The sequence below is a fragment of the Eleginops maclovinus genome, chromosome 20, assembly GCF_036324505.1.
Source record: "Eleginops maclovinus isolate JMC-PN-2008 ecotype Puerto Natales chromosome 20, JC_Emac_rtc_rv5, whole genome shotgun sequence".
NCBI lineage: Eukaryota > Metazoa > Chordata > Actinopteri > Perciformes > Eleginopidae > Eleginops > Eleginops maclovinus.
The window spans coordinates 23,894,605-24,038,783 of record NC_086368.1 but is presented as its reverse complement, the minus strand read 5'-3'; the positions used below and the strand labels follow the sequence as shown (position 1 = coordinate 24,038,783).

General features: G+C 41.8%; 1 protein-coding gene across 3 annotated transcripts; it reads right to left on the bottom strand.

The window, feature by feature from the left end:
• Positions 1–26,177: 26,177 nt before the first annotated feature.
• LOC134882329 (chemokine-like protein TAFA-1) lies at positions 26,178–130,501 on the bottom strand. 3 transcript variants are annotated; one of them, XR_010168142.1, is made up of 6 exons: positions 129,877–130,501; positions 127,465–127,601; positions 44,454–44,594; positions 33,432–33,556; positions 32,185–32,276; positions 26,178–27,470 (listed from the first exon to the last, which is right to left on the bottom strand). XR_010168142.1 is itself a non-coding variant. In XM_063909970.1 (5 exons), exons 2-5 carry the CDS (start codon positions 127,586–127,588, stop codon positions 27,453–27,455), a joined length of 408 nt encoding a protein of 135 aa, XP_063766040.1. In that variant the 5' UTR covers positions 127,589–127,601; positions 129,097–129,550; the 3' UTR covers positions 26,178–27,452. The 3 variants fall into 3 exon arrangements, 1 of the variants encoding a protein (XP_063766040.1); XR_010168141.1 differs by lacking the exon at positions 129,877–130,501 and adding an exon at positions 129,097–129,550; XM_063909970.1 differs by lacking the exons at positions 32,185–32,276; positions 129,877–130,501 and adding an exon at positions 129,097–129,550.
• Between the last annotated feature and the right edge of the window lie 13,678 nt (positions 130,502–144,179).

Genomic DNA, 144,179 nt, shown 5'->3' with positions numbered 1-144,179 from the left:
GACACACATCGAATTGCAAGTCATTCTTGAACAGCCTCTCTGATATGTGAATGTGTTATTGGGTCAGTGTGCCCAGGGGTTAACCCATCGGGGGGCCTCTGCTCTGTGAGTGAGAGCCTCTGCTTTCAGACATGCTGCTTTGTGAGCTATGATAAATCTGTGGGAGCTGCCGCCACTGCCTCTCCAGCTCCAGTGCTGAGCTCTGAGCCAGAGGGAGCTGGGGGGACAGCAGGGCTACCAGTAGCAGGCAGCTCCACTCTCTCATTACTGAGAGGCCTGGATAGCACTGGGCTCCTCCCGGGACCACTGACATGGAATATTTTTAGGCCTACGGTGCAGCATTGCAGTTAGGCCAGTCACACCACAATGCCCTCTTTCCTTGAGCAGTGTCTCGGTAACATCGGTCCATTTAGAGCAGGGTTAGGATGAAGTTCTACTGCAAAAACAACTACATAGAAAAAACTTTCACAAACCTCCCATCCGCCCACAAATGTACTAATGAGGGATAATAGGAATCAGCAGATAAAGTTGTAAGCCTTAGCAGCGCAAGGCAAGATGCATCTGGAGCTGTGCAGCATTAAACCATATGAGGGCTATGTTTCCTTTCCTCGCTCTCTCTGCCTCCTCCCTCACCTTTCTTCCTCTCTCTTTCCATTTCTTTCTCTTTACCCCAGAGGTTTGGTGTTCTGTAGATGAGCCTGGCGCCTTGCCCCCCCCTTCTTATATGGCTCTCTGCAGCAGAATCAATATTTGAGGACAATTTGCGCCGTGTTGCTCCCTGGTGGCTGGGGTTTGACGCTGCAGCTCCACCCCTCGGACAGAGAGCACTTGCCACAGACAGATTCACAGCTCGTTTCGGGTCACTGGTATTTAACAAGAGAATCTACAAAGTGCACCGTACATATATTTACAGCTGCTGCAGTCTGGCCCTCCCTGCAGCACAGCAGACACACACTCCTCCAACGTTTTTTCGCCAATTTATGAGAAGGGAGACAACTCAACCGGCTTAGAGGCCCCGAGGTATCGTGGAGGGATTTCACATTACCATATTTACCTTTAATGAGTTGATACATAGCATGAAAATGTAACAGGCATCCGAGTCTATCCATGGGTCTATAGATATGTTATTCGTGTAAAAACAACCCTAAATCCACATTTAACATTATGGCTACGAGATGGCTTCAGGAATGAGGAAATAAATATATTTACTGTATGAGTTGGGCTTACAGACACTTTCTTCTTGCTTCTTAACTGGAAGTGGATGTGTCTTTAATGTGGCAGCAGGGGTCTAACCTCCCAAATGTCCCATGGAGACTGGTTGCTTTCATCTCCATGGGAAAGCAACTGCTGGTACCCAGAGGGCAGGACCCAGGCAAACAAACAGCATGGAGGACATGACTGCAGAAAAAGATGCTAATGAGAGAGTATCTGCAGTTTCTGAGAGAATAGAAAACAGAGGAACGCTGATACCTTAAAGAAAAACCAAAAATAGAGAGGTATACTGTTTGAGAGAGATGGAGCGTGTGAAGAGTATTTTAAGTATGTCTTTGTTTATGCGTGAAGCCTGGGTGGCTCCTGAGAGGCCAGTTGCAATCATCAAACCAAACGCCTCCAATAGTCCATCATCACACAATTCACACAATGGGTACCTAGAGAGGAAGAAATAAAGGGATGAAACATCATTGTCTTTGCTTATGCATGTTCTTTTGTCAAGTCCAATTTGTATTAGCCTCCAGCCATATCTGGGAAATATGGGTTCAGGATTCATGTTCAGTGAGAATGGTAATGTTCAGATGAAGTGACTCTGTCAGAGGGGGGAGGTATGTGACAACTTGAGTCAGCTGGAGGAAAAGAAAGCTTCATGCCATTGTAGAGGAAACGGGCTCCACCTCCTGCTGTCTGAAAGTGACATTGATATAATGTAAGTCAGAGGGAGATTAGCTGATGAAGACGATCAGATCGGTGTTAACACTGCCGGGTCGCAGCTGCATGGGCATGTCACTGTCACTTCAGAGGGGACTAATCAACTCAAGCCAAAAATGTTCCCTTCAACCGATCACATGTATTCAGCGCAATAACTGTGACACAATTACTCAAATCTGTGCTCAAAAAGACATTATTAAAACCCCATCTAATTGCATCGAGGACTTTTCACCATCACTCATCTCCATCGAGTACACAGTGCCCTTCTTCACTCAGTATTCTGGTGCAGCGTGTTGGATTAGTGCAACATGGTCACGTGAAATTATTGGCTGGCTAGCTGTCAGGTGATGGTGTGGGGATTAATTGCATTAGCTCCACTCTCTTACCCAGCATAGAATATGTGACAAAAACACCACAACGCAGCCCACTAAAATTCAATGAAACCAAACAAAAAACCCGGGCAAACAATCAAAAGTGCCTTTAATATTCATTTTGCGGCAGGCCTGCGACGGGCCGATATTGACGGTGGAGTGAGCCGGGGACTCATTAACATCTCCTCCCTGACTGCTTCCTCTCACTGAGCCCTTCCTTGCTGCGTCGTCAAACTCACTTATCTCTCTGAAGCAATTAGCCACTGGAGGCTCCATTGACCTGAGCCTTTGTTAGACTAACGGGCTGCATTAGCATGGCCGTGGCCTGGCAGTCTTGGCAATGCATGTGTCGGTGCCAATGTGAGCAGTGCTGATAAAGAGGAGCCCTGCGGTGTGCACGTGTGTGTGTTTGGAACAGCACAGGAGCTACATACATGCATATTAACTGCCACTATTGTGCAATTTGTATTACGAGAACTTATACTCTTTATGTATCTGTGTACATTACTCTATGTGGTGTAGTCGTCTTTGCAATAGGGGGATGTAAATAACCAATGTAAGCATTTCTATCTGTGTGTAAATGTGATTTCCCCTGCCTTTATGCTACAACATGCAAAAAATTCAAGAGCTGAATGCACTGATAATGTCAACAGCAGCTATCCGTCTCCAGCAATATATATTTCAATACAATATCTTTATTGTTATTATTCATGGTATTTGGTGCACACATGCCCCAGAAGTAACAGATTAAATTGTGCCTACTGAAGCTATAAGATTACACACATATAAACATGACAATATGATGGGTTCCAGTGCTTGCAGGGGGAAAAGTGTTGCTTGCTGGCACTGTTGCACATATGACTAAAGACACCATGGTGTTGTGTGTGGCCCCGGGCCCTTAGCTGGCGAATATGGTATGGTAACATTGCTATTTAGAGCCTATTTCTAATTTGAAGAAATTGCATTTACTTTGCAGTCACGCTGCATTTTTGTCAGCTCCCTGACATCTTAGAACGAATAGCATCTTCATAAGGATGACACACAAATCTGAATTTCACTATCAGACAAACAGCCTCTATTTATGCTAAGTACATAAATAGCCTTCTAGTAAGTGTTTCAGCGTTTACACCAATGACAACAACAGCTAATAAGCATGCATTATTCATAATTAATTATTCAAATGTTCAACTCCTTCCTTATCTACAGAAAGTAATGTTTTGTTTTCCCGAGAAATGCTTCCTGTGTGGTACGTTGGGTGGAGACGCAATGCCCTAATACATCTCCCTGTCAGGTGAGGTACGGAGAAAGTGATGAGACAGAAAAAGGGAGGACCAAACACACAGAAACCATTAGTTCCACTGTCTTCGTGGCCTGCTGCTGCAAATGTAAAATCATTACTAGCAGAGAACTCCCGAAGATCCGCAATGTTGTGGTTTTTGTAGTATGCCAAAACCCCTGATCCCCCTGATATGGAGTGACTGTGGGCTGTCTTACAATCACAGGGTTGGAGGTTCAATTCTCTGTCTTCTCCTGTCTCCATGTCCTTGAAGAAGATGCATTTTTAGCAAGCTGCTCCGCCAGTGGGTGTGCCATGTATGCCGGCTATAGGTTACTAAACGTTACTAAAGGTTACTAGGTTGGCTAAAGGTTTAATGAGCTAATTGAAAAGCACTTTGTCCGGTTATAAGTAAGGCTCTGCACACAGTAAACGCAGTTCATTGCTATGTCAGTAAGTTTTTCTTTCACTCAAAGCTGAAAGATGTGTTTTTATGTCCACATTCTGAACTAAAAGGACATCTGTTATACCAGATAGAAAACTTGAGTGCTTTGTCATTGTTAAATCATAAAAGAAGTTGTGAATCTTTATGCTGTGACAGTTATGCTTATATTTGCTGCCTCTTGTAGTTTTTTGGGGGGGATGCTACAGGAAACACAATTTTAATGGAAGGGAAAACCTACTCAAGTGGAAAACCAACTTTGACACAAGACAGGAACTTCTATTCCACAGGAAAGAAAACCTCTTTGAAAATAACACTTGTTTAATATTACAAAATACAACCAGCACTGGATCATAAGCTGCTCAACACGATGTGATGAGTTTCACACATTTGTCAGAGCCAAGGCTGGATCTGTCTGAGCGTTTTTGTCCCAGTTTAGTTCAGATCGATCGCTCTCTTTATCATAAGCTAATATGGTTTCCCTGTCCTGTAGCGGAGCCCGTGGTCAAAATTCTAAAAAAATATTGCTCTCGCATGGTGGGTAGTATTTTCCTAATCTGAGGCTAAGTAGTTTATCAGTGCTGCAATACTGGCTGGTTTCTATTTCCTAGTGCGAAATATAAAAAGCTGCTTTCTGCAGTTTAAAAGGTCAGTCTTTTAGACAGCAGAAATGATAGTTTTTAAGCTGACAAAAATGACATGAGGGTGTTGAACACGTGGGAATAACCTTATTATATTTTAAAGGCTTGAATTGACAAATGACGCTCATAGTTTCTGACCCCTAGCTTCCCTGCTGGTGTTCATTTTCAGACACATATTTTCAGAGCCCCCCCCCCGAGCATGGCTGCACATCTGCCGGGACTGGCCGCCAGATGCCATGCCCTCAGCCAGACCTCTGCCCGACCGACAAGCTCCACAGGCGGTGACTGGCGTCTCTCATCTCCTGCTGTACCCTGCTCGTCCTCAGAGCTCAGGGCTATCCGCCTCCACGGCTGCCTCTGTGCCAGCCTGACAGATGCCCCGTCAGTGCAGATGTGAGTGGTGTTGGGGGGAGGGCTGGCGGGGGGATGGCTGAATTGAGCTAAATCACTGTGTAATCAACGTGTGTGGTTGGGAGGTGATGGGGGCTCAGCGGGCACGCAAACATTTACAATTGGCCAGGCAGTCCTTGTAAACAGGAGTGGTTGTACAAAAGAGGCAGGTTGAATAATTGATAGGATGTAAGAGGATCTGGCTTTGGGGGATTTTGGAACATTGATTCTGGCTAAGAGGGAGTGAGCATGTGGGGAGAGAGAAAGGCTTTCCTGGTGCTCGCCTTTATAAATGCTTTCCTCCGTCCTTTGGCCCTCACCCTCGCCCAGCCGTGGTGATTCTTTGCATGCCAGGCAGAGTTTTTCCTCTCTCTGACTCCATTCCTCTTCAGCCTCTCTCTATGCTCTCCTTTTGTATTGTCTTCCTGTTTGGAATCAGGGGGTAGTTCAACATGCCAGTGCTTGACAACAACATAGCCAGAGAGGAAAACAGGAGCAGATGGCTGCTAAAAAGGGGGGAAAATAAAATAAGAGCGGAAAGATGACGCAGAAATGTCACTACAAAAATAAATCAGAAACAACATAGTTAGAGAAAATGATAATGTGTGACTGAAAGGGAAGAAAGAGGAACACGGTCATAGCAGTCATAGCCTCTGGCACAAAATGTCAGAAAACAACTCATCTAAATGTGTGAGATTCCCCCACTTCACCTGGATGAAAGTCATTAATGATGTGCTCCCACATACAGAAACATACATGAACATACAGACAAATAAACACACACCGCCTATGTTGTGGTAACCCTTTCATCTCGCCAGCTGCAGAGCTCATAAAACGAGCTGATATAAATAAATTCACCAGCCTGGTTTCAAGCCTAAGTCTGCCAACAAACACACACACACACACACACACACACACACACACACACACACACACACACACACACACACACACACACACACACACACACACACACACACACACACACACACACACACACACACACACACACAATACACACATGTGCTGATCCACATAAGCACACACTGTTTGACAGCCTCTTTTGACTTTGCACACTTCACATTCACATCATGTCCGCAGACTGGAAAACCAACTTATCTGTGGTTGTTTCACTTGAGCTGTACTTTGCAGAAGTAGGAGAAAATGTCTTACTCACGTCTAATCAAACAGAAGCAGAGACGTGACACTTCTCAACACTGGTCACTAAAAGCAACACTTCCACGTTATCGTTGCGCAAGTGATGGGTACTCGCTCGATTCAAATGCAAATGTCTCTTTGAAGAAAGTCGTACAGCTGTACCATGAGGTGCTTTGATGGCATACCGCCTGTTTTATCACAATACATCAGAAACATTGCTTTTGCATATTGTACTGTACAAGAGCAGCATCATATCTACTTCAAACACGTTTTCTTCACATCCAACTTGCTGCAGTGATTTTAAGTCAGGGTCCGGCCTTACTGTAAAATTTGGCAATTAGCTATGATGGCTATGCTAATGCTCTCCCTCCTCTTGGCAAGTCTCTTTGCTCTCCTACGGAGCTCATGTGTCTGGGGAAAGTGAATAAAGATAAGGCCTGTTTTTGGACTTCATTTTTCTCTGGGATTTGCTTTATCTTTACTTCAAATAAGGCCCATGTTGTGCATGCAGTAACTGAGAACAGTGGGTGGCTTCACTCAGACAAGAGACATGTGTTTGTTTGGCATTGGGTGGGTGGGTTACATCATCTAGCTGTCCGCCTCATGGCCATGCGCTCCTCTGTGCCGACACAAAGACAACGCGCTAAGACCATCATCAGAGGAAATTAGCTCAGTAGCGTTGAAAGCCCTCGCTTCTCACAATAGCCAGTGGCCATGCTAAATCATTAGCCTGTCACTTCGTTGGGGTTGAGTCCAATTATTCTCTCAATCCGCCTCCAAACCAAATTGCATTATTGCAATTATATCCATCGCATGACATATTGTCTGGGCGAGGGTGTATGAGACGTGGAAACGAGGAAAGAGACCGAAAAAAGAGTGGAGAGACGGGGTGGGGGGTGGGGGGGATAATTTTGGTGGCATTATCAAGCACAGGGGAACGTCTCACTGTTTGCAAACCGGCTCTATAAATGGCATATTGATTGTGATTTCTACTGAAATAGATATTTGTATTAACCACATAAACATCTCACTCAATCAACCTTTCTCTCTCTTGCTCTAATTGATTTAGATGGTTCCATGCCAGACTTTGTTATGGACTCTATTCAATACGCTTGTTACAGACTCTATCCACTTCTTCCTCTCTCTTCAGCCTCTCTGTGTCTACGTTACTCTCACTGTCTTTCCTTCTCTCTCCACAGCTTCTGCCATCACAGCACTCTTTTCATCACGCCGTCAGTGCTAATCATGGTGCTGCTCATCGTGCATCAGATCATTATCCAGACCTTCCACTCTGATGAAGTCTGATATGTAATACAGTGTGGTCTAGTCACAGCCCGCCGCTGGTGCTGTAGGTGTTACCTGCTTGGACATTAGAGTATCACGCTGAGGAGTCACGCAGTAACACTTAGTGGCTTCATACTGCACTCCAATCACTAGCTTGATACACATAATGGCCCGATGCAACAATGGACTCCACATGATGTCAGAAAATAAGGGGTTGCATTTGTACCTGCTTATATTTGTTGAGCACCAGCACTTCAGAAAGAAAAAGTGAGTAGGCAATAGCTGGCATTAGCTACTTATTGCATTCAGCCAGTAACAGGTAACTCTTAAAAAGAATGTTTTGAAGTAGGGCTGTCATCCCTAGGCCCTGCATTACGCAGCTTCAGTAGAGGGAAGATGGCATGCCCCCAGTTTGGAAAAACAGGGGTTCGGTGTAGAAATCTATATAATGTACAGTGGCAAAACATCTGAAAGAAATGCCCACCTCATCAACAGCAGTTTTTATCAAATGTAAGGTGTCGGCCAGCTTTTCCAAGCTGAAGCTGATATCTATGCTTTCCCCAAAGCTACCAAACTCTTTTGACATGAAAAGTAATTTTCCGTCGCAGAACACAGAGGGATGTTATTGTGTGACTTTTGGTTAGTTCACCAACCCTAAAGCAATTTACATCTGCAAGGTAGAATTATTGTTTTTGTCATTGATCTCTGGTGGATATTTGCATAGGTGGATATAAAGTCTTCAGTTCCCTCGCATATAGGGCTGTTTGTATGTAGGTTAAGGGATTCAATTGATCAAAACATGGTGAACACTTAAGCACATTTTGTAGGTTGCTCAAATATGTTTTCTCTCTTCCCCCTGGCACAGCAGTACCTTGCCCATTCTCCTGCCTTCTTCTCAAAACTGTAAACATGCTGACTGTCATCTTGTTTAATAAACTGAAAAGTACCTCATAAAACCCCACTTCAAAACATCCAAACTATCCATGTATCTTTTGTTTTTATTGCACTGGAAACTGTGTGCATGTGTTTGTAAGTGCGCCCTTGTGTGAGTGCCTGTATCTGACTGCAGTGAGACCTTGGACCCAAATGTAATTAGACTTGGTAATGATGTGGTCTGTTTACAGCTTAAGCCCTCTGCTAATGATAAATGCACTTGACATATGTAGTCCAGACTACATTTCAAAAAGATAGTGTGGGACAAGCTCCATGTCAGTTAGTCAGCCAGCAGTAATGTATCCTTGATTTACATCCTGGACCTTGTGCACAGTGACCCATGTCCTCAGAGATGTTTGGGACTGTCCACATTTCTGACAGCTGACTAACCACAGTGGAATTATGCACATGGCTGAGAACATAACATTTAGTGGTGAGGACACTGCTCTGAATGATACAGCAATAAAACATGTTTCAAAGCTGCTGCCTTTTGCTATGTTTGTTACAGACTGTACGGATTGTACCTATCACCGTTGGATAAAAAGCTCTTTAAGTTCAATCTATTAAACAAAAATAATCTAAATAATAATCTGTGATACATTATGATTATGTACATGAACAGAGTAAAGACATTTTGCTGTGCAGTTTCTTGGAGTGGGAGATAGCGGAGGAGTTCACTCCAGTAGGGACAGTTTGTGCTCGCAGTATGGTAAAGGCAGAGAGTAAACTACCCTACGAGCATACGCACTGTGTAGCACACATTACACAGAGGGTGATCACAGCTGCTTGAAAACTGCTTTTGCAAAGTGTTGGAAAAATAGTCGGATTTAATGCCAATAATTCAGTAATCATCAAAACTCTGCAGAAATGTTGTAATCAAGTATAAAACCATCTGTTATGGTAGTTTATGGATGCCGTAGTCTCCAGCCTCCAAGCAACACAAGGTCCAACTTAGTAATGTAATTCATTTCTGTTAATTATTTTTGAACCATTAAAGGGCTCCAGATTACTTGCAAGTTTACATGTTTACATTGTCCGTCCTCTCTGGAATGAACAGCAGTTTTCTGTTAGTCGCAGAGTAATGCAGTGTGAAAAGTATAAACTGTGCATTTCACTGGCAGAAAGCCATTGGCTTGACGTTATGAAAGAGGGATAAAGAGAGAGGTGCCATGCTACCCAGACCCCTGACCACCTGCTCTCTTTCCTTGATTCTTGCTCGCCTCCTGCCTGGGGGTCACAGTGGACAGACTCAGCAGACCTCCACTTAAACTCCTCGCAATCTGACTGACTCCACCTCATTAATCCACTCAGCATGTGTCTGTGTGCACTTTCGTACATGTGGTAGTGTGTAGCCAGCAGTGCATGTAAGCTTCTGCGTGTCCTTGTGTGCATGTGAAGGTGCTGGTCTGGCCCCCCAGGGGGTGAGATGGTGGGACGGTTGGGGCTATGTGCGTGGTGATGTGACAGCGCTGGGGCAGAGCAGGGCCAGTTGGTGCAGCTCCATCTGTGGCCCTTCTGTTCCTTCAGTACCTGACCTTTGACTGTCTTTAGGTGTTACATGGCAAGGATATCTGAGCCATGGCCCTTCAGTATGCACAGAGGTTGGCTTGTTATTTGAAATGTGCAAACAGTGGCATGAATCACATCTCCTACAGAGGGTCAAAAATATTCAGTAGTCGATGTACAGTATTTGTATGGATGGTGTTTAGGAATAAAACCTCAGAGAGGATTTTGTGGAGGCTTTGATTCACTCTTGACACTGTGCTAATGAGAGAAAAAACTGTCACTTCACAGCACTAATTTGGGTGTAATATCCCAAAGTCAGCCAATCCACAGAGGAGAGGAGAAAGAGAAAATTAAGCATCTGCTTCATTTCCCTAACTGGCCGTAGCCAGACTCATTAACAAGAACTATGCTCATACAGAGAGGCTCCATCAAAGCTGAGGTCCTCATAGAAACATGCACACAGTCAGTTAAGCACGTAGCAGGCTATAAAGTCTGCATCACAGCACACACAATCAGAATGAGAATTTCATAGGGAAAGCACACTGTGGCAGCAGATTAGTGACAACCAATGACGTTTACTTGAAGAAACACTTCATAAAATCAAAGGAACTGACGTTGTGGACATGTGTGCTGACGTCTGCTTTCAATGCGTATGGACATCCTTCATTAACCTCCGTGGTGATGATGGTGAGCTGCAAGGCCAGCTTAAACAAAGCCGCCTATCAGGCTGCTGAGCTGCCTGGAAACATTTCTGGGTCACTGAAAGTGAGAGCTGAGCTCAGAGCGAAATGGAGGCTGTTGTCACTGTGGAGCCGCAGAACAGATGGGGTGCAGGGGCTGTTTACGTCCACCGTGATGACAACATTTTCGTTTCCAGTTAAAAAGGTTAGTGAGAGTCGGAGGAATCAATTAGCTTTTGATGGTGCGAGGTTCTTAAAATTAATTAGTGACAGCCTAATTACAGAGGAACAATGGGCTGATAATTACATCTGCAATAATTAATACAGTTATTGTAACAAAAGGAGCGTTGAGAACACAATCATCAGCTAATAGCTTATTACAGAGTTGATACAATCAGCGGTTCGGTAATGAGAGATGACTGAGCCGGAAAGCTTCGGCCAAGTGTGGGGAAGTATCTGTGGGTACAGATGTGTCACACCAGAGTGTATTTCCAAGAGTCTGGATGTTGGCAAAGAAACACATGGTCAATGAACTAGCACACTTAGTTAACATTGAGCCCCACATGAGAGCCGCAACAATTTCAACTTGGTTTCTTAAAGGGTTTCCATTCATTACTTCCATTCCCAACATAAGGATTTAATCTGTAACAATGCTGGCATATGTATTCAGCATTATCTCTTGCACTGCCAATAATGTTGGCGAAAAGACAGTTTTAGCCTTTTTTTTATTATTACTGTTTTTCTTAGCATAAGTCTGAGTTGGCCGTTATCCAGTTTAGTTTTAAAAAGGTTTTTCCAGTCATGACCTCGCTCATTCATCTTCAAATTGAGCCATAGCAGGCTACCTTTAATTATCAGATCTCTTGAATATATTATCCTGTAGAGTCTGACTGTTCTCCTCCAGGTTTTACTCCTGAAAGCATATCAATCCACTTGAATTCCTGTGCAGAGTTTCTGAAATGTTAAAGCTCTTCTTTAGATAATCTACAAGGTTCAGACCCTCTGAGAGCAGGTGACCTTAATGCTTAGCCATCAGTTTAAGGTTATAAATAGATCATTTAGTCATCACAGGCCTTAGTTTATGCGCTAGTGTGGGTGTATAAAAAAATCAACTTGGGTATTGGCAGAATTGGTGGTCGGGCCGAGATTAACTTTGATGGATCAAATCCACCTGTAATCTTTTTGAGTCTTAGAATATTATGATTCACTGAAAGGAATGACAGACAGAAACTTAATGGAGACAGAGTGGGTAGCAAAGTCTCAAAGAAACACACCTATTTCAGAATTTGTCCGGAAGGTCCTATCCAAACTGATTGAAGCGCGCATCAGTGCAAAACCTTGGCAGTGCCTCAATGCCGACACTGGATCCCAAATGGGCGTGGCGAACTTACGGGCATGGACCCAAACGCACGACTCAGAGACAAGGGGTTTCAGGAAAAGTCCTTTTACTGGATGACCTTTGTACAATGGCATTCACAAACAAAAAAACAATCTTTCGAGGGGAAATAACCTGAACTAAAGACTACGAAACAAAAACCACTCGTATGAGGGAAAAACTGAATAACAGAGACAAGGGTCTAGGAGTATACATGAACCTGGGGCTAGATGTCGGACGTTCACTTATGACGAACTGGCACTGGAACGGGGGAGACGAGGAGAATATATACACAAGGTGAGGAGACACAGGTGGAAACAATCAGGGCGGGGTAGACAATCACGAAAGAGGGAGACACATGGGGGCGGGGAGCACAGACACCTGAAACGAGAGAGGGAATTAATCTTCAACTTAAAACTGGGAGGCTCAAGACAACAAAGGGACAGGACGAAAACTAATATAAATAAAACAACATTATTTTTCAAGACATGACAGGATGTCATGCAAGACTTCAGGAGACAAGGTCATCCCTGACTGCAGGTAGGTCACCCTCGCAGTTACTGTTGCTATTTCGCTTGAAAAAAGATGATGATCCCATCTGTATGTGCGACAGATGTTTACACATCTGGTTCTGGGTGGGGCATCTTTGATGGATTTGTTTTGATTGGCCAAACCAGTCAAGCATATTTCTGTGGACTGCAGCACAGTAAAGACTTGATGCACCTGTAAATTACAAAGAAGCGTACAGCCTGTGGCAAATATATATTCACTAATAATTTGGATTTCTAGTCTGAGTTGATGTGTTTACAGACCTGTCAATCAGCATGGGAGTAAGTAGGCTTCACTCCACTCCACGGGGGCAATTTTATATTGTAGGTGTAAATAAGATCAAACTAAAAGAGAAATTGGAGCGAATAGACATAGATCATTTGTGAATCTAATTATTTGGATCTGCTCCAAAAAATAATGCATTCTTCATGCTGCAAACAACCAGGTTGAGGAAAATGTTATGATAGTCCCGAACCAAAACATAACCTTGTTGGCAGAGGTGATACAATCACTGCCAACAGACTCTGTATGAGTAATTCCTTAAAGAAATTCAGCCTAGTTTTCTTTAATACTATACTCCTTATATATGCTAGTGTTCTGCATCTGAATAAACCCATCAGTATTTTTCATATTCTTTTTTATGTAAAGCTGTGCATATAAATCCAGATCTAGTGTGTTCAAATGGTAAACAAATAAGAATTGTTGCTTTACTATATACACAGTATTTCTATGCTGCATACACCGTTTAGATGGTACCGAACTCTCATTATTCAAGTATGCCAAGGTAAACACAGTTTTCCATTCAATGGCACCTTTAAAGAAACTTGCCCAATGCAATAAGGGTTTTTCCTTTACAAACACACACACACACACACACACACACACACACACACACACACACACACACACACACACACACACACACACACACACACACACACACACACACACACACACACACACACACACACACACACACACACACACACACACACACACACACAAGTTCAGGAACATGTAGAACTAGGTCTGCTCTTCCCGATGCCCCACAGCGATCACAATCTAATTAGCCAAATATCCCTGACAAGATTTTAGAGCCCACATAACAGCCTGACAGGAAGCGTCCTTGATGTCTCTATTTGAAGTGGCACATATTAATCCTATAAAATATAACACTCATTATTTTCTAATCTACCATTCTGCTGGTAATGTAAACCCATGAGAGGAGAGTCCCTTATAATTGATTGTTGTAAGCATTGCAGGTATTGCACAGGAAACCCTGGACCATGATCAAGGGTAACTACTGCTATAATATAATATGTCCTCCGGGAAAGTCATAAACCATCTCATAATTATTACATCTATATACCTTTGCTTGTGTCAAAAGTCAGTGTAAATGTATGAAAAGCCCACGAGATCAGACTGTCTTCGCCGTTCTCCGCCGCCTTGACAGATGTCAACATGTGAACGATTGTCCTTGGGTAAACCTCCAGTGGGTTGGGAGATGTGGCAGTATATGATGAAAGCCGAAGGAAATGAGGAGTCCTTGAGACTGTTTGAGGTTTTATTTGAAAAACCTGTCATGTTTGCTTGAGATCAACAACGTTACTGCAGTTCTGTACTTTCAAGAGGCAAGTGCTTAAAAAGACTAAATCGAACCAGCAGATTTAAAAAAACGAGTGAGGACATTAGAGCAACCTTAACTACAAAGATTTTCCAATTCCTATTTTGTGTTTGCACATGTATTCTAAAGTAGATAGAAGGATGATTTTTCACTGCATAGACTGTTTGTTTACATCATCATGGCTATGAGTAGAACAACTCTCTGTATTTACACTCAATGTCATTTTTCTTCATCCTATCTATCCTTTAAAACATCTATGAACAACTTTTTAATTCAACATTTAATTTCAAAATCATTTCCATTAAAGAACTGCCAGACATTTGATTGCTTTCTGTATTCTCAATAGATTTCTGCCAAAGCTATAATAGGAACAACAAGCAAGAAAATATTTAGGAATGAAAAATGTAAAACCCCTGTGTAGATTAGTTTGAGATGCTTAGATGTGTGGAAAAAAAGTGAGTAAATACTGTATATCAGGTTTACTGAAGCATTTCTGAATTCAGGTCTTGGTACCGTTTAATAACACTTACACAATAAGCTTTTCATTCTAGGGGAGTCTTTTCAAAGTGGCTTTTTCCATTCATTTGGTCGGTATATTGTTGAATTTAAATATCAAGGGCACCTCAGTTTTCTAGTTTTTCCCATCACAGTTATTGTCTCAAATGGTTTGAAAGGAGACATTGGAAAATATCACAAAGCCATGCAACAGGGCAAGAAAATAAGGTAACAAGGTAATAAGGTTTCCTATAATAACCTTATAGGAAACATCTGTGATAACAGAATAGCAAAAGAAAGATAGAACATGAATAGTAGCAGTTCAGAAAACAAAGAAGATGAAACGAGTTTCTGGGGATGTCATGGCACAACATTCACTCGAACAACATCAGCTGGCAAGAGAAATTACTTTTATACATGACAGTAAGGGCAGCACCTGAAACTGCTGCGAGGAGGAGCACCGTGTCAGTGAAGGGCTTCTGCTGGAAGAGGTGACCAAAGAGTCAATGGTAGCATCTGCATCCACTGCCAAGCGGCAGCCCTGGTATCTGACATCTGGGAGAGAGGGAAAAATAGACAGCAGAGGCGGACTCATCAACCCTGTAAAGCCTGCAGACAGTGAGTAAATACAGAAATACCTCAGCATGGAAGATGCCTACTGTCAACAGGAATCAAACTGGAGGCTGTCTTTTTGAATTATGGCCCTTTGTAATCATGCGGCTTCTCTGCTGTCCAAGGAGTCTAAGGTGAAGCAGATGTAGCTCAAAGTTAAGTTTATTCTCCCTTCCTTACATCCTTATTTGAAACACCCGTGTACTTCGCTGCACTGAAAAGAGTAGAAGTCATTACTTATATTGACCTTTTAGTTTCGGCCAGAGCATCCTGTGCATCACTGCAGGAAGCTGTTGGAGGCATCGGACTGAGTCATGGACAGATCTGACTGTGTGTCTGTCTGTCTGATGTCAGATATATTGACTTTCATTCATAGGACATATCTCTCAGTGTGCAGGTTAAGTGTGAGAGGTATGACTATTCTTGACTTATGCTGTAGATCTCCCTTAAAGGGAAGTAAATGTCCTCCTTATGGCCAGGTCGCTATCTGGCTGTCAGTGCAACATTCTCAATTACAACTGACACAATTCAGCCAGATAGCCTGAGTGCTATTTACACCTACTCTCATCCCTCATGCTATAGTACTGTCAGCTAGACCTGTTCCACCTCCAGCTTCATGCATTTTTTGGGGAAAATATGTGTACAGACTTGTGTCATCATGTCTGGTAAATGCAGTTAATTGTGTCCAATATTTGTCTTGTCAGTTTTTTCCCGGCCATCACTTCTAGTCTGTCAGTGGAAGCCCACAAGGACATGGCTACATTTCCAGACAGATGTCATTCGAAATGGGTTGTATAACAGGTGAATAATATTTTCTGCTTTCAGTCAGACATCAACAATAACCATCACTACATTGTGTTTGTGTGAAAAAGGCTTCAATTTTTTAACTGGAAATATGTGGTTTGGTTCCCTGGCATCAATGTCAAATTACTCCTTTTGTATAAAATGAGACAGGAAATGGGCTATGTTGTTACAGAATCAGGTTTCATTTTTATATCTACAAAACGTTCAATAGCTTTCAATAGATGTTAATGAAGTGATCAGGCTCTAAAGGGCGCTGAGGTACGTCACTATCAAAACAAAAACTAACGGTTTGCTGATTGATGCAGGAAACGTCTGACTAAGCCGAACCAACTCTTTAGTAACATGATTCTGGCATTTTCATTGAAATAATTTCATAGACTTTTCAGTTTTTGTGAAAGATTTCTCCTTGTAAAATCCTGTTGCAGACACTTCCTCTCCTGAACACAGAAGGCTTTGATTCAACCTTGATAAATGCCCCTTTATAAATACTCATGAATATGCAATTAGTCTCTGCACATACATGACACCGTATATGTGCAGCGGATAAAGAGCTGGTGTCGCTGTGCATAATGCTCTCCGCTTATGACATCTTAATTAGCAGCATCTGCACTGGATTACTGTTCAACGTGTGCTCGACAAACTCCCCTAGACACCAGAGTCTGCAGGGACTTGGTTTCTAATGGCTGTTGACTATTTCTCATTCTGCGGCAGGTCCCACTGCAGTCCTCTGAGGGTTGGCTCCCCCACGTGTGTGCACCCCTCGAGGGTCAGAACAGGACCCTGTCAAGCCTACCCACCTTGGAGAGTAAACAGAGGGGGGACTACTTTGGCAAGAATGGGAATACTTTGGCTCCTGGGAGAAAGTGTAATCATGTTTATAAGTAAGTCTGTGTGTGTGCAATGGTGGAAGCAGTACTCAGATAATAACAAAGTATTCAAACAAAAAGTCCTGAAGTGACATGTTATTATATATTTAATAAACTGATTGTTTCATTTGCAAAATCAAAGTAACTATAGCAGGAAAAGAAAGTATAAATATGCAATGAAAACACTGAGCACAAATAGCCCAAAAGTGTACATAACAACAGTGCTTGAATGCACAACAGCTTGTATTTTTCTGCAAGTGGATCATTGTTGTCATTGCAGTTGCATCCTGGCCTTGTGTTTTTGTGCTCCGGTATGTTATTGCATGTATTCCACATTATGTGTCATAATGTGGAATACATGTGAACGTACTTGCATGCCGTTATGCGTGCACATACCTCTCTACAGCAGCAATATCACATATTGCACGCAAATATTAACATGGGTATAGTGCCTCTATTTTTTTGATAGAGGAAAATATTTTTTTAACATCTGTAAAGCAGAGGGGTTGAAGTTCAAAACCATTTTGCTTCTCAAAGATTGAATATGAAGCTCTGCGATCGCACCATATTATACAGGTGTTCCTCTTATCATGTGTACCCCCTGTAAGGGAATACACAACAACAAACAACGTTCACTTCTCTTCATACTCACCTGCCCAAATATATGACAAATCAATTTCAATTCACTGGAGAAATAAAATAGGTAGTTTGCCTGCCTACACTCAGCTTTTTATTCACCTGGAGAGAGGAGGGGGCCTGTCATATTACACTGACAGCATGGCAATAGACAGGCCCAACCCTTCTTTATGAACCTTATTCTCCATGCTTTTAGATGCCGGATGATTTTTGACCTTTTGGGAGACAAAGGGCAGGCTCCTTGTGTCCCTAAAGGTGAGTACACCCCCTCATCGTCCAATCCGGTACTGTGATTAATGCCCTGTCCTCATCTTTTACCCTTTTACTGCTCAGATCTGTCACAAAGTGTTCTCGTCTTAGTAAAAGTTCACATTATGTTTGGAATTTAGTTTGATTTAACCTCATCTTTGCCTCCACAACAGGCCAACACTTGTTTATTCACAAAGGTGATGGGTCCAATTATTCAGTGATGACAATAATGTAACATTAGAGATATTGATTAGCTTCCAGTCACCTCCCCAGTCAGTTACTCTGTCGCAAGGCTATCCATCCAAAGTCCCCTCTAATCTGATAGCTTCATGTGGATCACAAGCGGATTTCCGTGCCTCTCTGAGCCCCCACTACTCATGTTTTATTAATGTCATATGCTGTCGAACTGGGCTCTCCTAACTGACTTACCAAGTCATCCCTTTCCTTGTCACAAATCAAATTAGCCCAGGCTGTGATTAATCATCAGGCGGAGCACCCAGTGAAAGGGGGCTGGCTCCTTATTAATTTCCTTAATTACATCTTGTATTAGCTTTCAGAATCGTATCGTCTAATTATGCCGCCTTTGACTCCCAACTCTTTCAACTTGACTACACAAATAATGTGTGTAACTAGGTGTATTTAAATGGAATTCATTCATAGGTGAGTGTGATTAATGTGATAAAGAAGGGGTCGGTTCAGCTGGAAGGTTTTCAGTTGTTTTCTTCACTAAGTAAGAGTCAGGGAGAGGCTCGAAAATGACATTGGCAAAATATCATTCTTGGAAGTTTGCTGTAATCTCAGCTGTTGCTAAATTAAAACAAATGAACTGTGTTGATAACAACGGAAGATTTGTGAACTTTACTTGAAGAATATGATACTTCCCTGGGTGTTTAAAAAAAGGTGATCTGCTTTAGACTTTGTGTAATGTGTTAATGTCTCCGCAAAGAAACAAACACATCATGCTCTTTGAAATACTACAGCATCCTTTGGAGGGTAATATATGATAGTAAAAGTAACATGATATAATAGACAATAGTGATATTGCTATTTAGCATGCAGCACCAGAAGTAACTGACTGCTGCAGCACAAAACTGTGCTTCTGGGTAGTGAAAAAAATTATGAATCAGCCAAATGATCAACACATTTCATATTGGCTCGTAGATAGGCTCGCAGAGCTTTGCTGCCACTGTCATTATTTGTGTTTAGAAGGCAATTCTGGAGGTGCTGAAATGAGAAAGAGAGATTATGTGGCTGAGTGCACTCTCCCTGCCTATGAATCATAGGAGAAAGACTGTGCTGTTTAATCGATGACACAGTCCAGGCATTCATTTACTAAGTTGTTCATTTGGGGAGCCAGTTTGAATAGTTTCGCTCAGAGCAGTTCGGGGTAAATGCACATGCCGAGTGTAATATGAAACGGGAGCAGTGCCAGGGGACGTCGTCGTACCGGCCTGCAGTGTGCTGTGTCTGGGGATCACAGTTTCACTCCAGTTGATCCCTTCACATTAAAGCTTCGCTATACTGGAAATACTTCATATAAAGCACACAGAACTGCTTTCACATGTGCTGCATGGCTTCAGTGAAGCATAGTTGCTGCTGTTGTAAGTGCATTTTATATGATCAATGTACAGGTGTATGGGGTAATCAAACATGGGACTTTCAACTCGCTGTTTGTGTCCCCGTGAGAAATGTCAATGTTGGCTTATTTTGAACCATGCTATTTTAGGTAGCCTAACTCTGTAGTTTTGTTTAAAATGTTTCTCAATAGTTCAATATGGACATGCTTTTTGACGTAATCAAAATGTGAAAAACATTTATTTTAGGATTCAGGGTTGCACTGGGTCACAAAAAACATGTTGAGTGTCCTTGACTCTGGGTACATCATAGAAGTGCGGCTTTGGTGATGAAGGAGCATCATATTAAATACAGTGAGCAGAATCTTCGACTTTTCATTTCTCATCCTTCTTCTTTTATGTAGCATTCTTCATTGAACGTTGACATTGGGTTTAGGGTTAGGGTTGGAGACCATTTACGACAAAACATAATTCCTTATATCACATTCACTTACAGTACATTAGTCTTTGCTTTTTCAAATGATTAATGTAAGCCTTGTGAAGTGAGCATCCCTTACATAAGAGTGCAGACCGTGTTGTGTGAAAATGTAACTCTCCTTTATATTTCAGTGCCTCTATTGAGTTTGTCAGTTTGTATTATGACAGCTTTATGTCAAATCCAGATATAATGTAGAGACAAACAGGTTGATTTGTCTTCAACCAGCTGTTTTATGAGGAAGGTAGGATTGTTAACGCTGTGATAGGCAACGGAAAACACAATAAAGTAAAATACTCACGGTTCATAAGTCCCCCGGTGGCAATTTCTTTAACCCTTTAATTCTAGCTTTGCGGAACTAGTTATTTCAAGAAGCTGTTTCTTGGCAGGTCTGATGTAAAGTAGGCACAATGGATATTCTCTTGGGTGTGGGTGAGTGTAACTGCTTGTGATTGTGAGAATGCTACAAGTATACTTGAAATATGAAACTGTACGAGATAATAATGAGATGTCCTAGCAGGCTGCATCTATGAAGAGGGCTGTCAACTATTTCTGCCTAATAGATCCATGAGGGACACAGAGTCAACAGGGCACTCTGGTTCAGCATTCTGGATGCTTTACATTGATTCTTATGCATCCATGTGGCTGGATACACTTTATTTCTTTGCATCATTGCCATTTAATTGGTTTTAGCGAGCCACATGCAGAATGTCCATACAGCATATTATGGTCCTCCAAACAGTGTGGAGAGATTATCACGCTTAGTCTATCACATTCAATAATTCTGTATGGTTCATTATATACTTGTAAATATAGTACAAGTATAACATCTACAAGAATATTCTTTCTGTAGAGCTGCTGCAATATCATTTCAAGGGTTAGTTCAGATGTTTAGAAGTGGGGTTGTGTCTGATGCTCATCCAAAGCCATTCTAGAGTAAAATTACAATTGGCAAGCCCACAGTGTTAAAAAGCAGAAAGATGTTATGTACTGTTGTGGTCAGGGACTTCAGTATTTTAGTAACCAAAAGACAAGCCCGCCAAAGATAATGAATATCAGTTTAAGTATTAGCTTTATTTAGAATATTATCACACTTTGACCTTGCCTTGGACAGCCCTTTCTGCTGTTATATCCATTTATACTCTCACCAAACTCTTTTGGAATTTTACCTCGCAGAACAGAGAAGCTGCTGGTCTAATGCGGCCTTGATTAGTACGTTGGTTTGTGTTGTTGTGTTACTTTGATTAGTTTGCACTGACCGACTCACTACACTCACTTGTCTGGCAGTGGCTCAGTAAGTAGGGAATTGTACTGGGAGCTGTAGGGTTGCCGGTTCAAGTCCCGAACATATGGAGTGTGGACTGCTCGGAGAGGTCCCATTTCACCTCCTCACCACCACCTGCCGTAGTGCCCTTGAGCAAGTTAATGGGTTAAAAGCAAAGATCGATGTACATGTTCTTCGCATAACCAATGCAGGAACTACAGATCAGTTAGAAACATTGACTGTAATGCTGTCTAATGGAAATATATAGCATGGAAAATGTTAAGAAACTAGCATTCAACTGATATGGATGTTTTTTTGTAGTGTAGTATGTTTTGCCGATGGCCCAATCCGAAGCCATACATTGCTTCAGTCGAGTGTGCAGTGCTAGCTCATGCCTACTTCTCCAAACTGAGGAAATTATTGTAACACACATGATGTTAATACACTGATTTTAGATAAGAACAACCCCATTTGGAAACATAATTTGCACTCCTATAGACATCATTGTGATTCTCAGCAGTCTTTTTTTTTTTCACAAAGCTCACTTGTATGGTCCCTATGTCTGGTTGCAGTCATCCATGTGGCCTGGAGAAAGAAAATGCATTGTGCTGATGGCTCAGGAAGTAGTGTCTAGCTTTCAATGTGGATCAATGACCATCGCCTTGAGACACAGACACCATTCTATTTGGGATGATAGCTCGGGGAAAAACAAGGTGGGGAAGGTAATACAAAATAGAAACCCAGGCAGGCACTGTCATGGGAATAACATCTAAATTGATTCCTGCACCATGCTCATGTTAACATTTCATTCCTGCAGCAGGGTTTGCTATTCTGGCTACTTAGATGAAGAAAGGTGTTCTGCCCTCTTGACCTGTTTGTGTGTCTCTATGCTTGTTGCTAGGTTATGGTGATTTTCTAAACAGCGTAGTCTGCTGTGAGTTAAATACATTTAGGGACAGGAAAGGGTATATATCTCTGGTTTGATAGCCTTTACTAGACTTGCAAAACAATTACAGGTCACGCACAATTGTCTCTGTAGCTTATGCATGGAAACGCCCGCCATGTGTTCTTGGCACTGTATGGAGTGCAAGCACGGCACTTAGATTTCACCTACCTAAGTGAAATGATAGTGTTGAATCTAAATGAGGCAAGCTCGGCCCTCCAGGGTAGCTCTGTCTCCTCCTGGTCCAAAGACGCCGTCCTTCACATCCCTGCTTGCCCTTGTGCCTGTCATTTGCATAGCAGAGAAGGAAGCAGCTCATTGGCTGAGGGTGGAATTTGGAAAAAGCAGCTCCATCCTGCGCCCATTAGGCAATCACCTTTACCATTAACCCGGACTAAAGCTGTTTCTAGCTCTACTGCATCAGTGTGTTCATATGCCAAAGTAAGTCATTAAGTCTTAACAACTTAAACCGGAAACCATGTAGTTTCATAGTGGATCCGATATCCACTATAGTTTGACCAAATTTGTTATATTATGAAGCTTGTGATACCACTTATTAAGGTGCACTTTTTGTTGAAAATGTAATTCAGAATAAATTGACTATTAGGTTCAGGTATCTTCACATAGAGTGAAAGAGAGATACTGGATGAACTCAGTGTCATGGCCAAACTTTACAGTCAGCGTGTAGGCAGGACAAATGCTCTAGTTTTCCTTTCCATAGTTCAAACTTGAGATAAGTTCACTGCATCATACTGTGTGTGTGGGCAGGTTTGGACTGACAGCACAGTGCTTTGTCTCTGGCAGGAAGCCTGAAGGCCAGGCTGCTGTTGTGAACTCTCAATACGAACTTGGACAGACAACATGAAATATCATCTGACCTCCATGAAAAAAGTGCAAAAAACTTTCTGGTACAAACTGGTAAATCCACATGTACCTGAAAAAATTAGATTTTTCAATATCTTTACTTGCAACAAGGTGGTTTTTAAAATATAATTTGAGAGTATTTTATACCTATAAACTTGATGACTAAACATGATGTAAGCCAATGCAATATTTAAGTCATAAAGGTCTAAAAGGTTTAGTTTTGTAGGCATATAGCATTGGACTGAGGTCAGTACATGTAGAAAAAAACCACACATATATTTTTCTTATGAAATAAACCATTTCACGTAAGAGCTTTTTAAGCCTGCTTTGTGTTCTTTTGTGTCGGCCCAATTGTGATAACAGCAGACTGCTCCCACCGTCTGTGGTGACCATGGAGGCTTTACTTCCCCTGTGTGCCTCCTTGAAAAGGTCATGAAAACAAATGAATGAATGTTGTACAGTCATGAGCTGGAATAAGACTAAATTCATCTATCTGATTAAAATACACACAGTATGCTTGTACATTCCCCTCAGCCTCGAAGCGATGTACTATTAGCTTCTCTCTCTAGATGATTCATTTAAAAATCCAGCTCTCTGTCATTCAAACCAAAAGTGGAACACAATACAGAATCTGTGTGATGACGTCCATCCAGGGCTATAGAGACACTGCTATAAAAAAAAAAGAAAGTTGAATGGGGATATATTAGGATCATGTTCAGGTTTAAACATATATTGTGGTTTTCCACTTGATCCTGTTTACATGCTTGAATGTTAAAAAAGCTCTTTATTTTTCACACATTTCCTGCTCAATTTTAGAACCTCTATGATTTAAAAAAAGGCCAGTATGCTATGCTGGGTTTACAAGAAAAATATGGCAGTTTTGCACATATGCACTTTGTGTTTGTGGAGCTTTGTGTGGCATAGACTAATAATGTAACAGGGGAAGGGACATCTGAACGCCGTGTTGAATCCCAATGTTTTAAATAAAACACACTGGGCTTTTATTTCCCAGTTCGTGGGTTAGCACGCCCTTCAGATACCCAAACGTGCAAAGGGACTGAAAACGGAAGTGTTCATGACATGTCCCCTTTAAGGGAGGCTTGTCTGTGGCGTCACTGATGTCCCTGGTTGGGTCTGGTTGCTACACTTTTGTTTGACACATGAGGGTAAATAAGGTGAGGAAAGCAGGAGGGAAATAAATTGTCATTATGGCAGCTGCTGACAATCATGGACTGCCAAGTCATTTCGCTGACAAGTGTGTTGGTGGTTGCCGGTCATGCCGCAGTGTCATGGGACTTTGGCAGTGATGTATTGTGTACCCATCAGTGTGTGTGATAATTTGTCACAAACAATGTCGTTTCAGCAGGCCACTGGTGTGTTTCACTATGTGTTAAGTTACAGTCTTTTGAGAAAGAGTAGCTGCAGGCTGCTTTTTATTAGTTGTCGATCCTTATGATGATGACAATGCAGTCTCGAATCATCATGAAATTGTGAGTTAGCTTGTTAGCTGTAATTGAGTATAATGACATCTAATTTTGCAATTTCTTATACCTAATGTACAAAATGATTAATCACACATTTTCTTCCTAAAATCAGGCTGTCTGACTCATTCGTTTTTGGGATTCATTGAACAGCTTTCATTGAGAAGAAGCTCGAGTGTCATGATGATGCTCTTGGCTGTCCAGGTTCAGTGGAAGGTAATTGTAAAGGCGACATTTACAGTGACTCATATCATAACGACTATAATTATTGAATGTAAAAGGCACCACAGATAAGGGGGGTGCCCTTTCCACAAATTATAGTTTGCTGCAAAATGAATTAAAGGATATGAATGTGATAAAGTGCAAAGACAGGAAGTGGTGTCAAAGAGGAGTGGAGGCTCCTACTAAAAGCTCCTAAAGGTGACCAAGCATTTAACATCTAAAAAGTGGGAAAGTTTTACTTCAGATACCCTTGGAAGTTATTTATGCAAGTTTCATAAACAACACATTCTGACGTCTTCTGCCCATGTCTTGGCGGTATGAAACAGGTTGTCCTTGCTGTCAGGCCTTGATTAGCCGTCCAGCTTGATGTGGACATGGCTGCCTCTGTGTCTTGGTGGGAGGTCGGCAGGACTTGATGGATGTCTCTTTTGAGATTGCACAGCCCCGCAGAGAGGGAGGAGGACCCGGCCCCTGTTATCTATTCATGCTGTGTTCCTTTCTGCTCTGCCTAAAAATGGAGCAGGACCTCCCTCCACAGCATGACTCCCATCACTTCTGGATAGAGCTAAGGAGTGCATAAAATTGAAAAAGGCACCTCTTCAATTCTTGATCCCCGAGCACCTTTTAAGCAAAAATCCACTTAGTACTTGCATAAGTAGAAAGGCAGAAATCCCTTGATTTTCTACAAAAGCACTGAATTTGAGGATAATCTTCGCAGTGTGACGTTTGCAGGTCTTGCATACTCTGCACCCTCTCTAAAAATACATACAGAAGCAGACATACATACACACAAGTACTCATTTACAGCAACAAAAAAGCACCCAGCGACACTTTCCTAAACACACACACACACACACAAACTCATTCCCCAACTCATTTTCTTTTGTACCAGCTCAATAAGACTGCAGGACAGTGAATCCTATTAGATATGAGAAAACAAAGACAGGAACGGCTCATTGAGGAGGAAAAAACACGCTCCCTTTGCATATTCCTTCACGATTCTGGCAAGACCGCTGGGAGATTGATGTGTCTGTCTTTTTCATACCTTCTGTGACTGCTCAGCGAGGCGCCGGGCTCCACGAGACTAGCCAAATTCCTGAATGATGAATGTACACTAGTGCGTCCACTGGGAGAAAAAACACATTTCATATCAGCCGAGAGAAGAGGTTGATATTGAAAATCATCAGGAATATCGCCTGCGACAATATTGGAAATTTTTATTCTAATTGCATGGATGAATTGAATGTGCCGTCCTAATATATCCCCTGCGCCACAAAGGGAATTGTATAAATGAAGCATCGCAGATTTGTTTGTGTGTTTACTGCATGTGAGTGTTTGTCTGCCCGTAAGTCATTTTCACACTCGCCTTGTGCTGTTGATGATTGCCTGTTTACTCGAGCAAAAACTCACCACAATGTTAACATATCATATAAATGAAACTCTGACAAGATCTTCCACCCGCATATTACAACGTACCAAATTGTCATACGAGGCATATTTGTCCAAATATTAGTGTTATGAAGGAAAGGGAGACAGCATATCAGTATAGAAAACCATTTTTATTTCTCATAAGGCTGTCCTGTAATGTACTTGTATATCTACTGGGGGTTATCTGTATGTTTCTCCATTGTGACTAATACTTTCTCACAGTCATTTTGAATCAATCTTCTCTCTCTCTCTCTGTGTGAGAGGGAGATCCACACAGCAAACTTAGTCCAGCACTCACCCATGGCAACTTTCCACAGCTGAAAAAGACACTACCTGTCTGATTATGGTCGGAGATTTTCTGCTGTTGTTCTACGTCCCTACTGGATCTGAGGGCTCGGGGGTTGTTGTTAGTGCAGCTTTCTTTAGTGAGGCAGTTCTATACAGTGTTTTCCTCATCTTTACAGAAACTACAAGCATTAACTGGCTTAACCAAGGACATTGCTGTATGACGAAAGCTTACTTTTATGACTCTGTTGAGGCTTTTTTCCAAAGCAAGCATGTACTCCAAAGCAGTTCTATACACAAAAGCCTCTGGATGAATGATACTTATATTCTGATCAATATTCCACCAAGGGGCTCCTAATAGAGTCTTAAATATATTTTTCAGCTTCTTGGATCTGTTATCTTATATGTGATGTATTTATATATGTATATATACACAAATGATCTTACATACAAAGAAAAGAGGTGCTCAATTTACAACAGGCATGCCCACAATTTAAAGTCAAAATGTCCATGTGGGGCTTTAAGCCTCTCAGAGATTCTTCATTAACTCATAATACGCTGCTGGTCTCCACTGATAGTCCAGTGTTTTTCCACCACGTCCTGCTTGAGGAGTGGGTCAAATACGAATGCCTCTCACACAGAAGGAAAAGGATACCAAGGTAATTTTCATCCGCTTGCTCTCAGTTCTGTGGATCCCATGTTCAGGTCCATGTAAGCTCACAAACTTGTTTACCTTCAGGAGGGGCAAACGTCTTAAAATAATGTTTTAGCAACCTCTAAATAACCCCTGCTAAGCTCTTTCAGTTTTTGAGGGGGGACACGTGTGAAGGGAACAGAAAGAGTAGGTCAAAAACTGGCCACAGCTGTGAGGAAGAGGAGAGTCACCAACATGGGGCTCATTGATCAAACAGGGGATTAGTCTGGTTTCAAATCCTTGGCACCACGCAAGCAAAGCTGTTTTATCTGGGTGGATATCCTTTCTGTGGTCCCAGGTAATCCAGTCAGTAGCCATGGATGTGATAGTTTTTGTCCGTTTGGTGGGAAGAGAAAGGGTAGATGAAGGAAAGAGCCTGGCACGCAGCCCTGCAGTGGGGGCTCTCTGTTAGGTCCTGGGATGAATCTGCAACACAGAGGAGGAAGAGGAGAGGAGAGAAAACACACATACACTTAGATAGAACAAAGGAATACAAGTGTGCAAGGATTAGACCCAGGGGAATTGCTCCGTTCACGTTTTTCAAAAACAAGGGGGAGTCTTTTGAACTGTGGAAGCTTTAAAAGCCTCGTCTCACCTCCCGGTTCCTACTGCTACTAAAAACAGTGCTGAAATAGAGGTGTGCTTGGCATTTATAGGTATAACGGGATATATCATGAAAGCTCTTTGTACAAAAAAACCTCAGTGTGTTTCCATGCTGTGCAGTGAACTCAGGCTCTCAAAGGAGCAGGGGCAAAAACATAAAAGGGCACCAGCTGCAGGTGGCGGGGAACCAGAGTGAAGACAGTTTCCTAGAAGGTAGAGAAGTCTACATGAAACTGCATCATGTTTTCTCCATATTTGGGCCATCATACATCAAACTTCCACCTCTTAGAGGGCACTTCATCCTGTTCTCTCTCCTGGAAGGGCACTTCATGTTTTCTGTTTGACTGGAAAGGTAGCCTCAAGGGGAACTTATGACTTATATTCTACTGGAAGTTAACCTAAAGCACACTTCATTACATTTACTTCACTGTAGTGGCACCTTAAAATCAGACTTTAACATGCGTTTTCGGCTATAAGGCCACTCTCAAGGGCACTTTAAAGAATCTCTACCGGTAGGTCAATGTTGAGGGTAGTTTATCAAATTTTCTCTACTAGAAAGGAGCATTAAAGGGAAGTTTATCATGCTTTCTCAACTTCAAAGGCATCCTACAGGGCAATTAATAAAGTTTTAACTACCATTGGGGCATCCAAAAGGGCATTTGTGAATTTTTGGGAAAATAGGGCAATTTTCCCGCTAACCATCTCCCTTAATCAACCAGTATGTCTGCTTTGTACGATTTCTGACTATCTCAGACCATTTTAGCAACATCCCCAACGTCCCCCACCCTCCTTCATTTACACCTTCAAACCAAGCCAGCCAATCACAGATGAAGATTTTCCTCCAACCCGAGAAAATTACTTTGGCTTTGCTAAATGGGATCAGGGCTCCTGCTGTGGAATCTGAGCGGTCTCTCTGTGCCTCTGGTTCAGGGACTCTTATTGAGCCTCAGTTGCAGAACTGGGCACATTTCAATGGCACATTGTGCAACCTTGAGACTGCCATTGAATGTACTGCTTTTTCTGCCTCCTGCTCAACCTTAAGCTCTCATCTATAAACTATGTGCATGATGTCTACAACATTCAAGGTCCCTACCCTTTTATGAACATGTATTCAGCTAAAGCATGTACATGTCATACAATATATTTCTATACCTCACTTTCATCACATTTTTGATATAGTTATATTACTGAATGTACACTGAAGACATCTGAAGTTCCCTGCACACTGTGGGGCTAATTAGAAATCCCATAATCCTGTTTAAATAAGAAATACAGCCATGACATTTCCAGCAGGCTTGGCAGGTGGTCGCCAGGTGTGTGGATTTGATTTTGAATGGTGCTGCTTGGGACTCTGAAGGCTGTAGTACATAGAGCCTCGAAGCGCCAATATGTTGAACATGCTGGCAAGAGAGCTAAATGATTTAATTGATCATTTTCTGTACATGGATTTATGTGCACATATATATTTACAGCAAGGTTTGTTGTTTTGAGAAAAAACTTCACAGGACATTCAGGGAAACATTACACATTTTTATCTAACAGAAATGTAGAGAATGTAAAGTATGAGGTGGCTATGGCTCAAGTGGGAAACTTCTCCGATATAAAAATCAGCGTGTCAGTGGCTTGATCCTAACTTCTGCAGTCAATATGCTAAGTGTCCTTAGTCAACATAGCTAGCCTCAAACACATTGGATGTCTTTGTAAAGGTTTAGGTTCGATCTTGGATCAAAGTAGTGGTTTATTAATTTTATTTTTCACATGGACTTTTGTTATTACTTGCTCGTAAAATGTGTCCTTTAAGATTTGCTCTTACTTAAATAACACATTCACAGGGTTAGACAGCCTCCAAAGTACTTTATACCTTGGGGTGAGCATGCTAGAACAGTTCCTGACACAAGGAGAGGATTGCAACAACATTGGCAGATTCTTTTTTTGAAGACCAGTTGACTTGTTCGGACAGACTTAAAATAAGCTCTCTCTCACAGCCACCTTATAATGAAACACTTAGCAGCACTGACGTATTCTCCCTTGCCAACTACATCATACCTATTTAGGAAACTGCACAGCAGCTGTTCCTCTGCGTGCTCTAAAAAGCTTCACAGCCTCTGATTTAACAAGCTGATTTCACCCCAGGTCTGTTCACAGTGCGTTTTTCTGTACAGATTTGGTCTTTTTGTCCCCTATGATCCTTAAACAGAGTTATCTTTCACGCTCATCTGTCCAGCATTTGCATCTGTATCATCTACTGATGGAGCAGAGAGTGACCTCTGTCAGAAGAAAAGCAGTAACAGGTTACACATTAGAGCCCGCTATCTTTTTCAGACACTATTCACCAGAGGTTTGTTAGTGGGAGAAAAAGGGTTGTATGCTAATTCTGTCATTTCAGCCCAGATGCATGCGTGTGTGACTAAAAGTGTCCTCTGTTCTTTTTTGTCCTCTGTCGCTTCAAATGAACAGTGCAGCAGGTAGCAGCGGATTGCTTAAGGATTTCCTGCCTATCCAATCTTTGCTGGCAACTAAGCCGTCTGCATTCTAATTTGCTGGCCGCATTAAATTGCAATTTACTCAGACTTCAGTTAGTAAAAGAAGCCAAGGACAATTGCCTTAGCAAAAGAATTTAGTGCAAACACAGCCTAGCCTTTTCCCCTTTCTTGTTTAGTGCTGAACAAATCAATCACGCAAGCTGAGAAACCACTTCAAACTGCACTAAAACACACCGTGTACAAACAGAAGACAGCAAAACACACCAAGATCCATTTAATGTGACATTGACAATGGAAAAACAAAAAGTGTATAAGATAATCAGTAGCCCACCCCTCCCTTATAAAATGTAATAAGGATGACAATCTGGCCTTTCCTCAGTTCGGACTGCCGTTGTCAGCTCATAACATTATACAGGGCTGAGGCTGGAGAGGTGTTGTCAAGCACAGTGATGGGACAGATGATTTCTCTGTGACGTTGAACTGTGTGTGGCATGGCTGCTCGGTGTTCATTTTGATCAAGTGAGGTCTCCCGATCTGACAAATGAGATGGTGATGCGTCTGCTGGCAGGTCTCTTTTGCTCTGAAACTGTCTCACAGATGGGCTACATGCTGTCACAGAGTGCTATTTTGCGTGAAAAAGTGCCATCCGCTCTTTTCAATAAGAGACACGTGGGTCTCTGGACAGCAGGTAAATCATGTTGGACTAGTTGAATGGGCAGCATGAAAGATGAAGGTGCATCCACTTGAATTCAACATTTTAAGCACTTACACTAATGAAAAAGTATATACTCCATGGTAGAAAGGCTGTGGCCTATTGTACCCGGGTTATATATCAGGGGAAGGCAGATCTAATGTGGGCGAGAGTTTCTGAAAGGTGCTGCCTAAGTCTCGCTTTCACTGTGACTTCCTCAAACTAAAAGGTCTGCCTTGTGTGGTGCTACAGAACAAGCAATGAATGGCTCCCTCTCTGAAGGACACGAGGAAAACATTAAGAACATGGATGTCAGCATCTGGCTTGGTTTTGGATTCTTAGTTTTCATGCCAATTTTATTTAACGCAAGATGGCGATGAAATCTGTTGTCTGGTAAACATGTGTATGTGCCCGTCTTATTGTTCAGAGCAAAATGGAAACCTGCAAATGAAATAAAATGGCTGAGATAAAAAATGCTGTGTTGTGGGATTGCTGGCTTGTGACGGAACAAATACAAATGAGTTGATTTGGTCTGAGGCAGGTGAATGAGGAATGTTTAAAAAAAAGAGCGCAGAATGCAGGATAAATGGCCTTTCATGTAGGCTGTGGGCTATGCTGTGTGCTGATAGCTGCTTCAACAATACCCTCATAGGGGGATCGGGATATCAAGTGGACTCTGATAAGAAGAAACACAACTGAAAAGCGAAGAGGCCTTGCCCGGGGGTCTCACGCACTCTTGGAGCGCACACAAACACAGACATATCAAACACATCAAAACACGTGTGTTCATACAAGGCTACGAGCACACACAGAGCAGCAACTAGCATGTCACAGATTAGTGACTAATGGGATTGGCAGAGAGGTGTAAGGCACTGTAATCAAGCCCACACAGTGGCCGATAGCAAAAACAGGACATGGAACAAAGGAGGCGATGAAAGGAAGTGCGACTGATCCTGCCATTACAATATTCACAAACAGCAGGGTTCTGCTAAGGGGCGGACTTGGCTCTGTGTGTGTGTTTCTACAGTTTTCCAGGAGTGTGCTGCCACATTACATGCACCCTTACTGACTGATATAGTGCACGGTTTATGTGAAAATGCAGCAACTTACTTTTTATTTATGCGTGCACTGCCTGCGCTGGGTGATAAATATTTACAGTGGGTGGCGGTGCGTTCAGTATTTGTGTCACGCCTGCCTAATCATGCACAGCATGTAAACACACACTTGATTATTTCGCCCTGAGTATTTGGGTTAATGAGAAGTCATTGAACATGAGTTGGTCCCACTCCCTTGCATTACAGTGATGTGTGAGAGAGGCGGGAAAACAAAAGAAAACATAGAACAGCTTGAGAGAAAGACTAACCTTTACAGAAGCAAGAATGCAGCTCAATTTCTGTTGACCCATCCTCTGCATTTTGCTTCCGGAAGCTAAAAAGGGGAGTATGGCTGGGTATTCTGCAAAGAGAGGGTCAAGAAAAGAAGGACATGTGTGTATTGGGTAGAAAAGCAACTGACCTTTAGGCCCTCTTCTCTTTAAGGCTTCAATAATGTTAGACCAAAGCCATAAACTCATAAATATAAATATTATTCCTCCTCCAGAAACGTACCAGCTTGATTGATGCATGTCAAAAAACTCTGTTAAATAAAGACAATCATATTTGAATTATTTCAGATTGTGCAAAGGACTGAATTGAGAATTAGAGATGCATTCTTTGGAAGAGAACCAAGTACTGCGCTTTACCTCGATGGGATGGCATTCGATCAATAATCTGAACATTTTGGTGAATGAACGGGTCCAGTGAAAGCTTTATGTTTATTTGCTGACGTATAAATCTGCAGATCAACCTCGAGAAGCCCCGTTTGGTCTAACCTTCACTGGCTGTCTCCTCTTTCCCTACAATCTCATAAGTCTCTGCTTCTATTCAAAGTCACCAAGCACTAAGAGAAGACAGGGGTCCGCTGAGGATTGTGGGGTGGGGAGTTAATTAAATGAATACAAATCGGGTGAACAACCCGTCACAGAGTGCTGGACTGCTGGCTTTGAGGACTTAACTCCCTTCATTACTTTTGCATGCCGCATTCGGAGTCAGTTTACAGAGCCGAAAGGCAGTGCGCAGGCAGAGTGGCAGTTAACTTTATCTCCAACAGGAGTGTGGCCCGAGGCAGAGCCCACCTGTTTGTTTACTGCCTGCTTTATGTTTGTTCTTTACTACTATGGGCCCATTAGATAGGTTGGACACACTGAAAAGAGTCCACCTCATTACACGGAGGGCAAAAGATGCTTTCTGAGAAGTGCGACACGTCCCACAGGTTTGACGCTGTGCATGTTTGACGTTTGAATGGCAGAAGATTAATTAAAAATTAAGCAGGCAGTTGGCAGAAAAGCTTTTTTCTTAAAGCATTAAACAAAGTATTCAAACACAGCGTCGTATTTCTAGTGATTTCCTCATTTCAAGTCCATGAATGGAGGTTGATAAGTAAAGTGAAATCTGTCTGTCTGAAAACATGGGATGTGGATTTTTGTACAGAGTAGGCATAAGCTTGCGTTGCACGTGTGCATCTGTGCGTGCAAGTAGATGCATTTGTGCTCAAGTGTGTGTGAGGTCTCACTCGTGTGGTCTTGATTTTGTTCCCAGAGGAGCACATCCATCCAGAGTTGTCAGGCAGAGTCTTACACTCTTCTCCCTCCAGACACGGCTCCATCTCGCACCACCATTTCCCAATTACGATGGACGCTGGGGAAGGTGAGCACAGACACACATCAGGTCGGTTAATCATACACATACACATTCATATACAATATGTATGCACTTGTAGGTGCCAATATAAATGATAACACTTACAGTATGAAAAAAAAGAGGTTGAAGATGATAAATAGTACATACACTAGTTAAAAAATAAACAACTTGTAGCACTCCATGAAGTCAGAGTGTACTGAAAATGTTTTAACCCCCAAAACTGTAATAAAAATACTACTTTAGCGGATTGAATAATTAATACAACTATATCATTTAATAAGTGCAGCAACACTGTATTAAAATGTCCTGACTTGGAATAACATCTATTTACACTTGAATTTAATAGCAATGATAGTTCAGGCATCTTCTTTTTTTCTTTAAAAAACTGATGATTTAATCAAATTGGAGGAAAGACATCATGTCAAAAAGTATGTTTCTTATCCTCGGAAATGGTAACGGTGCAAGTATAGAACATGTACTGTTTAGGCCTTATATTGTTAGCGTACTGCGCTATCCATATAAAATGCTGTTCCGGTGTTCGTATTAGTGAATTATAAGTGAATCTATTGCGTTTTATTACATCCTCTATCAGTATAAGTGCAAATTGCAGCAAATTGAAGGGACATTATTACCCTATTGGGTGCTACAGAAGATTAAATGAGCATTTAAAAGCAAATGTTACAATAATTATTATGCACAATTTACATTTGTTAAGAGTAAGTGGAATGCAGGCAGAATCATCACAAAAAGTTGAACGAATGCAGTTCATCCCACGCAAACACACTTTGTGTAGATATTCTTCTCAGTCACCCACACACTGTATTTATGAGCAGCTCCAGCGGAAGACCCGGCCGCGGCTCTAAATGGATGTTTTTCCTCCTCTTCGGCCTCAGAGCAATTGTATCGTTGCTGCATGAGTACTTTTCCTGTTGACAATAATGTCGTATACCAACAGAAATTAATCACTATTTTGTTTTGATATGGCTACATTGCATGTAGGGGAGCAATCTCATTTTTAATCAAAACTAATTGCTTCTCATTAACATCCTCTGAATTCTTCCTCAAGCCATCTGACAAAAACAAATATGTTCTCATCAAGTATCCCTCCCTCCTTTCCTCTTGCACTATATGCATGTTTCTGGGTGAACAAAATGTGTGTGTGTGTGCGCGAGGCTGTGTGTAAAACTGATATGTTATAGTTGTCAGATGATAGGAAAAAACACCTTTCAGGCTTCCCTTCTGTACATGGTGTAGATTCAAGTAAAAACATATATATATATATATATAAATATATTGTTTACAATAATTTAGCACTGTAAATTAATCAAAAGGTTTTCTTGTTCTTCTGCAATGTGATGCTTTTTACAGAATTTCCAAAGTTTCAAAATGTGAATTCATGAAGATGTACTCCGTTGTTAAATCCAGATTTCTTGCTGTGGGAACTTTCATTGAATTAAATCATAGCAGAAACACTTTTTTTGAAAGTCAAGTCTTGTTTTATTTATTAACCACGATGTGTGAAGAACTGTTTTGTTTTCCCAACAGCCAGACGTCTCTGACAGCAAACGTGAAAAGTTCAAAGCTGTTTCTAAAACGATAAGTCACCTTTTCCAACCAAAACAAAATTCTTTCTGCATGCACAGTATATGCTTTTTAAAACTTCCCTCATCATGTTGACATAAAAGGAGGATATAAGGATAAATGTCTTGCTGGATAAAACAAGTTAAACCAGTATAATTTCATTTTCCAAACCCATGTTTTGAACCATTTGGAAGAAACATATTTTTCCCTCCAGCCCGTGTTGCCAAGGTTACAGGCCAACCACCAATCAATTGTGAGTATGAGCATCATGCCGTCTCCAACTGATGAAAGAAGATGGTTAAAGTGCAGTCCCTGGCAGAGCAGAGTGTGTTGCGCACACACACATTAGACTGGACACAGAGCAACACCCCACTGCTGCTCAGTGAACTCGCAACATTTCCTGTCTACCTCCTTCACTTTCCCCTCCATGAGCCCTGAGGATACTCAGCAACAGAAAGAGAGCATCCACTAACAGTGTGTGAACCCGCCCTCTGGCTCCCCCCATGGCTGTTTACCTTACCCACTAATTACCACATGTTGGTCCATCATCCACACTGTGCTCCCTGTTTTCCTGCTTTTGTTCCCTGGGTTTTCCATGCGCTAAATATGCATTTCACATCATTAATGGTGTTTGCATTCAGCTGTGGTTGATGTGCAACACCACAACGACGCAGGAAGTCCTTGTTAAGTGGCGAATTGGCTCGAGGAGATACGATTAATCACTTCCACCGCCACTCTGTTTGGCCCCTTCTTCTTCTCCTTTTATAGCAAGTGGGGAGAGTGGAGAATATTTTTGTCATCATACCTCACGAGGATTCAACATTGTGAATGCAGAATACTCTTGAAATGGAAAACGGTGAAGTTATACCTGCGAAGCAAACATTGATTCCTTCAAATGGAGCCAGGGAGAAAGCAGGAAAAGAGAGAGCAGGCTGAAGCAAAAAAGGCAGGGGCCGCCTCACATGAGGTGCTGAAACACGAGAGCTGCTTTGCATGAAAGTTGGATGATATTTACTGAACTGGATTCACCTCGGCCTCCCTGCCCTCAAATGTGTGAACATGAATGTAGATAATTTATACCAGGGTTTTCACAGTATTTGTTCTTGCTTTCTTATATTTTTCTTATAATGACAAATGTTAATTTCCAGCAGAATGTTTTCAAATCAATGAAAGAGTCGCATATAGGTCAGGATTATTGATCTTTATTGTTTGTTTTGACTGCCAACATGGTTCTGTAGTTGGTTTTACCATATGCCCATCTATATTTCATGTAGTTAGCAGGGTTATAATATCTATGAATTTTATTTAAGCCAATATCTTAAGATAGTTGTTCCGACTTTAGTGCTTAAAACTGTGTTGCTGAATCAAATCATGATGATGTGTACATTTCAGATTTAACTTCTCTGTGAATATGTATACTTAAAATAATGTTCACATATCTTAAAATAAATCAAGAAGCATTATTAAATGCTAAAACTTAACATAATGAACATTCATCATTAGTTAAGTTACCTAATTAAAACATTAAATACGACATGATATTTTGAAAGTTTTCCCGAGAACCAGACTTTTTAGGTGTCTTCATATTACTCCCACAAGATCAAAACTGGATTACCGGAGTCAGCCCTGTAATTTTAACTAAAGCAGGGCTGTGTTCAAAAATATTACACAGCACAGACATGATGATGTGGGTAGATAATGCACCATATTTAAAAAATGCACTTTTGCACGACCTTATTAATACATTGACAGCTTGTACTAAAAGGATAGTAAAATTTTAACGAGCACTGGTTATGAAATCCATCTTATAATTATTCATGTTCAAATTTGATCTTTGCCTTGAATATCGTTTCAGTCAGTCTGTGTGGAATACAGCAGGCCCATCAAAGAAAACTTGACAACGCATTGTTAATGACATGTCTGCTCTGATAGCCCAGAGGAGGAAAAAAAAAAAACAGGAAAGGAGTCGAGATAAATGTTAAAACACTCTTCATGTCCGCGTCTGAACCCGGGCCAGGACTTTTGGCTCTGACCTTGACCACTGGATAAGATCCATCTCTGGGCCGGGATCCATGCATCACTCTCTGGTGACCACTGACCTCCAACAGTCATTTTATTTCAACTACTCCCAGTGCAATCGTCAGCATAGCGGCTACAACCTTTGTTCCGACATCAGCAAACTTTACTCACCCTCTGTGTCTTCCTGAGGAGGAAGAAGGGATGACTGACAATTGACCACTGTTCCAACTAACCCTTTTGGGCCAACTATTAATTTTCAGATTCATCTGTTTACAAGCTGCGAGCCTTTCATTTGATTTACCAACACCAATTAACACAATCCTCACACGTTGCCATAAAGTAGCCTCAGTGTACTGTCAAAGATGACAGATGGGCTTTGAATAATCAGCAAAGAGTGTTTGATTCAAGATGTTCTCCATGTAGCAGGCTGGAGTCTTTAACTTTGATAGACAAACAAGCGAGAGTGGGACATAAATTGATTGAAAAACATGAAGCGCTGGACCTTTTACAAGTGCATCTGTCAGATCACTGGTGAGCGTGCACTATGATGGATTGAACCGGCTGACACGTCCCTGCCAGGAAGCAGAATGTTTGAACACCTTGACGGATGAGCAAGTGTATTGATTTCAGTCTGTGTCAAAATGTGAATACATGCGTGTTGGCCCCGAATGAATAGTTAATGTTTCTTAACTTGTGGCTTGCAAACATGGACTTAAATTATTTCAAAGCAAAGGCATTTTCCAATGATCTCAGACCGTAGTGAGTCGCATAAATTGGTCACCTTTAGCCAAAAGCGATTAGGCTTTCCATTTTCATGCCATTGTGTTTGGATCAATTTACAGTAAAGGGATGGAGGATCGATGCTTCCCACAACATCACAGTTAACAACCAGCTTAATTTCTTTCACTGACTCATTAAAGCCCCCTTTGTCCGCTTACAGAAAGTCCTTTGTCTCTCCCGCTAACCTGAACAGTTGATCTCACCGCTCTGCAAGTGCCCCGATCACCCGGTTATCCAACAAACAAACAGCTAATCAAGTGCAAGTAAGCAAAACGGTGCTAAAGTAGACTGATGATTTAAATAAAAAAAATAAAACCCCCCACATTTCCTTCCTAATGAGATAGAGGTAAGAGTGCATGCATTGTGTAACAGCAGTAAAATATTGAAAGGGTCATAGGAGCATGGATCAAATGAAGAAAGTGTGTAATTACAGCGGGATCAAGGCTCAGACCCCTGACCCCGAGATCAGCCTCATACAGCCATTATTGCATTAATCATTACCCCACTCTCAGGAAAGTGAGAGCCCAGGTCTGATTAGCTATTCAGAAAATATAATTTCTCTTATTAATAACACTGTTTCTTAGAATTTCTAATTGACACCCGAGAACCTGCAGGAAAAATTATGTTTTCTCATTTGATTATTTTCCCGATTTTAAGAAGTGCCACAGAGAGAGCTTTTCAAATGTGTGTTATCTTGGAATAAATCAGGTACATCTGCAATGTGTTATTATAAATACAAATATAATGCATTCATGAGGAAAACACAGAATGTAGAAAATCGCTACAGCTAAAATGTAAATTTGGTATTTGCTATTACATTGAAAGCTGTACAGTGTCAAAATTATTCGATGGTATGATTCCTTTTAGAGTGTCTGTGTGCAATTTTAGCATCCGTGAGTTTTACTTTGTGCCTGTGGAGTTGGTGTGTGTGTGTGTAGGAGTGTGCTTATTAATGGTTGAACAATGACTCCTTTTGTTGTGCGCTTATTTCCTTTCCTTTATGTGGTAACGAAAGCGATTTACGAAAACGCATCTCCCACACAGCTGACATAGATCTGCCTTTTGTTTCTCCGCTTCTCTCGGAGCACAACTGTAGACTTGTTACTCCAGTATAGTGAGAGCAGATACAAGATAGGATGTTGCTTAAAGATTGAGACAAAGACGAGGAAGAGCAAAACTAAGCTAAGGAGACCTGCAGCTGAAGGTCAGCGGTTCTCCTGGCATGTGAAAGGTTGAGAGTCTTATCACATTGTCAATGCTGTGAGAGCTCAGTGGGATGTGACAAAATGGAGGGGAGACAAACCTGCTTCCCAATCATTATCTCCATCTCCTCCAAAGACACACACATCTTTCTGTTTCCTGGAGGGTTTCACTGCTTGTCAGTCTCTCCCTATGTCTACCTGTGTGTGTTTTTGTCAGTGAGGAAAAAGGGTTATTGTTCTGTGTTGTAGAGTATAATGTGCTCCTTTTGTCCATCCCTTTAGGAAGTATCTGCAGCAGGTTCACGTCTTGCCAACCACACACAGTACCAGGGGGGCTGGAGAACAATACAGAGGCAAACTGATGGGGGGGGGTAGGGATTTTTTATAATGGGTGGATGAGATGTTTGCTTCTTGGGTGTCATAGGTTTGTAACACTTTGCTGTCCGTGCAAGGAAGTACAGTTATAAATAAACTCTAGGAGGTGAGCTACTGTATGTATTTGTGCACAAACAAATATTTTGTTTAAAAACTGTTAAAAATACATTCCTTGAATATTAGGGGTGGGGTAAATAATCAATACAGCATAGTATCGCGATACTGCGTGGCGATATTGTATCGATACACGGATGCCAAGTATCGATATTTTATTATATAAACTATTCATATTGCAATTAAACACAAAGCGCTCAGAATTTTGACTTTCTGCAATTCTTAGAACTTTGTATTTTTTCAGAATTTTGACCTTTTTTAGAAAATGTCAGAATTTTGATTTCTTTGAGAGATTCTCAGAATTTTTACTTTTCTCAGAATTGGTATTGATCTTAATATTCATCCTTTTTTACATTTGCTTATTATTTTTTCTTTAATAATTGTATTGCATTTTAATTTTAAAGTTATTTTATACAGCTTTGATTTAAATCCATATATATATATTCAACACATTCTTGGGGATTTTTATGTTACATTACTTTGTATAGATTTCATTTTAACATTTTATTTTACATACATAATGTAAGATTCTGCTACACAACCTTTCATTTTAAATCAGATGTATTGTAGATATGTTATAGTATTCTTCTATAAATCATTAAATTAACTAAGATGTTTTCTACGTGTTTTAATACGTATATTTGAATATTTTGTCAGAATCAGGTTTATTGTTGTAGGTAAACGCAACCTTGGTGTACATGGTGAATACAGAGACACAGTTGCAAACATAAGTGGTTGAAATAGTAAAAGTAATCGAGACTGTTGGAAAATATATACACATAACCTTTAAATTCTTCAAATACGTAGCATTTAATGCATCAGATAAAAAGCTAAATTTTGCAGCATCTCAAAAAGAGATACAATTGTTATCTGAGTCAAATGGATGGATTGCTGAAATAGCTAACATTAAGCATTTCAGAAATGGTGGAAATGACAATAGCAGGTAACATAAGTTAAAATGGTTATTTAGAAGCAAAAACAGCTAGCCCTACATGGCAAACGGTTGAAATGACCATTTTCTGCTCTTGGTGGTAATAGTACATCTGATTATGTTTAATTGTATGAACAATATTGCTTTATGTATTTATTAGCATAAGTTCAAATGAACATGTATTGTTAATGAAGGTGTATTTGAGTTCATCAACTTTGGGGGTACTTTAGAAAGAAAAAAGGGAACTTCTGCTCTAGCATGCGTGCGATTTTCTGATTGCATCTGTTTGACCAGTGGTGTATGCAGGAGAAGAACAGCGCATCTTGTCCCTCCCCTCAAGTAGTGTTCATGTGCGTCTCCCCCTGGATGTATCTCAAATGTACCACGACAACCTGTCATGTTTGGCTATACGCGCCTGCAGCTAAACAGAAGGGTTCATTCCCCATCACTGATCAGCAGCGAGTGTGCATCTGCGTGCATCTCTTGTTGAAAGAGTTCACTGCAACAGCAGCTACATGACAACACAAAGTGGTAGCATGTGCGGATATTAGGGCATCGGCATGCATGTGTTGAACAAATGAGTTCATGTTTGTGTGTGTGTGTGTGTGTGTTTGACCATGCTGTGGCTGAGGGCTTACATGTCTCATACACTGGGATAAAGGCAGTGGTGCAGTGATGAGCGCCTAATCCGAGTGCATGTGATCGGCCCGGCGAGGCAGGAGAGATATGAGCGTTTGACTTGTTAAAAGGGATGTTCTTCACTAAGAGCCTCGTTGGCCCTGACATAACTGGGACATAGTTCCCCTTGTCAAAGCTAATAATCAATTCCAACTACAGGGATAATCTGACAGCGGACCCCTGCTGAGCATGACACCTCAAAGCTGTCGTCACATCCCCATATATTAATAACAACCCAAACCGTTGCCTATAGCAGCTGCATTAACCCCACAAGGCCCTCATTCAGGAGGTAGTAAACACTCGACAATGGGACTGATCCTCACTGTGGGCTTTGATTCTAATGACCGATAATACAGCGCGTCATTGAGACTGCCTGCTGCTGCAAATTTGGTCAAAGATAAAAGAGTGCTCATTCCTCCAGGCTCTGTGTCCAAACCAAGTGACCTCTGAAGATACACTTTTGATTTGTTCTATCAGAGCACAGGCAATTCTTTATATTCCTTTCTCTTTTGTGGGAACATAACCTGTGTTTGTTATAGGGGCAGCAGGTGTCCCCCAGGGGGGCGGAGAGATGAGCTGGGCTGCGGCATCATTCCTCATCTGGACGGAACATTAATAACGCCGGGACCTGAGGAGAGAGCTCCATCTGGGCCAGGCCGGTGCTGCTGAGGGGAAGAGACCACTGACACCACAAGTCTATAATCCCTCACAGTGCTCAGCCAGCGGGGCCTATCTAATAAATACATGCAACTTTATATCTTTCCTAGATAATCTAAACCCCCCCGCACATGGCAATTTTTTCCCACACTCATTTAATTAAATGGCGTGTTTGCAAAGTGCGACACTTCCGACTACAGATGAGCTTTTATGAATAATCACGCAATCATTTCGTTTGCCCTTCAGCCCCTATCCCGTAGCGGTTTCGGTGTTAAATAAATAACAGCCTGATTCACTTTCAAGCAGATAAAAATGATCCAGGAGAAGGACCTTAACTAAAGGGAATCAAATTTTCAAGAGGTCAGGTTCTTTTGACTATTTTAGTGTGGCGCAATGCTGCTCAATACTGTAGCGTGCTGTTCAGTGGCTTGTCTTTTCCATTCTTATCACCACTCCATCTATAAGTGCTAGTTAATCAATACACAAACAGCAAGGACTCTCTCGCTGCAGGAGCCTGAAGCATGGAGGCATGAAGTGTTAACAACATCTCCTACTTCTCCACCTACAGTCCTCCGTCCACGTAATTTCTATTTGTATACGTTTGTCCCACTTTTACTGTTCTTTTTCTATCACGTGTGTTTCATCTGTGGTTAGGTCAAGAACCATCTCTGAGTTTGCTGCTATCATTTTATCCATTTTGTCTTAATAATATGTCTAGTAAAAAGACACGATCAGAGTAAATATAAAGGAGTGCTAAGTCTTTTCTCTGTGGAATAGACAGTCTGGTTGCCTGCATTTCTGAACAAGGACACCACAGTCTACAAGTCTCAAGTTCAGAGCTCTGTAAATGTTTCATTCAGCAGATGTGTCCAACCACATGGAGACACACATTCAAACCTGAACAAAAAGCTCACAAGGACTTAAAACTTAGCCGCTCGCCCAGAGGTTTTATACAGTTTCAGGTAATTCCTTATCAGACAGAGAGAAAATGTGTGTGTCATCCTTGGCTCATATCTAATTTATATTCTAGGGTTTTCTAGAGTGTCAGCTGTGGCTAACCAACCCCGAGAAGCCCACTGAGCAGGCCTGTCTGGCCCTTCATGTATCACCCCTCATAATGAAGATATTTTGGTGTCATATCTTGGCGAGAGGGCAGCGGAAGAGATGACTTTGATCTCTGCTGAAGGTGTGGGTGCAAAGATCGAGATTGAAGAGCAATAAATTAGCTTCCTGGATTGAAGGGGGCATCACAGTTCTGTCTCAGTACACTTGTGACTTCCTGTCGACTTTTTTTTTTCTTTCCCATGGAGCTGCCTCTGCCTGATTGTTTTTCTCAACTGAGGTAATTCAGGTGCACTAGCCTGGAGCTTGCCTGACTTGTGTTTATTAGTTATTCATTTCCATCAGCCTGAGCTGCCTTAGGCGATGTGATCTGCAACGTGCTCCCTGCTCAGGTGCTCAACAGCCCCACTGGATCATCCCTTATCTCCCATGACACCCAGCAGCACAGCACTTCAGATTTGTAATGGTTGAATGTACTTTTATTATTAGAAAAATGAAGCAGCAAAGGAACATTCATGCTTTGGGTGTTTTTTCCAAGGTGTTTATTAAAGCATGTTCAGAATAAGTATTTTTGAATGATTCATTGTGGAAAACTAACCTTGCAACCATTTTATGTTTTTGAAATGTCATATTTACAGCGCACGTCATGGAAACAGCTGCAGTCTGAATGAGCCACTGAGGAACCTATTATGTAATAGTTCAATAATGCATGTATTATCAAAGTAATACAATAATTAATTCAATTCAGCAGAAATATTTAGTAACCTCCAGTGTGCTTACATGGAAAACCTCTCAGATTTTTTTTTTGTCTCATATAAATGTTGAAGATTTCTTGGAATATTCATAAAATGTACCTTATTTATTATAGTGGAATTATAAATGAAATGACTGATATTTAGTTGTTTATTGCACTATACCTTTGAGAATGCTATTTATTATCATAAGAGTGCTATTTATTGTTATTGTTCTTTTTTTCTTCTATTTCTATTTTTTATACCAGAAATATGTGGTGTTCTTTTGAAGAAACATAACCACTGCAGAGTTTATAGGGGGAAAAACTGGATTACATTAAACTACAGTTCTTTAAAAGCATTTTTAATATCCAGTGCTAAGATCTTTGGATGGCAACTATGGTATACTTAGAGCTAGGGAAAGACTTTTTCCCTTATTCCATACTTTATATTATATTATATATTACATAAACTAAAAAGATAAATGTTTAATGCAAGTCGGTCTAAAGAGGCATACCTGTTTCCTGCAAGAAACTTGGGTAACACACCCATAAACCACCTCGATACTGTTACTTTATCCCTTTTTAAATACTGCATCCAGTAATCGTGGATGTTATTTGACACGTATGTAATTTATATATGATTCCAAGTAAACTGGGCTGGGTACAACAGGTTTAAAATATATAATTCTTCCCCACACAGGAGTCATTAGTAACAAATAGTCAGCTGTAGGATAATACTAAAAACACACAAGCGTTCCTCACCATCCACACAGGAAGGTTTGTTGCGTGTCGTCCCGGCCACTTTCCCCGGTAAACAGGAGCACTTGACTGTCTGAGAACGCTCCTCAATGCGATTCTTGTTACAGCATCGGTGGGCGGCTATCACCTCACACGTACCTCCCTCTGCAGATAAACACACAAAGAAACACACGGTTATTACATGTGAGACAATAATGTGAGAGGACACATGTCACTGAGAATTACCTATAGCAAACACAATGCTCCTGTACATTTTCATACATCAGAAATAAAAAAAACCAACAATTATATAAACAAAACAGAGGTTTAGGGAAACTTCACTACCCAACCTCATCATATCATGTGCGGCACACATGCAGTACAATCATTGGGCACTTACACTGTAAGTGTGTGTAACAAATTGGCCCTCAAGGCATCTCAATTATGTCACCTAATTGCCTCTCATTCAGTGCTGGCTGTCCTCATTCCATACCAATCAGCCTATGGTGAAGATCACACCATGCACTCGTTAATGTAGCTGTCTTTACCCCCTTGATATTTTCCACATGTTGTCAACATGATTAAAAAAAGGCTGGACTGTTAGGACTTCTCCGGGAAAGACCTGGCAGTCATAGCCTTCAGTCATATTCTTGAGTCATATTCTTAAATGTCTGACTCCCATGACTGAGCCAATGCATTCTTAGACCATACTACACTGAAGTATTAGCTCCAAAGCATAGGTGACATCAGTCGGAGCAAATGCTGTACAAAAGGTCCCGCTGTGACAAAAGAGAATGTCAAAAAGATTCTGTGAAAAGAGGAGGCGATGTGCGCCAATTGCGGTACTGGGTCAAAATAACAATAGGAAAGATAGCCCACGGGAGGGAGAGGGGGTGATGGAGTAAAGGGACATTCAGAAATGACTGAGACCGGCAGAGTGAGAGAGAGCTAGAGGACAAGGTGTGTCTGGCTGCCAGGGACTGGCCATGCCAGTGAGTAATGAGGGAGCCACTGGAAGTGCCCCCTTCACACAATTATAAAGCGGGACGCTAATGCAGCCAGTGGAGCTGCAGGAGAGAGGCCCTCCATCACCGCTCTCCCCTTTCCTTGCGCCCCAGGAAAAACTCTTTATCTTTCCTTGACAGCCACCGCAACAGACACCAGCGTCCAACAATTAAACTGGAGTTCATCCCTGGACAGAGGAGAGGAGAGGAAAGGAAAGAAGAGGAAAGAAAATGAGAAGAAAGGATGGGAAAGGGGAAGGAAAGGAAAGGTGAAGGGAGGAAAGGAAAAGAGTAAAGGACGAGGAGAGGAGAGAAGAGAAGAGAGGGGGAGAGGAGAGGGGAGGAGGTATTTAATCAATCCCCTCTGATTCACAAAAGAGATAGAGGATATAGAGCAAAAAGAAGGGGAGACCAAATGCCACCTTCCATCTTGTTTGTGCCTTGTTCAGCTCAGCTGTACTAAGGTTTAAAGATGACATCCTTCTGCGGTTTTGCATTTGCTTCCAATGGGATGAAAACAACTGGTGTGTGTTTTCTCAAGCTAGGTTGATTGTGCAAATGTTTAAAATGGCTCGGATCATGAATTACGGAACTGAGCTCCCAGCAGCCCAGACAAGTTTGGCAACAGTTTTCTTCTCCCATTCCCATCACTGTCTGCTGTTGCCAGACCAAAGGGCTCCGAATCCAGGATTAAAAGGCAAACATTTGCAGTCCTGCTGGACCGTGCTGTCGTGCAGTATTAATGTCACTCTCTCAGCACTTGTTGTTAGATATTTCTAGGCTGGAGGAGGCAGAACACAGACTATAAAAGTGAGGGGAGAAAACCCTTGAGTGTGCTAAAACCCCAAACTCCACAATGCATTGGCTTGTTGAATATTTTACCGACAGCTTCCTGACCTGCAGACTTGCTTTCAAGTCAAAGCAGATCACTGAATAACTGAGGACTTTACATTGCATCACAGAATACCAAATTGGTTATAATTCCCTCAGCTAGCTGCAACACTTGCTTTACAAGTAAGCACAACAGCTTACATATAAATCGCTGCAATGTAAAGTAATGCGTCTTCTGTTGGACTTGGGAAAGTTTTGGATGATCATTTCTTGCTAACAATTTTACAGGAAAAAGTAATGAAAAGGGTTCTGAAAGAACTTGAGCAACAAACTGTCTCCTGCTGGGAGAACTAATCCCTGTAGCACCTAATAGTACATAATCAGGGATAGCTGTTAACATACATGCATAAAAGTCAACAAAACCAAATCTTCAGGTAGATAAGGGAGGTGTGGGAGGGAGTAGTGGCAATAAGGTTTTTAGCAAGTTATGGCCAATTTTAAAGCCTGTTTATTACCCAATAATTACCCAAAAATGCGACATATGCATAACAAATATCATACCCGCAGCAATTCAAAGTTGCAACTGTTTCAACCTTGCAATTAAATGGTTTAAATTGATTTGTGCCGGCTAATTCTTCAGAAAATAAATGTAGTTCCTTCCTCTGATTGTATTTGAGTTTCCTCTGGTAAAAAGTTACATAGAGTATAGGTCTGGGGCTTTTATTGTGAAAGGTATGCCTTATTTTTTTATACTTTTGGACATTGACTGAATTAAGTAATGAGCTATTTAGAGACAGATCACATTTTTCTAATCTATTATGATAATTCATTCTGGGTTATCACCGACACACACACATAGGCACATGCTTGTGAGTGTATCATTGATGGGGGTGAGGTCCAGCCACTGGCCAGGTGGACATTATGGGCGATCACTATCAACCATCTGGTATTTGGAAGAGGGGGCAGGGTAAATGGCTCCACGATGATTCTACTGGGCCAGTCGCGAGTACCACTTAGACGGCAAATGGCCACTTGGTCAAGAGGTAAGTTAATTCCGGTAGCTAGGAGTTTGGTAAACGACCATCCATTATCTGAGTCTGAGTGTGTGTCCATATGAGTTTGTTACTGTGTGTATTTACTCACACGGTACGGTGGCACTCCATAATATATGCTGAAACGCTCAAGTGCGCATCAGTAACTGTGTGCATAACGGTGCATCACAGGATCCCAACAACTGGAGACGTGATGGATGTAGTGCTCAGAGCCTGTCAGGCAGCTAAAGGGGTTAAACCAACCTGCTAAGATGGAGTGGGTAGATGTGCACTTTAGCCTTTGGTGAAGGGAGGTGAAGAGCATCGATGGGACCACTGGCTGCTCATTTTTCTCTTGGCGGCCCACAGTGACAGCAGCCATTAAATGACTGGATGAGGTGATTATGTTTAAGGAAATCAATGCTTCATTGTTCTCAGCTTAGCCCAACGGCCAATTAGGAGCTGTTAATGAGCTATGGTTGTAAAATGTGGACAAAGATGGGCAAGAATGAGCTCAGAGTAAAAAGCAATACTTCATACTAGAATATTTTCTCAATAGCAATGAGATATTAAAGACCAAGAACATTTTAAGACAGTAAAAATGCAAAGCTGCTGTCTTTTTACACTTACATTAATGTATAATATTAGCAAGAATGTAACGTTCTTAAAATAGGGATGTTGTCTTATCATTAACTATTCCTTTTGAATGAAGAGAGTACCACTGTAACATGGACTCCCACAGAGAGTGTTTTATTACAAGTTGTAGTCTTATGTAGAATCTATTTTGCAAGCCTATCACTTTTAACTCAGTTTAAAATGGGTGTTTTAGCACAAGTCAGTGTTTTATTAGCCCAGTTTAACCTAGAAAAAGTATCTGAAGTTTTGTTCTGCAGCAACAGAGGGAATTATTACATGAAGCGTGCAAACCAGTGTTTCCAGGCATCTGACCATGGACCAAATCATCTGTGAAACACCCATGCAGATCACCATCAAGTGCTACAACCCATGATGAGAGCATCTCACAGAAGTCAAGGTCACAGCAATAAACCCATTAAAAGTTTATCCACCTGGAAACTCCACACTCACAGGCATCAAAGTGGCGGTTTCTTTTCATCCTCTGAGTGACAAACAAACTATGACTGCCTTTTGATCACACTGCAGTTGGCAAATTTAGTCACAGAGATAAATGCAGGTGCTCGTGACAATATCACTACAAAAAGACAAACAACTTTTACCGCCTTGGCTCAGCTTCAGCATCAACAACTATAATCTATGCAGAGTGGCCAAGAGCAGTAATCACTGGCTTGCCATCAACAAGCATTTCTGTCGCCTCCTCCAACTCTCTTTAGCGCTCTCGCTCACACTGCTGCAGTTATTAAGTAATGACATATGGCCAAAGGAATGAACACAGCAGTCGGGAAAACTTAAGCCTCTCAAGGACTCGTCATAACAACTTAATCAGTGCACACTCAGGTGAAAATGAGTGCCGGAGTGCATGCTGGAGTGCATGTTTTGTTTTGTCAGACAGCCAGCTGCAACATCAACCACGGTCCATCTTTATTCCCAATTCCTTGTTGCTATTCCCCAGTGCTTTTGCGTTACACTTCTAATTGTCAATTTACATCTCAGGTGGCAACACAAATTATGGCTTCCACTATGAGTAAATAAATACAGACATGTGTTGAGCTGAACTGAAAATGTAAATTCGTCACAGTTCCTCATTCGAAAAGCAGCTTCATTTCAAATCATCGCTGAAAATGATGCACGTCTGAAAGACAAATTGAGACTCACGTCTGCCAAATGCCTTTTTACAAGTGAACAAAGTCACTTTGTACCGTGCGCCAGAAAAGTCAATTCAATCTCCTGCAAAACGTTTCATTAAGCAGCAGATTGTTTGTAGAATTTAAACATTTCTGTCAACTTTCCTCAGTTTGAAATGCTGCATTATTGAAAATTACCCTTTTTTGTATACACAGTTTTAAATATAATACAATTTATCTGATTCAAAAGTCGTCAGATACATCCAAAATGAATAAAAGCCTTATTCTGTTTGTCCCGATTATATTTTTAGATTATTAATGATCTGATTCAAGAAGCAAAAAGCATCAAAGTGGCTCTGGGGCAGCTGTCCCAATGCATATATGTTTAATGAAGCTCATCAGAATTTAGATTTTCATTACTTAAACATTAAGTTTAAGCCTCATGAACACTCCCCCTGATTACTTAGGATAATGTTTAACATGCTACAAAGCACCGTCGAGTGGATTCCAAATGGAGGCTTTCAAGGCAGTACCAGAGAACAACCTTTTTATGACCTTCCTCCTGGCAACCAATACTGTTTATATATTTAATCAGAAATGACAAAACGGTGATTTACTCCATGTACTTCTGCAACGTGACCAGTTAAAAAAAGAAGACCCTTTCTGCTTTATGTCCATGACGGAGTATCTCACGAGTGTGGCACAAATGCTCTCTGCTTCACACCACAGAGAATGGAGGAGAAGTGTGAAGTGGCAAAAAATAAGAAAAGGCAAAAAGAGACTGCATGTATAGTGCATTTATGCATGTGCTACACTGTTATACATGTCGCCTCCTGGAGGTGTTAACATGGACACTTCTTTGTGTATTCCACATACGAAAGAGTTCTCTGTTGGTAAAAAAAAAAAAGAGAGACAACGTTTCTCTTATGGTTTGGACACAGTACTTTTTTTGCTGCGCTGAAGTTCTCCTGGCCTTTGAGAGTAAATCGTCCACTAAGGCTCACTTGTTCTCACTCTGAAGCCCTCTCCCAGAGGACTGACTTCCACCAATGAATAATAAAAGCTAGCCTCGAGGAGGAAGGCTACCAGAGGAGTTTGCACAATTCACCACTCAAACACATTTGAAGTGGAACAGAGCAGACTGTCTCCAAGAATAACAAACAAATTCATCTCAGGCCTGGTTAACCATTGTTTATCCAATCTCAGAAATATTTTGACCCACGTGCCACTGATGCATCTGCAGTGGATCCTCCATTTATCAAGTGCCCATCAGCACCCTTTTGCAGTGATCCGTATGGATTTTCTGACCTCAGCCAGTGTGACGGCTCCGGGCTGGTTTCTCAGTGACCCTTCTCTGGCCTGGATTTCACTTTCCTCCCTAGGCAGCATCACCCACAGTAATGGGAGTAGACAAACAAGTGGACATAGCAGCTATAGTAGCGCCCCGAGCTACCTCAAACCTAAGGAAAGGAGGGGAGAGGGGGGGGAAAGACACTTCAGAGCTCAGGTTGACTGACAGGAACTACTGACCCAGCTATACTGGAGTTAGACAAATCAATGTGTTTTTTCCCCCTCTGCTGGTATGGCTCAGCTCTCAATCTAGCAGATTACTAAATACTGCTCCACTACAGTAGCTCCAATTTACACAAACATAATCTGAATGGGGTTCATAAATGAAGCAAAAGAAATACATGAGAAGAATCCTTACTTTTAACATGTATTATTCATGCTTGGAGAGGAGCAAATAGGCTCCAGTTTACTGAATAGGAAACGTATAGTGCAGCAATTGCACCATTGGTGGTAATAGTCTTGACAACTTTAACAGGTAATTCCATTAGTAGGAATACTAAATGGGAGGTGCTGCTGGCCACGGCCCTGGTCGATTCTTAATCACCTGTATGGGTTTCCTCTTGTGGGCCTGTATGACTCCAATGCTCACATCTTTATGGTTATTAAAGTTAACGATCGCCGCGTGCCTCATTTACCAAGGCTCCATCAATACCAGTTCAGAACCATGAAATTACCCCCGTCCAGAGGGAGCAGCGTGGCAAACCGGATTAAGAAGGGCTCTGTAATGCCTTGGCATATATAACTCGCCGTGTCATGGACTTGCTGCAAGAAGACCCACTGCCAAGCCCAAGCCGGTGAATAGAGGGGCAGTTGAGAACAATTATAGCTTAAATGTCAATTCAAGCTTTTATTACCCTCATTGTTGTTCAGAAAAGCAATGAAATCTAATATCTGGTAGGTAGCAAAAAACAAAAAACACAGCTCTGGAGAAAACACATTAAAAGTTCTGAGAAGTTACCTTCGAGATGAATGGGAAAAGAGGGTGATTATGGTAAATATATGCAGGAAGTAACCTACTTCTGTGGTCTTTCAGGTGTAAGGATAACTTTGTTGGATGCTCCTTTATATGCATGACAGTTTGATCTTGTATGGAGACAAGCCCGGCTGCATTTTAAATGTGGTATCAAAATAAAAAGCTGCAGCAAAAGGGAGCGATGGCTCGTGTCCCTTCACTTACATCCTGCTCATCTTATTTCACGACAGGAGGGTAAAGCCAGGAATAGTGTAGTGCAGTGCCAGAAACACTATAGCACAGAATTTATCATGTGCTGTCACACTCGCATAAAGAGTCAACAAATTTCAATTTATACCCTTTTTTCTTTTGTATTTTATTCTTGTCTTCTGGTGTGTGTCTGAACACAACCACTGGATCCAGGCGTGCAGGTGTGACCGCACTTCTTTGTGTTTTACTGCACCCAGCAGTACAGTTGGCAGTGCCTGACCTCTATCCAATGTCCATATGACACAGGTCACTGCTCACTCTAAATGAGAGTCGGATGGTGAAATGAGAAACTAAATTGTCCATTCAAAATAAAAAAACAGACTTTTTGAACGGCGCCAGAGAAAAGCCTTCAAAAAGTGACATTCCCGGGTCGGAAACAATTGGAGCTGTGCTGTGAGCCCTGGAAAATGGCTTGAATAGAGACCATGAGTTTCAGTTCACCTCTTCTAAAAATGAATGGAGAAAGTTCTGGAAAGGGCTTATAATAAAGTTATAAAATGCCATATAGGGTTATCGAGTACAATCCATCAGAGATTCTGTCTGGTCGAAGGTCTATTTAGAAAATTGTGTGAAGCAGAAGATCACGGTGGAGGTGGTGTGATGCAGAGAACACGGTGGCTGTCTCATCCAGCGATCACGCCATACCGAGGCTTTTGCATGTGGGGTCTGGAACGATGTCACTTGAGGTTCAGGCGAGGTCTGTCTGAATTACACACAATGCATTATCTAATGTGCATAATGCATCAGCAGGCACTTAACATCAAATTATGGATGCATGCAAAAATAGCCAGAGTAGGCCTAGTGTATGTAGAGAGGGCACTTTATTGTGCAAATAATCTGTCTGCTTTCTTTAAAGCCCAGCAATCAGGGAGTTGCATGATTTTGCATAACTGGGCCCCATACGCATTACATGTTAATAAGCCTAAATCCCCCATCCCACTTGCCTATGCACATTAAGGCAGTAACTCATGTTTGTCTTTTAATGTTCTCTCCTGTTTATTCATTTATTTATTGGCTTCATTGTGAACAGTTGCAGGAACAAGCAGCATCCTAAAATACACTAGCTGTATAAATACATAACTCTTAGTTGTTATTACAAATGCGCCAACAAATGTGTAAAAAGTTGCCCTGATATGCAAAGCAACTGCTTGAGTCCCATTGTGGTCTCGAGCAAGTGTGTCCTGTCAAACAGTGAGAATCTGTTGACAAAAGCTTACAGCTCTTGCAAGTCCTACGATTCAATGCCTGTATTCTCCCTCTAGGTCCAGTGTCATGTGCCTGACGAGAGTTTTTGACTAAGCACCGCATCAAAACCTATATTGGCTTTTAAATGATATATTCCTGAGATGGTAATTATATGGCAGAGCATTGATCACTTTTCCAAAGACTGGCTTCCGCATGACGATCAATGTGAGCAAGAGTAAAAAGGGAGAAAAATCGATGTGCTAAACACTTAGCTCCTGTTTGACAATGTAGAATAACGATGTCAGATGTGGCATTAAGTGGTTGACCTTGGTCTCGGTAGCGACAAGGACAAGTGTTTTGTTGTGGACAGGACAGGAGCATAAAGCTGTCATAAAGAGCTATAATTCATCATGACTGAAGTGATTTTATTCCACATGATCATTCAACAGCAATGTTTTTTAATACCTGTCTTATATGATAGGTCACCCTAAAGAAATTGCTTGAAATCACATTTTTTTTACATCATTAGATTAATCCATAAGTCAGATAAAGGACATGAGGGTTATATCACCATGTGCGATTAGGAGCACCTCATTTCACAGAGGATCATTTTTCAATTGAAAATGGTAGTAATTAGTTTGAACTAGGGGATTTTTTAAACTGAAATTATCTTTATGTTTGTAAGAGTTTGTAAAAATGTTCTAATGTCTGTTTATATTGCTCATCTTGTTGCAATGTAGGACTATTTTAAAAGGCAATGTTAGTTTTTTTATATGTCTGGCATTGATCCAAATGTCTTGTCAGGTATTTATAATGCTGGATTAACCAAAAACAAATGGAGCAGGGCTGTTAAATTATACTCGCGTGCTTCATGTTGTTATGTGGAATGCTACATGGATGCTACAAAGATTTCTTGTATTTCTTGGCTTTGAGCATTTAAACATGTCTGTTTCTGAGTTGTTGTTCTGACTCAAGGGAATTTTACGAGCCGGGAACATTATTCAGAATATTCCAACACCACAAAAATACACATCGGATCTGCTTTCAAACCAACGCTCTCCATGAAGGGATACAGGAAACTGATTTAAAGTTTTAAAAGGTTATCAAAAGCCATTTGGAACATATGAACAACAAATAAAAGTGTTTGCCTTTCAACCGGACAACACGTCGTACAAACTTTTATTTTCCAGCATAGCACTTTAAAAAAGCGAGAGCCTTTTCATACTTCCCAGAACATGATTACCTGTAAATGTACCGAGAGACCTTGTGAAAAGTGATTCAATGAGGAGTCTTCCAACCATCCTCAGTGGTGTTTCTTTACCGTAGAAGCTAATTATCCTCCTCATAAAGCGCTGCAGATACCTTTAGAAACGGGTTTTCAATCCTATCAGAGAGCAGAGTGGAGACCTTTGGAAATCCGGCACAGTACACAATGTGCAACAGATTAACTAGGGGCAAAATAGACATCGGACAATGATAATCTATTTTTGTGTGACAGAGCACAAAAATGGGTTTTCGGCCCGTTTCTCCACCTGTGGGAAAGAATCATAGCTATGACAAATGACTATAAGCGAGATGAGAGATGGGCGGGGGGCGGCGGTGGGGGGTGGGGAATGAGAAGAGAAGCGGAGCGTAGTTATTTGCAGACTCTAAAATCGGAACAATATGAGAACTGGAACACAATTTGGCATCAGATTACTCACAGCGATATCCATCAAAACACACAATTCAGTCACTCAATATAATTACTCTCGGCTTGATAAGCTTTTAAGCTGTAGATAACATCTTGATGTGGTAACACAAGTGGGAGAAGAGTCACAGTCTCATCTGTTCCTATTGTCGAGACCACAACAGAGAAAAAGGAACCACGTACCGACGCTGTGCGAGATGATTTGTTACAAAAATGATTGACGAGTTTATCATTAACGAGTCTCTATCTCAAATCCCTGCAGAGATAACGATGGCAACAAACTTTTCCCACCCTTGACATCTCTTTGATCCAACACTTTTATATTCCGGCAGTGTTTATTAAGAGTGTTTTTATACATTTCGCATGTTTTCTCTGTGCGGAGATAAAACTGCAATCAGACCTTTTCAAAGCTTCCTGTGGTTTTCTATCAAAAACAACATTGGGAACACGGTAAATTAACGTGCTGAATGCTGGAGCTGGGTGAAAAGAAAAAAGCCCTAACTTTTTCACTCTTTTGTTTTTTCAGTGATTACTTCATCTTCCATAGCAATCCTCTGCAGAGAGGAATCAATCAGGCATTGAAATATGCCACGATTCAGTCACAGAAACTACCCCCCCCCCCCCCCCCCATCTACCAGATTAAATATCAGCCGTAATGAATGACACAGACTCTTATACCCATTAATTACAAAGATTAGAATCATGACTTTGTTTTGAACTCATGCCCACACTGATTCTCAAGGTCATCCTCCCGCTTAGAGGAATCTTTGCAAAGAAACAGAGACTGAATGAATTAAATGTTTAAAAATAGTGTCCCTTGCATTTAACAACTGCCTCATGGAGTTGCTTATGCAAATGTATGGTGAAAATGCAACCAAATGCAACCAAAATACTTAAGTCTTGTATTCTCAAACAGTCCATGTACCTTTTGGCATTAATTTCTCTGGTAGCTGTGAAACCCTTAAGAAGAGATGAAATGGAAACCTGAATCTCATCATCAGCCTTGCCTCGACATACCTGTAAATTTGATCTTCGCCACCAGGGTGGACTGTGAAATCATGTGGCTGCACATCAAAGTGTGACTGAACTCCGTGTGCATACTAATGACACAGCTACGCAGGCACTGAGCTCCGTGATGGAGGGAGGGAGGGAGGAGGGAGAGGGAGGGAGGTAGGGAGAGAGGGAGAGAGGGAGAGAGGGAGAACCAGAGAAAATCTCCCTTCAAAGATGGATAAATATATTGGCAAAATTGAATTGTGTTGACGTTTTCTGAATATTTCATACAGGAAGAAAAATAAGGCTAAACACAATTTTCAGGTACATAAAAAGTCCACCTCAACTACTTTTCCCCGCTGGTGTCTACCTTTCATCCATATATTGTACTTTCAATAACCCCCCTCCTCCTAACACACCGGCTGGGGAAGAGATATGGCTGGTACAGTGCCAAAAGCAGCAGTCGCCGTGTGTATTCTCTTTATCCATCATATCTGCAGCATCATTTCCCTGGTCATTGCCTGTGTACTGGTGGTGCTCTAAGTCGTGAATGTGGGATCTGAGCTGGAAGATAAGTGATTGTCTCCTGGCAGACTGAAGAGTTGCCTTGACAGGCTATGAAGAAAGGAGCCTCTGCACGGCACTTCAGTAGATGCTCTCCCTATTTCTCTCTGTTACGTCTCCCTCCATCCATCCCCCCATCTGTCCATCTATCCATCCATCGCTCTCCAAGGTAGGTCAAAAGAAAGATCTGACTTGGCAGCTCATTCCTCACTCTGATGAAGCCGCTTGTTAGAGACTCATCAACTCCTTTCTGTGTCTCACACACACAAAAGCACACGGACACACAAAAGCTACAGCGCTATCTTTCATTCTAATACTTGTCTTCGAATGTCTCCATTTCACTTTTCTCGCTGCCTGCCTTCCCTTTCTCATGTCTCAGGTTTCTCCCTCATTAAAGACTTCTCCAGCAGTGGAGTGAAGGAGGGAGGTGCAGCCTCTGACTGAACTGCACTGTGACATGTTGGGAGAGGTCAGATTGCACCATGCAAGTGCGCTCATTACCCCAGCTCACTGACCAGAGGTCATAGGGCGTCAGCGGCTGGTAGCTGTTGCAATAAAACGCACCTTTGTCCTAAAACCAAAGACAATGCATAGTGTTGGGAGGCATGCATGACAATATGGAAACTGTGTGTCTTACAGAAAGGTGTTCCCATACAGCTAAACTGCATTCTCAATTACGTTTCAAGGGATGTATTTATCCTGGACGATGGTGGCACATTTAAGACGGTTATTGTTGTATATTAATATTAAACTATAACTCAACAAAGCTGCTAGGTTATGGTAAGGCTTCAAAATTTAAGTTGAAAATAAATCATGGTTTGGCTTAAATGTATATATTATTATCTAAGAATAAGTACCCACAGCAATCCTTGTTATTCAAAATAAGACAACACTGGTTTTTGGTCACCGACAACATCCTCCCCTTATTCCAGACTTTGGTTAGAAGTGTATTTGTGATGTTTCAAAATCAAATGTAGAACAGCAAAAAGTATTTTTCACTGGAAACATGTAAAACAATGCAGTTTCAAAGCGCATGCAATGCATTTTTATCAGACCAGGCTGAAAATGGAGAGCAAGCAGAAGGAATAGGGTTAGAAAACAATTGAGTGTGTTAAGGATGTGCCACACACACACACACACACACACACACACACACACACACACACACACACACACACACACACACACACACACACACACACACACACACACACACACACACACACACACACACACACACACACACACACACACACACACACACACACACACACACACACACACACACACACACACACACACACACACACACACACACACACACACACACACACACACACACAAGGTAAGTCTGTTTTACAAATGAGGCATTTAGCATGAAGCAAATAACACTACTTAAGGCAAGTAATGGAATTGTATTCAATCTATTTTGCTCGACACTGCTGCAAAGAAGTACATTTTTGATTAATTTCATCATGGGGGTAATTTGTACATTAGTTTTCACATTATTGTTCTGAACTGTCAACACCTATGGACTCTAAACGGAGGAAAATGCAATAACAGTATTTGCCAGCTGCTTCTTGCACACAAATCAAATTAGAGTGCAGCTCTCAAGACGCAGCAACAGATGGTTGATCACAACAACGAGAGTAAATCCCCAGTTGTTACTGTACTGTGACACTTTGTTTATCTCCACAGACCTTTCTGGAAGAGCTCCATATTTTATCCATTTTCACAACTGATGGCATTTTGCAGCAGTAAACTGTTGTGTGTGTTTTGAACCAGACAGACTCATTCAGCTGCTTACAAAAGCAAGCTTGTTTAAATGTGTTTAAAAGGTCTCCTATCTTTCTTTTTCAGAGTTGCTGTGGAGGAGGCAGATGCCAACCCTATTCAAAACAGCAAATGTCTTCAGACCCGCCCGTTCTATTTGGAATTTAATTAATCACCTTCACATTTTGGCATCTGGCCTTCTGAATAGTGCAGATTTTAGTTGACAACACAATTATAGCCGAGCACGTCCGCTCTGGTCTCTGTGAGCTCAGATAAGACGGGAAATCATGCCGTTCTCAGTCACTGTCAGTAGCTATACCTAAGAAAGGTAATGCTCTCTAATTTGAGTATATCTGATAAAATCTAGTTGTATTCTCCAAGAAATTGTGAACCATGGAGTTAAAAGATGTTTCAGAATTGGTCCAAAAACACCAGAACTTTTTTCAATCGCAACGTTTTTACTTTACAGGGGCACCATTTATGTTCGGTTCACCCAAATCTTGATTTACTTTTGTACAATTTTCAACTTGTTTAGTTATTCCAACCAAATGATGACTTATTTGTCACCTAATGGAACTTCTTTGGTAGTCAATTTGAACTAAACCCACTGTTAGACTCAATCTAGCCTAGTTGTTTTGTTGAATAAACCTTTGTAAGCAGGAGGTTTGTAACCTGAGAGCGCTAGAGGCTCTTACTCAAAATGTAAAGGTTCTGTTTTCAATGCATTGCATCAGAAATGCATCTTGTACTATGAACCAAGAGAAAAATATAATATTAAAAAGGAAACTAAAGTTTGATAAGACCTGGGGCTTTTCAGTCGTAGTATTGGCCACGATGTGTATTTGTAATGGTAAATGTGTTTCTTTCCTTGTCTTACCTTGTTGTCAAGATGTCAGAGTTATTGGATCTTGGCAATTACTTCAGTTAATACACTTATGTCATGGCCAATAAAAGTGTGCCATTACACACGAGAACTGTGTTGATCTTGATTAAAATCACATGCAAAGGACCCCGAGCCACACCCACCCACCCCGAGCCCCACACACACACACACACACACACCCTCCTCCACAACTTTCTTTAGCAAAAAGCATCATTTCAGGTTTGATTTTTAAAATACTTAGGGGTGCAAATGTTGTTATACCACAATAGGCAATACGGTGGGAGAAATAAACTGAAATGGTGTAGTATGAATTCAATAATAATCACCATTTCTATTACTTTCTATCGTTATTGTACAAATTAAGTGAAAAAAGGACTCCATCTGCTTCTATTTGCAGCTTTGTGGTGCTGCGTGTTCACACGGTGCCGCTGTGCACCATTCAGACACAATTGATGATTTGTGTCTTCCTTTGTTCAGGTATTGTCGTCATGCTTCTCTGTGATTGGCGCAGCTGTTTCAGGGCGATGAGACCAGAGATGTGTCTGGCTGAGAGTGTATGAATTAATCATCACACACTCCGATTCCCCAGATCTTTTGCACTTTGCACTGGCGCACATATGTAAACCAGAATAGCAGGCACACTCGGAGACGCCTACACGATCCATGCTAATTAGCACTACTAACAAAGTGGAGCTGAGGTTGAAGGAAAAGTCATTAGTTTTGCATAAAAACAAAGAGTTCATGGAAATCTGTCTACCACATATTTCAGGCTGGACCAAAGTAGTAGGTCAGCTGGCTGACTAAAGCCAGGGGCTAAAAACACCAACCGTTGGCTGGTTGGAACAATCTCAATGGGAAATGGCTGGGTTTCTCATTTCCTGAGTGCTAAAAGGTTTAGAAAAATATGAAATTTAAAAATACCAATTTAGGAATCTGGCATCTGCATCACTCCTAATTTTTCTGCTAGTCTTTAGACTTAACATCTAATCAATTTAGTGATGAATTAATTCATCCTAAAATCTATCAATGGAACTATAATTTAGTCTTCAGCTGAGCCCCATGTGAGCGGCATATGAAAAAGATGAAAAGAGACAGAGGAAAAAGTAGTCAGATAAAAAGACAGATGGAACAGGTTGCCAGCCAGCAAGCCCGCCATACTGACGTGTCTCTTCATATAACTCTTTACAAGGCTTATCCCTTTCTCTCCTTTCTTCATCAACACTAGGTCTCTCACTGACCTTGTCACAACATGTTGGTAAAACTTTTCTAAGAGGATGCAGAAAACTTTCCTGCTGTATCTTTGTGCTCTTGATTTAAGAGATGAAAACAAATGTGAATATGGGTCATTCTCTCAGGAATACCCGAAGACTTTAAATCGCAAAACTATTGATGCTCAATCTGGCTGCCAGGAATTAAAATGCCTTCCACAAATCAACACTTAAGGAAACGTGAATATACCAATTTGAATCACTAATGCGATTAAATGAAAGGAGGGAAAAAACCTTTACCCATTTAAAATCATCTGTCTTATCTCTCCTTAAGCCCCCATTGTTCCTGTCCTGCATTTAAGGACACTACAGTCTCTAAATGACATAGTTCCCTCATTAGTGTGCATGCACATGGAAAGTTAACACATTTCTCAACTCGCTCAAGCACAGCTTCAACTATTGATCGTTGCATATACTGTAAAGGTCATTCATAACTGTCATATATAACTCAGTGTTGGCCTGGAATCAGCCATGCGAGCAGAAGTAATTCAGCCTCGTCGTGTATATGCTCTTTACGTTGCCATGTCTCTGAAGAAAGCTCTGTTAAATAATAACGCCTTGTCATTTTATAAAGGTATTCCCCATTACGTTGGAAGACATTCGGATGAACTAATTAAGAGCGCTCTCTTCTTCGCCATAGAGTACCGTCTCCCAGCTGTGGACCACGACTAGACTGGGAAGGTAATGAGCTGAGCCACTTAGGAACTTGTGTATGCTGATACAGTGGACGCCCCAGCTAACACCCCCAAACTGCAGATGTGTTCCTACAACACGTACAGCGGCATGCGGCAAGGTACGCTGCGCTGCCCCCGCTGCAAAAGCACTGTTCACTCAGTGTTAATGAATCAATCAATTTCTCCCAGATAAATCACAGCCAACGCCTCGCAACGGCAGACTGTCACCATGATGAATTCCTTCATTTCATGTAATAAGCTGGCTGGGAAGTGATTTATCCTTGGTGCGCAGGCGGCTATATACAGCAGTGGACAGAGGACAGAGATACAAAATGAAGTGTAATATGTCATTGAAATATTTCCCATGCTGTGTGTGAATAAGGTTGAGCCGGAGGAAAAACACTTTGGTCCAAAATCCAGTCGATATCAAAAGATTTCACTCAATCTCCGAAGCAGCCAGTTGGGATACTCGGTTGAATGGCCGCTGTTGCTCCAAGCGCTCCCTGAGCCGCTGTGGGCCGAACCATATTTCCTGACATCACCATACAGCTCACTATAACATCTGGCCTGACTCATGCACTGAGCCTTTTTAAAGACTCATGTTTTCACCACTCCTTATATTACAGAAAGAGACAGAGATAAGTGGGGCTAAGAACTACATTCTAATGCTATTGATTGCCTCTGCTCTGCCCTCGTTCAGGGCCAAGATTAAGAGCTGTTGTGATTTTTTTTAAATGCAGACCTCCTCTCTGGTTGTTGGAAACACTGTGAGCTAATCAATTTAAACCACTGCTGAGCTCAAAGCATCGCACATAAACATCCCCTCCCAGTTTGTGTAAAGGGATTAATGTGAGCATTGGGATTGTGTGAGGTTAAATCTTGCTTTAAATCAACTGAAGTCCATCCACCGTTAGACCCACAAAACTTTAACCAAACAGGGCAAGTAGAAGACTTCAGTGAGTAATGTTTAACTGAAATCATCACGTTGTAAACTGAGTTATTTTGTGTACAATAATATATTTTAACTTGGGCAATAAAGATTTGAAAAGCAATATAAGACAATTAATCGGAAATGAGATGAATGATTTAAGTGAACACTTTCAAACTAAGGGATGATTATGTATGAATTAAAGGCCTACATCCATAATCATTAATCTTATTTATATTAACGTTGCTAAAAGATTTATATTAACCAAACCCCATTGATGATCCCATTTGTTGGAATGGGAAAATGCTCCTGGCATTTTTCTCCCTCTGTTCCACATATCAAAATATCCCCCACTTTCATTTATGAGTCATTAGCAATCTATAATAGTGGAAGTATTTCACAGTTTTCTGCAGAGTGAGATAATTGGAACAGAGACATTAGGTGGCAAGTGGTCAGTAAATGAAAATAATATTACTTGGTGAGCACTTTTAAAAGATGGTCCGGAAGCTTTACCCTGACTAATCTGTTTCAATTAAGCTGCAGAGCGGGGACCGTTTGTGCGTGTGTCCAGAAAATGAAAGCCTCTGAAAATATCCCCGGTGAAGCCTGAACTGTTTGTCCTAGAGAAATAGGGGGTTTTAAATAGATATCACTTTCATAAGAGTCACACTGAGGAACAACTTTTTTTGAATGTTCTCAACCAAAACTCAAAGTACAAGCCCCCGAAGTGCCGCAGAGCCTTTAGCACCACCTTTATGGTGCTATCTAATTCATTAAAAATAAACGAGATAGTAACTGAACTTTTGTGCTGTAGAAATCGAAAGGTGATGCAGGAGGCTGTTCTTTAACGACTCAGGGAGGGTGATAATTAAGAAGATGTCGCCGTTTGTTTCCTTGTTGTCGGTATGTGTGCATGCATCACTGTTCATTTCTGCTTGTGTGAACATTAGTTAGCATAAATTCGAGACCCCTTATCTCTTAATATGCAACTGAGGTCTCATTTGAGTTCAAAAGTCACCATTTAATTATACCGCGGCAAATACTTAATTTTCAATTATGACGGCGCTGGGGAGCTCACCTTGGAAAAGGACATCTCAGAGACAGGTGGATGGGGGCCCCTTCTAACCCTCTTCTAGGTTTTTTTTATAACACTTGAGTTCGTCAGTGTGGTTCATTTGCATGGGGCTGTGGTATAATGAAGGTCTCACGCTGGTGACCCTTTTTAATTCTGATTTAGGGATCATGTTGCAGGGATAAGCTCTTGGCTGCAATGGAATCTGCCCTTTCACTGCGGCAATTAGCACACACAAACACAAACACACAAATGCTTACTACAAATCACACACACACACACACACACACACACACACATTGTGGGGAAAACTAAGTCATGTGACTCAGTTTCGAACTAAAAGATAACCGATAGTGGAGCAAGAAATGCTGAAGCAGTATACAAGGAGCAGGCTCACGACACAGTTGGTTCAATACTCCAAACATCATTTTCTCTATGGGAGGTCACATGCAGAGGTGACAAAAGTATAATATCCCATGTTTTAATAGAAGTAAAATAAAGCGACTGGAAATCAAACACTAAGTGGCAAGTTCGATAGAGTTCTAGCAGCTGAATCCAGAGGCGCTGCCACATTAACAGAGGCACTAATGTCCAAAGGCTGAAAGTCGTAGCTTTTAATGAGGGTTTGATTTCAATGCTGATCCAAGAAGCTTATAAAAAAAATTCTCGTGCAGAAAAGAATTATCGTTATGCAAAACGGCCCATTTTATGTTGCCTCAAATCTTCTCAGAGTGGCCGCCAATAGACAGCACTCGGCAGGAGGCTTTCCTCCGAGCAGTTGGCGTCCCTGAGACCGAGCTGTGGGACAGTCTCACAACACAATGAGAGATGATATGGCTCCTGAACCAAGCTCGTTGCCTTTTTCACTTTCCTCTTCCTCCCTGTCTGTTTCTCTCCATCGCCTGAACACTCCACTTCAACTGAAAGCCTCCCTTGTTCTCGGAATAGAAGAGCGGCTGCAGGTTGAAAGACATTTTCTTCGTCTCAGTTAGAAAATGAGCCTGTTTCTGGCATCGCTAGCTTCTTTCTTCTGAGGGCAGGTAGAGTATTCGAGTGCCAGTTTTCAATGTTTCCATTTTCACAGACATAAAGACCCCCCCCTCCAAAAAAAAACTATTTAATAAACCCAAATATATATATACAAATATATAAACCCAAACTATTTTCCCCAACTCTAGTAGCGCCAGACAGATTCACCTATCCCGCTCAGATGTATGGGACAAAGAAGTTAAAAAAGAAAACCCAGTTCGGGTTGAAAGAACAGGAGGCTATAGAAACGTTTTTACCATTGAATGCAATTTCCTTTGCGCTTCTTGTTCGATTCAAATGCAGCTCATTTATCAGGCAACACTACCTGCCAAACTGGAGAGAAAGTACACAATAAGAATATCCCCAAAGAGTTACAGAGACGAGGAGGAAGGGAAGGAAGGAAGGCAGCAACCAACCCCGTTTCCATTGGCTGACTCACTTTTGTCACAACCGGACCCAGTCTGCAAAAATCTCTCTCCGATCAACCAAAAAAAAACACCTACACTCAAACACCCACACTGGTTTCTAAGGTGACATCCGCCTGCATCATCAAGGCAACCTGCACGGAAACAGGAAAATAGCAGCGGTCAATGATGCCGACTAAGGTTTTCAGGCTCTGAAAATAGCAGTCCACACAGGGTGGGTGTATTTATTCATGACATATGCAGTATATATATTAAAACATGCATATTGATGATTGTGTTAGTAATAGCAGTCCATGGCTGTTCCTTTTTATTTATCATCCTTTGAAAGATAGGTTGAGATATATTCAGATCTATCTTAATACCATTAGATAGAATCGGAGGATGAAACCCTCTTTATTAGTCACATACATGCACACAGCAGAGCACACAGTGAAATTGGTCCTCTGCATTTAACCCATCCTAGTACTAGGAGCAGTGGGCAGCTATCGTGCAGCGCCCGGGGAGCAATGGGGAGGGGGGATTGGAGGTGTCCGGTGCCTTGCTCAGGCCCAGGGCCTAGGAGGTGAACTGGGACCTCTCCAAGTAGCAGTCCACTTTCCATTTTTCAAGTCTGTTTGGGGACTTGAACCGCAACCCTACGATTCCCAGTCCAAGCCCCTACTGACTGAGCCACTGCTGGACATTCTCTAGTGTTGTATGTTAGAAAATAAACTAATAGTCGTTGTGATCATTCCTCCTCCATATTGGCCATGGAGTGATCCCTTTCTTGTGCAATGCGCTGTAAATATGCCTGAAGCAAGGATTTTAAAATACATTGGCTGCTACAAAGCAGACAGAAATAGTTTGAACCTTCTCAATATTCACAAAAGATACACAAAACATGACCTCCGTATCCTATAGGCTACAAGTCTGTCAGTAAGAAATAAATTGGTGCTATTCACTGGTTGCATGGGGATTGGATCACTGCACGGCCAGTATAGAGAGGGATAATGATTACCCATAACTGTACATTTGGCATGCCAGTGGTGTATTAAGAGAAGCTTGGAAAACAATCCAAATCACATTGCAATAACTTTTCGCTGACTGCCAACTATATTTTTACTCCATCTTTACCCCAATTTCTGATTGAAGCGGTGCACAAGCTCTCATTTGGAACACATTTTCCTCTGAAGAAGAGCTCTGCTGAATACACCAATTGGCACCTTACCAAACATTTCAAGTATGTACAATATAAGCCTTGTTTTGCTTCACTTTGTTCAAAATTGCACTTTTAGGCCAAACAATTTGAAGAATGTGTGTATTCTTCTGGGAGACCGAAATTGCCAAACAAGTGTGTGTGTGACAGAGCAGACTGTTACTAATTTGCTTTTCCTGTTCTCAGCTGTTCCCTTTCTTTATAGGCAGAGGAGACCTTGAGGATGTGCTTTCTCTGCAACACTCAGAGCCTTTAGACAACCTAACAGAACCTAGAGCTCTATGCTATGGCTATGTAGCAGCTGTCTCTGATATTTCAAAACGAAAAGAAAGTGGAGCAAGGAAAGGTATGCATCGCGCTGTAGGCTAAAGTTCACTTACTGAAGCATCATGATTCTTTTGCATCTACTGAGATTTCCATTTACACTAGACTGCCTTTTTTCTAGGTGTAGCCCACAGGGGGTGTGTAATTTACAGAGGTAGGGGGTCTGACAGGGCCAATTGGACCACAAATTGAAAAGCACTATTTAATCAAATCAAAGCAGATAGTTTGAGCACAAATGAGAGAAGCAGCAAGGATGATGGAGAAGTTTCCCATGGAGGTTTACCACTTTGTGGTGAAAGCATCCCAGGGTGCTCCTCTTTGTGGTCTAATTAGAGATCCAACCGCTCTTTGGATGACGGGCAGAGAACGGCCGATGTGGTGTGAGATAGAGGGAGTTGCTGAGCACAGGAACTCTGTGTGCTTGTTTTCGAGGCAGAAATTGCAAGGCCTTGTTTGTTCCAGATTAATCAGCAATTGTCCTACAGTTGAGAGCGGGGATATTTATTCTGCAGACAAGCTGATAGCGGTAATGATGATAATAATAACAACAATAACAACAGTTGAGTCTCTCGGGAAAGCCCTTTCTCTGGGCATTTCTTCAATAATTACATGATGCATACCCATAATTCAGCACTAATGTGTTTAGAAAAATAGCGGGGGCTGAGAGGTAGGTTACACAACAGAGCGAGGCTGCAAGCTGAAAATAAACCAGGCAGAGCGTACATGAGGCTGCCCTGCTGTAGTGGCTCTGTGTATTTAAGAGATAAACCAGCAGAGAGGAGAAAATAATAATCCCACTGAGACATGGGTGGTCCTAGAAAATTCAAATGATGATGTTAGTTCCTGTGGATCCCACTAAGTAACTCATAACCACCCCCCCATCTCCCCCACTGAGGTGAACCCAAATGGCTCTGACAAGGGCGCTTGTTTTTATCTCATGCTTGGCTTCTCCAGCCTCGTGATTGATGCAAGCCTTTCCGAAGCAGCAGCACTCATTGTTTTTTAGACCGCATTCCTGAGTTATGAATGTTTCATTCAGGAGACTAAATATGAACTGGCCGGGTGAGAGCCTCCCCAAGAGCACCGAGGAACGGAAGACTCATGCATGCAAATAATAGCGTTCTAGAGGTTGGAAGACAGAATAGCTTAATAGTAAGAAAGAGAAAACAGGCAGGAACCACATCATCAATTAATTGGCTTTGGATTCTCTTCCTTCTGCACTTTCCGTCAATCACTTGCAATTCTTGTTGGCAGCAAAAAGAAAATGTGCGACACGCTTCTAAAAACTGAGAAATAACATAAAACCGTTTTGACGAAAGCAGCACAGCAATATATCCATCTTGCTGACTCGGGAGACGTGGGGAATAGTGTTTTGTGGCAGTGACACGCTGGCCTGTCGTATCTGAACTTGGCCGAGATTTATCAACACAGCACGTGCTGCACTGGTGGCTGACAACACCAGTGTCCCACTGTATGGTCTGCTCAGTGGGAGTTCTTGAGCTGACCCCCCCAGTCATCCCATGCTGAGGTGAGAAGGATGCCCGGGGACATCAGTGTCAGGAGTAGAAGAGATTGAAAGGGCAGTCATCCATATACCAACAAATCCACAGCGAGAAAGTGATATATGTTTGGTACACGGGATGACATGAGTGTAGGTAGGATGTGTGTTAGCGGTGACATGCAAATAATTCAGTTTCACTCTCAGCAACACACACACTTACACACTCCTTCACCTAAACTCAATGTGACTCCGTGGCGTCAAGTCTCATCCACACTGAATAGTTCCTCTCACCATGAGCAGATTATGATTTGTGGTGAACTGAGGCACACTAGCTGCCTAATGGAGTCGAACAGGATGGAGGAGTCTCATTCTCATCTGCCAGTCGCAAACATGGGCATACACAGAGACTGATGGAAAGAAAGGGAGCAGGGGGGAGAGGGAGAAAGGATGGAAAGGAGAGATCAACTGGAATGTCTCAAATGTTGCATGAATCGGCCGTCGTATAGCTCAGTGGGTAGAGCAAGCGGCCATCTACTGGGGTTTGATCCCCATGCGGTGGACCCAGGTTCGTATCCGGCCTGAGTCCCTTTGCCGCGCGTCTTACCCTCTGTCTCCCCATTTCTCAACTGCACTGTCACTGTATTAAAAGGCAATGGTTGCCCCAAAAACTAAAAAAAAAAATGTTGCATGAAATGTAAACAAAACATCCCAAGAAATTAAAAGTGTTTTGGTTTTTGTTCATTTTTAATTAAAGTTAACAAAAGCTATCATTAGCTGAAGCCTAAATTGCATATTTAAAAATTATATTTCATAAAACTCGTGACACAAAAATATCAGTGTATTAATGAAAGTAATTAGGGATACTCCATGGTGATTACTTTCATGTTTTACCCCTATTCACTTGTAATGCGTCCCCTTTATTGAAATACAAATGTGTTAGCAGCTGAATACCAATAGTAAATGTACTAATCTTGCAGAATTAGGAGATTATGATCAATGATATCCATTTATTCAATTTCTCCTCCCAGATCAATTCATCTTAATCTATTATATGACACAGATTCATGGGTAGGTTATTTTTAACCAGAGTCTGCACAGTTACAACTGGAGAATAGAAGTATAAAAGTAGCAGACAAAGAAATACTTGGGTTTTTTCCACCACTGTTTTGGATGGATCAGCGTCCCCTGTGGTTGAGGCCAAACGCCTCCCATTGTCCCACTGTGTGTGCTGCACATCCACCACTCAAAGTGATAGGGATCAAAGGATTGCCACTGTGCACGTACAGTGAGTCATGAAGTGATATTGTCAGCCCCACTAAGGCTCAGATCCTGGTATGCAAACGTACGCCAGGGCTCAGGACTACTGAGCGAGGGATCTACCATGTTTTATTCAAACAGTTGAAAGGCTGACATCAGTGTTGAGCAGACATTCAAAGTGAATACCAAAAAAAGCCCTTTGTGATGGACCGCCATTTATTCCAGCAACAGTCTGCACTCATTTGCCTAAATACTCCTGACAGAAACACAGACAAGCACACATTAAACCATACTCTCACCATGTATATACAGACACTATTGTAGCTCAGAGGGCTCATAAGGATACTCCCAAAAGGAGAATTGAAGCGGAAAACAAGGCTCAGGTTTAACTGTTCTGATTAATGGCTTTCAGTGGCTTACATCACCATTGCATCACTTTTTTTTACCAGACACTTATTAAGTATTCATGGATTCTCCAATCCCTACATTGTTAAAGTAGCCATACTCTTCCTGCTGTGTGTGCAACAATCGAAAGCGACAGAGCAAAATGCAGAAACACTCTAATATTTACAACTTATGGAACAGGAAACGCAAGCAAAATGACGGCATCTATGATACATTGTAATCAGGTGGCATCATTAGGCATACATGCACTCATCATTTGTGTAATATATTCAGGAATGTATAATAAAAGTCACATTCGATGACTTTTTGCAACAGTGGCCTGTGTATTGGGTCAGACAGTGTTTACTAATGCACATTTAAACACAGTAATAAATAATAATCATCCTCCGCAGTTTCACGACTTGTATTAAATACTATCAATTTGCCCTCCTGTTGAGGGACAGTCTTGCTTTAAAGCCCGATGCCTTTCAACACTGTTCACCGTGCGGTTGGATATTCACTGCTATTACTCAAAGTATTCTTCGTACACAATACCATATGGTGCCTATAGCATACAGTATAACAATAATAAAGGTTAAAGCATGAATGTACAGTTACTTTTACCTTTGTCCAGTGACAATGCAGGAAGCGATATAAATAAGACTTTAGTTTGTATCCATTTCATTACTTTTTTTTAGCACCCATTGATCTCTAGGATTCACCAATATTCATCTTTTGCTCGTCTTTTAGGCAAGAGAAAGTATAATGAATGCTGGAGAGCAATTTTACGAAGATTGCAAAGAGAGAGAGATATATATATACAGTCCACAAATCGTTTTTTCCAGCGCTAGGAAACCTTTGTTTAAAATGTTAGGAAAATATGCAAATATGAATATCCTTAAAAAGGCAGATAAATTATTAAATGTATTTAAAACATTATAATTTGATAGTTACATTTGCGGTCTGAAGAAATACTATTGGTCCATTTAAGTGGCTTACATCCCGTTATGAGATGCTTTTTGATCAAACCCGTAACACCAGTACTGACGCTAAGGAAAATTACTACAACTTGTTTAAGTTTATCAAACAGTGCCTCTTCACAAGGGTTTTGTATTTGCATAATAAACATCATTATTTTAGTGTAAATACAGTATATAATAATTATAACTTGGTAACATGGATCCAATTTCTAATCAAGCGGGTGTTCAGCCCACCTGGGTAAGAGCAGATTTGGATGGTTAAAAATGTTATGTGCATCTGGAGAGAATTGAGATAAAACATATTACGTAAATAAAGACAATATAGCTGCATGAGGCCTAGAATACCGTATTTAATATTTGAATACCTGTGGGCAGGAGCTTGTTGTTCTGTGTGGGCAGTCAGCCTATGGTGAGTGGCTGTTTAAAATCAACATGCAGCACGACAGACCCTCTCTCCTCTGCAGGTGAGCGACCACACATCTGGGACGCATGTGTCGGGGATGTACAGCGAATGTGTTTGTGGGTGTGGGCGGTAGGATGGAGTCGACCACATGTACAAGACAGGAAGAGGAACAGGCAACTAATGGCCAGACATATGCTCATAAGCACGTGGGCAGTGTTCTTAAACAAAGATCCGGCTGTGTGACAAATTAACCAGAATATAGAGGGCAACAACTTGAGGCAGATAATTAAAGGCTGGCAACACACCGTTTATAGAGTTAAAGTAACCTATAAAGCATGTATGAAAGTACAGAGAGATTTTGTATATTTTACATAACAGATCACAGGCAACGATTCTGTTCTTGGTTTTTAGTTTGCTGTGTGAAATTGAATAGCTGAAGAGCCAAAATGAGAAAATTCTATTAAGATCATTTCTATTCAAAATGAAAAAAACCTTATGGAATGAAAATTAAAGCTGTGACTCATTCATCCACATATTTATTTTACAAGACAGATTTTATTTTCACAGTGTTATACAAACTGAAATTGGTGTATAACACGTTAAGTGCACAGATGGCTCTTTAACAGGGCCCTTAATTGAAAATGGACTGCAGTTGTAAATTCCAACAGCTAAAAACACAGCAATAGCATCAATCAGTTCTTCGTGTCCACCTACAATGCATGAGGAAACTGGCTACTGAAACATTACTATTGCCGTCTCAAAAACACTCATACTTTAAATTAGTGTTTTGGAAAAAAGGCACTTCAAGCTTTTGTTAGGGAGAAAATGGCAGAGAAATCACAGGAAATATGAAAGAGAAAGAGGGGCATTGATAAAGTACACATCAAACCACAAACAGCAACCAACCAGAGCAAATTGTTGATTTTCTGGGAAATTCTAAAACATGAACGGTATCTTTCCCCCCCCCCCTTCTATAACATGTGTTCATTTTTTCCATGCACACCAGCTGTTACTTAGCCACCTTTGGCTGTACACACTGTACTCAGGTGAGCAGATGGGAACATTATACACTTGCTACCCATCTTCTGTTCGGGAGGATTGCTATGGTTCTGTTTCTTTGTATTCCTCAGCTCGGTGTCAAAATGACCGAGGGGAGTCAATTTAACATGAAAAAGTTGGATTCTTGGGACTGCTTGAGTGTGGAGGTAACCCACTGATTGACAGGCTACACTTAAATCTAAGAGCGTGTACCAAAATGTACTGGATCCTTTTTCTCTGGCTGCTCCCTCTCTGGAATTATAATTCTCAGGCCACCGACCTCTTTCTTTTCCTTTACCTCTTGAGGCTGCCGAAAATAAACCTAGAGGACTCATGACCACTCTGTCTTAGCTAAAACTGCCAGGCCTCTCCCCAGGAGAGACCTAACATCCTCAGCTGTATACAAACTGAGCCCTCGAGGTATTTGGCTCTCTTTTGCCAATATGAAAGCCCTTACAGTCATTACAAACATTCACTAAAAACAGCAGTCAGGGGGAGAAACACTCTGCCAAACCACATGTGGGCACAGCAACTGTGATGGTGACCATGAACCTCTAAAACTCCATTTAGTCTAACTTTGCTAACTCAACTTGGCTTCCCTCAAGCCATAAAGCTGGCAATGATCAGAGTGCAGTCATTAAAGGAATAACACTCGGGGAACATCAATAAATGCCCAGAAGGCTCTGGGTTCAAGTCAATCATTCTGGTCAGTTAACGGTCTCCAAACAACAGGGCAAATTCATCATAGGGCTTAATCACATTGGGCAAGTCCACACTTCGCCTCAGAACAATATCCGCTAACAACATTAGCGAAGGGCTAGTAATATGATGTGATTTTCTGCCGTCACACAAAAGTGTTGATAGATGGTAGCCAAGTGGGGCATAATTCAGAGGAACCCAGTGTTCCCATGGAAGTGTTTCTAACTGCTGCAAACACAGGAATGTATGGCATTGTATTGGAAAGTTATGCTGCTGTGCTACAAAGTATAGGATTATAAAAGTACGTTTTGAAACCAGGCAACGTTAAAATGCCACTCTAGAGTACATTGCTTTGAATTCCTCTACGTTTGCTCTTTGCTGGAAGTGAAACTAATATGTTTTCTCTCCTGAATGAAAAAGAGTTTGTGGGGTCAAAAGATTCAATTAACCTTCAAGAAGAAAAGCATCATACAAAAAAAGAAGCAGCAAAGGAACCCTTCAGTTAACCCATGGATGCTCGCACACAGAATGCAGTATCGTTGAATGGGAATTGCGCCCAGTAACAGCGTCACATGACCTTGCCCCCCCCCCCCCACACCCCACACTCTTTTTTTTTTTTTCGGGTCACGAGGCTGAACATCAGTTGTGGTAATAATTTCAGGGTTTGCTGTTGGATTCTAGGAAGCTTTGATCAACAGATCCCACATATCTTCAATAACACAATATCCACAAAGATTTCCACCAGGGCAGCGAGCCGAGACGTTATATTGCATCTTTACTGTCATTTTAAAAACCTACCTCATTGGCAATTAATCTTTTTCAGAAATATAACTGGATTTAAGGCAGTGTGTTATTTTTCAACAGTGAAAACAACTTATAACCATGATTTCACTGAGTCACTGATTGTGGGTTACAGCAGTAACTTTGACCCACAGATCAGGGATTTTTATGAGAAGAATAAACATTTTCAGTGCAGACTTAGATTTTCTTTTTAACTCACAATTGTATCAGAGCCATTTAAACCTTATCTTTATATTGTGGCTATCTTTATCAACTCCTCTAATAGTAACACTCCACTCTTCTTGTCCATGTCACCTATCAGATGTCTAGCCCTGTGCTGAACAGTCACTGAGCAGAAACATTTTTGGATGTTCCATGGTGGTTTGGCGTTACTGGGCTCTTGAGCGAGGAGCGCTCGACACAGAGGCGGACTGTCCGCTCTGCCACCTCACTGACAGGCGAGCAATGGTCCCTGGCTCCCTCCTCCTCCTCCTCCTCCTCTCCTACCAAACCACACCTTCACACCCACACCTTCCAAGTGGCACCTCCATCCATATTCACAGCCGCCTGCTTCCTGTCATATTCACCTCCCTGGCTGCCCAGCTTTATTGTCACTCAGCTGGGGTTGTGTGACGAGGCAAGCTCCATATTCTACCAAGAGAGACCAGTAGTTCGTTTAAAGGCAAACTAACTGTGCCATGTATACAGACTCCTGAGACCAACACAATAAAAGTGTGAAAACAGCAGGGGAGGGAAAACCCAAAATGGTGCAAAGAAAAGAGCCAGAAGAAAGATGACAAAAAAAATGTGTTTCTCCTCTAACATACTCCACAGCTGTTATTAGCTGTGGCTCCATGCAATTACCACGTTACTCAGGAAAATGAAAACCATTACAGCACAATACACCACCACATCATAGCCACTAACACCTAGGTAAGCATTGACAACATTCTGTTACACAGCATAATAGGCAAACCCTTCAAAACAAACCCAAACAAAGAAAATAAAGAAAAACAGTAGGAGGGATTTATTCCATCATCTTGCTCTTCAATGCTGAAGTAGGGAGCAGTGTGGTGCAGGACATCCCCGCAGCTTGTGTCCGAGCATGGCTGCCCTCTGATGGTGGTCCCATGCTGGGCGCTGAGCATTGCTGTCCAGACTCCAGCCGATGTCCCTTGACAGCCTCTGATCAATCATGCCAGCTCATTACCCTGCAGACAACAGTAGACAGTGGGGTACCACCTTGGATTCACCTTGGGTATTTAAAGCAATTGTTTACAATCTGGCCTTGTTCAGACCGCCACCTAAAACCCATCAATCCATTCGACTGATGCAGATTCACTGTTAAGAAGTCTTGACAGCAAGAAAATCCCACTTGAAATGTGATTTTTTGCAAACTGAATCCAGATGATGAGGTCTGAAAGTAGTATGAAGGGATGACCAGAATACACGTCCTGCTACTAGCAGAGCACTATGAAGGCCAACAAGGGTCTAAAGACAGATGCCAAATTCCTTACAAAAGCAGAAGATAGACCTCCATTTCTCATAGAGTTAGAACAAAACCGTTCTAATCAATGGCAAGAATTAGACCTGCTGAGTAATTGCTGTAAGGCTTATGGTCATTTTACCAAAAGAGCGCTGGCATCTCTCTGCCAAATCCAGCTCTTTTCCAGGGCCAGATATCTGTCTGCTCCAGCCTGGTCAGCTGGCAGCTAGAAGCACCGTGGCAGAGAAAGGACCAAGGTAGTACACCTGGGCACTAGGACTCACACCCATCCATCTCGGGCACTGAGATGTAAGGCAGCGGTGTGACAGCGGACCCGTCAGACCTCTGGTGGAAGGGCAGCCTTGATGGAGGGTACCCTGCAGCAGATGCTCCAGGAGGATGGGCAAGGTTAATGCGCCAGGCTTTACCCTGGGGTGCAACGCCTTGTCAAAAACAAAAAAAGGAGGACAGCTTGATTGAAAGGACAAGCAGGTTGTAGAGAGGTTTTTCAAATTTCGAATAACCTTAATTGCAACTTGGGCTTTATAAATGATTGGTTTATGGAGGTGGGTTCACTTGTAAATGGCTCAAATATGCTTTGGTGCCAGCAGGGCAGGTTCCCTTTTCACTGCTGACATGCATACATCATCACAAGCCACTAGTGTTAATCTGGTGCGATTTAAAGATGGAACATAAATAATAAAGCTGCTAAATAAATACAGCTGTTATCCCCGTCATGTCAGCACTATTATGGGAAAGCTTTTCCAGCTGTCAGAAGTCAGCTACATGACAACCACATTTTTTTCACATGCAAAACATTGCAGTGAAATGTATTTCTGTTACTATGAGGAAGACTACTTAGTAATATTCATAGCTCCAATCTGTAGCCCCTGATTTATGGACAATAGTATTTCAACTGCAGCGCCTTTTATCTCCCGTCAGTGCAGTTCAGACCACAGATAGTATTGTCTGGTCCTGGTTTATGCTTCTTTATTAGGGTCACTGTGGACTCTTGTTTCATGAGGAACTTTACAACTGTGTGCTTGCAGGTTTTAGGTAAGGGAACCGTTATCAGTTAACGCATAATTGAGAGGATGTTGGGAGTAATTGTGCCATTGAGATATTGAGAGTGTTCACCAGGGATTGTTTCAAGAGAGCAGGTAGAGGTTCTCACATGGAGATCAGGAGTAGGAACTAAATTGTGAAATAATAAAGAACTGGAAAATGGATAAGTTATAAGGGGTTGGACTGCAAATGAAAGTGTCAATGTTATTTACTAATTATGGAAGATCATTTGCCTCGACAATTCTTAGGAGCTTGACGTTACCGAGATGTTTTCATCAAATATCTCGAGTGTGCCTTGTTCTACTTCCATTGCCATCGTTTTTGTCTCTGTGTGTTACTGGTAATGTCAATCTGCTAATGTGTGTATCAGCTAGTTTATTTATATAGTTGAAAAATCTGGAGCTATGGGTTAACAGTTTTACAAGTGATGCCTCTGTCACATTTCCCACATGCCTTCCTGGGATAGGCAGAGATAAACACAAGTAGAGTGTTCCACTTTCACAAAGCTCCTCCAGAGATGGCTGCTGCTAACATCATTATCATTATGCAGACATGTGCTGCTGTAAATTCACACAGCTACTAGAATGAAAGATTTATAGGGGAATGGTAAAAGTTAACTCCCATCAATGCCCTTTCCTCATTTTCAAAAAACGTGTTATACTTCGCTGGATTGGTCGAGGGAGAAAATACCTGTAAAATGTGTTTTTCACAGTGTGCAGGTAAATGCTGCGGCACTAAGTCGGTGAAAAAATGTCACAGTAGGACTTGTGTGTCCACGTCTGTAGCCTGAAGGTACAACAGTGGAGTTAAACACCAAACGGAATTCACTCTCTCGCTCTGTACACTTTAGATTCCAGACTGCTCTATATAAAGCATCATGTCAGTGAAATTCACTTGGACAGTTACACGTTTTCTTTTTTTTTTTTCCTAGGGCTGTATTATACTCTCAGATAATTTAGAAATGAGTTGGCGGGAAGTCTGCATTATGAGATGTTCCTGAGCAGGGCGAGAGCTCAATAATAGACACAAGCTAGCTCCGGCTGGGCGTCAGTTTTCTCCAGGGAACTCGGTTACAGTGAGGGTTATTATGTAGAATCACACTAGCAGCCATGTACATTTTTCTCCTTGTGTTGGTCCTCCGTGCCAAATTTCAGAGTGAAACGCGATGGCAGCCGAATAAATAATAGGCAGGAAAGGTGTTTCTGTGCTCAGAGAGACAGGTATTAGCACGTATTCACTAAATGTGCATGAACTCCCGCAGCAACCATCCAGCTAAGAGGTGAAACATATCTAAATATTCCTGGCGGTTACTGGAGAATAGAAAAATGGATGTGAAAGCAGGTCAGTAAAAGGACTTATGTGGCTTACTGGAGTCTGGGATTAAGGCAATGAGGCACTGTCAAGATTGCTGAGGCTCAGCTGTCAATGCATTTGGATACTGCATATGTGGACCATTGTGGGTTTTAGTCTGAACCCAACAGCAGACATCTGATGCCTCAGTGCCAAGACATAATAGCTTATCCAGACGAAATGTGTGTGGTACACGGCAGGGAAGGGGTCATGTCTGTGCGTGGGATGACAGATCCAAGGTGTGCAGGTGTCAGTCATGCTGCGCCTCACATGCTTTTTTCATCAGTGACCTCCGGTCGCAGTTCTGCAGAGACAGCTCAGACATCTGTCTCTATACGAGAGAGCCTCTAGTTTCTTCAGCCAAGGTCATGTTAGCTGCAAGGGTTGGGGGATCGGCAAAAATCCTCTAAGGGTCTCAGACAACGCCGCAAAAATGTTGAGTTTGCCTGAAAAACCGACTTGTCAGCGATTTGCCTCACAGAGCAGGGGTCACGCTGCTGCTCCCGCTGAACATAATGGGGGAATGAGAGGGAGACACCGTGAAGGTCACATGGTTCAGCACAGGAGCAGAGAGGGCCCGACCTTCGAGAGCCTGGTCAGAGAATTGGGGTTTGAGTGCAAACATCCATTTCAACACATGAGAAAAATGACCACTCCAAGGCTGTCTGAGAAACTTTAAGATCATCAGCTAGTTTAGATTTAATTACATCATGCATTAATATTAATAAATATGGCTCCTGGACGGCAACAAACTTTTAAAACCACAGTGAGTTCATCTGTTGTTTTAGCTCGATGGTAAAATAAGTGAAACAGTTACATAACATTGATCACCCCCCTCATTGTAAATGGCTGAGCATTGCTGTCATGCCATATTTAACTGGAGGTTTGGGACAGGAGTTGTGGTTGGACTTAGGGCCTGCTTCCCTCTGGCTGTGACAGGGCCCATGGGCTGCCTGGGGCCACTCCACATAATTTCAAGGCCTAGTTCCCTTTCATCTCCATTATTTATAGACTCAGACCAGAGGAACAATCTCCCTTGCGGCAGCTCACTGGGCTTATGTCTCCGCTCCCCCCCCCACTATTACACAGAACCTTTATTTACACAGACATCACTCGTTAAGCACTGGCCTCGCAGGGACAATGCTGTAAGCCTACCATCCTTGGCTTCTGTGTAATATACTACAATATGGAAACGGAGACTTAGTGTTTAAGCTATTCAGCGTGAGCAGCAAGACAATTTCTGAAGTTTTGAGAAGCCACTGTGTGCTCTGTATCCTTGCAATAGCTCATTACTGGATGTCATCATTTTGCAATGTCCTCATCTTTTTAAAGTCTATTATCCTTTGGGAAAAGAAAAAATTAACTTGCAAAAAAAAGCATTTTTAACCTTCAATCTGTGCGTATATAAAAAGGAAATCGTAACCAATAAACAGGAAGGGAAGTAGGAGAGCGCAACCTCTGCCAAGGCTGTTTCCATAAATGAAAAGTAATGTGTTTATCCAACCTGCGATTCGGATCAACTCCGAAATTTAATGGGTTCGATCTCAGCCCATTCTTTCACCAAGTTTCAGAGAAATTGGGGCAGTAGATTTTCTGTTATGCTGCCTACAAGAAAAAACAAACCGAGATCCAAACCAAAAACATAACCCTCCTTGGCGGAGGTAACTTTGACAAACTTGAAAACAGAAATACATAAACGGAGAACTCCTGGGAAGAAGAGCTGGGTGGGGTAGGGGGGGATGTGTTGAGGATACCGTTGCCAAGTCTCTTGGAAATACTTTAGACAAAGCAAACTTTTAAAGCCAAAAAGAATGATGATGGCAACAGAGAGGACGGGGTAAACAGACTGAGGAAGAAAAATGTCAGCATGTGTATGTTGCATCCTAGTTTATCTTCTCCCTTAAATATCAATAGTGTACTGTTTGGAGCTTTTTGTCATCCTGATTTTAATACAAAGCAGCTAGCTTTGTAGGACAGCAGGAAGACACAGTTTCTCCCTTCAGGGTGACCAATCCAAAGCCAGCCCATCAATCTCCAGCCCAGTCCGTCTGGGTCTGCTGCTTGGGAATTCTATGTAAATGCCAACACTGATGAAACCTGATGCCGGCCAATTCTACTTTTCCACTTTGAATAATCAGGTAAAATTGTGTGATGTATTACATGTCAACTTAATTTCATATGACTGTGTATGTGTCTGCATGAGTGCCTCAGTATGTGTACGTACTGTATGTGTCAGTGGCGCCGTGTGTTAAACCATGTATGAAAGTAATCACATCCCTGGAATGAACCAGTGTAAAAACTTGAGGATGCAATTATGCTCCCATTGAATAACTCATCCTTCCTGGCAAGAGCTAATTGCATTAAAATGGATTGTGTATAGTCCTCTAGCATGAGGCATTAAGATTAATGCCAGGAGAGTTAATAGTGTGTCATCTCCTGAGCCCCCTTTCCCCCTCCCGCCCCTTCCCCACATCTCTAATATAAGATTAGAAGCAGGGAGAAAAAGAGAGTGCAGGAGGATAGGGAAACGTTCTGTTTTTCCTCTCAGCATCTGCTCTCCCAGCTGGGAAAAGACCCAAGCTATTCATCAGGCTCCACGCTGCTGTATGCATGTATTCAACTCACTCAAAGGTCACACCGTTAAAACACCAATCTCAAATTCTCTGGCCTGTTTTCCGAGCTCTGTCCCTTCAAATAGACCAAACCTGTGGGCCAAACTTATTTACATACGACACAGACGGCTGTGTGTAGATATACGCGTTCCTGCATCATTTATCAACCTTGATTTCTCCTCTAGGTGTAGGCCACGGGTTCCTGTTGAAAATATGTCCTCCTTTCCCATTTTTATTAAATGTCACATTCTGTAATGATAATTAATGTCTTACCGGTTTATTCTGATCGAAAATTCAACTTTTCAAGGTGTGTACTGGATGCTAATGCTACCGTGTGTCGATGCGCAGCAGAGCACTTCGGAGTTACTTGTTCTCTCTGAAGTACAAACGTTAGGTGTGCTGCGGCTCACACTGACACACACTCAGGGTTGAAGAAAACGTGTGTATATGTGTGTTCAGTTGTAGCATTCCCAAATGGCTGAACGCGCTGTGTCATAGTTCCCTGTCAGGCCCTCAGCGCTTCACCAGGCAGCTAATGCCTTGAAGAAATGGGCTTCCGAGCTCAACATTAATCCCTACAGCATTTCTGTCCTCACTTTCCTCTTTCCTTCCTGTCAGTGCAAATTTAATGTGACACATATTCACAAGAACACGAGCCCTTGTAATTGTTCGGGCTCTGGTGGATCTCGAGTTTGTGATAAAGGCTGTTAGCCATGTGGCCGTACTGCCGGAGTATCAAAACTACTTGCAAGCGGGGGCAAACCCCTCGCTAATGGCTTTGGAGATATGTTTAAAAAGGAAACACCATTTCTCAGTCAAAGGGTGTGTATAACAGATCCCACACAGGGGATGTTCCCACTCTATCCTTAGAAGAGACATCTAAGAGGTTCTTGGTTCATAACCACAAAGCATTTTCTCAACCATTAATACTGTATATGACATAAAATAAATATTATGCATAGCATTAAATCTCATAAATCTCTAAAGCTTTATGTGATGTTACAGTATGTGCATGACTTGCTAACTCTTTAAAAAGGCAGTTTTAATCTTAAAGGGAGTAGTTGAAGTTGAAAATGTAATCAGAGAGGCGTTACAGCATGTCAGACTGACAGAGATTAACCTGATGAAAAGTGTTGTCAGTAGTTCATCGTTCCTGGTTAAAAGAGTCAAATGCTGTGCAATTTCCATTAAAAACTAAGGGTTCTGATGGTTATCATTTAATAAATATTACAAGCTGTGGAGAATGTCAAGCTGTTCGAACGAAATAATGACGCAGTACACTAGATTCATAATTGCTTGAATCGAATGTCTAAAAATCACTCAAAGTAGTCAGACCCGGGTGTTTGATACTCGGGCAGGTTTGGTTGGTTGATTCAGATTGTCTGTGGGATTACTGAAATGCTATGGCCTGTTTTTTATGAAAAAGATACTGTCCTTTTTTTTTAATAGTAATAATTTAGGTCTGCGCTCTCCTTTTGCCCTTCTAGTTAAATCTGAATCTACATTAAGAGTCATTGTTCTTGGTCTGACTGTCCTGCAGTAACAGTGGCTCTTGCTGGCTGTTAAAGCTGCTGAGGAATGAGGAAAAACCAGTCGGCAGAAGCAACAAGGCTCTGCAGTTCTACAACTGCGCAGCTTTTTACTGGACTCTATAGGCGAGTCATAGAAACCTGGTTAAGATTCTGGACTACTGATCACTGCTGACAGCCTGCGTCTTTGAAGTCTGAGGCTGAATGTGTACATGCATATAGTACCAATATATGTACCTCTTGAGAGAGAATAATGGCGGGAAGGCAGGGGAAGTATATTCCCAGCCACAGTAAAACCAACTGAACTGGGAGATTTAAAAGCTGTAGGAAGGGGGAGGAAAGCTGTAAAAGTATATTTCCATGGTGCAACAATGACCTGAGGAAAAGGCAGATAGTTTTCTTCTGTTAATGTGTCACCTGGCTATTAAGGTACGAATGGGTTTAATGACTGCATGCCATGTTTATGCCATTTTAATGTCTTCGAGGTAAATTAAACCACTGAAAACAGAGTAGAATCAATCATTAGCCTTGGACCTTTATTCTCATTTCACATGTCTAAATATATTGTGCACTAAAACCTTATTTAGCCCTCTAATGATGACCATGAAAGAGGTTATATAAACATTCCCATTCCTTATTTAGAGCCATTGTTACTGTGCAATTTATCTTGTCCTCATAGGTCTTCGGTTCATTGTCCTACAAGACTAACCGCACTTTATATTCCCCAAGAACTTACCGTGCAGAGAAGCAAAAGGGTCATTTTCAAAAACATCAGCATAGTAACCACATGTCGGAGTACATCTGAGTTCACTGTGAATCTCTCAAAGCTCAGTCAAACTCATTCGACCACCTGAATCCACATCATATCTGGATGCATTTTTCCCGTCATTTCCAGTCATAAAAAGAATTGCACATCTTGCAAGCGGCCCTTAAACCCACAAGACATAAACACTAACTGTCCATTAGAGAATGTTGCATGCTACCAGATAAAATATTAACGGTTCAGTGAATTAAATAAACAGCAAATACTGGGTGAAAAGAGGCGCGGGAAGAAAAGAGCTGCTTTTTATCAGTGTTGATTTGAATGACCTGACAGCAATCACGCCCAAACAGACACTGGGGGACAACAGCTGTAGATTTGGGCGAATGTATACTGATTGATGCTGCCGTTTCCAGAGAAGACATTTGCAGCCCACGGCGTGTCACTTCTACGTCGCTGAGGCAGAGGTGCGTGTGAATTTGCCACTTCAAAAGAGGAGGCGGCAAGTTTTTTACGTGATTAAAAAGACTTTGCTGCTGGAGCAGGGAGACTACATGGACTGGCTATTGATTTGGCCCTGGGTTCTCCTGCTGTGGTTGTTTATTGGCCCTTGACTTTGCTTTTGTGCTGAGGAGACACCTGCCGAGTCCTGACTGCCAGCTGACAGACCAAATTCCTGAACTCACGGCTGGATGGCTGCCCACCCAAAATAACCCACAGGAGCTCACATGCTGCAAAAGGTGTGAAGGCTGTGTGTGTGTGTATATGTGTGACACTATCTACCAACTGTCTGTCCGTGTCACTGGACTCATTTCTGATGTGTGCGTGCAATCGTGTGCATATTTGTGTGCAGTGAGCTCATATTGATTGATAGCAGTGTGATGAGAGTTAGAGCTAAGCAGCCCAGGGAAGTGTGGATTAATCGAAGAAGCAGGCAGACAGATTCTTCCACGGCTGCAGACAGCTGCTCGGTCAATGCCTCTTTTTCAATACATATCTGTGTGGCCGTGTTTTAACAAACACCCACTCCCTCATCCTCATGCACCATCTCATCTAATCTCAGTGTTTCAGAGCAGTTCAGGCACAGATCCTCTGGATAAATAATGCAGTCAAAATGTATCTATTAGCTTCAAGCAATGTGACAACCCAAAGAGAAAGTGAAAGGGTTCATTTTGAATTCAGCACTCTTACACAAGCTGAGGCACAAGGCTTCTGTCTTAAGGAGGAAAGCCCAGTTTTTTTTTTCTTTTGTTTTTTAACCTCGAAAAAAGAAGTAAACTCCCCTTCTTCTCTCACACTGCCTTTTAGAGAAGAAACCCATTAGCCCCAGGACAAATGGCTGATGGGACAGGAAGGACTCAATAATTCAGCAACCATTGTTTTCTCTGATGTGCAATGTGCTCTCAATTGACCTCTGCTCCCCTGTTGTTTTTCCTCCTTGATGGATCCCTTCACTATGAAGCAACTTTAGGATGACTCCCAAGACCAAAATAAAAACATAGCTAGGGGCATTAGCTGTAGTGACTGCATTATGTATAAGCACAAACACATTTGTGTTTCTGCTAAAATGAAACAAGCAGACAGAGAAACACAAAGAAAAGAGCACATGCCCTGAACTTCTACATAAATTAACTCCTATCTGTTTATCATCGGCGGGAGGCCGTTTGCCCAGGAGCTTAACTGTCACTCATTGATAAATTAATTACTGGAGCACTGCTTGTTTCCTCACTAGCTACAGGCTTATCTCTACCACACGATGAACTCTCATGAATGCATATGTGAACACAGAGGCTCATATAGAGGTTCAAATCGCCATAACCCTAGCTTGAAAGCTATAATCAAACTGCCTTCTCTCAAATTAAAAGGCTCTTTAAACTGCTGAATGTACTGCTGTTAATGACTTGGATCATTTTTTAAGCAAGAGGCAGTTGAGTGCATTTGTGTACTGTACAAAAACACAAGTAATGTGAGCTTTAATATGCTCGACTGCCCTACAGTTCATTGGAGCAGTGTTAAGTAAGAGGTTGTAGTGATAAGACATAGCACTGCCAATTTTTATCAAGCAGCCATAACTGCATTCTTACAACTTTAACCAAACAAAGGGAATGCCATACAACACTGTGGATAGATTATCTGTGCTTTAAACATTTGGGTAAACAAGAAACTTAAGGTGTAGTAGCTCTGAGAATACCTCATTGTAAAGCTGATATCCAGAGTTTGTATGGCCATCTCACATTGTACGTTTTTATTGATTTAATTTAATTATTTGGTCAAAAATGTTTTGTAACTAATTAATTTCACTCAAACCAGGAGATATTACATGATAATAAAAAAAGGGGTTTTCTTCTGGAACATACTTTGCTGAGCCCTGCAAATAAAAAGGGATCCACCAAAAAAATGAGGTTGTGCCAAACAGACAAATCCACCAAGTTGTGGAAAACCATATTTCATTCACTAAGGCACCGTATAGTTTGATCCGAGACGGTCAACTTTGTTACACTTTTCGTTCTTGACAAAAGCAGCGTATTCTAGATACAATTGTTCTGTTTATACCTTTCACAATAAAAGCCCTATATTTATAATCTACAATGTGTTACTGGTAAAAAAAAAGAGGGTCCTAAAATTCACTACATAATACAGTTTAAAGCTTAAATGTACCTCGGACAAACGGCTAGATGTTTTTTCTGCAGGTTAATAATATCCTTTCAACCTTAAAGTGTAGCATCCACCACAAATTCGCATTAGATCCGGTTGGAATAGTTTTTGCAGGTGAGTGTATATTTGTCATGCCCCCTGCGTCAAAAGGCCATTAGGTGGAATCATTATATGAAACAGGAGTTAACCCACACCATTTAAGATGCATTAGGCTGTCAAAATAAGAAGATAACCTGTGAAGATTGTTGATCTCTACTCGTCTTTCAAGTTATACGTTATCCACATCAGAACTTTGATGATAACATTTGATCAACCGGCTGAGTGTAGTGCAATTCAGCGTGAGGTTGGTGTAATTATTGCTATGAGTAATTATATGTTTTCCTCTAGAAGGCAAGGATTAATCCATCATATTGATAGTCCACATAGATCCCTAGCGAGCGCACGTTGACGGAATATTTATGCACTCCGTGGTGAACCACATTTTACTGAGTCATTCTTCAGTGAGGTGATATTGTTTTGTCTCTGTGCCACAGCAAAGCATTGTTTGAAAGAAGCCTGAAACTGATTTTTTTCTCCACCACTACGAAATGCTCTGTCATGATCCTTGTTTCGTGTCTGTCATGTCTTTGTGTTGTGTGTTTTATTTTGAAATGTTTTCCCTCTTGTTTCATGTTTAGCTTCACTTCCTGTCTGCGTTTCCCTCCTGTGCCTGATTGTGTCATTGTGTTCACCTGTTGCCCCTGTGTTTCTCTTCCCCCTTCCAGCTGTCTCGTGTCTTGTGATTACCCATGTGTATTTAGTCCCCGTTTCCCTTTTTTCTGTTGTTCAGTCGTCGTCATTTCTTCCCTGATCTTGTCCAAGATACCTGCCTGTTCCTGTCGCCCTTCATGTCTGAAGCTAAGTGTTTTTCATGTCCTGTGTTCCCCTTGCTTCGTGTTGTCATCAACAGCTTTTGAATAAAGCTCGCTTTTAGTTTGGACCCTTACCTGCTTCCCCTTGATTTACTGCACTTCAGTCCTGTTTACCCAACCCTGACAGAACAACTGAACCCGAATGGAACCAGCAGTTTTTTCTACTCACCAAGAGCTGTATGTGCTTACATACACTCTGGAGTGCCTTTTAGTGGATTGGACGAGAGCCTCTTCTTACAGGGCCAAGGAGGCTGCCCTAATAGAGGCACGTTTGGACGTGGCTAACAAGCCTTGGCTAAAAAGCTTGTTGCCAAAATGGCTGAGACTTTTTGCATGGAGCCCAAAGGGATATCCTCCGGCCACCAATCCCGCCTTGGGATCCCGCCTGGCCTTTGGAGGTCCACGGACCCTACAGCAGTCTGCTAAGGGCTGCAAGGCCCGGCTACCAGCTTGTGGTCCTGCTGCCAAGCCTCCTGCAGCCTCGCCTGTCCAGTCGACCCAAGCCACTTCTGTCCTGTTGGCGGCCTGGCCCACTCCGGCTACTCCTGTCCTGTCGGCTACCCGGCCGACTCCAGCCCCTGCTGTCCTGTCCAGTCGACTCCAGCCACACCTGTTCCTGCTCCTGTCCTGTTTGGGGTCCCGTGGTGACCTGTTCTGCCGGGGTCCCGCCGACATCATTTCCTGCTCTGTTGGGGGTCTTGCCATCGACTGTTCCGATGGGGGTCCCGCTGTCGACTGTTCCGATGGGGGTCCCACAGTCACCTGTTCCGATGGGGGTCCCACAGTCACCTGTTCCGATGGGGGTCCCACAGTCACCTGTTCCGATGGGGGTCCCACAGTCACCCCGTCAAGTCGGTGGTCCCTCCGACACCTGTTCTGTTGGTGGTCCCACCAATCCATGTACCTGTCTAGTCGGGGGTCCCGCCGACTCAAGCTCATGTCCCGCCGACTCTAGATCATGTCCCGTCGGTGGAGCTGCCGGCCCCTGCACCTGACTCTTCGGGGGTACGCCAGTACCACCCGGGTTGCCACCAGAGCCATCTCCTGCCTCTTTGGGGGTCCCGCAGATGCCAGTACCAACTGGAGTCTTGCCAACAACAGCTCATCCGACTGGTGCTCCTGTCTCCTCGGTGGCCCTGCCGCCTCCTGCTCCAGGTGCTCCTTACTTTCCTCCGGAGCGGTCCCGCTGTCCTCCAGCCCACCGTCCAGAGGCGTCTCGCCGCCTTCCAGGCCGTCCTCTGGAGCTGTTTAGCCATCCTCCAGGCCGTCCTCCAGCCCGCCGCCTTCCAGGCCGTCCTCCGGAGCTGTCTCGCCACCTTCCAGGCCATCCTCCGGAACTGTCTTGCCGCCCTCCGGAGCTATTCCACTGTCCTCCAGGTGGTCCTCCAGAGTTCCCTCGCCATGGTCTACGCCCTTGCCTCCGCCCCTGTCTCCGGCCTCCGGAGTTCCCTCGCCGTGGCCTCCGCCCATGTCTCCGGCCTCCGGAGTTCCCTCGCCACAAGCCCTGTCCATGCTCTGTCTCATGCCCTTGGGCCGTCGGCCCGAGACACCCTTCTCGTCCTCTGATTTGCCCCCGGGTCGTCCGTCCAAATCCTGCCTCCGGACCCCCTCCACCCACCATTTTGGCCTTGGTCCTGCTTCCCCTTGATTTACTGCACAGGGTCCTGTTTCCCCAACCATGACATGCTCATCTATGGTTTCTCGACTGAACTGAGGGTATCACAAAATCCAACATCTAAAAGTAGAAAAACTGTTCAACCTCATTCTGTTTTTTTGGGGACAGGGCATTAGGGAGTGATTTTTTAAAAGATTATTCAAGTCTCCAATAAAATATTACTATGGCTGGAGTAGATGAAAAGGCATTCCTGCTTACAACCCAGAATATAAAAAAGATGAGGATCAAGTGCAGAGCTTAATGTAGTGTAAGATAATGCAGAGACGTGTTTCAGCTCCTGTCTAGCCATGGCTAATTGGATCAGTTAAACCAATGATAAACAAGTGAAGGTCATTCTCTATGCAGCGCCAGCATGTGCTACATTAAAAGCCTCTTCCTTTTCATTAAATTGCAAAAAGGAAAACAAGTGAGACAGAGGGGAAAAAATCCTTTCAATAAGAGAGGAACTGGCTGTTCCTTTAGTGGCAGTAAGCCTGCATAAGACCACATGGCTTACTACATAATGTAAAACTAGCTGGCTGCGGAAGTTATGCTATCATGGAAAGGTGATGCATGATGGATGAAAACACTGTTCTGCCCACAAAGGCTGAACTCTGTGGAGAGGAAGCTGGTGAGCTCTGCTGACAGCATATTAAGTTCATTCTACCACATCACTATTGGTTAGCTCTGTTCCTGTGAGAGTTATCGGTTTCCTACTGCACAAGGTTCAGCTTTGTGTCAGCTATTGGTCGGACAACATTTTGGGTAATTTCTGCTGATAAGAATTGACTACATACAGCCAGAGGCTCAGTCTATTCGTAGGAAGCGGCGGCACCAAAGAAGAAAAGCCAGGCCATGGCAGGGCAGACCTTCTGACCCTGCTTCAGAAATAATTTTGGAGGTTTTCTAAAGCCACTCCTGTGACCGAAACACATCACTGTTGTACACACACACACACACACACACACACACACACACACACACACACACACACACACACACACACACACACACACACACACACACACACACACACACACACACACACACACACACACACACACACACACACACACACACACACACACACACACACACACACACACACACACACACACACACACACACACACACACACACACACACACACACACACACACACACACACACACACACACACACACACACACACACACACACACACACACACACACACACACACACACACACACACACACACACACACACACACACACACACACAATTAAAATGTATAAGTTTCACCTGTTTTGTTTTTTTTCATTTCATCTTTTTGCAACAGCAGTTCAGCATGGGGTGGTGGTGGTGGGGATGCCATCACAGTCATCCTCTCACACAGCCCTCCGGTGTCTTCCCACGGATGTCCCAGACAGTCATCTTGTGGATATGCTAAAGTTTAACGCTGATGGAAGCTGGCTGACATCATGAGAAATTAATGTTACACATCAGCCAGAGTGCTCCTGCAGCTCAGGGTGGAGGAATTTAGATCTTTTACTCTTCCTCGGAGGAGGTGGATTGTGCAGGTTGACAGTTATGTGTTTTAAGATGAGTGGGAGGAAAGTGTAGGATTGTGCTTTTCATGACAGAGGTATGGGCATGTGGGGTTAAAGGTGCAGGTATTATTTTAACTCAAATATGGAACCTGTTTCCCACGTTATTATGCATTTCCCTAAAACGTACATGGATTTGTTAACATAATTTATAGCCACAACCATGTCAACGGTCTCTAGAGATGAATTAATGCATAGAGATCCCCACCTTCAGCCTAACACCTTGCTTTGTTCTTGCGAATTATCACGTGTTTAATTAGCCAAGATCACTTTTGTTCGAGGTTATTTTTACCCTAAAATAAACTTTTTTTGTCATGTCAGCCTGCCGAGATTGCAAACCAACAGTTCAAATGGTGGCATGTCTGCTAAAGATATGTCTTCGGCAGAGACTTTTTTGTTCTTTTGGCTAATTAGCATGTAAATATAGAGCTCCAGAAAAGAAAAAAAAAAAGGTTTCCAAAATTCTTTATCAGGAGCAAAAATCCCAGGATAAATAGTTTTTTATAAAAAGGGATCCTCTCTCACAGGACATTTCTAGCTATCCACATTACATCATCATTTCTGTCACAAGGGTTCTTTATTCAATCAACACAATAAAAGTAGAGCTACTTTGCTGACTTTTTTTGAACTAGCATGAGATTATGGGACTCTTCATTGGTAAACACTGCTGCAGATTAAAATCTATGACATGAGTAAGGCAGGAATCATGTTCACACAAGAGGGAATTAATTCAAGTTTTGTAAATGATGGGGATGAGTTGCAACAACATTAGTAGTCAACTAAACACTACAATAATAGTATAGAGACTCTATAGTCCCAATCAAGAAGACAAACTCTTTTTTGCAACAGCATTTAGTTTAGCTTCTTCCTCTCTTACCTCACAAAAGCCCTAGGAAAAAAATGTCACTGCCTACCAAAGCAAACTTACATTTACTCAGAGGATTTAGCTAAAGGGCAACGCAATAAAAGCTTTATACACATCATTATACGGTGTCTCATTTGAATGAAACGACCACCAGTCACTTTAGCCAACTTATCACCAGATCAGTGAACCACCACTTTATAGTGGACTGATCTGCTGATAAGGTGATAATGTCTGTGTGTCAAGCACTTTGAGTAGATGCAAAGACTGAAAAAGGTGGCTAGATTGGCCTACTTTTTAATAATAGGACATAGCAAGGGTTGCAAAATGTCATGCAATTAATGAAAGCATTCAGAAAAATGCTGTATAACAGTTACTGAGTATAAGTCACAATGTCTGTTTAACACTGACCCAAAGGTGTTATTTACATTTTTCTAGGTTTGAAGATTGTTGGATATATTTGGGATAATGCAAGTACACAACTTATTAAATATATTCCATAGGTTTGTCAGTTTTAATGCATTTACATGCAAAAGTGTTACAGATTACACCTTTAACCCTGTGGGGCAGCTGGTGAGACAAGAGGGTTGGGACTCTTATCTGCTCCGCTTATTGTGTAACTGCCTGTGAATTACTTTGTAATCTGTTGTTTTTCTAAGCCATCTACAGCGGGGGGAAGAGTCTGGGTGGGGGGCTGTTGGCTAGGATGAAAGCTGGTAATTTATCATTCTGTTTCTCTCTTGTCAAGTCAAAACCCAAGACTGCTCTTCTCTTAGCCAAAGAGCTGTGATAACAATAGGCAAACAGACGAGCCATTTCTAACATCTGTATTTCACACACAATCCCCCGTTGACTGAGGTTTGAACATTCCCCCTACAGCCCTTGACACAGCAAGCTGCCTGCCTCCTTGCTTTGGCAGTTTCTGCACACAAACACACACAGAGACACACGCCAGGAGCCCGAACATACCCCAGCAGAGATGCAGATAAACAGTTGAATAGATAAGGAGCCAACAAGATGAAATGTAAAAACAATTTGACTTGACATACCACAAACACGCAGCATCTCCTCCTCCCTCTACCCTCCATCTCTGCAATAAGAACATCATCTCTGTTGTGTTGCATGTCAGGATGCAGTACTGTGAATAGATGCTTTTAGAAATGAGTTGAGTCCTTCCAAGTAATTAAAAGTGAAACAAGTGCTGCTCTTCTTTATGGTGGAAGAATACCCACAAGTGCTTTAGCAGTAGGGGATCAGGAGAGTAGGAGCGGAAATACATTCAAAGACACACATCACTGTGGATTAAGTGTCAGACAGACATCTAGTACCCAACACAGGAAGAAAAATACTCCTTTGGTTGAATCTAAACATCATTTCTGCTCACTATTCAAATATAATACAATTTCCTGTGGGCATCATTTTGTCATTCATCTCACAAAACATGCTGGGAGACATTTTTCTCCCCTTTCAGCACAGTTATTTTCTACACTGGAAATGCTAGCACTGAAAGTTGCTTGGAACAACCTTTCCTGTGTCAACAAAAAAGTTAATGTTGGGGAAAAACAAAATATAACTTAAGATTTCAGGATGCTGGCATTTATAAAAGAAAAAGTAGTGTTTTCTTCAGTGGGGAATAGCAATATAGTCCAAGGCGTGAGTCTGAATAACATTTGGCTCTTGGTCATAGGGCTTTCACTGTATGCTGTTGACATCTATGGATATTAAAAACCCTGCTGCAAAGGGGACTCGGCTGAGAAAAGTTACTACTTTTTAAAAAAAGTGATGTTCTTATGGGTTATCATCCCAAATGCCTAACATGAGCCCAGCGTTTTTTCTAGAAAAATACAGTATGAGGGCACTAACATCACTTCCGGACAAAATTACGGCCCCGATCACTTTACAGGTAAAAATGATGCATCAGAGCGAACCAGAAAATAGGAGTTTTTAATTTCTTAAAACTGCTGAGTCATATTTAGCACCTCAACAACAAAACAATATCCAGAGTTACGGTTTCTTTACTTCCTCTGCAGAAAAAAGGACAGTCAAAGAAATGATCTAATTCAGAAATCACAGTTTATCACTCGCCCACGGGCAGACCGACCGGTCATCCATCCCCTATTTATTCTGAGTTCAGTAAAATCCTAGCTGTCTGTGCCGCCTGACGCTCTATTTGATATGATTTTAATTTTTTGGGGGGGTAATTATAACGTGTTCGACGAACAGAAATATTGTTTTCTGGTATCGCTTTAAAATTTCCCGGGGAAAATCTGCATTTTGATATGGGGGGGCACGCCGACAGTAAGAGTGCCCCTGTTACCCGATTTACCCTGTGAGCCCACGATGCTCAGGCATAGCTATGCCACTTAATTATTGATTAAATAAAATTACAATTTTGTAGCAGTTCTATACAAAATGTGATTCACATTGCACCTGAAACACACATTCATATGTATAAAAACATATTTACTAGTCCAGAATCAAACAAATCATCATAAATACATGTCATTATAAGTAGCAGAAAGTCATTTGAAAATAGTGGCAATTTGGACACTTTTTATACCTTTATTTTAAATAACTGACTTCACTTACTACAGAGTTTCATATTATGTTTACAAATCCAGCTTCGCTTGGTTCTTTTAAGGATAGTGACCAGCCCTTGAATTAAATCTTTTTGTGAAAGAGCCAGTCAAAACATATTTAATGGATGAAACGCAAAATAAAACTGAACCTTAATTCTGAACGCAGGTAAACCTCGCCCTGCTGCGATAAATTGATTAAGTACTGCTGCAAGGATTTAAGTCTTTTTAACAATACGGTTGCATTATCACTGTATATTTTCTATTCTGCAGTGCTTTCACCCTCAGCCTGACAGCCAGATTTCTAGGCAGCATATTCCCTCCTCAGATATTGAAGAGAAGTGATGGCAACAACACAGGTGTAGTTAGTGGCAATAGATCTGATCCATCACAAAGCTAAAGGGCTCCTCTACCGCTCACCCCCTTTTATTCCATCCGTCCAGATCCTTCCAATAGCACTGACACTTCTCTTGTTTTCTCATCCATATCATACTATATTCATCAGCTTTTTCTTTATTTATACAGTTTGCTTTATATGTTCCTGACACCATACAGACTAACGCTTTTATCTGCCTCTGGCATTTTGGCTGCGGTTTGTCTTATTTCTGTTAAATACAAGTATACAAGTATTTTGGATTCATTTTTAAAGCTGAATTATTTACACATTTAAAACATCTAGTGGCTGCAGACTTATGATAATTGTTCAAGTTGTATCTTCAGCAGTTTTGTTCATATTCTTATCACAAAGACAGTTTATACCCAGCAGGACAAATCATTTCCACTTGACTAGACTCATGAAGCATGTATCCTACACTCTTCACATGCCCATGCACTATTAAGCTCACAAATATGCATCAGCAGCTCCAATAACAATTCCAAATTTACTTTCCTTTTGATACATTTCAGTTTCCACCATGGCACAATGCACCGGAGTCAAATAAATAAACAAGCAGAAACTTCCAGCTAGCTTTGTGACGCTGCTTCTGGTAAACAGTCCGTCTCTGCCAAATAAATAAACAACGCAAACGGTACAGGTTTCTGCCAATGAGGAGAAAACGATATGCCGGGCAATGTCCCCGTTGTTGATGAAAAGAATAATGAAAACACGGTCTCTATATTTAGCATACCCACGAGCATTTAGTCGGGGGTGGCTTTGGCTCAAACTCGCGTTGCTTACTGCGAGCACTGGGATGAAACATTGGTAGTTGGTGTTTTTTTAACACCATCCCTCGACAGGCATGATAATCTGCAAATTTCAGGAATCGCTGTCTTGTCCTTACTTGGCCCCAAATCACAGCAGAGATATCCGAGATTGTAGAATGAGAAACAAGGCAGCGTAAGGTTCACAAAAAAACATCGATTTGCATTTTTATGATGGACGTGACAGGGGGGTATACTATGTGTCTGGCGGTGGGGTGTATGTGGCCAGGAGCCGAGGCCTGAGACCCTTAAGTCCCTTAATGTCATCATCAGAGCAATAGTCTACCAGCTGCCTGATCTAGCCCGCTTTTCTATTCACAGGAGAGAGCAGAGCAACCTGATTGTTACCTCTACAAGTACAGGTGCAGTGTGTGTATGTGTGTGTCTGCGCTGCATGTGTTTGTTTAGGCAGATTATAGTGTGTACTACTTCTGTAGCCTCCACCTCTCATTAACTCAGTTGGTGGTAAAATGACTGCGAAGGCTTCATGGGGACTGGGAAGAAAAGGGCTCTGAATTGAAATAACAGTGCAGAGGAGAAGTGGGGCAGGCTGGGGGACGGGGCGGACAATTTGATGATATTGTCTCGTGTGTGTGTGTGTGTGTGTGTGTGTGTGTGTGTGTGTGTGTGTGTGTGTGTGTGTGTGTCTGAGCTGAACTATAATCTTTCTTTTAGTGTGCATGTAGGGGATGATGTGCAGCAGGCAAGTCATTACTGAGGAAAAGAAACCCAACAGGGTGAAGAGGATGAAATGATAGCATTGCTACCGCGTAGATAAATATAGTCAGTTAGTGTGAAGCAACAGATGAAACTGCGGCCATAACAACTTCACTTGAAATGAGACAAGGGTGATCATCAATTTTCTGCTGAACTGTCCGAGTCTGTTTTCATTTTTCAGTCTTAATACTAATATGCAAGAGCCCATACCATGTTCCCTTTAGTGTTTACTTCCTGTCTCTCTTCACCTGCTGATTTCTCTGTCGTCCAGCTCTCTCAGTCTTCACATTTCTTTGCCTCTCTTTTGCTGTTTTTCCCCAAAGAATATTTAAAAAGTAATATCAGATGAAGACCAATCACTTTTTCAGCCACAGCTTATGTTAAATTGACTGGACTTCTTTCTGTGGATTGGTATGACTGAGCATTGTCATAATTCCAGAGTGTCCTTAGCGATGGTCTGCCATCAAGAAAGAGCGTACCTCTTGATTTCCAAATTGACCAATCAGAATGAAGTATTCAGCCAAAACGTTTTAAAAGGATAAAACTAACCATCTTGCAAAATGAGCCTTTCAGAGAAAGACACTTGAAAGCAAAGAGTAACTGAAATGCAAAACCTTCTTCTTTACCATCAACACATTTCACATTTGTACGTAAATGTTGATATTCATTTTAGTGCGGGCATCTTAGGGAAGGTAGGTTTGTTCTATTGTAGTCACAGGCAGAGTGATTGAGTGACTCCAACTTTATAAATATTTTCTGTTGCTCTGGCATCATTGCAGAACTTGGCATTTTCCATTACAGCTTGACAGCTTCTCTCTGAAGTTTGAAAACATCGCCTCGTATTTTTCTCAAGCCCTTTTAGTCCTCCGCCTCATAACCGTGCTATGGGAATCCAAGGCAACAAGTTCAGCCTAATAGGCAATTAGCTTTTTCAATAAGCCCTCCTCAGTGTGATTACTGGACTACATTAGACAGTGATTCTCAGTAAGAAACGGTTGCAAGCTACATAATCACGACCGTGTTTGAAAGTAATTAAAGTTTTGGTGCAGTCAAAATATTTTTTTAGTCTAGGTAGAGCTTATAACAGAGTGTACACGAGTACACAAATGCTTCGACAATAAAATACACTACATTTGTGTTGGTTTTTGCTCATCCCTGGACGAAGAACAGAACTTTTCTCCAGGGGGTTTTCAGTTCAGGTTCACTTCACACATTTCGTGTTGCATCTACACTACGCTCGCTGACTCCGCCTTTCCTACTCTCATTCGGAAAGACTGTATAGTGCGTGCCTCTGCTTGTCTGTGTCCCTGGCCTCTCCTTGGCCCCCCATCTCTTCCTGTTTCCTTGCATCGGCTCCACTTTTGTCTCCAAGTATCTGCGAAAGCTCCACTCCTTCACCCGCTTTAGCCTGAGCCGTGGGATCGATGAGCGACCGGGCCTCTTACTGTAATCACTGACCCATTCCCTAGCCACCATTTGGCCCTTGACCTCCTTTTCCTCAGCTCCAAGCTTGGAGCTTTATTTCTTCAGAGCCAGGTCAAAGAGGTTGTAATGATTCCAGTTCTCTCGGGTTACATCCCTTGAGCCGACTTCAAAAGTCGTGACGGATTTTGTTCCCATTATTATCCATAACTTCACACGGTTGGCATAACTCAGCCATGTTAGCAGAATATTCACACCAACATCACGGTAAGTTTCCTATCTTAAAAGCCAGGATGTCGCCTGGATTTCGATAACCTGCCTCAGACATCGATTAATAAACGGTCTTCATGTTTGTGATGGATTCCCAATCCACTCTCGACCAGACGCGTTGTGATCTTCTTCCCCGGAGAGCCTTAACTTTATGATTCCCAAGTTTCTTTTTTATAAATCATATATTAGATAGTCCAGATACCTGTCTCCATGGCAACCCCTCACCCCCCTGTATAGAATCTGCAGCACTGCATAGCATTGCAAGGATCTGGGAATCCAAGGGCAACAATGAAAACACACTTCCTTAACAACTAATGATGTAAAGAACGCAATTTAAACACTTTCCCACATATGTATTCGTCTGAATAGCTGCAGACAACAAAAAAGGTTGCTAGCTAATTAAGTGTTAGGCAACAAGGGCACGACTGTCTGAGGAAAGCTTGACATGAGTTACTGCGTGTGACAGCGTTACTGATATTGAACAACAACATCAGTCTTGCTGTAATGTATGAAGAACGTGTTTTGTGCATAATGCTAGTGGTAGATAGGGTCATCATTTACAATAACTGCAGTCTCCCTGAGATGTTGAATACTTAATCTATCATCTGTGAATCCTCTCCGCAGAGTGATTTACTCCTCAGTGTCTGCTGCGGCAGTGAGAGCTGATAGTGATCATGTCAAATCCTGCTGGCTTTAGAACATACATTTGTAAAGGCGTGTTGATACTCTTTATAGCACCCGTACCATTTCAATGTGCTGTGAATCATTAAATTACAGTGTGTTCCCCCACCAAGAGGCACAGTCATAGGTGCACATCTCTTGAGTATCCTCATCTTGTCTGAGTTTGGTGTGTGTGCGCCTTTAATCTTACACACACACACACACACATCTGCTCGCCGCTTGTTGCATGTGACTTAATTCAGCTGAATCTTCAAACAGACTTTAAAATGTGTGCTGAGAGGAGGCTGATTGAGTTAAGAGATCTGCTTGACTTTACTTTGGAAAGTCTAAAGGAAAACTATATTCTAGTTTGTAGTGGACATATTGATGGTGGCCATGTAGATGCAGATTTATTTGGGCCAGTTTGTGCCTTTATTAGGGAGTCACAGTGTTGAAATTGGAAGATCGAGGGGATGACACGCTAGAAGGACCGCAGGATTTGAACCTGCGTCTGCAGCACCAGCTTTATCCACAGAGGTATTTTTGCCTGTAATACTGTAGCATGACTGACATATGATGACTTTCACTCAACAACATCGTAGGATGAAGCATGGGAATTGGATGAAAGGCAGCCGAACCTCAGGACGATCAACACCCACAGCATCTTCTTTCATTCCAGCCGTTAAGCCACATCTGTCGGACCAATTAACACCATTTGTGAAAGATTGCCACGGGACGAGAGGTAGAAAAGCAAAGACGGGAGCTAAGCTAACCAGGCTAGGACCATGGGCTTCTCCACTGCCCCGCCTAGTTTTCGCAAGAAAAAAAAAGATTGATGAAATTAAACTACAAGCATACCCAGCAATGGGAGACCAGAGACAGTTGAGCCTTTATCTAACAGATCACGCTACTGCACTTGACAGAGCGTAGGACTCTGGAGGACGAGAGGAGGCGGACTCTGACCTTTGAACACTGAGCATCAATGAAGTTAACACAAAGTTGACAGACAATGTGAATAGAATTGTTAAAATATTTTCCAATGTGCAAATGCTTTTTACATTTTGAGCAAATTCAACAAACTGCAATTTCTGTTTTTGTCATTTCTTTTATATTTAGCACAACTGCGTTTCATTGTGCGGCACAATGAGAATAAAAAGGTTTTTGCATTGGTCTGTCCTGATGCCACACATTAAAAGAGAGCCAGTGGAACATCTAATATATTTCTAGATTTAAACAAAAACATTCATCATGTTGACACCTCCATAATCACATTAAACAACCTCATTATTTAGCCATTGAAAAGTCTGCTCCAATAACATCCATGCCCGGGTAGTTTTAAAAATATTAAAAACAGTGAAAACTAATTTATGGCCAAGCTGTGATGCATGTCACAGTGAAATGAGAAACCCAATTTTATGAAATTATACATATTTGTGGGACGGAATGATTGGTTGGAGATAATATTCAGTTTTTTTCACAATCATCTGCAGCAAACACAATAGAAAGGAGGTGCAGACCCTAGGTGCAGAAATGGAGGGCTAAAATCAGCCATTGTTTATTCTCTGCGGAGCCTAGCTCAGAAGTTGCATCTGGTGCTTAAACAATATTTTGTTTGTAAAGTGTATAGTCAGTAAATAATAAAAAATGAATTAATTGATTATTTCCTTCAGGGGAAATTTCGCTTTGATGCAAGGTGGGCTTTGAAAACTTTGGCATCAGAGAGCATTTTGCCAGGTAGCTGCTTAATTACACTTCCAAGGCATGCATGGCTGTCTAATGGATTTCAGTTTTTACTATCACAAAAGCTGCAGTCTGCCCTCTGAGGCACACACGTCCTTTCAAAAAATCGTAGTAGGGATTAATAACTCTTTTGTTTACCAAAGTATTATTTTTAACTGAGCTTTGACTACACAAGCAGAGCAAAGTCAGTGTATTTTTATAACTTTTTCTGAAATTTAAAAAAGGAGACATGGTGTACTTCTTAACGCAACGTACAAATTAGGTGTTGATGTTCAATATGTGCAAGGTCAGAAGCATGTTGCACATACTCAATGATTTGAGTTTAAACCCAGATCCAGTGCTGACATTTATCAAACATCGCACAGGAAACGTATGATCAATATCAGTATCAGTGTTCCTGAAACATTTATAGACGCTCTGGTCTGTGCACTCTTTATTTTCCCTTTCCATCAGCAAATGTCTGTTCGCCATTATATAAAATAATATTTCACAGTTATAATTCACCCCAGAAAAAATCTTTCATAAGGCAAATGACACTAGAGCTTCCTTGTCGCTGACAGGACTCCTCTTAGCATAATAGAATCAGAGGATTCTCAGTATCCTCTCTGGATAATGAAGAGTTATCCGTGTCATTCTTAGTATAAGGATTGTCAGTGTGACTACTGCTCTGACTAATAAATTGTGACATTCATGCACAGTGGCCGGGTGTTATAAGAGATATGTATCTCAACAACTAATCATCAAGCCGCTCTTGAGAAGAGAAGGTCTTTATGAAACAATCACCATTACATTTAATTGTATGTAACATTGTGATTTAGGAGTGAAAGCAGGAAGACAGCTATGGACGTTTTGCATGAATTACATATGATGAAGAGGCTGTAATGTGACAATAATCTGATGTAATTACACGTGGATGTGTCATTACTTGTTTGTTTGCTCATGTTTTAGATACCGGTGCACTAGAGGCAAACTATTCTGGCATGTTAAATGATCTGGGAGGCACAGGCAAACAGTGAAACGGCTCGGCATGTTTAGGTTAGATGCGAGTACTGCACTGTGCGAGTGGACAAATGCATCAGAATCTAAAAATGCATATTTAACATGAAAACGCATCTGTGATCAGTTGCATATGCAGCGTCACATCAAAGAAAGCACAGCATGGCCCATCACAAGCTAATGAACCAGTAAATATCTCAGCATGAACACATTAATGTGAAGTGGCTGTCTTTAATGGAGAAAGTTAACTTACATCTCCTGACTGTCGTAAAGACACTATACAGCCCATATAGCATATGAGCTGAGTCTGAGCAATAGCAGGGAATAAAAAAAACCTTCAATTATACAATGCTGATTTTTACAATGGTGCCAGACAAGGCAAGCAGCATTCTTGACTTTCTCTTGACTTTTCCCAATTCAACTCTGAGTCATGCTATTGTGAGTGGCTATACCAGGGCGGGTGTGTGTAGTGCACAAACGGTTAAGACTAGTAAACAGGAAACCATGTGTCTTTGGATTTGAACCTTGGTGTCTAACCTACTATCTTTCCTTTCTAATAGCAGCTCTCCAGACATCACTTTGAAGAAAAAAAAAAGACCATCCACTGTAGACAATAAAAAGACTTTAAAGTACTTAAACTGCCTCCCATTATTCCCAACCTGGCATGTTGGTTTACCCCATGAGTGGTAATTGATTAGTAAGCGGACAGCATGTGGTAAAGCATCTTAGTTATGAGGTGTTTGTGCATCCTCAGCTGCATTATTTAGAGCTGTTGTGCTGAATGACTTGCTGTGTTAAGACTCAACTCCAACCGTCTGCATTTCCTACTCCTGCTTGCATCTCCCTGCTTCTCTCTAACCATGTGTCTCTAATTCAGATTTCACTCACGGATCTGTTGGATCTCCCCGCCACCCTCTGTACCACCAAGAGCCTCCTTGTTTAATCTATCATTTAAGAGCATTAGTTAGAGAGTGGCCTATTAAGAAAGAACCACCCCGCCCGACTCCTCTCCTTCACAAGTGTGGTTTTTGACTACAGGGATGAAAGTCTTGCTGTAATCCCTCACCGTTTCCGGAGGTGCTGGGTTAAGTAGGTTAGCAGTGATTTGGCATATTCAAGTGCAGAAACAGGAGACATTAAAAGCCTTCCATGGTATGCTACATATTAAAATTGGATTCCTTTGCAGTGAGGCTTATTGTAGACTACTAAGGAGAAAATGTGGAAGTACGGTAGAGAAGTGAAAGAGGAGCTGAGTATCAGGGTGTTGCTGATTATCCTGTTGTTCTGCTCGGATTTCTTATATCAAATGGATTTGCAGCTTACAAGCTCTGATAGCTCGGCTGCTGATAATATGGGCGAGAGAGCGTGACTGTAAATGTGTATGTAATATCTGTGTTTTCATCTCTAAGGGGCCTTAGCAGCTCGTATGTCTCCACCATGACGGACAGGGCCCAAGTGGTTTTCCCAGCGTGCTGCTGAGCCCTTCACATCAACATGAAATGTTGATAGTGCGGCAATCGGGAAGTCGAAGGCTGTTTGGTTTGTACACTCCTTACAGGCAGCTCTGCTCATTGATTTGTGCTTGGGTTTTTGAGGTTTTGGATTTCCTAACGATTCACCTGTGGTTCTTTTCCTCTTTGACCAGAAAGAGTGTCCTCTTGGGATGCTGCTGTACGCTATATCAGTTGCAGTGAGGCCAGGACACTCCCAGACAACGTGGAGTACAGATTTGCACAATGTATCAGCTTTATACCCCCAAGGAAGTCAAGGAAAAGCACAATGGGCATAAGGGTTTACATCATCTGCTGCAAATACAGATACAATATGATGAAACTGGCAGTTGAACATGTTTATAGAAAGAAAACTGATTCAGTATTCATGTTTGGCAATCACTTCAGTTTTTCACAATGGTTCTGGATATATATCCTTCAAAAAACATCCAATTACCAGTTATTTTCTTAAGCCTTTTGCCAACATAGGGGTCTTCATCAGTCACTTATATTTGAAAGACTCAAACTAAGAAGTATGACTACTTTTCATAAAAGGCAGCAGTTGTGTTTTAATAATGACAGCAAAGTTGAAAGAGGAGTTGGGTATCTGGGAGACAGGAGACTGATTGACGCAGGCGGAAGAGCTGTCTAATAATTGCATCTGACTCCTTCAACAAACACAAAAGACAAGGTGTTGAGTGGGAGGATAATGGTAGGACATCAAAGCATTAGTGGCAGCTCTGTAACTTTGTATACAGAGTGCTTTGCTATTGCTGTTATCTGTGCTTCGTGATGCTCACACAATCCACGCTCATTAACGGCCAATCATACAGTAAGTAATGTTCTGTTTTGAAGAGACTAGCTGAATTATTGACTTCAAGGTAACCACACTTTTTTTTAATCATCCTTTGAGTCATCATCCTTCAGCACACAATAGCCAAATAGCCCCTTTCAGTTGACACAACCTCTGTCTGAAACCAAAGAGCCCTTTTTCTATTTTTTCTCTGTGCTATTAGCAGAGCAAAAGGAGTCTGATATAAGACTGTCTGGTTTTGTAATGGCTTACCGCCACAGGGACATGGGTCTGTTCATTGGAAATCTTAAACAAAGCACAAGGTCTTTTGGCCCCGTCTGATTTGGGAGTGTGGAGAGCGGGATTGGCTATTATCTCGTGGGGGCTGCCGCTGAGAAGCATTGGGAAGCTGCAGCCAGACCCCAGGTGCACTGTCGTACACAGAGGAAATTGAGCAAACAGGAGATAAGTGAGATGGAGGGCTATCTCTCTCTGTAGGGCTGCGTCACGGAGCAATCCCTCAGTATTAGGTTTCCACTCCTCTCGGCTCTTGGCCTCTCCTTCCACTCTCCTCTCCCACCCCCTTTTCTGCTATCTCAAACATGGAGCGAAACATCATTCCAGACTAAGTGTTCGGTGGTGAAGGACGTCTTGGCAGACTGGTCCTTTTCGATTACCCCTCTATACATAGCATCAAATTGCATTACCATGAGACATCAACCTAATCAAAAGCTAGCACTTGCTATCATGCAGTGCAATGCATACTATAAATATGACATATTGACATGTGCGAAGGAGGAGAGCGGCATCGACAGGAACGGCGGGGAAGGCATTTACAGTCTATGCAGCAGCTTGTGCCGGAACACCCTAAGGCGAGTGAATAAACACACAATGCTCAGTCAATGCCCCTTGTTGGCAGTACAGAAATGTAGCAGACAGGCGGGTCAGAGTGCAGGACTAGCCGCATTATGGTGGTCCGCCACAGTCTAGCGTGGTACATAAATTAACTCAACATCATTAGAAGCCGCACAAACATCAACATGGACATCATCCATGTCAGCTGGCGGAGGTGTACCCTGCCACCCACCCAGAGGAAGATAGCAGTGACGGGGACCGAGGGATGATGGGTGACCTTTGGTGGTCACTGCGGCTCACCAGCCTGCTACAACAGACTGGTGGTGGCAGGCTACAGATGTGGAAAAGGCCCCGGGGCCTTGAGCGCACGTCTCTACCCATCACAACAACCGCCCCCTCCAGAGTGGGTGGAAGGTTGGGTTGGGTGGTCGCTGCTGGCTTGAATACATCACTAAGATGGAAAATAAGGGAAATGATTGCAAGTCTCAGAGCAAATTGTGTCTCATTTTGAGAGAAAATGTGGGGGAAGTTAATGACTTGTGTTTTGTATGGTTGAGAGCACAGACAAAAAGTGGCAGAGCAAAAAATAAAAGCTATGAGAGTTACACGGAAAAATCCGAGTTATCTCAATGGAAAAAAAGGCACTGTACCTACTGGACTACAGGAGCAGCTTACATAAAGAAGGATGATTAAAATGTCACCATGTTGCATCACTCTGATGGCCGACCAACCTTTACTTTTGTCCCAGAGATGAAAAGCTTTTCCAGCTACCTCTCTATTTTCTCTCCGTTCTCTTAGCCTCATTAAAAATAATTATAATGAAATAAATGAAAGAAGACAATGCTGTGAAATAAAGATGTCTTTATGAGCTCATGCTGTTTCAAGCTTCTCTTTTTCGGCTGTGTGTTAAATGCACCGAGGGAGTGATTGTATATTTAGTGCACAATCTTGCCAACAGTGGACACTGGTGTTGTTCCTTGGCAGCAATGTTAACATGTCACCCTCATGCGTGGGTGATATTATCATGAAAACACAGAGTAAGTGGGAGGATATTCAGTCTGTATACTAACACGTGCAGCGTGGTGACAGACTGGTGATATGCTCATTATAGCGATCACATGTGGGGATGCCAGAACAATTTCTTTCTGGTGATTTTTTTGGGGGGGGATTGTGAAATAACATGAATTCCAACCCTGCAGCAATTGCTATCATGGTCTTACATCACACATCAACACAGTTCTGGCCTCTGACGCACGTAGCCCTAATGTTATCCCAAGGAAACCGTCTGCTGCACAAAAAGGGAAAAAGGGTGCATCAGCAAAATGTTGTTGTTTTTTTTGTCTGTACAACAGCACTGGCAGGATGTCTTAGCTCCTGAAAGTTGGTATTCCCATAATGAACTAGATCAATCTTCGTTTGGTCATCGGTCAGCATGGGTTCAGATGAAGGTTCCCGTCACTGGCAAAGGTATCTACGGCTGGCCGTTTCCAGCGATCCTCAGAGGAACCGACCTTTGCTGTAGACCATAGGGTGTGGAGGGTGATTGAGGAGCCCTGCTGCCCCGAGTTACTGAGTGCTTCTTGCTAAATCTTTGAACTGATTGTTCTGTTGCTTGCTGTTTTTTTTCCCTCCAAAAATCACAATTAAATCTGAACACATCCTGAGAAAAGGTGGAAAGAACATTTACTCAAGTACTGTACATGGGTCTGATTTTGAATAATGTTCAAGTACTTTATACTTCAAGTCACTCTGAGGCAAAATTCCAGATTTTTTTCTTTACTTGATACATTTCATTATTTACTTACATTGTCAATTTAGATCAATAATCCAAAATATGCTGCTTTAGAGGGTAAAAAAGTCAAACAAATAAGCGACACAATTACTATCTTTAACATTAAATAAATTATGAATTCATCAATAACTATCATTACCATAGGTATACTGTAACATCTGTTGCTACTGCTCTCATGCTTTAACGTGACTCAACATGTCAATGAAAGACTTCTAGATTTAAAAGGATGCACATTTTCAAAAGTGCTGATTCTGTGACAGTCACTTTAAATTTGAGCTGATCTGAAGCTGGCCACGCCCCTTTGGAGCGTCATGACCTCTCTGTCTGAACAGAGAAGTTTCTAACCGAGAAACTCCGCTAAACGCTGCAGTGGTTAAACGCCACATTATGTTCAAAACCACATCAATCATTATTTCTGAAACACTTCTCAGTGTTTACTGCTAGAACAGACATTATTATATACAACAACTCTCAGTCCGTCCTGCAGACAACCTGCACAGAGACACAGAGGTGCTGCAGAGGAATTCAATGTAAAGCCAGCCCACATTTCCGATATGACATATCGGCAGCAAATCTGGATCAGCTGGTTTGTACCCCCCTTTTTAGTGATGTGGGTAAGGAGGAAAAGAGAGGGTTGTATTTTCTGACCCTTTGTGAGTCTCCTTACACACCGGGGACACATTTATGTATAAAAGATAGCAAAATGTGCATTTTGGATAATAGGGGACCCTTTAAATAAATACAGTCAAAGATATTAGTACTTCATTTACCACTGATTCCCAAGGGTCTCCTATGTATAAGAGATAAGGACGATAAGATCATTCTTGTGTGTAAATGATGAATGATCAGCAATATTCATAACATGTTCTATTCATAAGGGCCATATAGGAGGGAATTACAGCAGCACTAATGATTCTCGATGAATCCTTGAACAGATATGTGAGCCTGACTGAACATACACGTGGAGGACATTATATACACGTTACATCTTCTCAAGGAGAGTCCTTGTTTTCAAGCTGAATTCCTGTTTGTATGATTCTTCTAGAAGAAAGGCACCCCACCTGCTACAAAAGCCATCATAGCTTATGCTGTTTTTCTCAGTATGATGAAGGCAATTATATTAAAGCTCATTTAAATCACTAATGTTATGGGAGCGTCCTCTTTGTAGTGTAGACATGTCACCATATAAAGCCAATCAGCTCAATGTGTTACACTGAGACAGGCAAATAAGTAGAGCTTTGTGCTTTATTACTTTGCCCGTTATTGTAAGCAGACACCCAGCTGGTCTTGCAGATGAGCCAGTTATGCGTGCGCGTGTGTGTGTGTGTGAGAGAGAGTTAAGGACCGAGTACTGTTAAGAAAGAGCATCTTAAGCGGCCATTTTCATCCCAATGGAGATATTCTCCTGTCCAAATATTAATGGTGCCATCTTATAAAGTGTTATTGAATCGCAAACAGAGCAAGGTGAAGGCTGGGGGATTGAGAGGAACGGCAGATAAAGAAACCATAGAGTGAGGAGCTTATTTTCTTTTCATTTAGACCTGAGTGGTGATTCCGTGGCGCCGATCGATGCCGGGTAATAAATAAATAAAACAAACATAATGTGAATCTGTTTCTTTTAGATTAGCACACATTAAAGTGGGGGCCTTACCGTATCTTAGTGTCAGGAGAGAGACGGAGAAAATATTTGAACTTTCTCCAGATAATGGAGAGGTTTATTGCAGGTAAATAAAGCATTCCCTCATTTGCCTGTCTGCTAAAATGTATATTTTATAAAAGGCGTCACTGGCAGTGTGCAGCAGTTTTCCCAGAAAAATAAACAGCGTAGGTGCAAATGCTTAAAAAACACATTCCCTGGGAGAGCTTTTGTTCATGAATGCTATTTCCTGACAATATGATGCATGCAGCGTCCTGAATGTGTGGAGGAAGGAAAACTTGATTTTCCTCAGAAGCGCCATACTTTTTTTAACCAAGCCAACGGTCCAATTATAGGGAGTGGAAAGTAGCGAGGAGAAGCAGAATGGCGAATATCGAAATACAATTTATGAATCATTAAGAGAGAGGGCACATTAATATTTCATAGCCGTCAGACCACCAACAAGTGTTGGGAGTGGATTCACTAAACAGGCTCTAGCACACATCTGTGCATGCACCACAGCCTCCACTGCATTTATGCAGCACTGGATGGATTCGTACACAACCGCACCCTGCACCAGAATGACACACACACACACACACACACACACACACACACACACACACACACACACACATATCCCTCTAGAGGAATTTTAATTGCCGTCTGTGGGGGTGACAGAGGGAAATCTGGAATCTACCCCCAGCACAGTCTCCCTCTGCCTAATCCTCCTCCACTCATTGGCTTCTACTCCAAAATGCTCACTCCTCTCTCCCCTCAACCCTTGAGCATAATTACTCCTCTATCTACAGACAGAGTATTGGTTTCCTCTAACTAAAGAGCAGCAGGCTCCTGCTTCCTCCTATCACTCCAGACCTTAGGTGGGTCGCCTCTCCTAATCACCCACTAAAAGCCTGGAACCATATCAAAGGGGATGTGTGTGCGCCTTTGGAGGTGTGCGTGTTGGTACGGGTGAGCGGCGTGCTCATTTGCGTACGGGTGTGTGCGCGCGCTTTTCCACCTCACACACTGGGTATTGTGCGTTAGATCAAAGCTATAAACCCCTCTGGGCTTGACACACTCTAGCGAGGCTGCTGCAGAGTCGAGCCGCAGTAATTCTGCTGATACTGTATGCTGCTATTAGGAAAAAAAAGAAGAAGTTGAGAGGGGGAGTGAGCTTTTTTTTGGCACAACAGGGGATCACAGAATCCACTCATTGTTCTGTGGAGGTGGCGCGTGTGGGTGTGTGACGACAGGATAGGGGAGATAGGGGTGAGGGAAGTGTTGTGTGTTCAGTTATAGATCTCACCTCTCAGGCTCTTCTCCAGAAACCTTCCCCTGGGTACAGAGAACATTGGGGTCTTTAGAAAGGCTGCAAAGCACGGGTTACTGTTGAGAGAGAGCTTTGCTGACGGCCAATGCTAAGCCCATGCCAGAAAACTAAATAAAACAACCCGGAACAGCTGAAGCAAATATGCTCTGCCGGGAATACAATAGCCATAGAGAATGTACAACAAGGGCCCCAGACGTATTAAGATTTCACAGGAAAAGTGTGAATGTGTGGGTTTTTTTTACCCCAACTTGTGCTCTGTGTTTTTCAGCCCTTTTTATTCGCCGGAGAACCATTAACAGGTTGAGAAATGGGAATTGTTTGGTGCTGCTGCTTCTGCTGGTGTGGTGATGGGATAAGGCTCCAGCATTTCAGGGGATTCTACTGAATAAATATTCTCTCTGTTCCTAGCAACTCTACTCATCTTTGCCCGTGGTCAAGGGATCTTGGAGCAATCTGGGAGCTCGGACATTAAAGCGTTGTTATAGGCGTTGTATTTGGGGAGATGAAGGGCAGCTCTCTGTTTTGGTCTCCTACCTCGGAGGGTTATTGGTGGGAGACAAGAGTGATGGCTAAATCAAAAGCTGAGGTTTTTGAGGTATAGTGGGTCAGACCATACAAGAGGGAGGCTTCTTCTAACTCCCTCTTTGAGATGCTCCCTCAATCACTTTGTTCCATATCAACTGGAGAGCTAGGGCTTCTGGAATAACTTTGGAAGACGTTTGGCATGTGGTCTCTGAAGGGAGGACAGGTATAGAAAGGGACGTCTCTATAAATCAATCTTTCGATCTCTCTCCTCCTTTCTTTCTTAACACTCCTTCTCAACGGCTTTTGCATGGGAGCCTAATGAATAATGGAGTGAACCGTGACCTTTGCAGTGCGGGTTCAGGCCCGCTCTGGCATCCCTCTGATCTGATGAGCGCTTTTGATCCAACCCACACCAGAACGCTCAGAGACTCGAGAGGTAAAAAGCTTCTGATACACTCTACTGTTCACGATTCGCATCTCTGATCCCTGAAATGACGTTATTTACCTCAAAGTAAATCCACAAAGTCTCATTTAGTACAGGAAAAATTGAAAATTGAATCAATAAGGAAGTTTCGACTTCTAACCATGTAACCATGCCTTTGTGAATGACTTAAAAGTTGCTTTTCTGTGCCTTCGAATTGAATCCAGAGAGTCGCATAGCCAAAAGGACGAACTCGCACCTGTTTGTGAGGTTCGTTAGCATTGTGTTAGCAAAAGCTAGATATCATACATGGCAAGTACTCAGATATTGTACTAAAAGTAGGAGCACCAGATATTTGCTCAACTCGATTTGAACAAACTTGGCCTCCACTGAGCATGACGTAACTAATATCCTTGTTCACACCTTACACCTTCTCTCTATTCCAGGTAGTCCTCTCACAGGGAAGACATGAATAACATGCTCACACTTCAGAGAGGGGTGGAGTGAAAAGTGCAAGACAAAAGGTGACGGATGGAAAGTGAGAAGGACAAGGCAAGTGCATCTCGGGAGACTCCACTGGGGAGATGATATCCTGATTAAAACGAGATGAAGAGTCTGGGAAACACCGATCACACAAAACACTGCTCACCTCGACCACAGAGTCCCGGGATGTGGGAGATATTAAAAAATCATGAAGGGTCGATCCCTTTCAGTTTATGCCAGGGATGGGGAGAGCAGAGGTGTGAGGAAAGGGGGGAGAGAGTGGAGGGATGGATGGAGAGAAGTCTAAGTGTTCCTGCCAGGCGGAGCGTGAAGTAAGGTCAGGAGAGACGCATTCAGGAGTGCAGAGATGAGGAGAGGCGAGTCCTCTTTCAAAAAGGAGGGAAAGAAGGGAAAGCTTCACCACAGATTCACTGATCCTAGACCAATCTGTAACCCAGTAACTAGAACAAGTTCAGAACCTTACAGAATTATGATTAAGCCTATTAATAGCAGGAGAGATATGTATAGCTCAGTTCTGGACATTGGTTACTTTCAAAGTATGAGGGCTCCAAACAAAGCACCATTTACATTTTTCTACAGGAAAGACACTGATGTCCCAAAAATAAATACCCAAAACTAAAATACATAAGGATCTCTTCGTGCTACTATGTGTTTTGTGAAGCTTTTATAAATATTGGTTTGTTTAGAGAATCTGTATGCGCCAAAGGGGAAGGTTGCAGATTTAATAATTAAAGATATTATTGAATACGATATGGAGAACGATGCCGTATGAAGATTGATATGTGAGCAGTATAGATAATGTATCTCCGATTGTTGGACCTGTGAGAAAAGCAGATTTGATGTGCCGTCTAAACGAGTTCCATTTAATTTATTTTGTGCTTTTTTTAAATCAAGTCACGCAATACCGTGTTCTGTAACATTAAAAATAATGATTGAGTTTGTAAATACAGATGATGCACAAAGACTGAAGTGGTTATCATAGGAGAGAATGATATTCTGTGGATTTTTAATAATTTGTGATACTCATTTTGTTTACAGTTGTATTTTTTATATGAAATTTTAATGTAAAATGTTGCTCTACTGTAACACCATTCACCAAATGTTTGGTATGACACAGGCCTTAAATTAAGAAATTAAAAACTGTTTTCCAAGAGCTGAGTTTTCCATCTTTTATCAGCTGAGATGAAGATAAATTCCCCTGCTGAGCTTGAATGTTGAAAGCTGCAGTCTGGGTTTCTACGGCATGTTTTTTGACAATATGTGATGCTGTAGCAGGAGTGACTGTTTGTTAAAAGTTGTTATCTATCTTGGAAAAGGACTGTCATATTTGTACAGATGGGTTGATTCTCTCCCACTCTGCTTTCCGTTTAAAACACAGAGAGGGAAGTAGTAGAGATAGAGTGAGACAGTCTACCACCTGTGTAACTTCTTCCTAAATTGTACGAAATAATCAATTGCAGTGGAACATGTCAGAGGGGAGGTAATTTGACAGCTGGATAGAAGGCAGATAAACCAAGCTGAGGAACAAAAACAACACTGTGGGGGCGAAAGAGTTAAAGGTGTGTTTGCAATGAAACTTCTCTGCAACAAATGCTCCCGTTTAAAAAGCTTGGATATTATTTGCCTTTTCCGGAAAATCCTTGAGCAATGTGTTTTCTTGTGTGTCTTCCGCTCACACAAACACACACCATTCACAAATTGGATCAAAGGCTCGATGAAGTTGAACAGAGTGCCCAGTAAGTGTTGCTGCCCCTGAGTAAATGAGTGACACTTTACCAGTGTTGTTGCTGCTGCTGTTGAGCTGTGTGATCATGTTGAAATGCAGGGAAATGTAGAGAGCAAATGGGTTTTAGGAGAAAAAGATCACTCTCGCATCCCCACCACACCGCTCATAGCCCAGTGAACACGGCTCAGACAGACTCGTTGCTATTGAAACGTGCCATCTGTAATTTTAGTTGCAGGTGTGTGTTTGCAGGAAATGTGAGCAGTGACATTCAGCCACACAACAGCAGTTACACAGACATTTGTTCTGCTACTCTAAACTGTGATTGCAATGGGGAGCGTGACAGTTGCATGGCTCAAATACTCATCGCAATCCAGGGGCACCTTCACTCAGGTGTTTAGAGAAAAACCCGGGTTCATTTATTATAATTGTCGAGTCGTGTCAATTCTATTTATTTAAGAAATTGCCTCAAAGGGCTTTATTGTAGCTAGATTTATTGCTCAGTGAGAATTAAACACTTTCTCCAGTGTGAATATTTGATTTCCAATAATTCTTTTGAGCTTGCCTTGAACTCAGTTACACACACACACGGGAAATTTACACATATCGCCCAAACGTATAAGCTGTCATTACTGTACACTATTGTTTGTATAAAAGTAGTGTAGAGGTCAGTCGTCAGAGTATAACAGAGAATGTTTATTATTGCTTGCATGCTATTGCCGGTCCTTTGTTGGGTATTCCCCCTCTCTGTAACCGCAGGGGTTCTGGCTATAGTTATTTAACCACAGGAATATTTTCAAATTATTCAAACAAAACTTTGATGTCTTTCACATATTAATGACCAATTCTGCAGCCCTTGTCTTTATGCTGTGCTCAACACTATGGGCCATATGCTCCCACTCTATTCTCACTCAGTTGGTCCACTCCCCGAGTTAAGATCCTAGAGACACAATTTGTGCAGTCCATTAAAGGCTGATGAATTGGATTTAGACCAGCAGACTGGTGTGAATGCAGGGTCTACACACACAATCTGACAGCCCCACCCCCCACTCCCCACACGCGTTTGCAAACTTGGTGAATAGTGTTGGCGCCCGGTGTTGGTTCGTGTTTCACACACACACACACACACACACACACACACACACAAACACACAGTAACCCATTAGCGTGGTCCAGAGCTCACGGCTGTATTTATAACAGAAGCACAATAGAAAAATTGGCTGTCTATCAACTGGCAACTATTTGCTGCAAAGGGAGCGTGCTGTACTTTAAAGAGACATAATGAGCTTTAGTCACTTTAAATATGGTATACCGAAAGACGTGGTCTCAAAGAAACATGTCCAAAGAGAAAAAAACACGAGTCATGTCACTGATATGATCGTATACATCCAGCAAACAGCTTTTCATCTGCATTCATGTTCAAGGATGCGCTTGAGACTTTGCTGCTTGAAATGAGTTTCAAATGCAGATCTTATTCCAAATACAGCTTGTATTAAGTGGAAAAGGTAGTGAGAGAAAAAAAAAAAACTTGTTTACTTCTGTGACAAGCTGAGAACTTGGTTTGAAATTGTAGAAAGTAATTCAACGTCAGACCCTGTTGAGTGGTTCACCACTTAAAACTAAATGTAGTGTCACGTGCTACGTTTCCCCACACTACATTGATTCTATAACCACAGACACCTTTTGTGGATCATATGGTGTGAATTTGTTAATAAGACCTTGATTACAATTAAAATCTGCAACGTAGGATACCCTTATAAAACACTAGATGCTAATGAATTGGATATGCATGATGAATGACGAGTAAATTCCCCCCGGCTCTTAAAACTGCAGTCGTGTCTGTCTTCATTTTAACAGAGTGAACATGAGTTACTCACATTTTAATAATGAAGGGGCGTTTGATACCACTGCCATAGTAAGTGTTGTAAAGCAGTACAATAACAAATTCAAAAAAGAACAGTTGAATATTAAAAGGACTTCCTGCTTGAAACAGTTTAGTAATCAACCTCAACCTTTCATAAGTCATTCCATGTCAAACTGTCAGTAGGTATGGCTGTTTGTAGCACTAGTGAAAGTAGGCAGGGTGTCTCATTTTTTCAAACGAGTCCAGATATTGCCGTGACTCACACACACACGAAGAAGAGCAGCATGCAAGTGTTAATGTTGCATGTACCGTGAACATATGCATATGTCATGTGTCCGCAAGCTTGGAACAAATGTGAAATATGCAGGGGGCAATTTATGGGTCATAAAAATGAAAGCAAATGTCAAAGTGCCTTAGTCCCTGAAAATGAAATTGTTGGAAGTCTGAGAACATTGCCATATTTCTAACTTGATTCACTACATCAGTAAACATTTTCCCTGTGAGTTTAGGTTCTCAATGCTCGGTTTCAAGTCTTCTCAATACAGCCTGATTCTGCATTTCTAAATGATGTCCCCCGTAATAGGCCGAGGTGCCTCTAAAACTCAAGATGTCACCGATGGAAATGTTGAACATCAAGCCTTATTATTGCCTTTTATCTGCACGGTCCCTTTTGTTGTGACAATGTAAATATCCCGGCTGTGGGACGAATAAATGATATCTGATTCGGACTCTGTACTGTAGTCCAAGGACCTTTGAGTAACGTCACAGTAGATTGTTCACCTCTTACAGTTAATGTGAAAAGTAAAAAAAGGGAGAGTAGGAATGGTAGTCAGATATGATATCTACTTTTTGATAAGCCAACTACTACAAAAGGCGAGTCAAAAGGTTGGTTTTATACTGTCAAACCTACAGTGAGTTTGACGCAGTCATCCAGGAAGTGTCTGTAGCACTCTACCAGAGGCATTAAATATTAATTTCTCCACTTAGGCTCCACTGATTCAGAAAGAAAGTGGAAGCCATAGGGCACTTAATGGGATACTTATCACACCAACTCAGATAGGCCCAATGCTTATCTCACTATTTAACATTTTGCTGTACTCGAAATCGAGCCTCATGGTTTTTCGCCGACACTCGGATGAAACATCTGCTCTAGGTCTCGTTGTGTGGAAGTTCAAGCATGTGTTTTCACATTTTTGTATATTTCAATCTTCATTTGAGCACATGGTTGGTGCAAAAGCAAGTGAGTGGGAGTGTGCATGTTGTAGCATCTGCGTGTGGCTTAGTGCCGAACTGAAACAGGATTTTTTTACAGTGGCCTGTGAAATGCCCAATATCAAAACTCAGCCCTGCAGAGCTGTCAGCCACACGGCTAACATAGGCCTAATATCTCACACGGACCGGGGATTAGTTTCTGTCTGTTGCTCTGGGTAAAATGTGTAATCTCACATCTGAGAAGTGGGTGGGAGGAGGAGAAGGAAGAAGGAGGAGGAGGAGGAGGAGGAGGAGGAGGAGGAGGAGGAGGAGGAAGGAGGGGATTCTTGCCATTCATGTCTAACCTTTTAAAAACGGATTTGCAAGTGTGACTAGATAAGGGCCGAATGTTATCCTGAAAATGTCTTCGCCCCGTGACGAGTAACAGGGAGAAATAGCAGGGGTTACAATCAGTGTTCATAGCAAAATTAAACACGATGCGCTTGACGCTTTTCATCCAATAATTAATACTCACTGTAGTAAGCATATGTTCTGTGTTCGACAGTACAATAAGCTATACCAATTAAAATCTAACACCTTAAAGAAGCCATCTGTATGATGGGTCGTGCTGGAAAACAGTAGAAGCAAGCCTGTTAACGTGAAAACATTGATATTTCATAACGGAGAAAATAGTGGTAAATATGTTCAAAACTAATCTGAAATACATTGAGATGCACCATAGTGTATATAATACAGAAGTGCATTACCTGCTTTTAAAGGATAAGGCTGGAAATATTGTATTTTCTATTACTACTGCCAACAAATTCAATGAAAAGACCAAAACAAACAGTCAAATAAACCTCAAATACGCATAATGTTTACAGCCAGTCTGATATAACCTATGCCACAATGCGATACAAGTCAATTTGAATAAAAAATACATGATCAAGAAACTATACTTTTGAATAAGGGAAGCATATTTCTTATTGCAAGGATAAATACCAAGACAGCTCATGCTTCTTGCAGTATAAACCACAAAAAAATTCAATAACGTGTGGACAACGTGAAGATAGTCTCCAGAAATCCGAAATGCTGTCACAGTTGTTTCATAATACTATACTGTACACTGGCCATGTTCCCTGTGGTGGATTAAGGCATATATGAAACGTTTAAGAAGCGTCCCAGCTGGTCTGCTCTGCTAAAAATGTGCCAGTAGTTTCATTTTGACAGCCTTCGTGCCTGGTTGAATCACAAAAGTTCAAAGATTCAGGATTCAAAGGGTTTATTGTAATTTGCATAATGGCTATAGCGTTGTTGGGCAATGGAAATCTTAAGTCTCAGACTCCCCAAATCGTACAACATACAGTATAACCAAGACATAAAAACAAGTACAAATAGAGCAAGATGAAATAGAAATGAAATAGAAAATAAAGAGAATAGTGCAAGTGACACAATGTGCAAGTAAATGAAGAAATAAGCTACGTTAAAAAGTTAGGACAACATGGTATTGAGCCTTCATACATCAAATATCAAAGTCAGTTCTCTACATGTAAACGCTGATGAATATGCACACTGTGAGCTCTAAGACCGTCCTCTTAACGATCTGGCACATCAGCCAACAGATCAGTAGAGCAGTATGGGGAAAAGAAGGTGAGCTCTTTAAAAAGGTTAAAGTTGTCACTGCCTGCTAGACTGGAAGTACGCTCTGCTCATGAAGACCCGATAACTGCCTCTCAGCCGCTCCTGTCCCACCATTACAGCTTCTCCCTGATCAAATGGAAGCCATCTGTCTGGACGGGCTTCAGAGACGGCACCGCAGCAAGCTGATTGGCTGGCTCAGAAAGACACATCCTCTAACGTCCTTTAGCATTCACATAAGCTCCTTCTTTTTTTCTCCCCACACAAACAGGTGAATCCAGCCAGACTATGCAAATGTCCGGGGAACATTTTAAAAGATGGCAACTGGCAAATAGCTGGGAATGAGATGTTTCGTGCAAACGATGATGGATGGTGGTCTAGTTGTTGGGCAGGGGACGTGGGATCGATCGGCCAACTTCTCTGACCGTTCTAACAGAAAGCCGCCTCCTCCAAATGGCAGCAATGCAAGAACAGGACCACAGCCACAGAAAACATGAACGTAATTGTCTTCACTCTTGTATTCATCCACAAAGGACAATGACAATAAGAGCTTGGCATGCAATTACCTTATGGTTTTTACACTATTTCACTATTTGTAAACCTGCAATTTAATCCTCAAGTGTTGATTTGTCCTTCATGTTAAAGCATGAGACAAATTCCTCATTTAAGAATACACAATCTCCTCTCCCTCATGAAGAGGAATATGAGGCTGTTTTACCGCTGCTCTCCCATGTGAAAGACATCCATTACAAGTGCCCTTGCTGAGAGAGCAGTGACTCCTAGACGGGACTTACGAGATCTGTACTTACTCCTCATCCAATTCACCTCAGGATGAGATGGCGTGTTCATGAGAGCCTATAAGACCTTACGAGGAGCTCGTATTCACCTTCCAATATCACAAATACTACCAACATTAGCACACCGCTTTTCCAGCTAAAAAGGGATCCTCTGATCTCCAGCGCTTGTGATGAATAACATCTGTCAGGCACAACTGTAAGGCTTCTATCTCATCAGGCCTCAGAAAATCTCTCCTCATTCAGTCAGTGGTACTTAAGGTAATTCTTGGTGTTATTTGATTCTATTCTGACGGTGGTAGGTGGAAATGAATTCAAGGAGCTTCTGTAAAACTTAAAGAGTTCTCACCGTTTAGGCAATTCAATGTCTTGCTTGGTGTGCCATATGTTTGATATTGTGTTTTGTTTGACAACCAGTGATATAAATAAGAGGTAAGAAATGCATGCAATTGTTGTGAGCACTCAATGTCAAAATATTTCACAGTCACAGTTAAGAGCGCAACTATTTAGTTTTAGAATTAAATAATCTGCCAATGATTTCTTTCTGATTCATCAATTAAATATTTCGTTTATAAAATATTGCACAGTGAAAAACATTTGTATAAGTTTCCTAATGTCAAGGTAACCTGTTCAAATTGGCGACTTATTGAACCATAAGTAACTCTCAATTTGATTTTGTTGGCTTATTTCATATCAGATGATACACAATTATTTTTAACCAGACTTAAGTCTTTTATTGCATTCATTGACAAATTACATAATGGGAAGCAAGTTTTATAATATTACCTTTATTTACATTATAATAAGTAAGTCAAATAGAAACAGATCTGAGGCAAGTGTGATGCTTACGGTATCTCTCCACAAGCAATAACCCTGCTCAAACATGCTGCCATAAACTCTTTTCCCTAATCCTCTTTTCTGTATTTGAGGGGTTTTGTGAGCCAGAACTACAGTTAATTGCAATATTTGACATTGCAATGTTTATCCTGTAAAAGTAAGAGACAGCTTTAGATAAGAATGTGTCTCAGGTTATACTAAGTAGACACTAGTACAAGTGACTAAACTGTTATAAGTGCGAGAAAAGTAACACAAATAAGGATGTCTGACAACACTGTGTGAACCACATCAAACACCAAGTCCTCAAGATTCTAATAAAAGAAGGTTCGACGTTGATGGTCAGCCTCATCCTTTTCTATTTGCAAATCTCCACCCACATACAGAGACATGCACGTACGAAATACACATTCATTTTGGTAGGGTTGATGTCACTAAGTAGAACTGAGAGCAGCAATATACTCCGACATCAAGCCAGTAATGAGCCTTTTTTGTGCTTCCATCTTCACCACCATAGGATTTACAACCACCCGTCTGTACATGCATTTCCACTTCCCTCCAGTGTATACCTTCCACTACATTACAACAGTGTTGCAAATAGTCATAGCTCTTTCAATATGTAGCCCCTCAAGCCTGCCCCAGCTGCAGCTTTGGGTGACATTTCCCATTTGCTGAAGAGCCGAGAAAAAAAAGGATGCGTCTGCATGCCTGCCCTCTCATGTGAATCATCCAAAACTGTAATAACGTCACGACAGCCAACATGCTGCCGCTGCTCACATACCCGGTGTGGTGTGACACTGGCGCTGCCCTCACAGAAGTCGCACAGTTCTTCTATATCCAAAGAAAATGTGAGAAAGAGCAATTCTGGCAAAAGCCATTTTATGTTGAAGTGATGTTCTGTCATGTAAGGAGAATTACTATCCCGCTAACAGCATGTTAGCTTATCCAAGCTGCTATCAGTTGCATGGTGAAGTTGTGGAAGTACGACATAAGTGGCTAAGATATGACTGAATAATAGTGATGACTAACATAAGTGCTGAGAGAGAACCAGCTTCTCTTTTTGCCAGCTTTTCTAGCTGACAAACATTCTGCAAAGAAAAGAGTGAAAGTGTAACATTCAAGCTAGAAAGAGGTGCTGCTCTCTCCACTGAATGCATCACAAAACATTTCTGTATTTTATTCATGATTAAATCAAAGGACTGCGCTTTGATTGCACCTAAGAGAAGAGGGGGAGTCGTGTCGAGATGTGAGCACTGCGCTACGGGAGGCATGCACTCAGCAAAAACAGGGGAAGAGGTGGAATGTAATACTAAAAGCTAATATACAGTAAGTGAGCCAGAGGTACTTCTTCTCTCTTCAACAAAACATCACACTGTTACTGTGCTTCTTTGCCCCTGCTGAGAGCGAAACTAAAGCCCTTGATCCTGATGAGAGCAGAGCACGTTAGACTTTTCATTACGCACATAGACCAAAGTCACACACTCACCGGAACATATACCATCAATGGGAAAAAAATGAGAATCAAAGCAGCACTTAACATCTCTGAGGAAATCATTTCACAGCATGGCATAGGCAAAATCAGTATTCACAGATAGGGCAAATGTTTCTAACTGGACTCTTTACCATGTAATTATATCCAACCGAGTCATGCTCAAGAAGAAGACTCATTCTGAAATCTCGCTTGACACAAAGGTGGAGACGTGAGGGAGGGTTGGCGAAAGGTGTACGTGGAGGGTTTGTTCATGTCATGGCTGAATATTTAGCTGAGATTAACTTGGATGAGGCCTAACACTCTCGAATAAGTGATTAATAAAATAATTGTATTTCTCTGGTCTTTCCTACGGGTTCAGGCAAAATGGAAGTATTTTGGTTTTGGAGATACATTCAAACCATGAGGGGATTAATTTGCTGTCTATTTCGAGGCATCACTCTTGCTCAATACGAGTCCAATTACAAAAGATGTTGTATTATTCACTCACAACATAAGAAAATGGGGTCCAGTTTGAAAAACACATGAAAAGTTACTGATATTTGCTGTGTTACAGACGGTATGCAAATGTTGGACTCATGCGTGTACCGTAAATATTATTGCAGCTACTCATGATTTTCCTTTGTGGATGTGGGGGGATGAAATTATTTTGCTGACTCTGCCACAAATATTAAAGCTCAGCAGCAAGATTATAAAAACTGATGTTTTTGTTTGTCTTTCATGAAGGAACTTAAGCTCACAGGCGCAACTCCACAAGGACAGAGAAGAAGGAATACAATAATAATAAGAGATGAGGTGAGGGAGCTTGTTACATACAGTACAGTACCAGCAGTTTTTATTTAGCACGCATGTATGCCATGCAGTTTATGCCTTGGAGAGGTCTAAAATCTACAAGGTAGAAGGAAATATTTTATGATCAAAGAGGTACATGCTTAAAGGTATTCGGTTCCATCAACGCTCTTATTTAGTACACCTTTATGTAATCCTCATACTTGCACTTGCTAATGCCTTCAGGAAAAAAGTTAAACTTGCAGAAAGCAGGTGAAAAGGTATTTTTGCTGGAAAACTCAGATGCTCATACCACTTAAACCTCTGGGACGAGAGATGAGAAACAGAAAAAAAAAAATCCATCTCTGCCTCGCTGCCTGAAGTTTAAATAGTATTTCCTTGCAAACACACTCTGCTATCTCCCATGATAATTAAAGTTAAACATGTCTGTTTTTTGCAAGTCCACTGAGGAAAAAAGTGTACATTGTAAGTAAAATAATAAGATTGGGATAAGAGCCGAGGAAGATTAGCCGTGGAGCTAATAGGCGGACAGAGTGTCCAGAGAACGACAGACAAAGAGTAAGAGGGACAGCGTGTGAGGAAAGCTCCTCTTGGTCATTAAGCTACAGACAGACACATGCAAGTGCCACCTCATCCTTCATTCTCTCGCTCTCTTCGCCAACGCCACAGAGCAGGAAGGTATGAGGGCATTGAGCCATGTTCAGTGAACCTGACGTGTGCTGGAGAAACTGTGGCAAATGAAGACACATTGCAGGGACAGTGGCCACTAATTTTCCTGCTCCTTTTTCAACGTTCTGTCAGCGTTGTCGCCGTATACAGTACAAGTGACTGGCACATTCGATACAGGATACACAACACTATGAACACATGGTGGCTAATGCAGATTAAATAACACATCCTGTCCAGTTTTATTCAGGTATTCCGTGTCCATCTCATGTGTCGTATTCAGTACAGCAGTGACGAACAGTTAGCTGTGACATCTCAACCTAAGTTCCATTATTAGACCGTCTGCTGTCAGATAGAGCTGTGATAAGACAATACGGTGCTGCCTCGGCACAGCTGCCGTCTACATTCCTCCAGACACATCAGACAAGACAAATAGACCTCGGCTAATGCTGACAGAGCATCTCGGTTGGAAAATTTAGACAGACTTTCAATCATTCATTTGACAAGAAGGGTAATATTCAAGCAAGAGGATTTCTGTTTCCGTAATTCCCAACCTCATAATACATTTTTGTCCCCTGTCAGGACTCGAATGAGTGATTCAGTGGGCCAGACTGAGAAGGCAGGTCACCTTGGCAACAAATTGAATATATGCCGCTCAAATGCCATGGTATTGTAAAACTTTTGGGAAACAGATGGTGTATGGCTATACTGTTTCTTTCAAACGTTTTGTGATTTTATCGGAGCATGTTGAGGGGTAACATGATGGTAGCAAAACAAGAATGTCTAACCAGCATGAGATGTACAATTTAAATATTTTGAAGGAAATATACAGACATTTAACTATGACTACTTCAGAGGCTCATATGTCAATGAAGAGGGCGATACAGAAGGTTACATTTGTTCTATCCGTATCCCAACATATCAGAAGGGAAGCCAAACATGGGAAAAACATAGATAAAATATCGGTTTAGATTTGAATTGTGAAACAGCATTTATTTAAAAAATAATCTGTTGTATTTATTGTACATAAAGATATAAAAAAGGAAGTGTTTTAGATTAGTTGCAACAAAAAAAAAAACCACAATTGTTTGAGAAAACCAAAAGCGATTTAGAAAGTAAATTAGTAGTATGGTTAAGACAACCTAATTTGACTGCCACTGGGTAAATGAGTTTCTGGGGCAAAGAGTCCTCAGCAAACAAAACACTCAATGAGTAACATTTGTCCCCCGCAGTGGTTTTAAATGATGCCACTGCTGCATCACAATTACCTGGCAGTGTGTCTCTTTGCTACATTAACATAAGCAAGCTTTTTCACTTCAGTGAGACGCTGCTAACGGGCTTGAGGGGCCTAGAGGTGAAAGACAAGCTGCATAAGATATTGTATGAATAAAAATGGTAATGATGTGTGATACAGAAACTTTCTGCTGCACTGTTTTGTCTAAATAAAATAGATGTGCTGTAAGGGGATATAATTACTACAACAAGGCAGGAGAGAAGTACACCATTTAAAGCAAGCAGTTGAAAAATAACCTAACTGTGACGCACAGACGTGTATCTCAGGTATTGCTAGACAGATGGGATGCTTGAACACGGTACGACTGATTTGTCTATTTTCATATCTTCTATTTATTGGAAATAATTGGGGGAATGAGCCACCTGTGTTAAATAGCACCTGTGCGCACTCTGTCTGATACAATTATCTGACATCAGAGACTAATAGGATCTAATCTACTTCAATCTAATCCCCCTCAAAAGGGGGAGAAAATAAACCCGAGTACAGAGTAAAATGCTTGCGATGAGGCCACTGAGTAAACATATACTGATTATATTGATAAAATATTACCATAGGTGAATCACAATCTGTTTGCTCAGAGAATTTAAAACACTGACAGAACGATTGATATGCATGTATCCTAATATGGTGAAAAGAGTAGGTGTGACAGGGGTTTGTTCTGTATCACTCAAAAAATGCAGGGGTTTGCTAAAATAAACCTGCAACCAAAGTTAAGCAACCATGACAAGGCAGGACAGGTCTGTTTAGCATATCTCCACACAGATAAGTAAAGCGTTGTGCATGAGCCCCTTTTAAGATCTCTATTCTTTATCCAAAGCGTTTGGTCAATGATTTATTTTCAGCCTATTCAAAACAAGTTCTAATGTAAACTGGAAATACTAGCATTCATGGCTGACAGCCTACCTCTAGGTCTGTCACCTTTAGGTCTGTAGTGCCAAACCAATAAGTGACATTACGGTGACTACATCCGCGACACACAATCTATGCCACCTACAGACATAACCTAGCATTTTGTTAAAGGCAAAGTTTAGCAAAGTTAGTTAAGTCTGGTGTTACAGGTAAAGTTAGAACAATACCTGTTAAACTGGAACTTCCACTGTGTGGGAGCTAAAACACTAGCAAAAGATCAGCATTAATATATCCCCTTTACTGGATTCTTGTTTTAAAACATATAGTCTTGAACATTCTCAAGGTAGCCTAAGCTGTCGTTTTTAGCAACTGTCTTTACCATTAGCTTACACTAGCTAGCTATAGTTTATAACCTCAGCTAGGTAGTAGACATTTCAGCTCATCTACATAGTCATCTAGATATAAAATGATGGACTTTGTTCATGTCTGTTCAAAATGAAGAGCCCTTAGTTTAAAAAGTAACTACGAGTTTTGAGTCTACCACTGTTGTTGTTAAGTGCTTGTGCTGTACCAAGACGGCAAACTTGACAGGCACAGCGGGGCGTAGCAAACACTTAATAAAATGGAAACATATTGAGAAAGTGATGAGCCAAGAGAGAACATATAACCTCAGGTCTACTTTCTCAGTTTGGACACATCAGTGGAGCTCACCTCTAAGTGAATATCTGATTATGTGCAGTGGAAAAAGTCAAGAAATGGCACACAGGCTATAGAAAGTGCCAATTCAACCTCCACTCCTACCTCCCCTCTCTCCGGCCATAAAACGCAATGTAATAGGATTCCTAAGCTTTTCCAGTGACTGCTTCCACTATCACACAGACATTTAAGTGCACTAATCCATGACAAATTGTCTCATCTGATCCATGACAAATCGTCTGAGGGGCCGATAGAGACGAGGAGATGGAAGGAGGAGGGAGAGGTGGATGAGGAGGCAAGACGATTGAGGGCTGGAGGAAGAGGACACGGAGAAAGAGTTGCTCGGCACCTGAATGATCAGGCAGTTATTGCCTAGTTTTTTAGAAAGGTTGCTTTCATTACCTCGAAGGGCATGCTGTGTGATAGAAAGTGGGATCACACAGCGCAGATGAGCTGTCTCCACCTAAGCTCACAGTTTTCAAAGCAATTATAATCCCATGTGGAGGTAGATTATAGGATTTGCTCCCTTTGTCGGCAAAATGCAGGATTTGCAGATGCCATATTAAAAAACACTTTTTTAATTTAATTTGTATCGTATACTTTTTTTGATTTCCATTGCATCTGGTTTAATTCAGCTTTTACAGACTCTTTTTACACAAGTCAATATTTAGCCGACTTAAATAGCAGATATTCAAACTGTTTAATGGCTATTCTTCAATCTTGGACATTAATGACTTGTATTTGTAATAAAAAAATATCATTAAAGCGTCGTCCATTGAAATATAATTGAATTTTCTTTCACCATTAATTCTCACACTAATTAGTTCCCACAGTTTAATGGGGATGTAAATAAAGCTGATTTAATGGCAAAACAAAAACACAGAGAGCTTGTAAATGAAAGCTCTTCCCGAGGGGTAGTTCGGATGGATTTGCCGTTCATAAAAGCTCTTACACCTCCATAAAAGAAGCGAAGCTGTGAGATAACCACTTTGAAGACGACTGCCTAAAAATGTGCAGCTCACTCTTATTTCTGTCGCTAACGTTGTTGTAATGAGGAGTCTGAGAGCTATGGAAATGAGTTCTGAGTTGAAAACGGTGTGTGCGTTCAGTTTTTGAGCCAGTGGAGCTAATTTCTTCACATTCCCAAACACTGGCAGGAAAACCATCAATCTTCTGAAGCAGCCATCCGTTCGGCCATGGAAAGAAAAAGGGAAAAAAATGATCAATTCAGATTCCAGATTCTCCCCCGTCCTCATTTAGAAGAGAGCCATCCTAAATTAAGTTCAGGATTTACTTAAACAGCCTGTATCTTGTCAGCTGCTTTCCTCTCTAGAAAATTCAGACCCTTAGATGTAAAGTAAAAATCTTCAATGGATACATAACGCTAAAGCTGAGCTCTATGGTATTTTGACAGTTTGTGTTCTTAAAGCCAAAGATGCTTTTCCTAATTTTCCAAACACATCCTTGCTGATTAGCTTGTTTGTCCATATGATGCATCGCTCCTCATCAAAGTAATTACATGTTTTCTTTCACATCAAAGAGTTGTTTTTTTTGTACACGAAAGAGACGGAAGCATTATGGCACATTGAACAATGAGCTCATTAAAATGCCTTCCAATCATCTGCGATAATACTCTACAAGCCATTTCAAAATAAGTGGATGAAAACGCTGCAGCGGCACCATTGATTTAGCTATCAGCCATCTACTGTCACCCAGTTTGTGTGCTGGGTCACAAGTGAAACCAGCATCCCAATGACTGCCACTCTTTATTGTATTTCAAGATTTAAATATGATCATTTTCAGAATAAAGGGTTTATTAATATGTGATCGCTCCAATATACACTGCGTATGGCTGCCATAAAAAAAAGGGTCAAACTAAACGTTGGCAACAAGCTGCTATCAAAGTGTAACAGGCAGAGTGGAGTTAGTTTAACAGCTGCACCTGGAACAGGATCCTGTTGTTCTATTAGATCTGAGACTCTCTTAAACTGCCCTGTCAGAGTCATAATAAAACAAAGCAGCAGCTAAAGTGTGGTTATATTCAGATATTGCTCCGCTGGGTATTGATATATTATGAACATGGCTGCTTCGGGGAAGCTACGGCTGAACATATAAAGAATAATACAGTACCTGCTAAACGTTGCCTCAAAGAAAAGTGACAAATTAGTTCAACACTTTAGTAAAGCACTTTTTGTATTTAAGAAGGGAATGCCCATTAAAATCAACATAAGCACGTGAGTGCATGATGGATATGTGCCACATTTGTCCATAAAGGCTATTTTTCCATCTGCAGTGATTGGCAGGTTGATGGCATTAAGAGAACACATACAAGAGCAAATAAGCACAGAGAGAGAAACATGGAGAAACACGTCAATATAAATCGGTCACTAGTCTACTGACTTTTGATGGAGTCGGATACTGTCAACAATGTCCTGGTTTGTTCAGCAGTTGTGTTGGCAGTGAGTTCTTTTGCTCGTTGTGTTGGCAGGTGGGGTGAGTGCAGAACCGGGCTCGTGTGTGTCATGTCACATTCAGCTCATCTGTCAACGTACTGGATTATTTCTTGAGAGACCAGAATTGGCTGCCCAGAATCAGGCCGCCATCAATCTTCCACCGCACTAGAAAGACGCAGGGGGAAGCTGTGAGAAGCGGAGGCTCATGGGAAAGGGAGCGGCGCCGCTTTCCGAGCAGGTGACCAAGCAGTCAGGAAACTCGTTATTCAATCTCCGCCTCAGCGGTGACTATGCCGATTTGTCACGGAAACATTTGAAATAAATAAATAAATAGGATACGGAAACTTTATCTCAGTCACGTTTTCTTTTCTTTTTTTAACTATGCACTGTCAGCTCACTGTTGAAGGCGGATGCGCTGATTTCTCAAATATTGTCAGATGCTCCAACAGGCCGAGGGATTACATCTATACTAAACTCAACATGACCTTCACTTCCTCTTAAGATGCACACAGCCCCTTGTCTGTGTGTCTTTGTCTATGTGGGATGCTTTGTGAGTTTTTGTACCGCTCAGACAGTAGTCCGGGCTGCATGCCAAGAGCCAAATAAACTTATTTCAGGATGTTGTCTAACAAAATACCATCTCCCAAGTTGACTTCATATCTTGTTTATTGTGTGCTGAAGACAATATGGTAGCAAGTCATGGCAAATTTTAAAAGTAGCTTCACCTATCTTGTCATCATGCAATAAAAAGATCATCAATAATCTTAGCAGATGGAAAGGCGTGTGTGAGTCTAAGATAAACACTATTTCCATTAATCTGTTTAACAGCACGGACATCTTTAAATATTGTACTTCTCAAGCTTCATCAGATAAAACAATTGTACAACTTGATTCCTGTATACATACCTTTTATAAACAAGAATAATTTGATTATGGAGAAAGCAGGAAAGCCAATGGATTTCACAAGACATGTTTTTTCCCCTTTTTTTTGCTACGTCCTACATAGCCATATCTATTTATATCTGAGGATTTTGGCCTCAACGAAACCAGAGAGCTTCTCAAATTGTAAAATCAATTCTAATTCAAATATTCATCATAGCATTTCAATTCTGAGAGAGCAGTTCTGGTTAGATCGGTTAACGCCACTCCACGGCTGAGTAAGATTGATGTCAGCTTAATCCTCTTAACAAAAAAACATGATATACTGTAAATTGTACAGTTACTGAGCAGCAGAGTAGGAAAAAAACAAAAAAAAACAGAGAGATGTGTTCCCTTCGAGTGCCCGGTTGTGATAGACAAATCTCCCCAGGAAGCCTGCAGATTAGGATGTTAAAATATCACGACATATCCTCACGTTATGATCGTCAGCTCCAATTAAGGCTATCATCCATCACAGATTCTGAAGTTTTCTAGAGAGTATTTGTTGTAACAGACCATCGATCTAAGTTTGAATACCTGTAAAACCCTCTTTCTTTTGAATACTTCTTGGCGACGTCATTTAAAAATCGACTGGCTCAGCCCAAATCAAATCTAATACCATGAATGAAATCTGAGACTTAAAAAGACGGAATCAACGAGTGTGTATATCATCCATCTGAAGAGTGAAGACTTGCATGCCCTTGGACTTGATGTGTCCTGAACAGAACTCCAGTTTCCCCAGGGGTGGATGAATATGCCACGCCATAAAGACTTTGGTGAGAAAATGGTGTGTAAATGTGTGAGCATGTGCATGTCCGTACCCTCCTCAGTGGTGTATGCAGTAAGTGTGTGAGTTGATCTGTCTGACAGGAAACCTTCCAGAGAACTCCTTCGCGTCTTCTAGAGCTACACCCTGGGTTGTGATTGGAGGGAGGGGGCTCTTATATTTTCCCCCTTTCTTTTCCTTTGGGACTACTGCATTATTCAAGAGACACTTACTGAGCCTTGCACTTCCTTGTACATCCTTGGCACCAAGCTCGACTTGCCAACCAGTCAGAAAGAGAAAAAAACCCCACAAAAAACTGTAAGCCAGCCTTTAAAAATTCATTCGGAGCTCTCTGTCGCTCATTCCTCACCCTCTTGTACCAATTAACGGGACCCGGATACTTTGAGAACTTCAGGCCCCCCCCCCCCATCATAGCTTGGATTTTCCTGTGTCAGCTGCTACACAGCAAAAGTAAGCCACTTCTCCGATGTGCTGCTTTAAAATCAACAATGTTCAACACAAGATTGTGGAATTCATTGCTGGACTTTTTCCTCCCCACCCTCCCTTGCTGTGCTTCAATTACTTGTCTTTTTGCTCAGCAATGCAACAAACACAAAGGGGAACCAAGCTGAAGATAGCATCAATGTTTAACAGCTAGCTTGGCTTCTGGAGAGAGACCCACTCTGTGTTCGGCATGGAGTCACACTCATTGTTAGAAGCTTAAAGAAAGCCTTTGCTTTGCTCAAGGAAACCTTTGCCTTCCCTGTAACAACCCCACATATACCATACAAACAGCTGGTAATCTTTTCCATAATCAGAGAATTAGATCCGCCTCGCCGTCTACCCTCCAGAGGAGGCGTCAGGCTCAATTGCCAAACGTTCCAAGTGCAAAAGACGGAAACATAATTGTCATTTCCATCTAAGCCACAGGGATCAAAGCGCCCTTGGCTACTAGCACAGTATAAGGGATTTTTGCCTACCGCTGGTCCTACTCGTAACAAGTCTTCCAGCTAATTTCCGGGTGTAGTAGTCAGGATTTCTTTGCTGCACACGCAATGTTTGAATACACTCTTTGTCTCAGAGGTGTGAAACTCAGTCAAAGAACCAAAGTTTATCACTGTGAACAGTACACATATGTAACTAGCACAACATGTTTATGGGCAAATAAAGTATGACTAAACAAGAGCACACAACATGCAATTAGAAGCACAATTAGCATATGCTGTTGCTCAACTGTGCGCACCGTGAATCACCATGTTATAGTACCATACTGTGGCAAATCATTCTGACATAATTCAGCAGCCATGTTGTTGCTTTTTTTAAAAACAGCCAAAAAATGAGAACTGCTTTCCCCATCAAAGGCAACGTCTCGCACTTCAACAACGTACAGCAAAGTCGAAAATCTGTACAAAGAGGTTCACGTACCCAGGGTGAGGATGTCGGTGCGACCGGGCCGGGCCACATGGTGCTGCTGGATGGTCTGGTAGAGTGTGGCCTGGCAAAACAGCAGGAAGCCGAGGCTAATCCACATGGCCAACAACCAGGACATGGTAAGGCCGAGTCTGCAGGAGGTGCACAGCGGGGGGGAAACGACAGGGAAACATTTGCATTACAGCGTGTCTTCATACATATTCACGACAGACACATTGTGTTTGCTTTGAATGTGTTGAACAAAAGAACCATATTAGTATTTTGCTGCATTTTCTGATACAACCTAGACCACTATCTCTACTAGATGTAATTAAAAAAGGTAAGTGCAAACGTATTTTCTTATGATACCAGTCGGAGTGAAAAGAGAAATAAGAGAAAGAGGCTTCAATAAACCCCTGCAGACTCAAACGCTAAGTTAATCTTGTCAATATATGTCTGCTTCAAACCTGTTTTAGTCTGAAAGGGACTTGTAGGACATACAAATATCAAAACAAAGTATAAAGAAAGGAAATAATCTTTTACAGACTGCATTATTTCTGTAATCATCTTTTAGGAAAATTACAGTTTCGTTTTGAACAGCAGCAACAGTGTTCTTAACGGTTGTACAAAATTGAGTTTCTAAGCCCGAAGAGCCTTTTTGCAGATTTGTTTAGCGCCCTCCTAATGGCTGCTGAGGGCCAGCATATGGAGACACGCCTTAGCCCTCATTGAATAATGACGGTCTCCTCCTTTCCAGGTGTTATCAGCACTTCTCTCCGTTCAGGACCCGGCAGTTGGAAATGTAAACGCCTCAGCCTACCTCCTTAAAACTAAACTGCTGCTTGGTGAGTTTAGGTTCCCTGCCGACCACTGATTGGACACATTTATAATCCTCAAACTGATTTTAAAAGGATTCTATTCATACCAAATCACTCACTATAACATATCACAGCGACTGTCGTTATTCTTTACTGTTGTTACTTTTCACCCACGTGAGTGAATCTGCTGCTCTTATGTGACAGTCTCAATCTTTCACCCCTTTAATGTTTGATTCCACCATATCTCAAAACACAGGAGAATATTAAGCAGACACATAAACCTCAGGGACTCTCCAATATAAACTTCAAACGATGGATATTTCACATTTAAATAAAAGTATTCGGAGCAGAAATGTTACAAATGTCTGAACAATGAAGTCAGGCCTGATCCAGCATGTCGTTTCCGCAAAGCATTAAAACCACTGCTTGCTGTTTACCTCCAACTAGACCACTTTGTGTGTTAATCTGAATCCGAGATTAAAGCCATTAGGCTACTAAATGTTGGCCCATGTGTCCAGTGCCCTCAGTGACATTGAGACTGCTTCATAAACAGAGAAAATTAAACACACAATTATGAACATCACATTGTAAATCCCCACCCCTGCGCTAAATCCAACATAATCCGCAGTTTTGTGGAAATGTGAGCGGGTCCCGTGGGTATGTTTTCCCTTTCTTTTTTTATCCACAGAGTATTTTCTGTTCGCCAATCTGGCTTCATGTATATAAGCATCGTTGCGCTTGCATGACTATCTGCATATTGCATGGATATGACTGAGCTCCTCCCGGTGATCGGAAAGCATTCGTGCTGAAAATAAAATGTGGTTCTTACCGGAGGCGTTTTTACCAGAGTTGAAGACGCACGGAAGACTTGAAATAAACACGAATAAACATTGCCATCGTTTTAAAGGAACTTCGGGAGGTAAAGGAAGCAGCTTTCAGGAACAGAAAACTCTTCCTGTCCCCGCTGCAGCCTCGTGTTAACAGCGTTTGAGAGCTTTTATACAAATATCCATCTTGTTTCCCCTCGGATAAAAAAACAAATCACAATAAAAGCAGTTTACTCTCAGTTTTGGAGTGTGGCGTTAAATTAAAGGAGGACAGCTTCTCTATGCGTAATTGGTAAATATCGCAGCGTGGATAATAAATGCAGTCGAGGAGTGAAAACAGCAGACACACCTGCAGGCGCACGAAGCACCTGCATGGATTTAACAAAATTAGGCTTGATTTTTTTTTTCTTCTACTGCTGCAGAGACAACTTTAGAGACGACTCCCTAAAAAACACGTGTGACTGATCCTACAGCAGGAAGATCGAGGTGACACAGTATCATTTAGGCTGCCATTTTATCGATGCTTTTGAACTTTTTGCATTTCATTAGATGACATGCACTTATACGTCAGCATTTTGGAATATTTTTTTAAAATGTAAAACTCGTATAACTGTTCAAATGCAATATTGGTTTGTGATATTATGGGTGTTTTTAGTAAAAGCTCTTTTTTATATTCCTCTCATCTCATCAACTCAGACACATTTTTCATTATCCCTAAGACACCCCACACCCTCCCTGTCCCCAAAAACCAGAGGTATTCCTTGAAAGTCCCACACCCTTACCTGAGCAGTGTGTTCAGGAGGAAAGGAGCTCAGTCGAAATCACTGCCTCCCTGCCAAGCAGTCTCAATTGTCAGTCTTAAATCCATCCATAGTTTGAAGCCAGGGACTTCCGCACGAAATTCCAGTACCAGATAAGCCAAACACGGCAGAAAAAGGGGCTATAAAGCTGTTTCTTTCCTCTTTTCTTTTACCTCCACAATATTCTCAGTTCAGCTCCTTTTGAAATCCTTGGGCAACACAGTCACCAAAAGCACCCTGAGGTTGTGTCACAAACTGACCAGGATCTGAGTTGATGGCAGGCTGATCATGTCACTGCTGTATCAACCACATGCATGCAACATCTCCTGTCCTGTTCTTCCTTCAGTCTGTGTCTCTCCTCCGTCAGTAGAAGTCCAGCGTTGTGATGACAGGGAGCTAATTTACCCCCCCTTCACTTGTCGGCTCCTTCTCACGCGTGCGGCGGAAGGCTCCAGTGGAATGACTGCTCTGTCTGCTCTTGGCTGCTTCCCCCCATTGAGAAGCAGTGCTGATAGTGTGAGCCTCAGTCTTCTCTCCAACGCACTAAGTAGAGAGTCTGTGTCAGAGAGGCAGAGCGAGAGAGTGTGTGAGTGAGCGTGCGCGCGTGTGTGTGTGTTTGTGTGGTTTACAATGTAGCCCAGCTGGAAAGAGAGAGAGCGAGAGCTGAGAGAGATCACATGTCTTAAAGCAAGACTGCCCACTTCTGCATCAAGACTTCATCAGCAAATGAAGAATGCTTTATTAATCCACCCCTCTTTACATCCCAGCCTCCGAGACGTGCGAGTATAGCCTTTAGCTTACTTTGAATGTGTTCTCCATCTGCTGCACGTGTTTGAGTCTGAGAGGGTGTGGGGGGAAGATGACTGAATGTGCCTTTTCTTTAGTCATCACCCGGCAGCGTTTAAGGGGTGAGAGTGAAATATGCTCCAAGCACTGCACTTTTAATAGAAGGCAGCGTGCCTCATCATGGCGCTGCAATCACCATATTGTCTATTACGAGCTGGCTGGGCTCCTTCTACCTGCTTTTTGTGTTGAGGAGCCAGGATTTGTTTTTAAGGCCTGTCCTTTTTGGGTGTTTTCCACACCGCTCAAACACACTTGCACCTGCAGCGGCAGCCTGAAAGACCCTGTGAGCATCCTTGTGTCACATTTCTCACAAACTGAACCTGCTGGCTCTGATGGAAAGACAGACACTGTCTTTTGTGTACGTGTTAGCGTGGGTGGTTGCACGTGTGTGTTTCCACTGTGTCTGAGCCATGCAGGCAGGTGAGAGGAACCAAGTGTTGTTTATGTGGATTATCTTTTTTTCCAACACATTTCCTTCCATGTGGAGGAGCTCCTCTTTAACTTATTGCACGGTTAACCAGAGATTTACAGTATATGGCAATCCCACGCACCTGCCACGACTGACTCACTCACAGTCTGACATTTCACTGAAAATGAGCCCTATGATACTCAAAACAATATACAGCTGAGGGGCTAAATAAGCTGGCAGACAGTGTGGATGTTGTGGAGGAGTGCAGACAGATGAACTTGATGATGAATATCTGGAAAAACATTGTCCTGGAGCTATAGCTGCATCCGGATTTATTTTCATGCTATGGCTTGTGTCAATACAGTGTACTGTATGTCTCCTAGTGCAACGTAGCCTCGTTAAACACTTTGCTTGATATCTGAAGTTATTTCCAATCATTCGTATTCGACGGATGTTCAACAACACAAATTAACTTCTGCTTTTTACTTGCACACTCTCTTTCAAAAGTTAACTTCCAGCTTTACAGAACATAACTTTGTCTACTTAGTTAGGTTTAGTAAAAGAGCATGGTGCTGCTATCACCTGTGCTTGTTCTTTACACACCATAGTGAAATTTGACTGCCAAGTGCACACCCCCAAAGAGTTACAATATGCATTCAAAGTGTAATGTGAGTACCCGAGTGGATAATGTAGTAGCTGATAACCGAGACCTCCTTTTGTGGTGATACATTGGGTAAACTCATACGAGTTTTGAAGCAGTTATTCCTGTTTTAATCCATTTGTTAATGTGTTTTTTTTTCCATCAGACTGCGTCCTTTGTGTTCTCATAGATCTGCAATAATCTAATGTGAATGCAGATATAAGTAGTGAAGCTGCCATCTGGATCTCTGTTGGGTTAAAGCACGCCACATGTTAAGTGACCAGTTTCACATTAAACAGGAGCTGCAGAGTAATTAACACATTGATTAGTGCTCCTACATTGTCAAGCTTTATTTGCACACAATGGCTTGATTACCAATTAATTGGCTTATTTGTGTTTGTGCACATTTGTTGATGTTTCCTTTTGTTGGGAGCATTAATTGCATGCACGGTTGAAATTCATTTTGTCTTAATGTCTCTATGATGTGTCCCATTGGACTGAGATGAAGGCGTGAAATGAAACAGGCCCACAAACAAGCCTCAGAGGAGAACTTAAGATTGAAGGTGTCCAATTACTACATGTTCCTTTCATTTCCGATGTGCTGTACCAACAAAAGTCTCCCATTTGTATCTTAATTTTTTTCCGTTTGTTGATTTGTTGTGGTCTGTTACTTTTCATTCTGCGTCAGACGGAGCTGTGTTGGGAGAATGGACGGGGACAACAGAATTTCACAGTAATTCTGGATTGTTGTCCTCGTCCCTCTCTTCCCCGTCTCCCTTCTCAGGGGCTTCCATCATTTCCAAACAGCTGTCGCTACAGCCCGTGCCAAGTCCTAACCACAACCAACCAATCACTGGCCAACTCTGTGTTTGGATCTGGGCAGCCCTGTTAAACAGAGAGGTTTGCCAACATCGCTCACTTGCTCTCCGTCTTTCTTTCCCATTCTGTCATTTCCTTTCTTTTCCATTTCTCCCTCGGGCTAATAAAACTCTTCCTTCCAGTGGAGCCAACAAGCTTTAATATGCACCCGGTAGCTCTACCAAAACCATTTCAAACCCCCAGCCATCTCTGGTCTCCTGTAAAATATGAGCCCTTGTCCACTAATATTTCTACATACGCGTCAACATCTCTCACTGAGGCAAACCAAGCATTTCTTCATTTGACGAGGGGAGCTGTTTTGTTAGTAAACCTACTCCCCGTAGACATTGACTCCAAAAGCCATTCTATCAAAGCAAAAGGTAGAGTGACACAGGAAGGTGGAAACAGAGGGAAAGAAAGAAATTGGAAAGAAAGATTAAGGCAAGCAGAGAAAATTCATTTTGAAGAAGTATGCAGCGACAACTCTTGCTCAGTGGTGGATGGTGAAGGGAAGAAGATGATTAATGCAACAGAGGAGCATGATCTGTAGAAATAATTTATTTCCCATTTATCAGAATATCCTTTTTGCTCACAGGTGCACTACTGAGGGGCCTGGTTTTCGAGGATATTGTCGATTTTTAACAGTGGATATTTAAGTGTATGACGTTAGTGGGTCTACAGTTCTCCACACATAAACCTCTTCGGCTTTACCTTTAGCTTTTCTCTACCGTCAGCAGATCCTGGGAGAAAAAACACTCTTAGTCAGTACCAACCCTACGAGGAAAGCACAAAAGCAAATTGTTATTTTATAGCCAAAAAGATAAATGATTGTTGCTGTCGCGTCCCTAATTACTTTCTCATTTTCATCAAGAGTAAAATTCAAGTCAGTTCATCACTTACAGACTTCACTATTCTATAATTGGGCCATTTTTAATTTACTAGTGTTTATTATTTTATTTTTTTCAGAAGTAGTGTGTCATTATATCACTGTATAAAGCTTTAGGGAGGAGGTTGAGTTAGATGGTTGGGAATGTGTGTGTCTGTGGTAAGTTGCTTTTTTTCTGGCATATCCTTTCCCTAGCCTACACCTGTCATCGGTTGGTACAGCTGCCCCTTAGTCCCATTAGTGCAGGGCGAATAGATAGTAACCTGTGGTCCTTCTCTGCCAGATTGTGTATGTTGTCTTGGCATTGCAGCCTTAAATTGTGTTTTGCCTGTGCCTGTTGTTATGACCTGCTTGCTTGTTATAGCCCTTTCGATTTGTTTGCTTGTCCTGCCTGCCTTCACACTGCCGACCATAAGAATGCCTCTACACAAGGTAAGGACTGTAAACTCTGTTACTGCATTATCTCTGTAGTTTGCTCTTTGTTTCCAGCTTTGTGATCAGCTGTTGTACAGTCACTTTAAACACAAACCTCTGTTTGGAGACTTCTAACAGTCTGACGGCCTCGGGCCTCAGTGACATCGATGCAATGGTGTCAGGCAAACTGAGCTGCCTGCTGAAGACCACATGCAGCAGCCAGTAGGTAGCTTGAAATAGTAGATTGGTGTTGCACCCTGGACTGTGGTTTAGCTGTGGACCCCCTTCAAATCAACCTATTTAATGGCCATTATCAGCTTCCTAAACAATAGTTGGAAGGGTTCTGCTAAGCCTGGAGTATGTTGAAAATGCTGTTATCATCTATTCACATGGTTGCTCACCGATACAAATACAACAAGGGGTAACCTTTATCAACCTTAGACTGAAGGAGAGGAGGAAGTCTGCTGACATAGTAAGTCTACTTATGGGTGGGGGCGATAGTAAGCATGGATGGGCCCAGGTGACAAGATTTAGTGTCCCATGTGAAACTAAAAGTCGAAGTTAAACATGACCTTGTTTTGCTTCTGGGCAAATTCGTTAATATTCACTTTCTTGCTACTGATGCTTTTGCTCGAGAGCAATTTGAGGAGTCTCATACTTCTCAAGGGCATGGTTAACTGTTTATGTTGAGAGCACTTGAGTGTTTAAAATATGTAACTGACTCTCTGAATTGTGGCATTCCTCTTAGAGCTCATTAAGGTCCTCTACAATTTGGGTTTTTGATAGTTTTCTGCTTTTTTAGACAACAACAAAACTATAATCAAGTTTCCTTCCACTGCTTACCTGTCAATGTCATTCACATGATTTGGCAATAAAATAGGATAGCACCAAAATCTCCTAATGCATCAATTATGTGTTCTCTATCTGCAGTTATTGCTCGAGATGTGGGCATATTTATACTGATGAACATACGACAAACAATTTAAATTTTGGCAAAGACACGGTCACTCTGCGTGCTGCTCTTTTAATAACAAGCAGCATCTAATAATCCATCAGAAGTCAGGCTCTTACATTAAATGGGAACATTGAAATTGGTGCACTGAGCAGTTTATTTGTCCAAATGTCCAAATGCCATTCAGTAAATGATTTCTGAATTGCTCACTCAAGAGTGTTTTAATATACTCACATTAAGACTATACAAATCATCTCAAATTGTTTCTGAATGATGGTGTTTGTAGTCAGAGTATATGTGAGTGTGTAATGCACTAAACATGCATTACACTGTTGATACTGTGGGGAGAAAATCAAATCATCTGCATATAAACAATTCCAGTCATGTATAGATTCATTTACTGTAGTTGTTTGAATTTACAACACTATTTTAGGTCTATGTCCTGTTGAAAAATGCTATACAAATCATAGTTATTATTGTTATTAAATTGGCTTGGACTACCTTACCTTTGAGATAATGTATTACTTATGGCACATTTGCACTCAAGCGTATTGAAATTGCTTTCAATGCTTTTCTCCCCTTTACTCCAAGGGAATATTGCAAGCAACATATTCAATCATATACTGTAGGTAGCAGTGAAAATAAGTTGTGGGTTTTTTTGTGTTTGAAGTAGGTCAGAAATTCTGTGCTCGTAATGCGCTGGGACTCGCCAGGTCTCGGCAGGGGACGTTTCCCTTCTCTTGCCAGTTCAGGACAGAGGAGTAATTGAGCGCTAGACGACTATACTCCTGGAGATGATGGCAGCCATAGAAATGTCCCCTCACAGACCAATAAAAATGTCCTCTCCTTCTTTGCTGTAATTGGACCAGGGACAGTGGGGTTGGGTTCCTGCCTGAGGAGACCACCTGTGGAAATGCTTTGCTCAATACACTACTATTAAACTGATGAGACAGGGGACTCACTGAGAGAAGAAAAAGTGTGATAAAGAGAATAATGATGATCAAAACAAGGAGACAACCCCCCCCCCCCCCCTGCACCCACTGCATTTCCCTTTTCAAATGGAAATAGGGCAGATATGTAGTTGATCAATGCTTTGTCAGAATGACAGCTGTCTATGTTCCTCAACATGATTTCTACTGATCACAAAGTGCACAAGGAGTGAGAGTTAATGAATTATCTGCTTGATTTTTGCAGATTGGGATTTTTTGATGATAATAATCTATTAAAGAATAAACTCTATTTGGCTTTTACAATACAATGAGACTAACATGCAGAGCCTCCGTCTTTGAACCTTTTTGGTAGAAATTGCTTTATGTTGAAAACGATCGATAATAAGCAACCAAGCAAAAACTGCATTTTACATTATTTCCTCATCCAATTGCTAGTGTTGATTTTTAATCCTGCATTAATTGATTGGTTGGCCACCTGGGGGGTATTGCATCAAGCTGTAAACAAGACGTCAACATAATAACAAGATGAAACTGTATGTTCACTCACAGTTTGCTTATTTACGTATCCAGACGACCAGCATTCCCACTCATTTGAAGACTCTCCGTTGATCTCTGTTTATGTCTCCTACATCTCCTGAGGGAAATATCTGCCTCTAAAAGCTCTCCTGTGTTCACCAGCCAGGCACTAACTTTCCTGCTGTGTGGAAATGATGCTGATGAGAGCCATGAAAGTGAACCAAAAGTTTTTGTTTTTACCTTCAAGCATGGATGCTTGGGCACAGGCCCAGGGGCCCAAAGTGTTAGGCATTCACCTAAAAAATATCACTCAAACACACAAGCTATAAATAAACCAAAATCTGTACGGATACAAAATGTGAGACAAAATAATCACAAAGAAAAAACACAACTGATTTCCGGCTTTACAAAAAAAAGGGCAACACACTTGACAGAGATTTAGAAAATACCCCTGAACATGGACATCCTAAAGTTTTGTGGGACTCTTCCTCCGTTAAACCCTCCACATTGGGGCCCCTCTACTGCTGACTTGCTTTGCACCACTGTGATTGTTTACCAAACACCTGTCTTGCAAATGCAACCTTTTTTGTGGTGTTTCTAACAGGGTTACATGTAAGGATTTTAATGGGGAAAAAGAAAACGACACACATCAGATCTGGGGAATAATCGCAGACTGAGCGAAGTGTTAACGCCTTAAATGTGAAGCTAGCCTTGGGCAAGTTGAGAGTCACTGAAATGTTTTCTCTAAGGATTTCTCCTGCATACACCTCGAAGCAGTGCAGTGGAACGGGTTTGATCCTAAGCTGACCCGTACAAAAGGCCATGATCTCTTTCAATAAGAGTCAGTTTCCGCTTTAAAAACACACGGGAAGAATCAATTCGCTTCATATACAGTTATAGAATGTGCTGAAGAAAAGGTTGTGATAAAAGTAGGAGAGAAACAAGAGATAGAGGATGGAGAGAACTGGCTGACGGATAAAGTGAAACAGGTAAGGCATTCACACTCGATCCCCATTCAAACATTCGTCTGGCTTCTCTCCTCCGCTGTATTCATGCCGCACAGCCAATTCCAGGGCGATAAGCCAGTTGTGTGCTTCTCAAGGTAAGAGAGTGAATAGAGCAGTACAATATGTGGCTGATGCTGCGGAGGGACAGAGCCTACACACTGACCTTCCTTACGCTAGCTTTACTTCACTGAGGGAGGAGGGTTTCATAAAGGGATTATTCTGCTCGCTCACCTTTGACCTGTCTGGCTGCTCAAGTCTCCTGACCGTCACTCACAGAGAAGCAGAAAAAGAGGGAGATAAGAAAAGAGACGGCTTCAGACTCTGGTAACGGATTAAACCCCCTGTTGCTTTGCTGTGGAGAGATGGGGAGGGAACGGGGAGTTGTCAGACGCCGCCTCCTTGTGTACAATTGGTTCAGCAGGTCACGGTATAATAGAGGGTCTGAAGTAACCTTTTACGTCAGCTAGTGACACAAGGGTGTTCGGCATTTTCCCTCTACCGACAATTATGATCTGTTAAAAGTGGCAGTGAAGCCCTGAGGAAAAGAAATGTAGCCGTTGCAGAATGCCAAAGACCCAGAGTTCCTCCCACGAAGAATTGGTTTTTCCAATACGATTCACTGGAGTTGGAGAGCGAGTCAGAGCTCTTCATTGAGTGGTACTAGGGATGACTCAGCTATACTTGAAAGCAGCATTATGGAACACACATCTGCTAGAGTGACTCACCAAATCTAGATAACAACGATAGCAATTGAATCCAGGACAGGACTAAAGGAGGATGCTGCATGTAACAGGAAATGAAACTCATCAAGGGAAAGCCTTTGTGTTTGTCTTAGAGAAATGCATTGTGTTTAAAAGGAAATATATCCTGTAAAGGGTGTGATAGAAGCATGTTTGTTGTCCGGAATGCTTTGAACTCTTAAGGACCACGGCTGACTGTGAAAGACAGTTGATGTTTTGGATGACGATGAGCTAGTGAGCTGTAACAACTCACTCCAGCAAAAGCAAAATCTCCTACAAGTCTCAAAGGGAAGCTCTGTGAAGGAGGCATCCAATTCCACCTTCCTTTCAGCAATCGTCCGCCAGGCACGCAGGAATGAAAGGAGCAGGATTGAGAGGGCAAGAAAGCCAAACGAGATTGAGACTTGCAGAGGAAAGATGGGCTAAGGGAAGCAGGCGAAAATGCAAAAAAGTGGCAAAAAAGTAAGAAGCAGAGAAAGGTGGTGAGAGTACAGGGGAGTTTCTTCACTCGCTCCTTTTCTCCCTCTGGCGCTGTAGCTGTTATTTACTGCGGCCTCTACTCCCCGGTGGAAAGGGAGGGAAATGGGCTCTTAACTGGGTCTCCATATATCACCTCCTGACACTGATGCTTGTAGTTTTGGAATGCCTACATCTGATGTTTCGTTTTAAAATCAATTATTTACAGAGTATCTAAAGAGCCTTGCAATTCATCACTGCTAATTGCAGTGCATCCCCCCCCTGTAATCGATCATGGCGGCACCATTTTGTTCTATTTCAACTTTGTTGTGTGTCGTGGAGGAAAGCCGGTGAATAGAACTGTGGTGACTGACAGTGTGAGCTGTGAAATGATGGAAACAAAACCAGTTTATCATTTATAACAAACAGCAAGAGAAAAAGACTGCAAGTTATCTGTAGTTATAATGGATGTACGAAGAGCATTTGAGGCGGGGCCCTGTTGTTGAATGGGCACATGAAGCCAAAATGGCCTGACTCTTGAGTCTAACTTCCAAGGATCTCCCAGCAATCTTCCAAACTAATTCAGTTTGGACATAACTTTATCTAAAGAGCATGTGCACGTTACGTCACGTCTGGTTTCGGAATAGTCACTGAACGGAGTGGGAAAATAGCTCTGGATTTGATTTGATTTCCAGACGTTTCTTTCCTGTTGTACGTCATTGGGTAAAAAGTATGTTGGGACCAATGGTAACATGTGACCGACACGGAAGTTAAGGTGCCACCATTTGGCCACTATGAGAAATGTACTTCAACACCCGGTGCTATTCATGGGGGCTTAAAAGTTATAAGGTCTAAGCTCACACTAAACCCTACCTGCCATGGTTAGATTACACACATATATCCTAAAAGGAGAACCCATACATTTAAAGAGCATTTTATTTCACAAAAAATATAGAACAGCAGTTTTATTAGCAATAGAGACATCATAGCAGCCACATTTGACCCTCAATCCCCAATATGGGCTTTGATGGCTAGCTGGGAATCCATCATTTTCAGTGACAGGGATTTGTCTGGGACATTAGGCCACAGGGATCCTCCACATGTGTTTTTCCTATTGTGTGGCACAAACTAATGAACCTAATGAAAAAGTGCCTCTATTTCCAGGAAAGCTGTATGCACCTGTAGCCCACAGGGTGTATTAAGTTGTCATCCGCTGTGAAAATATGTTTAATTTTCTACTCATTGTTTCTGCCCCCGAGCAAGAGCTTTCACAGTCTGATTGCTTTTACATGAGGCTAATGAAATATGATTGCATTATGAGGCAATCCAATAAATACATTAACCTTTAACAAATCAAAAAATGCCAACCCTTCCTAGTTGTTGCTGTTTGCCTAAAAGTGGCTGGATTAAACAAAAACACAATTATCTTCTTTCATTTTTACGAGGCTGTCCATTGTTTGTTGAGTAAATGGACCTGTTACTCTTGAATGAAAGTATTAGAAATGCCCACGTAGTATCTCCTGTTTATCTCCCCATTATCAGAAAAAAGGGATGCTTTTATTAGTTAAAATGCCAGAGACCTTTATGAGCAGCACAAACACTAAAAAATGCATCCTAGACAAGGGACGTTCTCTTTATAGCTGGAATCGCTGTGAATTGATGAATTTTGCATGTACGTGACCTTCTCCACACTCATTATTTCTGGATGCAGTTCATGTCAATATGTTCAAGGCAGATGGAGACGGGCCTGACAGGAAAGCGGGAGGTGTGGCTAATATGTAGTAGAAGCAAGGTGAATGATGGTAAGATGATCACAGGGAACGAGGTGAAGACAGCAGGATAAGACGGGGCAGCGTGAGTGGAGGGGGGAGCGGTCTGATTGACAATTTGCATCCTCTTCAGAGGGTATCAGGGGACATGATTGAATCCAGTCAGGCTGAACCCATTAGGGGAACGCTGCTGTCGGAGGCCGAGCAGAAAGCCATTCACCGGCACCCGGTCCCTGCTCTTCACCGGTCTCCATTTATATTCATGCCAAAGCTGAGTTATTGAGGAAGAGGAGTGAGAGGGAGAGAAAAAGAGGGACTCAAGCGGGCCACGTCCAGCCATCCGTTTGCTATTTGTGTGCCGTAAAGTTCTTACCCACTGCCAAGAACGCTCACTTAACCTCAGTGCAACTGATCCCATTTGCATGTGATTTTCATGGGTCAATATGTCAATAAATTGGATGCAAATTGTAGACATGTAACATCTCAAACCACTTAAAACCTTTTCGGAAAACACATTTAAAAGCTTGGGGGAATATGCAAATGTGATTTGCATTTTAATCTGTTAAATGTGTCTCCTTTCATTAGCCTGCCTTTACAATGTTGCTGTAACTGAGACCTATAGGTGCGTTTTCTTAAGAGACAGCCATGTGAAACATATTGGTTGGACTGAGGCAATTGGGCCAGGTTTTCTTCGTTCTTCTAAATAAATCCCAGGTGTGATGAGAGCAGTGAAGATATACTACACATGATGTGATAAGCCGCAGTGGCTGAAGGCTGCTGGGAACAGTTTCCTGACATCCGTCCCATCCCCCATGTCTTCATTCACCTCAGCCAGACAGCTGATCCAGAACAGCGCCTGAGAGTTTGACTAGGTGACAAAGGAGGTGGAGGGTTCTGGAACCTCTTCCACACATGCCCATTTATCTCAGAAACACAGCATGTACGCCCAAAGCTACGGTGCTGCAGAAGTCTTGGTTTCTACCAGCCAGCTGTCAAAACTGAGAAGGTGGAACCACGCCGGTAGGCGTCTTCTACTCAAGAGTAAAACCAGAAATTTCATCTTTCCATCATGAATACTTGGATTGAGCCTTTTGTTATTTGCAGCGTGACTCAGAAGTAAGCAAAACAGGAAGGAACACAGTGGCATTTGAAAAGAGTAATACTCCTATTTGAGCCTGTACCTTAGAAGTGCACCCAGTTGGACACCAAATTGCCTATTAGGCTGTTTTCATAGAGCTGCCATGGCGCCACTAATCCAGTTTTGCTTCTTGCTTTGATGTAATTATGAAAAACATTGATTTGGAGGATTTTATCCAGCTACAGCTCAAGTAATGTTCAAACTCATAAATATAAGGGTCATTTGAAGGAGAGGTAATTCGATGGATACCCATTCTCATGGGACTACTGAGGAGGGGACTGGCCATAGAGGCGTAGTCACTTTTCCCTTTACTGTAAACGTCTGCTCCTAATTTACCTTTCTTCATTTCTCCGCTTCCCCATCTCCTGCATCTTCCTCCATGATTCTGAGGTATAAAAAAGTCAAAGAGGGATCATGTTGCAGTTATAAATGTCCCAATTAGCAGGGAGTGGATGGAGAGGGTCTTGAAAGAGGTACTTAAATGACTCGCGCAAAAACATTGCCAGGCCATAGTTTTTATTTAGGCAGGCTTAATGCAGGCTATTGACTTCTCAATGAGGACCAGGATTAGGTCAAATATACTTCACTCACTAATGCATGCCTAATGGTTCTGCTATAGATTAGCCATAAAAGTGGATGATCATAAATATTGCTGGATTTTAAAACATTTATGAGTGAAATCCAATGTGGTGCTTCCAAAATTGCGAGTCACTAAGCGGTGTTGGATATGCTTTGTGTTAGAGAAAGAAGTGGGGAGCGTTTGGACTCAGCACGAATACATCGATTCCAGCATCATTCAGTTCTACTCTACAAGATGTGTTACTGTTTTGAAGTCTACTCCGTGGCTCTTTCTCCAGCTGGCATATCCACGGCAAAATAATGATGGAGGGGGAACTGTGAGTTTTCAGGCTTTTGGAGCTGTGTGTTCATGCTGCATTGCCATGGTTACTTTGGTGTTCTTGGCCAAAAGGGCCTGCTTCACCTGTCACTGGCTCCTCTGTCAACTTTAACCATTGCATTTTGGTTGTAAATGATCTGCTAACCACACACCAAGTCCCCCACCCCCACCCTGTCTGAATAACCTCCATTGGACTCCTTTGTTTACTTCGGTAATATAGTGACATCACTATATTACACTCATGCTTCTATTGGTTACAGCTCCGACACATTGTACGTGATAAGGCTAAGGGGCGGGACATCTCTATGTGTTTGACTAATCACAACAGTGGTCAGGTAACCAATCAGAGCAGACTGGCCTCTGGTTTCAGAAAAAGGGTTTAAAGGGTTGGTTTAAAACACTTTACAGCATGTCAAAATGTCACAGTAGATACAAATATGAACCTGAAATGAGCATATTATGTCCCCTTTAGGCAAGGGTCTGCAGAGCTCCATCTGTGACATCCCACACTCTCCGATTACTGTAAATTGTAGGCTGTTTTAAAGCAAGAGAGGAAACTACAGTACATCACGTTGAAGTCAACAGTTTTTGTAAAATTGAAGGAAAGAATCCTGTAACCGCTCTGATGAAGGTTTAGGGGGCTTTCACACCTAATCTCCTTGATTCTGTCAAAACAAACCCTGGTGCACATTTCTTTTTAGTACAGTTAATTTAGGCGGCAGAGGTGTGAACAAATATATCTTTAATTTGAATATACTATACTGAACCTTTTAGCAGTGGACCTTTCTCATTCGTGACTGCAATGCCCAGTAACAGAGGCTATCTATTTGAAGTCTTATTAAAAGACTATAAAAGTCACGGGGAAAAAAATAATAAGCTGCCCACTCAGATGTAAATAATAGGCTGCTCAGCCATTAACCTCGTGTACAGTGCTCGAATAAGACAGTCTTGTACTGAACTGAATGTTACAGCAACAGAATGAAATGAGCTGAAGTCCCTCCTCAGCCTTTTATACACAGCGCTGTGTTCACTTTTAACGGAGTATATTTGATGGGTTATGCAGCCTCATAGCTTGGGAAAAAAAGTGGACAACCTACAGTAAAAATCTTTCCCCTTCAGAAATCTGATTTGTCATTTCCATTCAGTTGGTTTGAAAACCATGTGTTAAACTGTATTGAACCGAACTCCAACCTGAATCTGGTGCAGAGCAATTCTTTCTGTTAAAGAAAGCATATGATATTATTCTGCTAAATTTGTTATTCCAGCATTAACCCAAAATGAATGTGAGCCCCCTTGCGATGGTGATCTCTGGTCTCTGTATAGCAATGTGAAGCATATATAAATGGGGTCATTTTGTAACCATGGCAACATGTATGTGCTAGCAATTAAATTAATTGTGTGAGACCAACTCCTACTAGACATCTTTCAGCAGTTCCCCAATAAAATGTGAGCAAAACGAGTGATACGTAGCAACCACAGATTTACAATCACCCTCTAATATTACTATATATAAAAAGAAAAGCATCTCGTCCCACACTGTAATAATATACAGTTGCAGTTCAAGTCTTGGCCAATAATTTGCATCATGAGTCACATTTGTGAAGCTATATATGTATAAGACACAGTAAAGAGCTGCATGAGTTGCTTCTTACTTGTTTAATTTAATTTCCCCACTTGGGTTCATGCCACACTGATCACAGTCATCAAAACTGTCTAATCATGAGTTGCCTGAAAGTCCAAATGACTTATGTTGGTTCATCTAGGTTTGTTTTAAAATCCTTTTTCAGGGCTGAAAGTGTAGGTAAC

Bases quoted from the DNA above. Each gene is read 5' to 3' on its own strand.
- LOC134882329 (XM_063909970.1), bottom strand. From the start codon at position 127,588: ATGTCCTGGTTGTTGGCCATGTGGATTAGCCTCGGCTTCCTGCTGTTT. The intron at 44,595-127,464 runs GTACGTGAACCT...GTTTATCTGCAG, and splicing joins CACCGACATCCTCACCCTGG to AGGGAGGTACGTGTGAGGTG. The intron at 33,557-44,453 runs GTGAGGAACGCT...CACCTTCCCCAG, and splicing joins CAAACCTTCCTGTGTGGATG to CGTCCATCGTAATTGGGAAA.